Here is a 144,179-nt window from a genome sequence, read left to right on the forward strand (position 1 = left end):
ATTCACACAAAGTGCACCTAATTTTACATACGTTCATAACACAAAGAATTTCATCGATGTTATTCTTACCTAAAACAACAATAGCTACCGTTCAAGCGACTTATGTTTTGTTTTGGTTTGGGTTTTGCCAGCTGAAATTAGTTGTTAGCATTGTTACAGGTCCGGAGACACTATGGTATTCTCAAAATGTTATTGATGAGAGGTAGTTTGAAAACGAATCTTATAGCCTTCTTCTTCATATCTTTACTCCTGAACCCCGGTCCTCAACGTCCCGTATCAGGAACCACCCTAGGACGAAAATGGGGGAATAATGGGGGAATAATCCAAAAGAATACGGAGGTTGTGGCATAAAGACAGTCTCATAATTTCCCATAATTGACACTCTCCAGAAAAAGAGAAGAAAAAAAATGCGGCTCATCAACTCGGAAGACCATCTAGTCATTATTCCCCACTCCCCTATAGCCCCTTGGCTGCAAAGTAGTTTTTCCAGTCTTCTCGAATAATCCACTTAGATTTCCCTTCTTACTTAATTCGTTAAGAAATCGAACATTTAATAGATTACTTTAAATATTCCACAATTCCATTTTATATTTCAACATAATGTATATACCTCTACTCCCCCCCCCCCTCAAAAAAAGAGAGGAAGAGGGGGAAAAGAAGAGAAGAAAAAGAAAGAGAAAAGGGGGAAGAAAGAGAAAAAAATGAGGAAGAGGTGGAAAGAAAGGGAAGTAAACAAAACAGAAAGAGAGGAAGAGAGGGAAAGGCCAATGAGAGAGAAGAAAAGAGAGAGGACAGTGGAGGAAAGTATAGAAATAAGAGAGAGAGGAAGAGGGCAGAAAGAAAAGGAGGAGAAAAGAGACAGGAAGAAGTAGAAAGGAAGAGAAGAAAATAGAGGGAGGAAAAGGGGAAAGGAAAAGAAGAAGGGAAGAGGGGGAAAAATGAGAAGAAAAAAGAGAGGAAGAGGGGAAAGGTTTAGAAAAGAAAAGAGAGAGACACACACTCAATCTCCCCACCCCTCCCTCCCCTCCTTCTCCCTCCCTCTCTCTCACTTTCTCACCATCGCAAAGTACCACCTCTCTCATCCCTTCCATTCTCCTCTTCTCCCTATATATGTACCATTCCCAGTCCTAGCTCGATCATTTCCCTGTCACTTTCTTTCCCCATTTTTCACTAACTCAAAGTGCTCCCACTCTCTCCATCCCCGTCTCCCCCTATCTCTTTTCATCCTCTCTCTCACCCTCTACCACCCTAATCCTCCCACTTTCTCTCTCTACCCCCTTTCCTTTACCAAAGTTCTCCCAATATCCTAATTTGCCTTTCGTAATCCTCTCAGTTCAATACGTCCCAAAATAAATGACTCCGATAATAATTTTTTCGGTTTATCATCGATGGCTTGCTATTTTTTTTTAAACAAGTGCACATGTAGTTACCAATAATGCATCTACCATTTCCATTTATTTGAAAGCATGGTAAAAGAGCATTTTTAATAATTATTATCGATAAGTGATCTAAATGTGTGTGATATAATGATTGTCTTCCATGCATTGACCGTGGTCATTATGATTTATCTCCAATCATGCCAATGTAACTACACTTCTTTTTTAAAGTAATGATCCCATTTATAAAATATACTTCATAAGTTCATATATTTATGTTTTGGAGATTTGTACTGAAATTATCATTTCCGTTTTTATCGCACATGTCGGACGGGTATGGGAGTACTCGATTAAACGGGTACTCAAGGCTGAAAATAATTATATCTCGATGAATAAAGTTGAATTTACAGAGCAAAAATGCTGACAACAAATTAAGAAGTCATTCTTTTTTTTAAGTTAAGCAATTAAAAAAAAATAGTTGTCTTATAGTCCCTAGTTTACGCATGCCGACATGAATATTCAATAGATGGGATGTTGATGCCGTGTTCCCACTTTCCATTTCTTATGTTATTTTATGAAATCTTAAGTACTTCACGTTTTCATACAATTTTGTGTGTTTAACTTTTTTTTATTACAAAATTAGTTACAGAAATTATTATCTTACACATTATACATTAATAATAATAATGATAATAATAATAACAACAACAATAATAATAAATAACGGTATATTTACCGAGGGTAGCCACTTCAGTTCCGAAAACTGTTCTCCCAGCGGGCCCTGCTATCATTTTTTTTTCATTTTTGTTATAACAAAATCAGAACTGATTCACCGAAATAATTCCACTATTTTAAAAATGTCACAACTTCTTTGTCCGATTTCAATGAAATTTTGAGTGATTGTTTGCCTGATTTTACTTTATCTGTTCAAACAATACTATTTTCAGCCTGGTGTACCCCTTTAAGCCTAACAGTATATCGTGTCAAGAATTGGATAATGTTCTCTTAAAGGGATGGTCCGGGCTAAAAAATATTTATATCTAAATTAATAAAGTAAAATTCACAAAGCAAAATGCTGAAAATTTCATCAAAAACGGGATAACACATTAATAACCAAAATATTGAAATTTAAAATTTGCATTATTGCGGGGAAAGAGTTCTAGGCATGTCTTCAAGAATATTCTTTAGATGGGCTGATGATGTCATATCCCCACTTGTTATTTTGCATTTTATTATATGAAATTAGGTTTATTCAAAAATTTTCTACCAAGAACATAAACAATTGGATGGACAACTGATGAAGTGCATTAGTTTATTGCCACAACTTATTTCATCATAATGGAGACACATTATTTACACATGTATGAAAAATGAAAGTCATGATTTCATGTAATAATATAAGAAGAAGGAATGTGGGGATGTGACATCATCAGCCCACCTAATAAATATTCATGACAATGTGCATATGAATATTTTCACAAAATATTGATAACATTTAAAATCCAATAACTTAATTATTTATCATCTGATTTTGATGAAATTTTCAGCATTGTGCTTTGTGAATTTTACTCTATTTATTTAGAAATAAATATTTTCAGCCCAGACCATCCCTTTAAGTAAACAAGGATTCAAGTCTAGAAAAAATAGCAAATAATGCTCTGCTTCATAATTATTCTTCATCCATATTGTTGAATTCTCATTTTCCCTTAATGAAAAAGCAATTTCTTTTAAATTCTGTTTTGAAGCGCATCGAAAATTATATGCTTGATATATTCTTAAGCTAAGTTATACTGTTTTAAAGTGCTTTTCAATACTTTTAAAAACATACACATATTAAAGCTTAAGTTGGTGCAGGTTTTGTCGGGGGTGGGGTGCGTCAATCGGCACCCATGTTTTTGCGTATTGGCTGCTCCTTAAAAAAAATCATAAAACATCAAGTCTGAAAATCGGAAAGAGTGTGCACTGTGTTCAAACAATGGAATGTTATTTTTCCGGGGGTGGGCAAACTGGGCAATTCTACTAAAACCCAACAGAAAAAATAATGCGATCACTAAGCGCGCTAGTCGATAATTTTTCCTGCTGGTTATTTGCTCTGAGTCTGATTTTAAAATATTATCTGGTATCATCGAGGTCGATCTATTTGGTGGTTGAGGAATGTCTGATGCCGAATATCACAATCACCGGCAGTGGAGAAAGGATGTAAACTTAAAATTCCATCGTCACAAGGCATATTGAGATATTCTTCAGTTACATAGATTGATACTGATACAATATCTTACAACTTAAAACTCCATTTCCGAAAATGGCTTGTAAGTTTATTATTTTTCTTGGCAATACGATATTCAATATCCTTGTGAGAGGTCAATTATGCTGTATAACCGTCAAAAGTTGGTGATTTGTTCTGAAATTTACAAATAACAATATAATATTTAAGCAAAGGAAACAAATATGTAAGAAATTTATCATCAATATAACCAAACATCTTTTCAAATTTTGAAACATTCTGTAAGTCAGGCTTTATTACTTTATAAATAATAGGGGACTTTAAACGTTACATTTAACTTAGAGTAAGTTCAATTTTGCGAGCGAGCAAAGCGAGCGTGTCGAAAATCATCAGCTTTCAGCTTTGAAGAAGATGCTATATTTCCTTGAAAATATACATAAAAGCAAATTGGTTAGGATACCAACTAAAGTAAATTACGAGAGAGTGTAGCTAGCTAGCTAGCTCTTAAAGCCTTTCGCCTTTATCTACTTTTAAGGATGGCTTGTTTGCTATTTACTTGTCTTCACTATTTTGAAAATTATCGGCGCCGATAAAGTCCCAGGCTGTCAGGCAGCGCCGAATTTTCTTGATCGGTGCCGATATAGGACTGATTATTTTTGATCGGCGCCAACTTAGATTTAGGTGGCGCTAATTTTTTTGAATTAGTATTAACCAGCGAATGTTTAGTACCCGAAAAGAGAGAGAGAGAGAGAGAGAGAGTAATGAACAATCAGAATAGATAAAGAAGTTCCGATTCTCCTATTCAAATTTTGTTTTAGTGGGGCCAAGGCGGCGTGGGAAAAAAAAGTACTTGGGCGCGCTATATCCCGCCTTCCTCCCCTCTGAACCCGCCGTTGATATAATTATATAAAGGCATATTATGAATTTTTCAATTTGTCAAAATTATTGGGAGCGAATCGATATGTTTGCCTCCCTCATATTTTAGTTGGGGCGATTGCCCACCCCCCTTCGGAATCCACATATCTCTGCATAGTCATCCAATGCAAATGCCAATGCCATTACATATCAGACAAGAACGGTGAACACATAGGCCCTGAGAAAATTATGTTTCGTAAAGTTATGAAAAAAAATTCTTATGTAATATAACATAATATACATGATATAATATAATCAATAATATTATATGATATAATATAATATAACATAATATAATATGACATATTATAATATAATATAATGTAATTACATTTTTCTTCCTTTCTCCGTCTTTTTCTCCTTTTCCGCCGTTTTCTGGTAGCCAGTAGAGGGGGGGAGGGCACGTGCCCCCTGTGTCCACCCCCCTCGTTGTTACGCCACAGATTAGTGTGACATTTGGAAGTATCTGCCCTTTATCTAAGCAAATTAAGATACCGTCATGAAGCATATCATTATTCTCGTTAATTTCTTGTCGAATGCTGATATTTTGCATTACTTGTTGATCTTTAAGATTAAAACACTTTTATTTAATGCACACATTTTTACCAAAACATGAAAATTTTGGCATAAATTCTATTTAAAAAAAATTATTAATGGACTGTCCAGAAAAAGATTGCAACCGATTTCTACTTTCTAAACCAAAATTAAAAGCGTATTCATTTAAGTGCAATATGAAAATTAATGATTCCTGGACAGCCCGACCATGAAAAAAAATCCGAGATGGCCGCCAAAATTGCCAATTTTGAACCCTATGGAACACAATTTGGCAAAGGAAACATAAAAGTTCATTAACTAGACACTTCAGGCAAAACCAACTGCAGGATGGTTAGATATCATCATGGGGATGGGACCCCCTATTTCCAATTCAACTAAAGGCCCGGCAATTTGCAGCAAAGTCTATGCCACCGAATTCTATAAACTATCTCCTAGGTTCAGTCCTGTGAACAGGTGACAGTGTCACATGATCATAACTTTTCTTTCATTCATTCTTGTCATTATTTTTTAGAAGAATTTACTTGTCTCAATCATCAAATTTTTATCTAAAATAAAAAGAATTAAACTTTATTGAAACTAATATATATATATTTTCTTATAACTCGGAACAATTTTCTGTTTTGACTGTCTTATAAGTGAATAAGTTTGAGAATTAAGATTGCCAATTTCAAGATGACGATAATCATACTGATTTCTGAGCATGCGCAAACGAAAATCCCTTGACCTTAGATAGCGATCGGAGCTGTATTGTGGTCTTGAACGACGAATGAAATTGAGATGAGAATGGGATCAATTTTCTGTAGTTTTCGTCTTCTTTATTGTGCTATTACCAATTGATAAGACATGTTCAGTAAAAAATCACACGGAGACTTTAAGAAATCTGGTCAGAAGGTGCTGGATTTAAAGAAAGATGTGCTCTCTCGGCTCAGACACCTGCGAGTTGTGATTGGTAGGCGAATCGGTTCAGCTCAATTTCCTAACGTTATTCGTACCGTAGATCTAACGCAGTCATGACAGATCTCAAATCATTTTCAGCAAATAGCTAAGACAAGTTAGGCTAAGTTAGTAGTAGTAGGCGTGGCATAGCCATTTAGTAAATGGCTATGGCTACTACTACTAGCTATGTTCTGTATGTTGTTGGTGAACTTGTTTTCAGTTGTCAGTGATTTATTTTTATGTTTCTTCATCATAGATAGCCGTCCAGTTTGGACAGCTGGCAGCCGTTTGCTGTTACGAGGAGATTTTAACATTGTTAAAATAATTTCTCCTCGTACACAGACGGCTCGCTATCGTGCAGCCACCATCATGACCATTAGGGGACTTGCAATGCAAAATCCCCCCGTCGGGGCTCTTCAATTTTTGTCTTTAATGAATAAAAATTTTGAAAATAAACGCGACCAAAATGCAAATTAATATTCCCTCTTGGCATTAATTGCCAAAAACAGAGAAAAATCAAGTTAAAAGGAACAAAAACAGTGACTTACCTCGGCTGTTGCGCAAATTCACTTCCCCGTTTTATCCGATCTTAAGTATATGGCCATTGAGTCCCCTGTACAGATCGCGCTAGAACTTCGGTCTCTGTATTTGGTGAGTGAAGCCAACGGAGTTCAGCTGAACAACCAATATAACAGAGACCGAAGCTTTTGGTCTACATAGACCTCTACTTCATTAGACTGGAGTTATGCCATGGTCACATTTGTTCTACGGCGGCCGTACAAAAACATTTTTTGTGCAACTACATATATAGGTGGTTTGAATCAAAATTGATAAAACGTCTGTTTTCGACTCGCCATACAGCCCCCGTGGAACAAATGTGACCATGGTATTAGACTTCTAATTTTTTCCTAATAATAAAATGCTAACGTAGATCTAAGCCTAAGGAAGGTCCTTAACTTAAGGATCGATGATGTAGGCATGTTCCTCCAAGTCTGCGCAGTCCCCCTGACCTTGTTTGCACACACGCGTATCTGCGCGATTCTAGTATAAGAAGATACGCAACGAACACAAACTACACTGCACACGCAATACAAGAACAGATGAGATATTCATTAAAAAAATCAGACACAAAATGGTGGAAAAAACAAATAATTTTGGGCCTTCCATGTGACGGCCTCAAAATGCAGCCTTGAAATAAGTGAATAAAAATTCTTCCTAAAATATCTAAAACGATATTAGAAGTTTGCAGACGACAACGTATGCATTTGAAATAAAATAGTATGAAAGATAAGCCTGTCTCAAATCGTTTTAAAAATCAGTGTGCAATCAATGTCATTGAGCGCCGGTGCAGATTTTGCAAAATTGGTGCATCGAAAAAATAAAAATGACAGTGTGAAGTCTACTACCTTTCCATTTGGTACATACATAACTCGTATTCCACAAACTTTCCTCACAATTGCTCTATCAGCATAGAATACCAATTCAAATGACCATCCAGAGAAAGTTATGATGTTCATTCCCAGTAACTCATTTTGAATCCAACTACATCTCAAATAAAAGCTGTCGAACTCCGATTAGCAAAATAATGTGACTCGGGCTTGTATTAAGATATGAATCATACAGCGTTGATCCAAATGGTTTTTGGTCAACTCAGTCACAGACACACACACATACAGTACAGTGCCTCGTACCCTCACTCCCCTAAAGCGACTGCATGCTTTCTGGCCAACAAGTGCTATACTAGCGGAGAGCACATAACTTGCTGAAGATGTAGTTGGATCCAAAATCAGCTCCAAAGTAATGGGAATAAATATCATACGTTATTATAATATACTCTCGCGAAACAAAGTTTAAAGCCCAAAGAATCAGTGTATGGTCGGGCGGTCCGTTGCAAATATTGCGCATCGAACTACTTCCTTAGGTTTTAACGAATTCCCATGAAACTTGTCGCACATATTGTATATTTACCCAGGGAAGCCACTTCAGTTCCGAAAACTGTTCTCCCGGCGGGCCCTGCTATTATTATTACCCCGGCTTTACTGGGCTACCTAAGCGCTCAAAGCATTCAAGGAATTTCTTCCTACTGGGTACCCATTCACCTCACCTGGGTTGAGTGTAGAACAGTGTGGATAAATTTCTTGTTGAAGAAAATTACTCCATGGCTGGTATTAATCACCTTCAGTGATAGTTCTAGTTTTTTCTGGCTGGTCATTTGAATTGGTATTCTGTATTATGCTGATTATAAGGAAATTTTATGGAATATGAGTTATGACAATATACAAGAATTCTGAAATGATAATCCATTTTAGACACAAGACAGTGCAGAGCTAGAGCACTCGGTGTCTCAACTCAAGCTCTAAATTTATATGAATGATTATTGGATGTAAGTTATTATTAAATTATTATGATGTAATAAATTCCCATGGCCATACTAAAAATATTGGAAATGTTATCAGAGTTATGTTATTTTGATGGAAGTATTAATATCATTATTTCTCTTTTTATTCCATGATCTGTTTCTTACAAAGGAAGCACAATGCGCATGCGCGATCGAAGACGATGAATTTCATTCATGAATTCATCTCAGCATGAACAGATGAGAAACACTTTAACTGGGATTAAAGTAAACTTCAAATTAATGGCGAATATGCATCATAATTATACAATAAGTTTTATTTTGGGGGATATAATTTAAGTAAGTAGAATTTAATTTAGACATAACTTCATTTTGATGATTGTGTGTACCAAACAAAAAGGCCGTATTTCTTTCCTCCAACACTCATTTTTTGTTTCGATACACTGATTTTGAAAAATCTGCAACGGTGCTCTACATGTATGACATCGATCAAACTCCGATTTTAGAATTAGTTCGATTGGTTAAACATGACCCCACTTTTGACCAGTCAGACAACTGGATTATTCAATATTGAAAGGAGGTTTATATTCTAACTTTATAATTACATTTATCCTCTTTGTATTTTCCAGAAAATGCAGAGACATCAGAACTGAAGTCGTATTTTGAACAGTACTTTTCCCACATCTATCATGTTTTCTATGAAAATTTCATCCTACTTGAGGCAAGCACAAAACAGCGGGTCCATAAGGCACAACGAGAGGATTTGGATGCAATACTAGCAGTATTTGAGGTAGGTATCTTGTAGACATACATGTACAGTACAGTTTGTGCCATTTTTGTCTCGCCTGCATAGCAGAGCGAGACTATTGGCGCCGCTTTTCCAACGGCAGCGTCGTTAACATCAAATCTTAACCGAAGGTTAAGTTTTTGAAATGTCATCATAACTGTATGGGTCTAGTTCATGAAATTTGGACATAATGTTTCTCAAGTATTACTGAACATTCTGCCAGAGTTTGATGTCACATGACCAAAGTCAAAGGTCATTTACATGTAGGGCCAATGAACTTAAATTATGTTGGGGGAATCAAAACGAAATCTCAACCAAGGTTAAGTTTTTAAGATATAATTCTTGTATTAACTCTGAAAGTATATGGATATAGTTCATGAAACCTGGGCATAAGAGTAATCAAGCATCAGTGAACATCCTGCGTGAGTTTCAGGTCACATGGCCAAGGTCAATGAACTTTGGCCGTGTTGGGGGTATTTGTTAAATTTCCATCATAACTTAGAAATTGTATGGATCTAGTTAATAAAATGTGGACATAAGGGTAATCAAGCATCACAGATCGTCTTCCACAAGTCTATAGTTGTTTCAAAGTCAGCTCTGCTGCTATATTGAATTTTGTAATGCAGGCGAGACTGCCAGAGGCGCTCCACTTGTTGTATTTCTTGGTGCAATATACATGCTTCAAAATCTGTTGTAGTAGGTCCATGGTATAATGCACAGTGCATCTACATGTATTCATTTGGTTTTATTTGTTTCTTCTTTCATTCATGTAGTTATATCTTTCTTTCATTGTTTATTTTTTCATGTATTTATTTTAGTTCGTTCTTATTTTCTAATGCTCTGGATGCGCAGTATCCATTGATTGTGTCTGTTTTTATGAACTTCTTGAAGGCCTTGCAAGTTAACAAAGTTGACGTGAAATTTAGTGAATGTACTGTACAAACACTACAATATTTCAATAGTTCAGATTGTGATAAAGTAATAATTGTCTACATTTAAACATGAAATTGATGTGTATTTCATGGAATAGGAATACACATTGTAATTTCACTTAAAAGTACACTTTTACCTAACATTACTTTTAACATACAGTATGTGTACAGTAACATAATAATGATGTCTGACAAATAGTGATTTTCTTCTTCATTATTTCAGTTTGTAAATTCTTTTTTCTTTCAAATGAAAACTACATGTACATCTTATTTTAAACTAAAGTTTTCATTGTACTGTAGAATGACTACATGAACGTGTACTGTACTTGTTTACATATGTTTGTAAATTCTTTTTGAACTTCTCATACTCGAGGAATACAAAAATTAACCCTTTTTCAAATTTTGTGATGAAACCCACCCCCCCAGATTTTCATTTTTTGTATTTGTGTGAATTCAGTTTGTAGGCTCTCCTATGTTACTACAGTACATGTACATGCATTTTCAATAGGAGAGGTAGTAATTCTGAATGGTTTGACAACATACATATAAACAAGAATTGTGAATTTACGACTATAATAAAGGTTAGGGGTCGTTAGAATACTGTTGTACATGTACATGTAGATGTATGCAGGTACGTATGTATGTACTGTGTATATTATGTACTTTGATGGGAAATTCTGACTGTTGAATTGGTTAACTAAAGTAAGAGTGTCTGTTTTGGATATTAAAGATTGTTCTGTGTGATCACATGGGTTGGTTCAAGATCCACTCTTGCAAAAAGACATACAGTACATGTACATAAAAACAGAATAAAACTGATTACCGTATTGTTCTTATTTGATACCCATTGAGTGGAAGGGGTAATATTTGGAAGATTTTATGCTGAATACAGAAATTAATAATGGTGGCCTAAATGGCTGCGGGCCTTTAAACAGCTTTATATAGGTTGTTATTGTTTATCAAAGGAGGAGGGTGCTGATGCTGATAAATCGGATGAGTGCCATGTCTTTATATTGAGATTTTCCAGTTAACATTATACAAACCCACCTAGTCTTGTAGTTATAGAATCAGGGACTCACTTGTCATTAATCGCCAAAGATGGGACCTGTATTTGCAGTTTCATACATGTTTACACTAAAAAAAATTGAATTGAATACATGACTTTAGTTTTAATCGGCAGAATGGGATCTTTTTACAAATTATGAGTTTACTAACTATATGAAATGTGTTGAAATGAGATGAGGAATGTTTGCATGGTTATCTCAACTGAAGATTTCCCTGGTTGATTTTGAATCGGGATGACATGAAGTGAGGAATTTATTATATATCTCAAATGAGGACTTCCCTGGTTGGTTGGTAAAATGTAAGAAAATGTCCCCAGAACTAGGTCACAAACTCAACATGTTTAGGCTGTATTACAAGAGTATGATGTTGAAAAAGTTATCAGGGAAACTGGAATAATCTAAATTTCAAAGTAATTCTGCGCGGAGTGGTCATAGGGAAATGTGGACGTAAATAGACAGATGGATACACACACATTATTAGCCATATTACAGTGAGGATGCTGTACAGGTCTGAATGATACCTCTGTTTCAGTAGGTACATGTACTTCCAGGGAACATGTGCCGGTACCTGTCAAAGTTACTGGTAAATGAAAAGCATAGTGGCATAGACTCTGCTCATGATGGGAGGAAGACCTGTCCCCCACCTGCAGGGATCTTAGACGTATACAGTGTTTCCTTCCTTCTTGTAAAGATAAAGAACATGGCTTCCCAAGTGTAAGGTGTTCTAATTCACTTTTCTAAGCATCATACTGTAGTGGTTTTATTTAATAGAAGATGGTCATTGCAAGGGGCTCTCTTTGCCTTGCATGGTTATTCTCAAGATTATTTTAAAGAGATGTTTTTTTACTTGATTGCTAAGAAAGCTTTAATACTTATAAACAAGCAACTAGAAGACCAACTGCTTAAGGTCCTCTCCCGAGGGACCTGGTAATGAGAATAAATGCCTTTCCAAAGGGCATTGGCACACCAAGTGGGAATCGAACCGGATCAACGAGATCCGAATCCCCCGCTCTACCGAATGAGTTATCGCCCCTCCTCTTATGTCCTAGTACAGTATGTAGGATCAATGTGTGGGGTAATGACATAGAGGCCATTCTCATTACGCTTTCTAAAACTAGTTTACTTGAAGCCGATTCAGGAATCCAGTTTGGAAGGTCGCTTTGCTAGCGTTCCCACTTGATCACAGGAAAGTGGTTTTCAAAATCACTTCACGTGAAGCGGTTTTGTTGCTATGGAAATGCTCTCAGTGGGGTGACACGTTTCGCGCGAAATTCGAAACCGCAGCATGGTCATTCTACACCTGTCGTGTGGAGTAGCGCGCTCAAAATGTGCGAAGATCGCTTCCCGAAGAACGGTTGTGTCCTCACTTATGCTAAAACTACTTTGAGGAGGCAAAGCGATCTTGAAAACTACATCGCGAGGTGGTTTTCCAAACTGGTTTAGAAGATCGCTTCCAAGACTGCTTCGACCATTCTCACTACGCATTAAACTAGCTTCCAGTAAACTAGTTTTAGGAACGTAGTGAGAACTGAGAACAGCCTCATATTGGTTTGGACTCAAACCAGTTCATGTACTTTACATTGGTAAGACAAAGTAATCTTTTTATTAACTCTCTCTAAAAAAGGCCAATAACAAATTAAATGTAAATGTCCATGTAGCCTACTGTACATGGTAAATATTACGACATGGATGGGGGGGGGGGGAGATTTAGTAGTTCTTCTACATGTACATGTACTTCAATCGGGTATAAATGAGGGTTATTCAAGTTGAATATGATACAAATGTATTGTAGATGTACATGTATTGTAGGGAGAAAGAGGGAGGGAGAGAGTGTGTGGAGGGGGGGTAGATGAAAAAAGAATGAGAGAAAGGTAGACAAATATGCTAGGAGGAAGAAAGAGAGTGAGGGAGAGAGATATACATGTACATCTAGATGTTGGGATAGAATAAACTGATTTACTGTTGTGGTTTGGATCTGGATAGATTTATGCTCAATAAATTAGACCTTCACTTCATATTCTGGAACATAATGTACACAACTGTGGGCCTACAGTGTAATCCTCCAACAGACCTGGGAAAGCTTGATAACCTGATTATTCATGTTCACATGGACTGCAGTACAGAGAACTGTACGTTATGAATTTATATGCTTCTGAAATAATCTCTCTACATCATGTAGAAGCATTCAATGGAGGACACTATGATTATTCCCTGATCACTGCAGTTATTTACAACATTGTATAAATGTATATACATGTATGTACCAAATCTCAACTACCTGTATATGTACAGTATTATGGTGTTGATTGAATAAAAAATGTTTTTGTGTATTTATTTTGCGATTCTACATGAAAATAACCTCTAGAATGGTATCAGTGGGTGGGGTTGTGATTGGAGTGATAACCTTGTCACAGAATTATAGAAGAAAAGGTATTTCCCTTGTGGGTTGCCACCCTCTGTCAAAGACTTGTATCCACACATGCTGGTTTGGAGAGCATATTCCAGAGCGGACACTCATTGTTCATATTTGTATTTACATTCAAACTATTATGATTGTTCATTAAATAAATCTGGCAAGTTTTCTTTCAAGAATATTTAAGAATATTTGCAAATACATATGTACATGTATAGACATGGTTAGTATATGGATTATGGTTAATTATTAAGTCACTTTAATATTTCAAGGAAGTTTACAAAAATCTACAAATGCTTTACTTTTTAGTAAATGCAATGAAAAGCACCTCTAGTGCTATTATATTTAAAAAGGCAATGTTCTTATTAAAATGCTGCACACTTTACCCTGGATTTACATGTAGCATGGCTACACTGATCATGTGCTAGTAGAGTATTCAAGGAATTATGCCTACCTATTAAGGGGAAGTTCACCCTAAAGAAAAATGTGTTGTAAAAAATAGCAGAAAAAATAATTAAAGATATTGGTGAAGGTATTAGGAAAATTAATTAAAGATTAAAATGGTTATTATAATTTTAAGTATTGGATTTGTGATGTCATATGCAAGCAGGTGCCCCATATATTTTGTTATCTAATAAAAAATGCAAAAATTTCGAAAGTTGAGTTTTTGTTTGGCCTGAATGAAGAGACCTAGTAATCACTTTCCTGTTGGTCTGTTAGACTGTTCAAACATGGACCTACATGTTTCGAAAATTTTAAATTTTGTTCAACTTGCTCTCATTTCTTTATTTTTGCATCAATTATGTTCATACTTGGTACATACATGTAATAATATATTCCTTGGGTAATACCACACGATGTTGATGAGAAAGGTGGGGTCAACGGTCCTCTAGGGATCAAAAGGTTAAGTTTTTGTTCAATTTGGTCTCATTTCTTTATTTGTGCATCAGTTATGTTCACACTTGGTACATACACCTGTATAATCCTTGGGTAATACCACATGTGCCCATGAGGATTATGGTGTCAAAGGTCATCTAGGGGTTAAAAGGTCAAATGATATGAGGTCATATCCACCCTTTTTTCAAGTGTATGTTCACCTTGCTTTACCTTGCTCTCATTTCTTTATATCTGCATCATTTGTGTTCATACTTTGGTACCAATTATCTTTAGGTAATACTACATTGTGTTCTTGATGATGATCAGGTCAAAGGTCATCTACATGTAGGGGTCAAAAGATCATATTGCATGTTGTAATGATCATGAACTCAAGCAAGACTTGTGGTGTGTGAACCACCTTGTTTTCTTCTCTCTGTTTAGGAGTGTGTGTGAAAATGATTTGTCCATTGAAGGTGCAGTAAAACCCATTTTCAATTTTCTGAGAAAATGACATTTCATTGATTTTTGACCATACAATACATGTAGGAAATCAAATTATTATGATTCTAGTAACTTTTTTTTATTCTTTAATAGATTTTCCTGGAACCTTTAGCAATATTTTTATTATTTTTTCTGTTTGTACAATTAAACTTTTTGTCCGAGTGAACTTCCCACTAAGAAACGTTTCACTAGCTTGTTGAATTGACAGTGTTTACAGCCTCATCCTTCCAAACATCATTCCTCTATGTGAGTGCTTCAAGGAATGGACCTGTTTATCTAGCATGTTTTGACCTTTTGATTTTTTACATTGGTCTGTGAAGAACTTTGTTTTTCTTTTTGTAGATAAAGTTTTGTATTTTATCTTTCAGAAAATCTTCCTGTTTTTACCAGAGTTGATTCACTCCAGATGGCAGTTCCACAGTATTGGTGAGTGAATCAAGAAGATAATGTGCCTCTTTCCCTCTCCCACCCACCCTTTTCCCAAAAGAGAAATGAATAAAAAGGTCGAAGGAAGGGAATTGGAGAGGACTTCTAATTTAGTATGAAACAAATGAAGGACAGAGAGAGAGAGGGGGGGACATACATGTACATGTACCTGTAGACATAGAGACACAAAGATGCATTATGAAATAAAATTTCCCCCATGAATAAAGAAAATGTAAAAAAAAAAACAATTAGGAAATGCAGGTGTTCTCTATGATCATATCTGAAAGAAAGGCATACACCTAACATAAACAAAAACATGTAAATGTGGAAACTCTAGAAACTAGGTACTGTAAATGTTCATAATACATGTAAGTTTTTCTTTCATATCCTGTATGTATTTGCATTATGCACGACATGTACTGCAGTAGAAGTACATGTACATGTGTCTGTGATACACATGTATATATCAAGCCTCTTGAAAAGTCTTAGCAATGAGAGAACTTCATTTTAACCTTGCATGAAAAAGTTTATATCATGGAAGTCCTAGTTCTCTCAGAGAGTAAAATGATTTTTGCCTTCCATTCCAAATGAGATATTTTGGAAGATGGCCGAGGGGTCATACATGTACATGTAATGTATTTAATTTGATTATTACTATTTTACAAGTGTATGTTCAGAAAGAGATCTCCTTGTAAATCTGACCACAGCATATTATTTGCTGGTACATAATTACTGGTTATCACCTGTGTTGAAATGCAATGTAACAGGAATGGAAGAAAATTACATCTTGAGTGGGATTTGACTGGAAGTCAGTGATGACTTTTAGTCTGACTAATTCAAGAATGTGTCATGTTTTGGCTGCTATTTAGCAGCTCTAGGAATGTTGGCACATCTAAATATATCAAGAATGAATCAGAATTCTGTTGACACATTAACCCATGTGTAGTAGACATGAATGATGACTCCATTTATCCTACGTACATGTACATACGCTCTTTAGCTCTTCAGAATGTAAAACTTACCAGTATGAATTCATGTTTTTTTTTTTTTTTTAATCGAAAGGGCACACACCCCTCAATTTGTGAGTTTTCAAATTTGGCAAGGGGTATACTGTACATGCAGGGTACATGTACTTATTTCTGTTGTGCCAGGATTGCTGAAGCAGCTATGCAAAATGGGACCTAATTTCTAAGTCATTTTCATCTCAAGGTGTTGGCCTACTCATAGTTACTTCTCTTAATTTACACATGTGAAAAATTCCCCCATTGTGCACTTTGCTGTATGTATGTAGCAACATTTGAAGTGGATGAAAAGTTTGGTCTTTAATCCAATTGTAAAATACTAAAACCATACACACCCCCTATTGCACACCATACTCCATGTAGCTTTTTGTTTTCATGCCTTTGCCCACCATATATTTCCTACACTGCCTACAATGTACATGTATATTGTGTTTATTCTCAGAACTGATTCCTGTCCCTTCTTTACATGTTTTTTTTTTTCAATTTTTTTTTCAAGATGATTTTTGTCCAGGGGAGTGTTTTGTGAAAGGTCTTGTTGAACAAAACGTCCAACAAGTCCAGTTTTATCTGACAGTGACCATAGTAATGGTAGTTTATGGCCAATCAAAATTAAGGAAAGTTGTCAGATCTGACAACTTGTCGGACAAATATATGTACATGTATTTTGTAGACACCCACTCTCTTATCCCCACAGGTGTCTGGTTTGATCTTAAGGGTCACCAGGTCTACATTCAAAGATATGACTAGCGTTTTGGAAATCGATAAATCATGCAATACAATAAACTGTTATGGTGTTCGGGCATTGTCTGAGAGAATCTTTGCTATTTTGATAATTCAGACAATGACAGACATGATCTTGAGCTATGTAGATGTTGACAGATTTGAATGGGGGGGGGGGTGAAAATTAAAAGAATAAAGTACTTTCAATTAACTCAATCCATTTTTTTTCATTCGTTAATGGCATCCTTCACAATGAAAGGGGGGGGGATTGGTCACAAAGGGTTATGGAACTTAGAATTAAAGATTCCTTTTATTAATTTCATGATCAGTCATATCAGGGAAATGTTCCTGGATTCACAGTAAAGGGTAATCCAACCTGAATAATGAAAGGAAAGTTGAAATGAAAATTTTATGAAATTAAGATTCATTTATTTATCATCAACCTAAAGTATTTTTCTCATCTCTTTAACCTATTCATAACACTGGATATATTTTACTTATAAGCATTATTCTTCAAACCAACATATGTTTTTAAATACCAAAACTTCTGAAGAAAACATTAGACATTGATAAGGAATATTTTTTATATGCATGTACATGTAGATAATTTGACAATGCCCCTAAAGCAGCAACTTTGATTGTTCAGAGTGTCGCCATTGTAATTATTTATTTCTTTAAAGGGGAATGAAACCTTTGGAACAAATAGGCTTGTGTAGAAACAGAAAAATAAAAAAATAAGAATAAAGAAAGTTTGAGAAAAATCGGACAAATAATGAGAAAGTTATGAGCATTTGAATATTGCAATCACTAATGCTATGGAGATCCTCCCATTGGCAATGCGACAAGGATGTGTGATGTCACTGATGAACAACTTTCCCTATGGTGGACTATAAAATACCCTCAAAATGTCTCTTTTTGCTTTTTTTATGATACAAAGTCTTTATCCATGATGTATTCTTAAAAAATATGTATTACATGCCCTCATGTAGAAAGAACACATGATCTATGGATAGATGTGATAAAAGAGGCAAATCAAGTGAAATATATACTAAAGTAATGGGGAGAGTTGTTCACAAGTGACATCACACATCTTTGTCACATTGCCAATTTGTTATCTCCATAGCATTAGTGATTGCAATATTCAAATGCTCATAACTTTCTAATTATTTGTCCGATTTTTCTCAAACTTTTGTTGATCTGTTTCTTTGATTTTTCTGTTTTCACACAAGCTATCTTGTTCCAATGGTTTCATTCTCCTTTAATATTTGTTAGCATTGGAGAACAGATAATAATGCATCAAAATAAGGAAGAATATGGCCTTTTCTAAATACATGTATTGCATTATATGTTTGGTACATGTATAATAATGATAATACTAACATGCTTATATAGCACATATCACTGCCAAATTCGTCCTTATGCGCTTGATTGGATATTCTTACTCTGGCTTTAGCCCCGCAGCCTTTTACAGCGCAGTGGCATTTCAAGGAATAAATTCCTGCCAGGTTCCTTTACAAATGTACCTCACCTGGGTCGAGTGCAGCACAATGTGGATAAATTTTTTGCCAAAGAAAATTATGGCATGGCTGGGATTCGAACCCACGACCCTCTGTTTCAAAGTCCGAAGACTTATCCACTGGGCCACAGTACTCCACATGTGTATGAGTTGTACGAGTTCTTGGGTAGGCTTAATCCACGGGGTAAAGGCTACATGTACAAGGTGTACTCTACGCTTGATACATGTACAGGGTATTGGTTGCACCTGCCTGTATCCTGTATTGCTAGATCTATGTTAATGAATGATGATAACCCACTGTTTCTTGAGAATACTGGCTCTATCATAAGCTAGAAGGCATGCTGTGGAACTCGGGTCACTCACTGGTATGACCAGCTAGCCGGCTTCTATTTACACTTGATGGCACTTGAGATTAATGCTATGGCAATATTGCACTGATGTACATGTACATGAAAAATGTAGGGTTTGGTTCGTACATTGTATGATTGGTTATGAAAGATAACTACATGTAGGGCCCTGTTGTACAAAGCGTTACAATTGATCCAATCAACCTTTAGTATACCTGTATATGGGAAGCCATCAATATCATAATTTTTTTCTACAGGAAACTTTGCATAACAGAGAGAAGCACACTGAATTTTCAAGAAAAAAAGTGAATGCACATACATGTACAGATATTTTTAACAAACATGCAGTTTAGATGTTGACATTGCTGGCTTTCCATATTTTTGGTTGAATGGATCAGTCACAACTCTTTGTAAGGCAGGCTCAGGTATCCTGTCTAATTATTACAAAGAGATATTGTCAGTTTTGTTTTGCTCATTTCTAGCCAGGCATGTGTCTAATATATACATTGGTACCATGAAAGAGGAGAAAATATTGTATCAATTTCAATAAATTGTATGGCATCCATCTACATGTAATTTATAAAAAACTTTGTCTTATTGTTGAATTTCTCCTTTTCTAGCATAAGCAAGTATTACATGTAAATTTAATGGAGAATTTGGGAAGGGTTTAATCTCTTGATTACCGTTTAAAAAAACAATGCAGTATTCATAAACAATTGATATGAAAAAAAAGTATGAATATACGGTACATGTACCGTTAAAATGTTAAATTTACATACATGTATGTTTTCGGTCACACATTGACATGTACACTGTACATGTATTTGTTTATCAAAAGAAGATATAATTAGTGAAACTGATTGTTGTCATTTGTACTATTAATCAGTTTGAATTTGTTGTTTTCGTCTTTTCATTTGATAAAATAGGTTAGACAAATTTGCATCTCATAATTTCTTTAATCTTGCTTGCACAAGAATTGAAATAATTGTCTGATTATGGTACAAGAATGAAATGATGTTGAAATTGCTGGCTTTCCATAATTGTGGTTGATTGGATCAATTGTATCTCTTTGTAAGACGGGGGCCTGATTAGTTCTTTAACATGGTTTAGACTCTCGTAAAGCATTGTTTGTAACACAGTTTTCATAACTTACATGTATCTTTATTCTGTACACACCTCATGTTGGTGCTTGCAATGACAGATGTGGATTCCATTATTTTTTTTATTGAAAATTTAAACAAAATATGTATTAATTTTGTAAAGTTTTTTTTTGTTACTGTTCTACATGTTTAGTATGAGAATTGCATTACATGTGCACTGTACACAGCATACATGAGTACATGTACATAAAGGGTGTTGCGACATTCCTTTCGAGTGAACTCAGGCATTTAATGGTGTTAATGATTAATTCATTCTGAAAATGGCATTGAAAGAACAATATTTTTGTTATTTTTTTTTCTAAATTTGCAGGACGGGTTATGCAGAAACTTCTTCATGTTGGCAATGGATTGAAGGTAATTTTACTCAGCATACATAGTTCTGTGTCACCATGTAAACATCTGAGAATGGATAGAATAGAAAAAGAGGGATGGAAGAGTGGAGTATTTTATGAAGTAAATGGAAAGAGTGAGAGGAGATGGAGGGAAGGGGGGAGGTGGAAGTAGAGGGTAAAGGAAGGGGTAGGTAATGATGGAGAGAAGAATATGAGGGAGAAGAGAAGAAAGTGAACCAAGGAAATGATTGAAAAGGGTGTTAGGAGAGGGGGGGGGGGGTAAAAGATTGAGGAAGGTAAACAGATAATTGAGAGAGATTGATGGGCAGGAGGGAATAAAAAATGGATTGAAAGAAGATCAAGGGAGGTGGGATGGAAGGATGGAAGAGATAATTGACATACATACATTTACATATAGATAGACCGTAGAAGGAAGGGAGGAGGGAGTGGAGAAAAACATATGGAGGGAGAGGAGAGGATAGAAAGGGAGCTGATGAGGATCTAGGAGGAGAGAAAGGATTAATTGAGAGAAGATGGAGAGATAGTAAGAGGAAAAGGGATAGGTTGAGAGGAGTGGAAATGAGGATGAGCTAGGACAAGGATAGAGAGGGAGTGAGATTGAGGGGAAGTGAGGTGAAAATATACTGGGTAGATTGAGGGAGGCTAGAGGGGAAAGAGGGAGACAGAGGGAGGGGAGGGTAGAAAAGATGGAGAAGAGTGGAAGAGGAGAGTTTGAAAAATGGGGAAGAGGGGGGGATTGGAGATTGAAAAGAAAGATGAAAAAGCAGGAAGTTAAAAGGTTGGGTATGGGGGAAGGAGGAAGATTGAGAAAAAGGAAGCACAATTAATTTCATATTTTTCTTTCCTGCAGCATCGGATGGATGGGATGAGACTGTTCCTCCTCTGGTTCCAGATCTTGCAGGAGAATGCATCAGAGGAATGTTACCTGATGTATGCAACCTTAGTTCCGGGATTCCCGGTTCCTTCAGGGATCTATGGTAGTAGCCTGGAGCATGTCATGACACACAACTCCAAGACATCGCCTAACCTTGACAGTAAGTGTGGCCTAGTCTGGGGAAGATCTAGCTGGCTTTGAAACAATAATTTGGAAGGGCTCAGCATTCTGCACATAGTATGGCACATGGAATCGTACTGTATCTAACCTGGCTGGATCTGCCACTGGATGTAGTTGTGTATGTATCTTTTAATGGGAGAAGGCTCTTATACTACATGTACAAGACATACATGTACTGCTAGGAATTACTATAGCTGCATTGAACTGGTTTTAAACCTGGTTTGCTGAGTTACAAGACTACTTCTATACCAAATGAAAAATTGTACCTAATGTATTGCAAACATTACTGGCAGATTCTGAAATTGATATCATACTGTAGCACAGAGCCATGGAGATGATTATTGTAGAGTTATCAGAAGGGAAAGGACTGGAAAGGCTGGTTTTTTTTTGCTAACCCTGACATGATACATAACATTTAACCCTCAAAATGGAAGTATATTGGTCATGAGATAACAAGATCAGTTCTAAAATAACAGCTGTACCTGTTATAGCTTACAAATATTGGACACCCAAAAAGTTTTATGAGAATGGGGGAAGAGTGAAATGATGGCAGAAAGTTATTTTAAAAATCTTGCAATATGCCGACTAGAAAAGCGATTGATAAATGTTTTCAGGACGCGAATGCAGATGTTTTTCAGCAAAAAAAATGAAAAAAAAATTACTGATCATGAAATGGAACAACCAATTGGAATGTGGTTACAATTTCATAAATCTAATTTTGATAGTATAGGGCAGCCATTATTAAAAGCCTATGGGAATTCTTTGGTTCCAGTATTAAAGCCTGTGGGAATTGGGTAAAATTGGTTAGTCTACATTCTACATTGTATGGATTAAAGAAATAGAACATCCTAATCCTATATCCTAAACCTACTGAATTATGCCAGACCATAATCCAGTATACAGACAGTGAGGATTGGAACAGTTGTTGCTCTTATGGATTTTGCATTACTAATGATTTACTAGTGTGAACATATCTGATTAACCATGTTACCATACCTGTATGTAGGCCTATGTGTATATTATATCTTTTGGAATTTTATAAGCATACATCAGTATTGCTATTCCAGTCAAAATATCAAGCAAACAAATAATCCAACAAAATTGGAAAGCTTTGTTTAAAGGTCAAGCTCCTGTCAATTCACATAACTTGATGTAAGTAGTTCTACATATATGTTTCTCTCTTTAGGGAATGAATTATTCAATGAAGATACCGGTACATGTATAAACATATTCAGATATTCAAAGTTTATTGTCATGCTCAAATAAAATAAAATTACATTGTCATAAAAATCATATTCTGGCTGTTGGTATACAAAGAACAATATGTATGAAATATAATAATTACGATGATTATAATAATTCATTATGATATATAAGTATTCATATTGTATAGTATTCATAATATTGAGTGAATGAATAAAAAGCGAATGTGATCAATATAATTTATGAATAATTGATTATAGTAAATAGTGGTAGTAAAATACGAGCTGTGATTGGCTGGATTTGTACCACGTGACCTCCCTTCAAAAAGTTATATTGTACATATGTACAATATAACTTTCGATTTTTGGATGGCAAAATCCATGATGGGGGGCTTAGATTGAGGGATCTATTTACTATAATAAATAGTGAACGTTCTATCATACAATATTACTGGACTATATGAACTCCAAATATAAAATTATCCCTCGTGCAAGCCTATTTCACCTCGGCTTTCGGCCTCGGTGAAATAAACCTGCACTCGGGATAATTTTATATTTGTCGTACATATAATCCAGTATATTGTACAATAGATTGTACACTATTTATATAATATAGGTGAATATATGGACAAATTACCAAATTAAGAAATATTTGATAGGTAAAATGACAAAATGATTAAAAAAATAAATGAAAGAATTATGTGCCTTTTTCTTAGGAGGAAGAAAAAATGCATTTCAAGAACAAGTATCTGATTATGGTTTGACATATCTGCCCTTGAAATGCATATTTAGACAATCCATGTTTATATCCATCTCTGTTCGCAAGGTCCTGTACTAGAGGTAGAGATTAACCCTATTGTCCCTGCTCAGCCTGGAGAGAAACCAACAGAAAACCTCACCAAACTACTCCTAGAAAGCTTACTCAAATACACAGTTACACAGGTATGTAAAGAAGACACATTGTGGCCCATCAACTACCTTCATACATACCCTAGGGAATAATTATGCTTTACAAATTTGAATAGCATTTTTGTCATTAGAGAAAAGCTCTCAACTAAGTAATGTACAGTCCTATGTATAAATATGCTATACAAAAGACTTTATGTGTAGCAGTCTTTCAAAAATGTACCCCACCTCACACTAATTAGATACACCAAGTTGGTTCCCTTCCATGACATAAGATGGTTGGAAGAACCAGTAATATCAAGGTTTCAAAATAAATGATATGACATCCCATATTTTTACTACATGCTGCATGCATCTGCTTGATATCTTTCAATCTAGCAGCATGTCTGAGAAGTGAGACTCGCAATGGATGCAGGTGTTATGGTATTATTGGAGAGTTTTACTAGTTGAAACATTTTTGTTTGGTCGGTTATATGAGCAGTTTCAAAATAGTCCTTGCTTTCATTGCTCAAATAAAGGTACATGTTTATTGCTCAAGAAGGATGCATATATACCATTCAAAATGGGACAAAACTGTAATGTGTTTTTCTCTGAATTGCATTTTTGTGGCAGCAAGGGTTATTCAATGGGAAGTGATTTATGATGTATGTTTTTATCTTGTAGGTTCCTCGAGTGGAATGGTCCGATGCAAGCACAAAGGATGAAGCATTTATCTTCCTATTGGAAAACTTCAAGAGATTCTACTTGCCACATATATTCCCTGAATTTCTTCATAGCACCAGTCTCTATAGTCCAATACTAGGTACTTCATTATTCTATTTCTTTTGAAATGAGAGGATTACTTGACATGGTGGGGATACATTTTCATCAGAGATGATTTTATCAATCTCAGGATTACTAGGGTTGTGGGTACATTTGAATAAGATAGTTACTTTTTTTAGGCTAACACAATTACTTGGGATGGTGGAGGTGGAAGATTTTTATCAGGGATTGTCATTTTACTTCAGGATGATATGATCAATTGGGTTGTGGGTATATTTGAGTCAGATATTATTTTAGAATAATCAGGGACATGTAAATATATGTTTTATTTATGTGTATCAATCTGATATGATTGTTTATGTCTGTGTCTGACCTTTAACATCCAACCCTAAAGAAGTGACCAAAGCTTGAAGCACTAACCTCTTAGTTAATTCATAACCCTTCACCTCTGTGTAACTTGGATTAAAGGTGCATATCACAATGCCCAGTTGGAGAAGGGGAGATATACATGTATTTGAATCACAAATTGCTAATTTGTCTGATTTTAGTCATTAGGGAATTCTATTATGCTCAAAGGCACATTCCAGTATTTTTTTATCATCCATTATCAGTTAAAAACCTATATTTACATGCCCCTGTGTTTCCATCTTTCCATCTTCATGACTAAATTGGTTTCTGTATGATAAATTATAAAAGTCTGGTCAAAATTTTTTACACCAAAGAACTTGGAAATGCTTATTAATCACAGCGAGTGGGGCATATGTGTCCTATAGACAAACCATATGTTTAGCTTGTTTCTTCATAATTGTTCCAAAATTTACTAGACGTTGTTCGGGTTTGTTTTAATAAGATAAGAGAGGGCATTGTTTTATAATATTCAAAATGTACTTGTATTTAGGATTTTAGGATTTGCAAATTCTGTTGCATATCTGCCAGGAACATTCTGATAGAATGCTGTGAAAAAGAACATTATTTGGTATTTTTCTACTCTTTCTATCGGATTGCTTTTCAGAAATTCCCCAGGCCCGAAGTACCATGAATAGTGTAGGGTCTAGTTACACTAACAACCTAGCTGCCTGTCGGGTCAGTGTGGTCAACTGGGTGGTCAGTTTCATCACCACGCACAAGGCAAGCAAGTCGAGGTATGTTTGAAAAAGAGATAGTTTGCAATTCAGTTCATGGTTTTTTATTGTCTCACCTGCGTAGCAGAAGTGTGACATAGGCCCTGCTTTCAGCGACTGCTTTTCAAGCACTGCTTTTCTCACTTGTTCATTTCTTTTGTTTAAATGAGTGATGTGTGCCACACCTTTTGACTATATTCTGGGTTGGCAAGCCAAGGAACTATCTCGGTTTGATTTTTTTTCTTTCTGTATTTGAGTTCCATTATGTAATGAGATATGATAGGTGGCTTGTTATTTTCAATTCGGTTTGGATCTGTCTTTTGAAACTGATCGCCTTGTCATTAGTGGAGCATTAGTATGTTCAGTGATGTTCACCGACTAATTTTCTCTTAGACACTCAGATGCAAGGACTTGCACTAGCTTACATACTGTTCAGCTTTCATGAAATTCTTCCCTGCTCATTTTCATCTCTCTTCTCAGTAGCTTATTAGCCGACAAGCCGGAGCTCAACACCAAGGACTCCCTAGAGCGCAAACTTGACACCATCCTGAAAGAGGGCGGTGACTCGTCCAACTCGTCGTCGACGACCATTAGTCCCAACTCCACCCTGTCTATGAGCACAAGTACCATCTCTCTGGCCCTGCCCATGCAAGATGACCTGGAGACCTCTGGGCGTGAGCTGGTCCAAAGGGTTCTCTACTCCACTCGGGACAATATCAACTTTGTTCAAGAAGTCCTCAGACAGGTATTTTTCTTCATTACATCACTCTTATACATTGCCCCACTTTGTTCAGTGTGAAAATCGTGTATTTGATATTATTGAGATTAAAAGAGATATTGATAAAGCTAATTAGAATTTTCACTTGTGTTAGTATGTTGTTCGGAGAGGCATAATTTTGACCATGCATATCTTATTTTGTTACTTTTGTTTGAATTTGTTTTTATTCCAAGGGTTTTCTTCTTCCTATGAGTGAATCTAAAGCTGTAAAGCTATCCCTGAAGGTATACAACGAATGGATTCAGGTAAGAATGGAAATTTAGTCGGATCCTAAAGTGCTTTTGAACAGAATTCATGAGACCTTTTTTTAATTGTTGGATTACTATGTTCTTTTAAAAGACCACAAATTCATCCACTTCCATCTCTCATAAATTCACAGACATAATAAGCTCATGCATTAAAACTTGCTCATGGGACTGAACAGGATGTGTTTAATTAGTATGCCAACTTTGGGGGTAAATTGATGACTTCCATGAAAAGGCTATTTAGTAGATCATCCTCTTTATGTTATCCTTTTCATAATAGTTGGAAAGTCAGATCACTAAAGCTTCAACTTAACAATGTCAATGTGAATTCAACTATGAGATCCATTGTGATTTATTGATTTTTGTGTGTGGAGGATCAGTCCATATACATGTATGTAAAGAGCTTTACTACACATGTGATACATGATATACAAGTGAACCTCTCCAGAAAATTAACATATTTAAAGTGTTCAGCTTCTGCTATGTTGTAAGTGTGAAGTGAGATGATATCATTCAATAAAGTTTGTTTCTCTGGGCTCACCGAACATTGTAGTGTTGTTGTTCTACATTAAACACTCAAGTATGAAGGAGTGCATTTTGTGGTGGGGCTCACTAACTGTTGAGTACAACTGTATATAATATATTAATGAATCCTAACAAAAGATATAGTAGCCTGCTATTTAAAAAAAATGTCCCGTTGAGTGATTTCACAAACCACCTAGGATATAGATCATCCTGATTATACATGAATAGTCAGAAACTCTGTAAAGTATGTACTAACATGTTATACAAGGAACCTGTTGAATTAAATTGTGTTTTATTTAGCACTGTGGGCATACGAAGTTGAATTGAATTGTACCTTACCATGAGAAGTCAAAATTTGTTTTCAATTTAAAACCACTTTCTAAGTTAAGCCCAAGATGAAGCAAAAATATTGGAGAAAACTTTAATCATTTTGGTAAAATTGATTAAGTGTGACATAAAATATATTGCCGTAATTGGTATTTCATGTCACAGATGATAATTGAAAATATGCTTCATTTGTAAAAACAACTATTTTTGATTGAAGAGAATTATATAACTATAGCATTTACATCATGCAAATTAACATGTCTTGGGTATAAAAAAAAGATAGGAATAGTTTTTACTGAAAAACAATTGGATTTTAAGGTGAGATGATACTTTTTTAAAGTAACTGAAATAATGAACATTAATTTCAACTCAGAAACATCAATTATAACTGATCTGGGCATTAACACACATATGGAGTAAAGACCAAATTATACAAAGTACAGTATGTTGGTTTATCCTGCCTGATATCATTATTGAGATTTGATAAATGACCTTGACATTCATTAATAGAACTCAATGGTCAAGCCAGTTTTCATGGAGGAACCAGAGGAGGAAGAGGAGGCGAGCCGGGAGAACGATGTCAAGAGGTTGGAACATCCACCCTCTCTGACCAATCAAATTAGTTCTATCCTTGAAGGTTCTCAGGAAGGTGGGATGTCGCAAGAGGGTGGGGTCTGTGAGATTGACAGCCCATCCTCAGAGTCAGCTGATAAGACATTTGCAGGGTGCTTACCAGTTGTTGAGGTGAGTTCTGGGGCACGTTTTACAAAGAGTTGTGATTGATTCGATCAATCACAACTATGGAAAGCCAGCACAGTCAACATATAAAATGCATGTTTTTTTTCAAATTTTTCTCTAGATATGAATGTATATCCATAAATTAATTGATTTCTTGACAATTTCGTGTGTTCTCCTTTGTTTACAAAGAACCTTTTGCAAAATTCCTGTAGAAGAAATTGACACTGATGGATTTCCATAGAGTTACGATTGATTGAATTAATTTTAACTCTTTGTAAGACAGGGCTCATGTGTCTGTTTCATAAAGGACTGGAAGTTGTTGTAACTTTGTCATTATGGCAACTACCATGGTAACAGGGCTCAACAGCCAGCCAAAATCAAGGTTACCATGGTAGTTGCCATATTGGCAATGTTACAACAGTTGTAACTTTATGAAATGGGCCCCTAGTGCCTGTTTCATAAAAGACTAGAAGTTGTTTTAACTTTGCCATTATGGCAACTACAATAGTAACAAGGCTCAGAAGGCAGTCACAGTCAAGGATTCCATGGTAGGTACATTAATGGCAAAGTTACCCTATGTGATTGGATATTTTTATGAACAGGCACCCAGAATTATGAACATCTCCTGTTCACCCTGATTTGTGCCATGTGTTTGGGCTCATATTCAGTGGTGCATGAACTTTCTGCCTAGACAAAGCTTAGCAGTGGAGCTATTGTGTGTTAACAATGGTTCAGCCTTTCTACAGTAGCTTTGTCTTATGAGAACTTGCCTGCAACACTGATTGTATTATGTTTTCAGACTGTATCCCATGCATTGTATATAAAGTAAGATGTAAAGTGTCAACTGCAGTACAAATATATGGTTTCTACTTCAATTGATACGATTTATTGTTTACTGCTGCATTTATATAGGTTACAATCATTTTTCATTACACTAAAAATGTACAGTTATAGAATTTGTGCCATTGAATCTTAGGTGTAATATTTACTATTCTGAGCAAGATTTTTCAAGTGATATATCAAAGAACAATCACACTATAAAGATACATGTATGTAGAAGGAGGGTTCCCATTATGAGCAGAATGTTTGAAAACATGATAGCCCTAAATGTGCTCATAACAAGTCAACAAGATAGAGAAACAATGAATAATAGAAACCCCAGAGATAAGTAACGACTACATGCTCTCTGTTTCAGAATGAGACCAGGGGTCCACCCTTGGTTAAGAGCCCATCAGTGTCCTCCGATGGAACCAAGGCTAAACGTAGTAATTCTTATATCGGTGCAATCAATCAGGCCATCAGAGATGACATGAACAAGTGCAATGTAGGTGCAGGACTTCAGAGAGTAGTCCAGGTACGTACTACAGTAATGTCACGTCAGTGCAGAAACTTTCCTTGCACCACATTTTGATTCTATGTTGAATAAGGGTTAAGTCTTGTGTAACTCTGTATGAAACCAGACAGGACGTGAAGACTAGAATCAAGGGGTGAGGCTTCAAGTCTTCACAATTTATCTACTTTACATTCATACAAATTGTAAATTAATGAAAAGGCGAACACCCAATAGTGTGCAATCAATTGACAATTTGAAAGAACAGTTCCGACTTATTACTTTTCGGATTTACAACTCCTATTCCATTGAACACTTGTTTTTATTTTTTCCAGGTATTCATCACCAATTCCTCCAATGTGTTCCTACTGGAGCCAGGGGGAGGGTCATCGGGTGCCCCAGACCCCACCCGGCCCATCAGAGATCAAGTGGACATCTGTAGGAGGGTTCTTGGCAGTTACAGGCATATTGTCATGAATGTCAAGTTGGAGAAAACTACCTGGTAAGTAAACTTAATTATATATATATATATTTTTTTTTCTACACATCATTCAGTGCAGGGTTTTATTTATGAAAATAGGTCATTTTCGTCATGTTTGTTTGTTTTGTGTGATATTAAATCTTTTGTTGTTGAGGGAAGAGAGTAAATTGCTGTGTGCAGTCATATGCTACGAGAGCTTTGGAAGACCTTGATGCATACTACTTGTCAATTATGATCCTTAAAATATTATCTGTCATGTGTAAATCATCTCAGAACAATATCATTAAAGTTAGTGTTTAGGAATCTAACCAAATGAAATCATTTGAATACACAATTCAGTGATGCTGGTCAATACTGTTTCATGAAGTTTGTTGTGTTAACTGATGATTTCCATAGCAGCAATCACCAGTGCATCAAGATCTTTGCTGAAGTTCCCAGTAAATGGCAGCTTTTTGTTGCTGACATTTTCCATGAAATGGTGCTCTTATGCAAAATGGTATTGGTTTCCCCCTCCCCCAGTAAATCTGATGATTATTTGACATGTTCTTTATTACTAATATTGTTTTTTTAGGGAGCAGCTTCTGATGGTTTTACTCCGAGTAACAGAGGGTATCTTGGGAGGTACCCCCAGTAAACCCCGTCTTGCCTTAGGCCAACAGTTGGCACATATACTCTTTCAAGTAAGTGCCTTAATATATAACCAGAAGCCTTGTAATACCATTAGCCTCTCAGCCAGTCAAATATCATCTACCAAATTTAACAATTCTACTTGTGTGCTCTGCTATTAGTTTCTTGATAGATTGTTGCATGTGACTAACATTTGCAAATGTCATTTTTATCTATGACATCTCAAAATGATTTATTTTGAATAGGTGTATGTTCTTGTTTGTTTTATTTTGAATTTTAAATTTCTTTTTGCTTTTGCTTGTTGAAAATATTTATTTACTTCAGTAGTTCCTTTGTTTACTGTTATAAAATGCTAATTTTTGTTCTCATCTTGTGAACAACAGAACTACATCACTCTTCTTGCAAGCAATATGGTTTAACATGATAATGCAATTATAGTGTATTACATATGCTCAGAATTAGGTTATTATAGACAATTTTATTTATAAAGTCAATTATGTACTTAGATCTAGATGGGGACATTATGAGAGTGCTATCAATTATACATCATAATGTTTTCCATAAATTGATCATATGTCTTTGCAAATTTGCAATTTATTGCAGATCTGCTTCTCTCAACAAAGAGTAAACTTTTCCTGTAGCTAAAACTGATCTATCAATTTTTCATTGCCACAGAAATTTGCAATCGATTACAAGTATTTTCTTGCAATACCCCTAACTATGAGTTTGTTATTCCTCCTTTGTAAAGACCTTGATAGTAACCTGGATCAAAGCCAACCTTGAAATCCAGGTGTCCACTAGCCTTTGGGAAGACTTCCTCAGAGTCCTATCATCACTCACTCACTGGGAAGAACTCATCAAGGAGTGGTCTGTAAGTACCTCCTTGTCTCTTTATTCTTCATCACATTTTCTTTGCTCCCATCTAAGAAGGATGGTATCAACGTTATCAGGGTTAATTGTATAGTGAATTTCAACTTAGTTGCCAATATATTTTTTCTGAAATTTGTTAAAACCAATAAGTATAGAGAATTGCCAAGGGTTGATTTTCTTAATTTTGCTTATTTAAAACAAGTTTTGAATGAAAAGTTACTACTGGTTTCTGATTGAATTTAATGGCTGATAATGCACAAGATGAGAATATGTGACTTTATAGGATCAATTTTGAAATTGAAAATCTATTTCTGAAGCTTTGGGTATTATATAATTTACCTAAGCATATTGTTTGAGTACCAGGAGCTTGAATTTAAAGTTAATGTGCATCATTCAAGAACTGGTTATTACATGCATTTATTATTAAGTACAGTCTAGTAATGCATTACCTTTTACCATGTTACTGAAAGTATAAAACTGAGGGCAAACATGTCACTGATTGTTAAAAACTTCTTTTGAATAATCCTTTTGGGCATCAATTCTGTTATCAATTCATTCTTCCTCGATCTTTATGTTTCAGAGAACCATGGAGACCCTGACCAGAGTACTTGCCAGACGGGTCTATCACCTGGACTTGAGCAATCTACCCCTGGACAAGCTCTCGGAGCAGAAGCAGAAACGGTTACTAGGCAAAGGGCGCCAACCGCCCCTCCAGGCCGTGGACCTCATGAAAAAGGGGATGCACGAGCGATCCTTCTCCAGGGGGTGGAGCCGGTGTGACTCCACCTCGCCTAACAGCATGGAGGAGCTGGAGCGGAAGCGGAACAAGATGAACACCATCGGAAGCCAGGGTGATCTCTCTAGGATCAGAGAGATGAGGCAGACTGAGAAAGATGGTAAGTGATAGGACACATTGTGATTATTAAATTTTGTGTCAAAATATGCAGGTCTTAAATTTTGTTTTGAAATCTAGTTTAAATCATGGTTTAAATTACAGCTTCAAAATAATGTCCTTCAGAGAGACCATTTAAGAATAAACTCTTTGGCATATTTCCTGCTTTTTCAGGCGGGGCAATTGCGCATCTCATTTTGCAAAGCTTGTCCTTTGAGGAAGATGGTAAGAGATGGTAAAAGGTTTTTTTTTTCAGGGATGAATTTACTGTATTATTATGAGAACTAAGGAACATGGTATTGTAACAAGAATGTGGTTTTGAAACAAGATTAGATATGTTTTCTGAGTGTGCATCTGTTTCTTTTTTTACTTTAAAAGCCTTTGGTGATCTCATTCTGTAGAGCTTGTCACTTGGTAAAAGGTCAAACTTAGCACTGACTCTGACATCAATTAAATGTCTTGTGGATATATATGTTCATAATGTGTTCAAAATCATATTTTAAAAAAAATGTGTTTGGAGTTGCTTTGCAATATTTGCATGTAAAATCTTGTTTCAAAATCATGCTTTTATTTTAAGTGACACTCTAAAGTAAACTAACATTTGGATATACAGAAATAATTTCATAATGGGTTTTATAGTATCTTTGCTTTCTTCCTGAACCATTTTATAAAGAAATAACTTTATCATGGTATATGGTTTTCAATCATCTCTTTTTGTAATAAAGCTCAAATTTCAGTCTTTATTCCTGCCCAACCTCCCTTTTGTAAATCTGTCTTCTTTTTATTTCCTTTGAAAAACTCAATGTCATTATAAAAATCAACCTTTTGCTCTTGAAACTTTGTTGCATTTTTGACAATACAAACTTTAAAAAGTGAAATCAGCAAATAAGTTTTTACTTGAGCACATTGTGCAAAGTCAGGGTTAGGACTAGTGTCCAAATTGGTGAATGGGTTAGTTTGTGAGGAAACAAATTAATTTTTCTTACATTGCCACCCAACCACCTATATCAACTGAGAGCATGGTTTTTTTCAACCCCTGACTCACATAGTTTTGTGTTCAGGTGCAATAGGCCATGTACAAATATACAAATAATGGTAATAATGATAATGATATCAATAATAATAGAATTAATGATACATAAAATCTTAAGCACACGATCCATCTTAATAAACTGACCAAACCTAAAATTGCAGTTTGTGATCGTATGATTGTAAACAATATTCAAGAAAAAAATTGTGATTTGTCATTTAGCTGGGAATCTGTTTTCTGTAAGCCATTAAATAATGGCAGTGTGATGCGTGCTTCAGTCAAAGGCCAAGAATATCAAGTAATTCAAATGAATAAGGAATAATCAACATACATAACAAGGAAAATCTCATCACTATCAAATTTGATATCACTATATCATGCTGAGTACTATGGTGCAGTGATATTATTAACTTGAGTTATATGCTAAAGAGTGAGGATGATATCACACATTCATTCCATTCCTTGTGTGTATGTTTTTATATGAAATGTTGATATTTCCAATGATGGAATTAAGGTTTGACTCCTCATGGATCCTGTAAAATTGTTGTCTTTGTATTTCCTTTTTGAAACAGTGGAGATTTCTTCTTTATTATATCTGTAAAAAATAAAATAGTTTAAAATTCATATTGGAATTATTTAGGGAAAGTGAATATACAACATACTGACTAACCCATTTTCATACTGACCATGCTATGCATATCACTGTTTACAGATTTATGCAGAACTTGGGACTGCTGTGACTTTCCTTTCCATGTTACATCAATATTTTTCATGAATTTTTTCTCTAACCGGGGCACCTTAACACAAAGGTTAGCGATTAATTGCTAATTTGAAAGAACAATTTTCATTGGTTCCTTGTTTGTCTACTAAGCAAAGTATGCATGCAACGATGATTTTGATAGGCCATTTCATTTAGTGAATAATCGCTCACCTTGGAGATCAATATTATCTATTAGTTCAAATCCACTTGCTGTAAAAGTTGACTAAGCAATCATTTCTTATTCTGTATATCTCCTGAGCAACCATATCCCCCAATCTTATCCCTTCTAACAGGTGATGTAATCTCATTACACTCCTCACACCCTAACCTAACAAGACAACGTTCCTTGACCGTGGATCCATCATTAGCCACAAGAGAGGAACAAACATTAGTAACCTCCGTCCAGATACCCAGGAGTAGTAGTGAGGGAGAGTTATTTGATGGATTCAACTTCCAGAGAAATAAAGGTCAGTCAGCAATACCTGGAAACATTCATATTGTTTGTTTGTCTGACAGTCTGTCCGTCTTTAAGAGTTGTGAATACGATCTCGAAAGAATTGAAGGATGGCTTCTCTTGATATGGGACTAGTGGTGCGATTCAATTTGGTGTTCATATCATTTGAAGGTCACATGTTGATGTACATGGTTTGGATATCTTTCTGCAATCTTTAAATTGTTTGTTTAGTGGGAAGAATAAATCAGTTAGAAATGGAATACTAGAGATGGAGAATTAAATTTTCCCCAAAGACAGGGCCCCTGTAGTATGTAGAAATGGTCATAAGTTACAAGCAACCACTTAACAAATTGTAATACACGTATGCCATTTGTGTTCCTTTAATCAAGGTATTAAAAAAGCTAAATTATGCTAAAATATATGTAATGGTTACAGTGTATATATAAACAAATCTTTTTGAGATTGGTTTAAAACAAACATCTTTGTGAAAAGTAGCCAAAAGGTATAGTGCTGCCTTGTGTGGCATTTTTTGTTTTGAAAAAATTCTGTATTTATAATTGAAGGAAAGTTTCCATTCTATTTGAATTAAAGCTTCATTTTAAATGTATTTGATATGTTTAACTCGTATACTTTCTTTTTCGCCACAAGCTGTTGGTATCTTTAAGGGAAACTGTCATTTGATCTTTGCAATATTCCCCCAATCTAACCACCACGATCACATTCATGTTTTGGGCACGGTTTCAAAAAGGGTTGTTATATCTGACAGTTACCATAGTAATAAGAGGCCAGTTCTTGACAACTAATACAAACAAAGTGTATCACTGTAATCGTCAGGGTTAGCAATGAGGATATTTTGTTTTGCAGCATGGACCTAAATGCACAAATCCTTTATGTGTTTAATCAATACACAATATGTATGTTCACCAAAGGTTGATGTAGATTTACACAAAATATGCATGAGATCTATGAGGTCAATGATGAAATCCTTCAGTGTAAATGTAAGTTGTAGAGGGGAATTATTATTAGTTATGTTTGCATCTGGTATATTGTAGATAGAGAGAGTTTGAATGGAAAAGAAAAAAGGGTGAATAATCACAACTCTTGTGAAACAGTGTCCTGTGTATAGTCATTGCATAGCATTCATTTGTACCCACGGATGAATTGTCATGTTCACGCAATCATTACATGGGCCATATCATGGGTATGCGTGTACCATTTCATTCTGTTTATTCACATCATACATCATCCTGCACAGAAGATGGCGAGAGGGGAGAAGGCATGGTCAAATCAACCACGTTTCCTCTGGTAAACAGACAACAATATCAAGCAGAAAATGGTATGCATCGTCTTTAACCACATTACATTGTGTTTCTTTGGGTTCACATATTCTTCTCAAAACCATTATAAATTCATCTCCTTTGAATTTGCTTATTTCTGTTGTATCTGCACCACTGTTTTTTTTTTCATTTCTTAACACAAGCCACACAATATTTCCTTTAAACTTTTAACATTGCAATTAGTCGGCATTCATTTATCTATGAAGGTCAACTAATATAATGTATGACAGTATGAACTCTTCAATTCTATCCTGTTCATTTTTATTTCAATCATTGACACTTCTCTAATTCAAAGGAATAAAGGAATTGAGTGGTTTTTATTATTATACTTATAAACACTTATTTGTACATTGTTCCTTTTTCTATTGTTGCCATTGCTTCATATTTAACCTTGTGCACCGTTGGATTTCATCTCATGAACCATTGGCATAACACATATTTCAATTACATGCCTTTTGATGAAGTCATGACCTCAAAAACCATTATTACCCATGACTTTCTCCAAGTAGAAAATCATTGGTATTGGGCTTTAGGTGAGCCAGATAAAATAATTGTAGGATATGCTGTTTGAATATTTGAAGTGCTTAAATCCTTCTTACACTGAGATATTTAGCTCATGTAAGAAATCGTTATATATTCCTGTTTATGATTTGATTCTTATAGGTGAGAATGAAAATTTGCTGGATGGCTTGAGCCTGAGTCAAAGCAGCATACCCCTCATCAACCACCCAGATAACCTGAGCATTGATGAAACCTCCCTAGATGTGCCTCTACCAGACTCCAATCATACCACCCCTACAGACGTCAACCGTGTCACACCTACTAGCAGTCTCATTGAAGAGATAGACCAAGAGGTCATTGCCCTGTCTCCTGGGATCCACTATCAATCGGACGGTAGTGGCTCAGGGACGCCCTTGATTGGAGTACACTCGTATCACTCAGGTGGGAGCGGTAGTGTAACGCCGGTATCTACCACACCTCATTTTGGTTACGAAGGGACGTCACCGGGTGGTCTCAGGTTCTGTAACTCGGATGATACGTCGCCTGGAGGTATCAATCATTATAACTCTGATGGGAGTTCTAGGGACACGCCACTCATTGGAGTGTTGAACGATAATGGTGACATTACTGACCTTGCCAAAGAATCACCTTTGATGGAGGAAGAGGAGCAGAACATTAATATTGAGGATAGATTGGATCTAGCAGCAGAGAGAGTTGATGCTGATTCAATAGGTATTGTAGTTTGATTTTGCTATTCATGGTTTGCATCCGATCGTACAGCCCATTACAAGTAGGTCAACCTTGAGATCTCTGTAGGAATCTAAGAGAGGGCAGCCAAGAATAATTCCTGTCATACTATTGTTGAGCTCCCATGTGAATTCCTTTTATTGTGCTCTACTGCAGTCAAAGTTGATATTCACAATGTTGCATAATCATTGTGATGTTGCAAAAGAAACTAAAAAAGTATTTGAAATTCTTTTGTGACATTGCTCAGTTTGGTGCCTTCTATTCAACAGCTTTACTTAGGTAGTCTTGGGGGCTCCAGGATTTCCCCACAGATGACTTGAGAGTAAAAGTTTACTAGTTTTTTGTCTCACCTGCATAGCAGAGTGAGACTATAGGCGCCGCTTTTCCGGCGGCGGCGTCAACATCAAATCTTAACCTAAGGTTAAGTTTTTGAAATGACATCATAACTTAGAAAGTATATGGACCTAGTTCATGAAACTTGGCCATGAGGTTAATCAAGTATTACTAAACATCCTATCAGAGTTTCATGTCACATGACAAAGGTCAAAAGTCATTTAGGGTCAATGAACTTAGACCATGTTGGAGGAATCAACATCCAAATCTTAACCTGAGGTTAAGTTTTTGAAATGTCATCATAACTTAGAAAATATATGGACCTAGTTCATGAAACATAAGCTTAATCAAGTATCACTGAACATCCTGCATGAGTTTTATGTCACATGACCAAGGTCAAAGGTCATTTAGGGTCAATGAATTGGGGTATCTGTTGAATTCCCATCATAACTTTGAAAGTTAATGGATCTGATTCATGAAACTTGGACATAAGAGTAATCAAGTATCACTGAACATCCTATGCAAGTTTTAGGTCACATGATCAAGGTCAAAGGTCATGAAATGTCAATGAACTTTGGCTATGTTGGGGTTTTTTGTTGAATAACCACCATATCTCTGTAAGTTTATTGGTCTAGTTCATAAAAAGTGGACATAAGAGTAACCATGTATCACTGAACATCTTGTGCGTGTTAGAGTAGTTTTCAAAGTCAGCACTGCTGCTATATTGAGCCGTGTGATGCAGGTGAGACGGCCAGAGACATTCCACTTGTTACATTAGAGATCTATTATGCTGCAAGAGTTCTTGTTGCATTTGAAAGCGATCAGGTATTAAGAGTTGTCCTGTATAAATAGATCATACAGATTACATTTCCAATTCAATTTGAAAGAGATATCGTGCGATCTATTTGGTTTAAGGCGGGCCCTTAAAAAATGTAGTGCCCTGTTTCATACAAGCATTTGATCAGCAACAAATGCTATAAATCTATGACAAATTGGCTCTTAGCCAATCAACTGCAAGATTCCAATTTCTTACTACTGTAGCTTTTGACTTGACATTGATAACATGCTTTGTGAAACGTGGCCTTATTTTAAGATTTTGGCATCTCATGTAGTATGTGTGTGTCAAAAAAATGTCTTGTACTGAACAATTCATAAATATTTCTCTTGGCTCACTACCTTCAATATCCTATGATATTCAGGGAAAAATGGTTCTGTTCAAAGCCCCGATGCCAGTGTGATGTCAGGTGGTACCCGTATAGGATGGCATCCGGATGTTGCGGTTGTAGTTTGGAGGAGATTACTATGTATTCTTGGTGACATCAATCAGATCAGTGATCCTAGACTTCATTGGGTAGTTCTAGAATGTCTCTGGGCAATCTGGCAGATGCTAGCTAAGGTAAGATGACAGGTTCCATCTACTCTCTAAAACCTCATACATATTCATGATCAAATTACTTTGATGGCAAATATCATACCATTTGCATGCTTATCCTTCTAGGGTGGACGGATATTTATGACAAAGAAATTTAATGTATCTAATATTTTTCACCTTCCTCAAATGTGGTTGAACTGAAGAAACATTTCATGAGACAGCTGAGTTTGCTGACAATTTATTTCAGTTTGCTTTTGGGTACCAGTGCCTGGACTTGTTATAGGGGAACTTTTGCAAAACAATGATTCACTGAGCTGTGTGGCAAAGGTTGATCAAATTTACATGTATTAGAATTAACCATCATATATTAGTGTGTGCATGTGCTGGATGGTAATTTATCAAATGTTTTGCTTGACCAAGAAAATATTCAATAGAGTGATGGAATTTCCTCAATCTCCCTTCTGTCCCTTTAGATTCGTGACAACCAAGGTATCAGTACAGACAACCAGACAACACCTCCTCCTCCAGAGAACATTCCACCCCTCCTCCTCTTCTCCCCGTGGCTCTTCCGGGCAACCTATCTACCTGTAGGCTACCAGCATGGCAGGCTGTCAGCGTACAAGCAGCTGTGTGCCATGACGGTGCGGCGACAGGACCATCCGCTCCCCAGGGAACATCTGGTCCACTTTTACAGGGTCCTTCACTTTGGACTTGTTGGAACTGATCAGGTGAGAACTGGAAAACAATATTTTAAACAGATTTTAATACTAATAGTGATAAAATATATGAATTAAATGATTAAGACTTCTGTATCTCTTTGATGTACTTTTAAACCTAGGTTCAGACTTGTTGGAGCTGATCAGTTGACACCAGGAGGGTGTTTCATAAAGCTGTTCGTAAGTTAAGAGCGACTTTAAGAACGACTGGTGAACCTTTCTTACGCGCTAAGCTATCACCAATGAACATTGAATGGTGCATATTTACCACAGGAAAGGATCACCAGTTGTTCTTAAAGTCACTCTTAACTTACGAACAACTTTATGAAACACCCACCTGGAAAGATAGTCAAGGATTGGGATAATGATAATGATTCTTCAACTATGCATGGCATGATAAATATAATTATCGATTTCAAGGATATTAATACTTTTCTTGGAAAATCTGGGAAAGTTAAGGAATTTTGTTTATATATGAGAGTATGAACGCTGTGCTACTGAATGTCTTTAGAATCCCGTAAAAGGATGTATGGTGTATAAAAATAAATTTCTCTGTTCTTATATTTTGCATAGGATGTGATCAATACTATTGTGCAATACAGTGCTCCTGACTTCTTCCATTGCGACTTGCCAGGAGCTACTCTCCTCATACTGGACTTCATCCAAGCAGCTAACATGATAACAGCCAACATTGATCTAGATGTGAGTACTTTAACCTTAAAGTGAAGGAGAAGGGAGACGAAGGGGAAGAGGGGGGGGGGGGAGAAAGCAATTGGTTGAAGGGTAGTATTGAAAATTATCTATTCTGATTTATCAGATACTGAATTGCAACGGTTACTATATACAAGTACATGGAAGATAAAGTATAATAATAGAGTGGTTGCACGATTCCTCATTCAAAAGAGTGTAGGAGAGAGAAAGTGATAGAGTATTATTTAGCTGTAATGTTTTGCATTAATGTTGACTGGATTACTCTTCGTTTTACTTGGTTTTCAAGATCATTTGAATTTCACCATGCTGGGTTGGATACGTTGTGACTATCAACTGGAAATCAAGAACATTCATACAATTGAGCAATTAGGATGATTGATGTTGACTTTTGTTTGATATGATATCATATGACATTGTACGATTGAAAACTTCCTGTGGCACCATGTTTTTGATGGCTGTTCTTGATAATCTTGGCTCACAAATCTTATTTTGACTCAAGAAATATAAACAAACTGTTGAAATAAAAAGGGTATTGAAACTTATAAATATGTAATTTAATTACAAATGTTTATTTATTAAAATGGGATTTTTTTTTCCTGCAGAGGGGGCTTATTGTATAACTTAAACTGTTACTTCCTTAAAGATACAAGTATTGTTTCTCAGGTTTGAATGGTAAAGATAGCTATATGTGCATCAAAATCAATTTAGATGAGGAGATTGTTTGAGCATCACCAGAAGTATCATTTAAAGAAAATGATGATGATCTTAATGTTGATGGTGATTACGATGATGATAACAATAACAAGAATAATGCTGATTGAAAAATAATGAAACTAATGATGATGATGATTGTGATGATAATCAGAATGAGAATGACAATTATGATTATATTGATAATGACAGTAATTGTACTGATAATGATACAGATAATTAGACTGATAACAAGGATAATGATAACCAAACTTTTAAAAAGTGATCACATGCATTGGTCTATAAACAAGGTTGTTTCCCAATGAGTTGGCATTCCATAAGCCCTTTTTATGTTTGATGTTTAAGAAATATGCCAATTTCCTGTTTCAAGCATGTTAGACAATATTTTCTCCCCATTGATTGTGCGAAATTATTGCTACCGGTACTATATCTCATTTGATAAAAGACAAGATTTCCTGTATCCTTGTATGAGAATAATAAGAACATTTTAGATTGTATATTAACATCTATTACTGATACAGAAAGAAAAATTGGTAATGGCATTATCAACACTTACTTACATCACAGTTCCACTATATAAAGAAAATATTTGATTGTTTAGTTTACTCTTCATGCAAATCAATTTGATCTCATGATGAATTATCCCAATATTTTCACAATTTAGGCACAAATATTTCACTAAAAAAAATAAATGGTATTAAAATGTTTTCTCCATTTTGCATTGACTTGTACTGCAAGTCAGAAAAGACTGACGTCTGAACAATAAGTCATTGTCTATCAAAAAGCACTCTTAAACAGGTATGTTTTCAGGTTGCCCTTGGAGGTGGTCACTGAAGTCTGGGTCAAATATATTTTGAGAGAGATATATATATTTTGAGTTATTTGTGTGCTTTTAATTTTACCCTTTGTTGACTTTGTAATAAGACAATTACATTCTCCTAATGATGAAAACAATAAGAGTTAGATTTAAATTTCTATTTCTGTTAGTCAGGACGAATATTATTAGGTAATAGATTCAATGCAACTGATTTTTTTTTCCATTTGCCTTTATATTTAACCTATGACCCAATCCAGATGTCTAGGCTGGACATTTATGTGTTGTCCCATTCATACATTTCTGTGTGCAGTGCATGATTTTTTCAGCAGAGGTTAAATATCTTCATTTCCAACTTTTCATGACATATTTTGATTGTCTTATAATCAACATTTTTCAATTACTTTGAGAGAGTATCTTTAATGAGTTATAAGACCTGAAACTCCCACAGGATGTTCAGAGATACTTGCGTACTCTTATGTCCAAGTTTCATAAACTTTCCAAGTTATGATGGCAATTCAATAAATTCCCCCAACATGGCCAAAGTTAATTAACCCTAAATGACCTTGGTCATGTGACCTGAAACTTAGGCAGGATGTTTAGTAATAAATTGCCAACTCGTCCAATCACCACATGGTCTAACTTCATTTATTGTAATGCCATTCCATCCCTCAATATTTCGTCCAATCATCACTTTGTCTAATCACTGGTTCATCTATGACCATTTCGTCTCATAACCAGTTGGTCTAATCTCCAATTTATTTTCTTTCATTTTGCCCAATCAACATAATTAGGCCAAATGGTAAGACTAAATTACTATTTGACCAACCAGTTATTAGAAGAAATGGTGAGTGGACGAAATGGCAATTGTGGATATTGGACGAACTGATGGTAGACCAAATGATAATAGAAGAGGTGGCAATTAGATGAAATGGCATTAGACCAAATGAAAATAAACCATACTTAATTACCCTTCTGTCCAAGTTTCATGAACTAAGTCCATATACTTTCTAAGTTACGATAATTCTTCAAAAACTTACCCTTAGGTTAAGATTTCAATGTTGCCGCTGTCGCCATCCAAAAATCTGTGCCTGTAGTATCGCTCTGCTATTCAGGCGGGACAAAACAATATTTTTTTTCTTCAAATAATGGTAATTTCATTTTGTTTAATTTAGGGCAGTGATCATTATATAGTAAATTTGTTATTGTTAAGCAGCATTAATCACATGAGATCCATTGGTTTGTATTCACAGCTTCTCCTTGTCAGTATGTTTCTCACTTTTATGTACATGAAAGATGTCAGAAATTAACACACTTTGCAAATCAAGGTGTAAATGTAGTTTTCAAAATATAAAGAACTTTGTAATTTGTATATTTCAGATATCAACATACTGAAAAAAATCCCAAGAATTTCAAATCATACAACAAAATAAACCTCGACGAAACAGACATTAAAAAATTAATAGCCAGTGTTTTATGCATGTTTTATATTGTACATGTACCTTTAGCAGAAAAAATGTGATCTTTTTAGTTTCATTTAAAGCCAGCTCAATTTGAAACATGATTCAACATGTCAACCCCTTTTATGATATTGTTTATTGACAGTATATTATTATTACATTTTTATTGATAATTATGTATAAAGTATGTAGCATGTACATGCACATATTCAATCTTGAGTCACACAATACAAATGCTAGGATTTACCACTATGCAGCTTACATGATGTGTGATATATCTGTAGTATAAAGTGTACATGTACAGTATCTGATGCCTTTTTCAACAAGTTGACACAAATATTGAATGTGAAATCCATGTAGTTTGTTTATGAGATGATTTTGAACTGCTTCAGAGGAATTAAAGGATCCAAGTTGATCCTTGGTCTCTGGTGAAAAGCTTATGTGGGCAAGGCTATTTAAATGCATCGATGACAGTTGTGTGTGAGCTACAGTTATCCATTAGATTAAAGTGCAAGCTGGTTTAATAGGGCCTTGCCTGTCAGCCCAGCTTGATCTTGCAAAAACAGCATTGATTTTGTAATCATAAGTGCCCCCATGGCTGCATTGGAATTTTGTATTTGTAATGTAACACTTCTACAATTAACACATACATGTAGGACTTGATTAATTGTATACTGGAGAATTGTTAGTAGCAGTGCCATCTGTTTAGCTGAAGTGCCTTTATGTCTGTTTGCGTGACAGACTCATCCTTTGTTTCTCACTTCAAAATGCTGCTCGTTGCACCATTTGGTGGCAGGCATATTTTGCACATTTACTGTTTTATTTTATTAACTGATTCTTTCTAGGTGTATTCCACACTGTGTATTGTTCTATTCACTAATCGTCTGCTGTAGCTATTAGTCATTGTTTCATTTGTGGATTTCCCATTGTTATGGTATGAAGGTGCCTCGTTATTTTTGGATAATACATGGAGATCTGTCTTTATATGGAATTTTAAATTGTAGACAGAAGGCATAGATATTGGACTGGATTCAAGGAAGTGAGGGATAGAGGTGTGTTTCTGAACACAGATTAGCTTACATGTACTTGTTTCTTTATGTCACATTACTTCTTAATACTAGTCGTAGAAAACTTTATTGGATAACTTGGGCTATTGTGCATGGGTCCTAGTGATTTCATGTTGATCATTGTGTGAACATTTTTTTTAATTGATTTGATCTGAATAGGAAGTGCTTCTTGAAATGCAAAGTGCTATTAATGGTCTAAACTCCAATTGTTATTTTTTTAACTTCCTCTTAATATTTTGGTTGATGCATCACAAAAAGGAAATATCCATACTTAGAGTCATGGATATGTGATCCCATGTTGTATCTAATACTTCCTGTTTATAACTGTTCAGTTGTGCACTTGCCTTTTTCTTTCTTGTAATGATCTTTCTATCAGCTTAATATCTTTCTTGTATTTTTGTTTTTTGTTGTACATTGATATTCCTACATTATCAAATTTTACTTTCAATATAACCTAGGTAAATCTATAGTTTGGTGTATTTTCTTTGTATGTTTAAACAACTATTACTTTATGTGTTACTTAAAAATTAATTTGATCCAATTCGTTGAACACTTTTCATCAACACATTTCTTTTATTACTATAGTTGTGTGCACTTTGTTCTTTATTTACCTTTATTGCTTATCATTAACATGGGTGTTATCACTTTGTGATTGTTTACTAAAGGTTGAAACATGTACTTCTTTTTTTTTCAGCTACTTTCCCGACCCTAGATTAGAAACTGAGAGGGAGTATTTCATAGAAGGACTTCCTCTCCAGTCAAGAGCATGCAGTGTGCATCCTCATTCTTCTATTGTATTTAATCTCTTGTGGAGATGATTTGTAATTAATTTTTGTATTGTTATACTTGCTATATGCTGTGCAGGCTCCAAGGATAGAAGCTCTGTCTCTCCTGGGTTCTCTGGTGTGTTTTCCCAACATGTTCTGTAACCTGACCGTGTTTCAGCCGGCTCCTAAGGATATCAGCACCATGGTGTGTAAGGATATCAAACCAGTGAAGGTGAGTCTGATGGAGGGTAGTAAGAAAGGTTACTGTGTGGTATCATTGTTTGACCGATGAGTCTGATGGGGGGGGGGGGGAGTAGGAAGGGATACTAGGTGATAATTGTTTGACCATGTTTCATAATCAGACAGTGTTTCAGCCTGCTCCTTAAAGGGGAATGAAACCTTTGGAACAAATAGGCTTGTGGAGAAACAGAAAAATCAAAGAATAAGAATAAAGAAAGTTTGAGAAAAATGAGACAAATAATGAGAAAGTTATGAGCATTTGAATATTGCAATCACTAATGCTATGGAGATCCTCCAATTGGCAATGCGACAAGGATGTGTGATGTCACTGATGAACAACTTTTCCTTTGGTGGACTATGAAATACCCTAAAAATGTCTCTTTGCTTTTTCTTATGATGATACAAACTCTCTATCCATGATGTATTCTAAAGGAAATATGTATTACATGCCCTCATGTAGAAAGAACACATGATCTATGGATAGATGTGATAAAAGAGGCAATTCAAGTGAAATATATACTAAGGTTAATGGGGAGAGTTGTTCACAAGTGACATCCCACATCTTTGTCGCATTGCCAATTTGCTATCTCCATAGCATTAGTGATCGCAATATTCAAATGCTCATAACTTTCTCATTATTTGTCTGATTTTTCTCAAACTTTTGTTGATCTGTTTCTTTGATTTTTCTGTTTTCACACAAGCTATCTTGTTCCAATGGTTTCATTCTCCTTTAATGTATCAGCACCCTGCTGTGTAAGGATATCAAATTGGTCACAGAGGTAATATTTTGAAAAATTTAGGACTTAGGTGTGTAATACATTATTGTTTTGGCAAAGGCAGAGGCATACATTTTGATTGTGCGATTGAGAATCCATCTAGTTTCTTTATCACTTAAAAGAATTCCTCTAGAAGGGAGTGGGATGACTTCGATTTATCACTTTTATGCTTGTTTTTTTTTCTCCAACTGTTTAATTTCATATTCGCCTTATAGCCAATACAAAACTGAAATCAACTGCACTCTCGAGAAGGAATATAATAGTCTAGTCAGATACCCAATGTTATCTCAATGTCATTCACATTATTAATGCCTCTGTACTGTGTGATAAATGTTGTTGTCAATGGCAGGTTGCAAGCTACTGCATTATGCTACTGAAGTCCTGTGTTTTGATTGGCCAAGAGGAAGTATGCTTTTGATCTATAAGAGGTTTTAAAAAACATGGCAGTGATTTTGATAATTTTTCCATTTTTTTCTCAGGATCACCTGATCAGTATTTTACTAAAATGTGGAAAGAAGGAGCCAAACTGCGAAGCTCGTTGTATCGCACTCTGTGGTTTGGGTATCTTTGTCTATGAAGAGCTCGCTCACACGACCTTTCACCCTCGCATCAAGGAAGCAATCAATGTACTCCTTGCTAGTCTGAAAGTGAGTACAAACATATCGACCCCAAATCACTCGAGGGTTACCTGGGAGGTGTTTCACAAGGTATCTTGGGAGTATTTCTTGAAATATACTTTGTATCTTACAAAAAAACATAACTGAGAATTAAGAGTAATTTATCATAACTTAAAGGGGAAGTTCACCCTGACAAAAAGTTTATTGTAAAAATAGCAGAAAAAATAATAAAAGATATTGCCGAAGGTTTGAGAAAAAATCATCAAATAATTAAAAAGTTATTAGAATTTCAATTATTTGATTTGTGACGTCATATGCGAGCAGCATTCCTACATAGCGAATGGTAAAAAATCAACGAAATGTCATTTTCTCAGAAAACTGAAAATGGTTTTCACTGTACCTTGTGTATATCAATACACAAATCATTTTCCACCCGATCATGAATAGAAAACAAAATTAAGTCATCGGGAACCATACAAAATTTAAAATTCATGCATTTTATATTACATAACACTTGGGGCAGCTGCTCGTTTATGACGTCACAAATCCAAAACTTTGAACTCTAATAACTTTCTTACTCTTTAACGGATTTTCCTCAAACCTTCACCAGTATTTTTTACTATTTTTTCTGCTATTTTTACAACAAAGTTTTCTTCAGGGTGAGCTTCCCCTTTAATCACAAAAAAGAAGGCAGATGATCTATCGGTGTAAAGCTTACACTCTCCTCATTCATCTATAACTTAAATGATTCCTCATTTACGCATGAGTGAGTTGTGAAACACTACTATCTTTAAAGGAATGTAAAATGACACAAGTCCATTTCTCTGTCTCTTGAATATACATTGATATATAATGGGGATTTGGGAGGGACAAAGGGAGAAAGATGGGAGAGATGTGTGTAGATGACCATGAATTTATTTTATTTACTTCAATAACTCCATACATCTACTTGATTTGCTAGTTCAGCCCTCTGGACTGCCATACCCGAATAGAACTCCCAAGGATTTAAAAAGCGCGAGCGCGCCCTCTCCCGTTCAGGCTTACTACCCATGATCACCGCGCAACTAGCGTCCATCTTCCTCTTTTGCTTTCGGCAAGCCACCTGTCAAGACGTGCTCAGATAAGTCTCCTAAGAGCTCAAATCTTTTTGAGCTTTGGTATATTATTTTCGCTTATCTGTGGTGCATTCTCCCTTTTAATTTCAATCTTTCCATTTGTGTGTAAGATTGTGTTCAGAATTTACACTTGGCGTGACTTTTTAGACGTGTTTTTGGTGACACTTAAATTGTTTTTCTAACGTTTGAGTTCTCGTCGCGCCGCATCGCTAGCGCGTTCGCGAGGCACCGGGCTTGGCCTGCCTACGTGGCAGCAAGCCTTCACCACCTCTCATGGTTATTGTTCTTCACGTTCAAAGCGTGGTGGCTTTTGGTGCCGTTTTTGAATTAATTTCTAGACAGCCTCTACACTTTGTTGTCGAGGGTGTTATTGTTGGGATCTTCAACTCTGTTCCTTCCTTGCTTTCTGGAATTGATTTATTAAGATTTTCGATTGATTATTGATTGATTAATTCTTCAATTCTCTTCCCTTTCTGTTCTGAATAAATTTCTTAATTGATATTTTATTCACAGGCGGATCTTAAAGCTCAATTCCTTTTTCCTTCTGTTCTGAATAAATTTCTTGATTGATATTTTATTCACAGGCGGATCTTAAAGCTCAATTCCTTTTCCTTCTGTTCTGAATAAATTTCTTGATTGATATTTTATTCACAGGCGGATCCTAAAGCTCAATTCCTTTTCCTTTCTGTTCTGAATAAAATTCTTGATTAATATTTTATTCACAGACGCTTCGGGGATTGTTTAATTCGGCTTACGCAATTATACCTGATGATTGTTTGGTTATTCAATCCCCCCTAAAAAAAAAAAAAAAAAAAAATTTTTTGTTCTTTACAGGTGGGGTCTCCTTCCTGTTAGAAATTTTTTTTGACCTGTCCCGGAATTGTTTCCTTCGTTCAATTCCCTCTTCCCTCCTAGTCTTATATATTTTTTTATTTCGACAGGCGGGCTCTACGATTCCCTTTGAGGATTTACTGTGTCGTTCTTCCTCTTGGAATCGTTACTAGAGACGTTCCTCCTTCCTCCTGTTCTGAATTTCTTTACCTTTCCACAGGAGGTTACTTTTTTTTTTCTTGGTAATTATCGTAAAATTTCTCTTATCTGGAATTATTTGTCTCTCAATCCCTTTTCTTCCTGCTCTGAAATGCTTGTTTTTGTGTTTCTTCGCAGGTGGAAACTTCGTTCTCTTCTGAACTTGCATTCATTTTTGAATTTTTGTTTCGAATTTTTCCTTCGGGCACAAAAAAGAAAATATAGTAGGGGAACCTTGTAGGAGTTTCTTTTTTCAAAGTCTCCGATCTCCTTTTTATTTTCTTACAGGCAGATACCTAAACTATTCTTAGGTTCTTCTTCCTCCCTACCCCTCCCCTCTTGTTTTGTTCTGTTTGCTCAAACAAACCCCTTTTAGGAGGAGGGAAAGACCACTCCGGTCTCCACTTTTAATCTAAGCGAGATCTTTGTAAAAAAGAAAAAGAAAAATTCTTGTTTTTCCTTTTTCAGGGTAGAGAAAGGTATCTTTGAATGGGACTAACACAGCCCCAGAGGACCTGGTGCCCTCCACGGGGACCGTCCCGATTGCAAGTTACAGAAGTCGGCCGCCTCCAGGCGAGCAGGAGGGACGCCGCGGTGAGCGCCCAGCGGCGGTGAGTATGAGGGTGCGTCGATCAGCATTCCGAATTTGCGGTCGGATGCTAAGAGAAGGAAGGCCGAGACTGTGGTGCCACGGTCTCGGACAAAGGAAAAAGTGGTAGCCAAGGCTTCCAAGCCTAAACTAGGTCCTGCCGCCGCAGCACCCATAGGGCTATGCGACCCACCGGCTACCGGGTCACCAGAAGTCCGGAGGGAGAGTGCGGTTCTCTCCCCCCGGCACAGGTCAGGATCTCTGCCGTATAAGTCGTCCTCCGTTGACAGCATCGGGAGAGATCGCCCAGCCCCTGACCGCGAGAGGCATCACACAGACTGTAACCACAATCTGATCGTGACCACAATCTGACCCCGTCAGATTCGGGTGAAGTTTCGTTGTTGGCGGCCGCCCTGCCAGGGGCGGCAAATCGTAAGAGATCACCCGTGCCTCTTGTGCCTTCTTCTGCTCCGGCCACGCCGGCGGAGCCCGCAAAATAAGAAGAAGAAGAAGAGGTCGAAGGAGAGGTCGGCCAGCCCTGTTGCCATGGGCATTCCTCCTTCAGACCCTCTTATCGGTGGCCAGATGTTACAGTCATACATGTTATGCTGCTATATTCTGCTACCGCGAGAGGCGTCACACATCGGGCTGTGACCACAATCTGACCCCGTCAGATTCGGGTGAAGTTTCATTGTCGGCGGCCGCCCTGCCAGGGGCGGCAAATCGTAAGAAATCACCCGTGCCTCTCATGCCTTCTTCTGCCCCGGCCACGCCGGCGGAGCCCGCAGAAAGAGAAGAAGAAGAAGAGGTCGAAGGAGAGGTTGGCCAGCCCTGCTGCCATGGGCGTTCCTCCTTCAGACCCTTGTGTCGGTGGTCAGATGTTACAGCTATTCATGCTGCTACATTCTGCTACCGCGAGAGGCGTCACACATCAGACTGTGACCACAATCTGACCCCGTCAGATTCGGGTGAAGTTTCGTTGTTGACGGCCGCCCTGCCAGGGGCGGCAAATCGTAAGAAATCACCCGTGCCTCTTGTGCCTTCTTCTGCCCCGGCCACACCGGCGGAGGCCGCGAAGAAGAAGAGGTCGAAGGTGAGGTCGGCCAGCCCTGTTGCCATGGGCGTCCCTCCTTCAGACCCTTGTGTCGGTGGTCAGATGTCACAGCTATTCATGCTGCTACATTCTGCTTTCGAGTAGTGCGGGTTCACCCCACCCTCGACGTCTACTCACCCCGCTGATGCCCCTGAGCATCAAGCGAGACAAGTGGGCAATAACCACCAGACACCCGGGAAATCCTCGAGCGATTCTGTTAAATCGCCAGCCAGTGCACCGACTAACCGGGTGCCCCAAGATCGCGTGTGCTTTCCAGCATTTTCGTCGATCTCAGAGCACGTGTCCCAGCCGACACGCGGGGCCACCCCGGCGCTTACTGGACAACCTCCCGGTTCAGTCCATAGAGCGAGACTCCCTTTACGAGGACAACCCCTATCCCGCGGGCGACTTTTCAGTAAGCGCTCAGGCGCTGCTTGACAAGTATCTACCTCACATCTACCCTCCGAGCGGGGGTATTGATGAAGCAAGGGAGTCCATATTTTCTCGCCCCGCCTCTTCAGGCGCTCCGAGCTCAATCGGCCGAATTGGGGGTCTCGGAGAGTGACGGGGTCGCTCTAGACGAGGCGGCTCCTACGACGAGGAAGCCGCCAGCTCCGTGGGTGTAAACCCACCCCCGCTCTGCTGCTGCCCGGAAGCGCCAGGCTCCGGCGCCGCCGTCTCGAAATTTTCAAGCCTCTCGAGGCTAGCGAGAAGGCAGAGGCAGGGGGGGGGGGCGATTATTATGCAGGTACTCCCGAATTCGCCCTCTACGTCAAGCTCACATACGGCGACGACTCCTTCAGCGGTAACTCTCTCCATTCTTCCCCCTAAGCGGGCCCGTAGATTGGAGGTATGAATCTCTTACATACCGCATGCCGCACTTCTCTCGTGAGAATGTTTGGCTGCTTTGAGAGGACAACCTATCACGTCCGCGGACCGTCCGCCCAGGCGACGGGACCGTCGCTTTTCTGGCCTGAACCTCACTTTCTATTCGAAAGTAAGGGTGCCCTGTCTTACTTAGCTCCTACCCTTGCAACGCCAGAGTCAGGGCTATAGTACAGACACCCGTTCTCCAGCGATCGCCGCTGAAGAGAGGGCGACTCTGATATGAGCACCATCACCGCTCAGCGGTATGTCTCACTATCTCATAGCTCTCCGAGCTTATGAGTATGTATATCGGATCTGAATGTCACGGCGATTAAAAGTTCTCCTGTGCTTAATAATCGCTATGCCTTCACCACCCGGTGCATTATGGTTATGTTAACCTATTTGTCTCGTATTCGGGCGGCTCGTACGAACCCTGCCCGAGCTGCCATCACCGGTCGTCCCCCCGGACACCGCCGGCAGCACCCGCACCGAATACGTGGAAGGAATCAGCTTTTCATATGCTAGATATCCCTCCTGTTGACATTCACAGCTGTTCCCCGAGTCTTTCCCGGTTGGGTAAACATTATCTCGGAGGAAAGTAACCGCCGTACATCTCATGAGATTGTTGGCTATGTACGTGCGTTCAAACTTGTTTAAAGCCCCAGGATTCTCTGTCGGCATTCTATGCCTACTTTCTGGGCACACCCACCGTACCGGGTCGGCGAGTTCACACCAAACTGTACACCGCCAGACCATCGGTCGAGCTCTAACTGTCTATCTTATAGACTGCCCTCTATGTGGGTCAATCTTGCGGGCGTCTCCGCCGCTCCCTCCTTGTGCGGAGTGGTCTACGGTGGATGTCTTTACCGTGCCCGTTAGTCGAATCGGCTTCTTTCTTAGAAATTTTTTCACGGCACACTCGAGTCGCCCCGCATGCTGCTTTCATCCTCCTTCCATGCAAGGCATGTGGCCAGGGTCACCGCACGACCGAGGATGATGTAACAGTGGATGGATGTATGCTTATGCCTTCCTAACCACGATCACTACGACCCGCCTTCTCTCGGGCCGACTGTGGATGAGCCTCTCCATGTAAGTGATTTACTTCACTGGAGTTCTTCTTTTAGAAATTTAGATTCTCATCCCCCGCTGCTTAGGGCTTCATTTTTGCCGCCCCCCGCAGCTTTTTGGAGCTCCTTATCTTACCGATATCGGACTGTTCCACGCTGCCGCAACCGGCGCCGGCGGTGCTCGCTCTTACGATCACCTGAGGAACAGGCCTTGTGACTGTTTTCATAAACAACTGGTTCTCACCGCAGACTGATGGAAATTTTGTGATTACTTCCTCAAGTCTCCTTCGCTTGTTTCTTCAAGCGAGGACTTCGACACTCTTAGCCAGTTTCCGTCCCTAACTTGATAGGACAGGGCCGTTGCTACCTCATTCGATTCCGTTGGGAATGTAACGGTTGAGGTATCATATCTGGCGATGTCTGTTCGTTTAGAGCATCTCTTGATGGTCGTTTACACGTAATATCGTGACAGATTTTTTTTCGCCAGCTCCCTCTGGCGTACACTTGCTGCTGCTAGGGATTCCCCCGCCCAGCGGACAGCCATCGCAGCCTAGCCTCACGGGCTCTCTCGGCGATGGTGGCTTGAGCCAAGCCACCTCTTCCACCGCGGGCACTGCACCCTCAGATGGGTGCTTCAATCAGTATGGGAGAAAGGGGATCCTGAGTTCTCTCTCGATCACTCGGTCTAACACACTTTTGTCGTGATGTGTACCGCGCTGTATCCCTGACACGCCCGGTTGAGCTGTTTTGACCAGACTGCTCTATTCTACATAGGCAACATGTCCGCGGCATTCCTTATTAACAGGATGGCACTCAGTCGCTTTCTCGACCCTTGTCTGCCTTACGAGTGGTTTTCTTCCTTAATCCCTACTCTCCGTCGTTCCTGGTCCCCTTCGGACCGCTAGTAACTTTTTACCACAGCTCTCTATCAGAATTCTGCAGATTTCTGCCCTCACGCATTTGAGACAGATATCGAATTCTGGGCGCTTTCTCCCACGCGGAGGCTTCCCCTACAGAAATTTCCAAGCTTGCGGGAAGCGTGCGACTAGCTTGCGCAAGCTTGCGGCATGCTAGTAACTAGCATGCGGTTAGCTTAATAAGCGTGTGATATGCGTGCAGAGTAATAGTTAAGCGATCTTTTAGCGAGCAGGGACTGTTCGCTAGCATGCACTCGCTTATTAAGCGAGTGCCCTGCTAGTCGCATGCTAGTTACTAGCAAGCGGCACGCTTAAATTTCGGTAGGGGTTCTGAGATATCTCGCCTTCTCAGATTGGTCGATTGATCACTTACTGAGCCTTAAAAAGCTTCAGTTTTCCGATCACGATTCTTGTTGAAATTTTCAACAAATTTCGATTCTTACGCTCTAGTCAACAGGTGATGTTGTTCTCCTGACACTAGGCCGAGGGCCCATGATACTTAGTATTCCTGAGTATACAGGGCATTCCTCTCGAGGACATTTTTGAGGGCCGCCTTTTGGCGCTCAACTAACTCCTTCACTTCTTTCTACTTGAAGGACATTCCGTCCAGCGAGGCGAGATTTGCTGCTTCGGCGCTTAAAGCAGCTGCGGCTTTTTCCCCCTCTCCCTAAATTTCGTTGTTTTTGTTTTTTCTTTTAAAATTTTCTTAGGCTTACAATTGAAAACATGCCTCCCTACGGTTTGAGTCCGTGCTGGTCTAGCAAATCAAGTAGATGTATGGAGTTATTGAAGTAAATTATGAAAATACCTGATTTTCTTATTTACGAGATAACTCATACATCTACTTGATACCCTCCCACCGACCCTCCGCCTTGCGTAGCAACATGTTTCAACGTATGGGCTTGCGAAAGGTGAGGAAGATGGACGCTAGTTGCGCGGTGATCATGGGTAGTAAGCCTGAACGGGAGAGGGCGCGCTCGCGCTTTTTAAATCCTTGGGAGTTCTATTCGGGTATGGCAGTCCAGAGGGCTGAACTAGCAAATCAAGTAGATGTATGAGTTATCTCGTAAATAAGAAAATCAGGTAAGTATTTTCATAATTAAATTTATTTGTGATAATTTTTTAAAAATAATTTCAAATAGATAACTTTTTGTTAAACAAGTACAGAGACATGAAGAAGATGCAATGTGAGATTATTGGAATTACATTAATACATGATTTGTTTTCAACTCTTTATTTTAAGATGTGTAGTGGCAAAATATATTATTATAAAGCAAATGACCTGTCTAATGCCAAATGTTTTCAGTGCCCTAAGTCCTTAGGATTCAATCACAACTCGGAACGGCGACCGACCGATTAGTAGCCTGGTCGACGCCACTCGGTGCCGGGCGAAAGTGGCTAAAAACTCGCCACTCGGTTGTCGAGCAGACTAATTTTGAAGGTTGTGACAGTAGCCTTATTTGAAAACTGATTTGATTCTTTTGTCTGCTTCTGTAGTTTCAGAATAAGTTGGTTGGACAGGTTGCCTGTGATATGCTCTTGGTTATATGTGATCATGCGGAATGGTTGAAGATGCATCTACCAGAAGCTCCAAAGAAGATCATTGAGGTTAGTATCTTCATCAGTATTTTGCATGGAATTCTCTCAAAGAAAAATGACCTTAAACAATAATAAAGTAATTATTTTATATGATTCTACCGTAGAAGGTAGATTTCTACATGCGACAATCGTTTGAATTTAAATGTTAGATATTTCTTTTCACAAATGTGATTGCTAAAGGCTCCTAACAATAACTGCTGTGTCACAACGTGATGAGGTTTGGCACAAGGAATTTTCATAAAGAGTGCAAAAAGTAAAGTCCCATGTTGTGCCTCATGACCCATTCAGGGCCCTGTTGCATAAAATTATCCAATGGTAACTTGCGTGGAATCCTTGATTCTGATTGGCTGTTGATCATCGTTACCATAGTAGTTACCATTGGATGGCAAAGTTACCATAACAGTAACTTTTATGCAACGGGGCCCTGAATTTACATTAAAATATTTCAATAATCCAATTCAAAGTTTGTTTTTAAAGAGAATGGGAAAAATATTAAGTTCTATATTTTAACTTTTATGTATTAAAACCCTTATTTTGTGTTCTTTTCATTTGAAACAGGTTATAGCAATGACAATAGCCAGCTTACTATCTAGTACGGAGATGACTGAACAAGAAGAGGATAAGAAGGTGAATTGTGAATTAGATTTGAAGAAGAAATTTATCTCTATCTGATATTATTAGTTAGATTTTGTATATACATTCATCAATTCATTCATTGATTTATTTAAACCGTGAACAGAACAAGGAATGCAAATACAGTGGTCATTTAAAGGAAAGAGGGCTTTATGGACAGTTTGTGATGAATATGTGTGAAGAACCATTTTGATGTGTTACAGTGTTTATGAAAATAAAATGATCTACTGGTCATGCATGATTTTAAGAGGAGGATATGAAAACACAACTTGAGTTTTATTCTTGATATGTTTGTTTTTTTCCAGTTGATTGTGTCACTGATGTTCTGCCTATCTGAGTGGTGTATATCTATCCCGCTCTCATCTCTTCTTGAAGGAACAGAGAGCAAGTCAAAGAGAGAGGCTAAACCACTCTTACACACAGTATTCAAGGTAAGATTAAGTGTCATACACAATTTTTCCATTCTCTGATCTTGGACCCAGCCTTATTGTGTATGCCATTACTGTAATGTGCATTGTGAATAAAAAGTTTCCCAGTTGCCTTCTCCATAGATGCCACCGGTTCCTCTTTTGCAGCATTTTATCCTGATTTTAAAAATTTAGAAAATATGGCAGGTTTCATGAAAAATACCCTTTTCTCCAAAATCATATTATACACCATTATGCACATGTAGATAGCTAAAAAGTTGAAAATACTTACACCACCCAAAATACTTCTTTTTTATTCTTGATTCTTTTTTTCACTAAGATTAGCATATCTAGTATTTTTTTGTTCATATGAGCACAAAGCCAACATAAAACTTCATTGATTTTCAAGACCAGATTCAGATACCATACAGTTTGTAATTATCCTTGATGTCTCTTCTAATGGCAGGTGTTGCAGATGGCTGTTGACGGTGTACCTACAGAAGGGCCATACTCTATCAACTTCTCTGAGCTAGCATCACCGGACTATGATCCTCATATCAACCTAGACTCTCTCAAGGATGGTAATATCCTACACCATACGCTCAAAAATGCCCCCATGGAATTCTCAGATTATATCTTTGATGAGGGTAAGGACTTTTATGTTTAACAATGAATGTATAGAAGTACAATTGTTAGATGAATGAAAGGGTGGTAGTTTCATTTAGATAAAAGTTGATTGTTTATACACAATCAATTTCTCTATGCTAGTAATGCCAGACTGCAATCCTCAAGTAAACTTGGAATCCCTAAAAATGGTGATATTCTGCACCGTGCCTCAAACTTTCCGTAAGAATTTTCAGATTATATCTTTGATGAAGGTAAATACCTAGAAAAAAAAACACCTTTGAATTTTTTATATTCTTTTTTTTACAAATTTCTGTCCGTTGACGTACAATCACCAGCATCTGGTTGTCGCGTACATGTACGTTTGGGTTTAGGGGGTCAAGCGCTAAACACAGTTAATTTTGGTAGTGTGCTTTGGAGACAAGGGTGTTGATGTCCAAACTTTCAAGTTTGAGTTTGAATACTCCTACGTCTTTAGAATTTCTGACATCCTCAGAGAGAAGGTTCCATTCTGGGATGGTCTTGGGATACAGGGAGTGTCGGTAGCAGTCTTTATTTGTTCTTATAACATTGTATTTGAGAGTTCCCTTTTGTCTTGTTCGATATCTACAACTGGTTGGGTTTTGAGATTGAAGGTGGGCTGATATGTTGGAGGGTACAAATCCATGTGTCTCTTTGTACAAGTTTGTCAGTCTAGCCTTACTTCTGCGGACTTTCAATGTGTCCCACTTTAGTTTTTGTAGCATCTTGGTGACACTAGATTCCCTACTGTAATCCTTCAAAGTGAATCTAGCCGCTCTATGTTGAACCCTTTCTAATTTGTCCTGGTCTGATTTATGTTGTGGATCCCAAACTGCTGCGCAGTATTCCAACCTTGGTCGTATTAGAGATTTGTATGCAATGTCCTTTGTACCAGTACTGCAAGAGTGCAGATTTCTCTTTAAGAGTCCCAACATCCTATTGGCTTTTGATGAGATTTGGTCAATATGACTTGACCAACATAGGTCCCTTGATAACTCCACACCGAGATAGAGATGATGTTGCACTTCTTCTAATGTGACATTACCGAGCCTGTAGCTGATTTGGATTGGTTTTCTCTTATGTGTGATTCTCATTTGAAAACATTAGAGGCATTAAATGACATCTGCCAATCCTTTTCCCATGTAGTTAGTTTATTTAGGTCCCCTTGCAAGATTTCTGTGTCCCTAGTATCATGTATATCTCAGTATACAATACAGTCATCTGCAAAAAGCCGAACATTGGAGTGCATCCCAGAAGGAAGATCGTTGATATATGCGAGGAACAGGAGGGGTCCGAGGACCGTCCCTTGTGGGATGTTACCTCACACTTTTCTGAGGTTTCACCCTGAACGACTACTTGCTGGTGACGATTTGTTAAGAACGAATCAATCCACTGGTGGGTGTTATTGCGAGCCCCTGTGCTATGAAGTTTTCTGAGCAGGCGTTTGTGTGGCACGGAATCGAAGGCCTTACTAAAGTCCATGATGATTAAATCTACCTGACCTCTATTATCCAGAGCCTTGGCTAGGTCATCTGCAAGAGCTGCTAACTGTGTCTCACATGATCGACCCTTGCGGAATCCATGTTGTACATCCGCAAGTACACCATGCTTGTCGTAGTGAGCCATGATGTGATGATGAATAATATGCTCCAGGATCTTACAAGGTATGGAAGTCAGGGATACTGGTCGATAGTTACTGGCCTCACTCCTGTCACCTTTCTTGTAGAGTGGGGTTACATTCGCTTCTCTCCAGACCGAAGGTACGCGTCTAGAGTCCAGGGATTTTTGATAGATCTTCGTTAATACTGGAGCCAATGACGTTGCACACTCCTTTAATATCTTTGCTGGAATGGCATCAGCTCCAGAAGCTTTGTTGGGTTAGATTTTTTTAAAGAGTTTTTCGACCCCCGTCTGTGTAACTATGATGTCAGGCAGATCCGGAACATCAGAATCCTGAATATCTGGAAGATTTGTCAGGTTTTCTTGTGTGAATACTGAACTAAATTGCTTATTCAAAGCATTTGCTTTATCCTTAGGTAATGTGACCTTGACATTATCTACAGACAATGTAGGAACCCCAAGTATTTCCCTCTTGATTGACTTTATGTAGTTCCAGAAGGGCTTTGTGTTATTGGTTTGAAGTGAGCCACCAATAATGTCCTCCATATAATTGTTTCTAGCTCTTCTTATCTCTCTGTGCTCCTCCGTAGGAGTGTAAACTCTTTCCAATCCACTGCGAAACCGCTCTTCTTAGCTTTCTTGTAAAGCCTCTTTTTTTGTGGAGGTTTGCTTAATGGTATGACTGATCCACGGCAACTTCCATCTTGAAGAAGTCATTTTAGAAGGAATGCAACTTGTCATCGCCTCTCCGATCACTTGGTTGAACTCCCGAACCAGCTCATCGATGTCTTTGTCCCGGACGTACTCCGGAGATAACTTAGTGTTGAAAGCAGCAAGACGATCGTCTATGCCTGGAAAATTAGCTCTCTTATATAAGTAGATTTTACGTTTAATTGGTCTGCTTAACTTAGGCTTCGCCATGATGTTAACAACAACTTCATCGTGATCACTTATTCCTGGAATAATTTCTATGTTTGATACAAAAGATGGTGAGTTTGTAAAACATAGGTCAAGAACATTATTGAGCCTAGTTGGTTTGTTGATCATTTGAAAGAGATTATAGTCCAAAGCCATGTCAACCATCGCCTTGCTTGGACCAGGGTAAGAACCTCCTGGGACAAATCTAAAGTTCTCCCAATCCACATCAGGAAGATTGAAATCACCCAACAGCCAAATTGAAGCTTGCTGCGGAATTTTACTCAGTGGAAGGTCCAAAAGTTTGATGTAATCAGCATTTGTAGTCTGCGATCTATAAAAAGCCCCTATATAAAGTGGAGTGGTTGACTTGATATGAATGCTAATCCAAATACTCTCGCTGTCAGTTGCTAAGCTTCGTTCCTCTTGTAATACTTGTAATAGAGAGGATGGAGTTGGTGGATGAATTTAAAATCAACACCAGCATTATCACTTTTGGTTAAAACTCATAATTTTTCATAAAATTTAGGTATCCTAGTAAAATATTACACTACTTATGACTTATTGAAAGCATGTTGAAATTTATGATATTTTTGAAGTAATAGCAAATTTACAATTACTTGCACGGCATATGCTTGATTTCGGGAACGAAAATAGACTTGCAATTGATCACAATTTTCTGCAATGCCCCTTTAGTAATTCATCCCGCACTCAAATGCTTGTTTAGCTCACCTAACCAGCTCTACTTTCCCCTATGACAATTACAAAAAATTGCTGGGATTGCTTTGTGAACCTGTTTTCATTGCCAGGAGATGCTGTGAGAAAATGTTTGCATGACTTGTGTATCATGCCCCTAAATTTCTACCAGTAGATAATGAGTGATGACAACACTGCTCCATATACCAATCCAACAACCCTTGCCCTCATAACAATAGGATACTTTTGTAAGCATAATTTTAAAGTGGAATGAAAAGTTTGTGGATTGGTATACAAAAACAAGTGAGCCCTATGTTTGTATCCTATACATTGCCCTGAAAATACAGATGGGTCTAGTTCATTTAATTTCATCATAGTTCATTTAATTTCATCATAGTTCATTCAAATTCATCATAGTTCATTCAAATTCATCACAGTTCATTCAATTTCAAGGCAAATAGAAGAGAAGAGTGGGAGTTTGAGTAAATTAGCTTAGAGTTCATGAGTGGTATGATGTGTTGTATTGTTTTATTCCAGGTGAATCTCAATCCCAATCTACATATCAAGTGCAATCTTCATTTTCATCAGAACTCACAAGACTAACAGCCAGAACGGTGAGTCAACCCTTTACACATTCATTATGTGTGATGTGTTACTGTCACCCTTGAACAATAAGTTGATCGTCTTGACCACTCTAATTCATAGTTTTAAGAACAACTTATTGAAAATGATGATGATGGTGATGATGATGATGATGGTGATGATGACGATGCTGATGGTGGTGGTGGTGGTGGTGGTGATAATGATGATGATGGTGATGATGATGGTGGTGGTGGTGGTGATGATGATGATGATGGTGGTGATGATGATGATGATGGTGGTGATGATGATGATTATGATGATAATGCAACTGCTATCATACTCATATCCACTCTGAAGAGTGCTCAAGTTGCTTATTGTTATTACCCTGGTTGTAGTCAGCCACCTTCCAGGCACAACAATAGCTGTATCATAGTTAGGGTTTTGAACGGCCAAATCAGTCACATAACCATTACTGATTAATATAACATGACTCTAACAGTTTTTCTACATGTAGTTTTTTAGCACCTTTGGCTTTAATTCAGTGCAAAAGTTATTGGCTTTATTCAAACCATTAGATAGCCCAAGCTATAATATCACTGTACGACAGAATTGACTCCAAATGCAAATTTTCCCTTATTTAGTTGTATTCCTAACAAATGTACACTCAAGATTTGTGCTAATAATGTATGTGCTAAATCTGTGCTTTACTTTATGTGGTATCTGCTTTATTGCAGATACCACTTTACACCACAATTTGTCATTGACATTCACTGACAATGTTACAAGCTACTGAAATCTTTGCATCTGATTGGCTGATTGCAAGTTTGTCAGTGAAATTGATAACAAGTTACTTCATGAAACCTTCCCCTGTTTATATCTTAGGTCCTTACACAGTTGATTGACAAGCTGAACCACTTTCCTCTTGGTGGGGGACCAGCTTGTGTTACGTCACTCGTGAATGAGGTTGATGACCTCCCAAACTTTGACACAGATGACATCACGCCACGTCTCTTTGAGGCAGAAAATGTGCAATTCTTCATATACAATGATGCTGCCTTGATCACCCTGATACAGATTCCACCATTGGTGAGTTTGGTCTGCAGACGCCTATTCTATGCAATGTTGATTTGAGGAAACAAGCCTTCAAAACATGCAGAAAGAGGAATTAAAAAAAAGCTTCTGAACATCACTTGACAAAAAGATAGATTGCATGTGACTTTGTTTGCTATTTGAATTAGGCATTTCCTTGAAGGAAACCAATTTGCATTTTTTAAGTAGGAAATATGATATGAGGGTCGGTTTTAAAAGGAGATGTAAGTGTTCACCTGGGAAAAAATATTTGGGGGCAACTGGTATATTCCCATTCTGTCACAGCAAAGTGAAAATGTATATAGAAGTTTAAAGCTCTTGCTTATTACAAGGGCTCTTTTATCTTTTATTGGGGGGGGGGGTTAGGGTCGCCCTTTGCCCGCTTTTTTTTGCCTTGTTTTGGCTTGTGTTTGAATGGAATTGAACCAAATTTGAATTTAGAAATATAGATCGGGAAATGTAAAGAATACATTCATTCTCCACTAATTTAAAAAAAAAATCTTTAATTCTGTAGGATGACGGATCTGAGTCGCAACTTTCCCTAGCCACATCAGACTTGAGAGCTATCATAAGGAATGTATCAGGGAAGTTTGCATGGGATGGGAGGATCATCTATGGGCCGGCTGACTGCAAGGCTAAACCAACAAGACTAGGTAAGAGTCTTATTTGATCCAAGAAACGCAGTTACCATTTGGGTTCACTGTCTGTCAGTTTGTTGGAATTGCCATTCGGTCTAATCAAAACTTTCTCATTTCCACTTTGGCTGATTGTCATTTAGTCTCATTAGGTGCCATTCTACTATAGGCTGGGTTATTCTGTTGTTGTAATGTATATTTTTAACAGTTGTCATGTTGGTGTATGAAAGCAGTAATGAGCAAAAGCCCACTAATTGGGAATCTCATTCCTAATATATAATATTTTGTTTGTCTGAAAACAGAATTTTATTTCTTTCCATTTCATTGCTGTAATATTAAATCTTCTATTCTATAAATTCACAGAATTGGATATGAGAACTTGGGGCATTCTGGTCTCCTGGGTTATTTTTAAATAATATTTTGTGTCATAAAACTGAATTTGGAAGATGGAAAAAAAAATGAAGCAAAAAATAATGTGTCAACTGTTCAGAAAGTCACCTTCTGGAAATGTACCATCAAGCAATGCAGAAATTAACTATCAATTAAAAAGCTCTGATTGTAGAATGTAATGTACAAGCAAATAATCAATTAATAATGAAATCAACAAGAAATCTACCACAATAGCGTCTTCCCACATTCCACCTGTCAATCAAACTGAAATTTACCCTCAGACATGAAGTAATTTACATCCATAATCCTCTCCACATCCTGTGTAATGTACACTGAATCTGTAAACAAGGAGGAATCCAGGTCACAGTTTGCCTTGTGAAAATCAGTTGTGTAGTGGTAATCAATTTGGCAAAGGCTTCTACAGTGTGATTTCACCTGATTTAAAAGGGTGCTGTCTATTGTAGGCACTGCATGAACATGTGTATTTGTTGTAAGAAATTTATGAAATCACTGTATCCCTATGTTATTATTCAGATTTTTATCAATATTTGTTCACACTTTCAGCATGATTAACACAAAGCAATGATATGATATGACAATGGCATGACTCAGTCAATATTTTATTTCATATACTGTAAAAGTGGAAAGATTCGCGGTGTGGAAATTTTCGCGCATTTCGCGGCAAGATCGGCGAGTGCGAATTTAAAAACACGCGAATTAATGAGCGTCTATTTTAATCCAAGTTTTGAAACACGGTTCAATTGCGTGTATCGTTATGGTAAAGAGATTGCATAATTTGATCTAAAGATGGCGGCATTTACGCAAGCAAGCTTGAGCTCCATTGCTCCAATATCATGTGCATCGCAAGAATTTCTAAAAAGCAATGCCATCATTTTTTTAACAGTCGCAGATCGGTATTTAAATTATGATTTTGGTTGAAATATAAATTGCTTTTGCTGTTTAATTGGTGAGTGTTTAGATCTGTTTAGTTTTTGAGAAGACGTTGGGTTGATCGCCCGTGTTTGTTGATTGATCCCATGCACTTTTAATAGCCGTAATCCCCCCGGTCCTTCCCGGTGCTCGGCCGTCCGTACCACTACCAGGCCAGCAGCTAGCAGCGCCTCCGTTTTGCCTTTCCCAATGTCCGCACCGCAAAGAAAAGTTGCGCTAAATGTCACAAAAGCTCATAATTAGATCAAAACAATGCTGAATTATGCCGCCCTAGAGCTAAAATTATGATTAGAAAATACAATTTCGTTGCTAAAATTTTAATTAAAACCATTCAAAGATGGCAAGGAAGTGACTTTGTGACTATGGAGTGTGCAGCGCGAATTTAAAAACCCGCGAATATGTTTTGAAGCCGCCAAGCGCGAAAAATTAATCCTGCGAATATAACAGCGTTTACAGTAGATTAAGTGCGTAGTTGCATATTTAGTGAGTGAACGTTTGGAATTACATAATAACTTATAATAGTTGTAAATAACAGACCAAAATATGAAAGAGTAGTGGCATATTGAATAATTTATCGATGATAAAGTGTTTTGTGCATATCTCAATGATACAACGTGATGATTTGTTATCACACTCCATAGATATGTGCTTCTCTCCAGTGTGCCTCACAACTTTCTCAGTTTTGCTGCGTAGTCAACCAAGAATAAAAAAAAACAAGAACAAAAACTATCTGGTGTTATGGGACACATCTTAGATTAACATTTATGTCATATCAAAATTAATTTGATTTTATCTGCAAATGAGAAACAAATTTGAATTATCATATGGTTATGAACAACACCATGAGTTTCATTATGAAATGTGGAGATAAATGAAAGCATTGTTATGGATCAGATGATTACAAAAAACTTTGTTCTAAGTTTTCATTTGTCATGTAGTTTTATTTCAATTTTTCACAATAAAAAAATAGGGAAATGGGTCTCTAAGGTTAGAATAAAGGTTGGCCTTAATGTTTTTTTTTCTTCAAAATGTCCAAGTGGGGCCTCAAAAAATAGTTAAGAAGCACTGCCTCATATATTTCCATTATACCCTTAAGAAATTCAGCACAATTCTTTCAAAAGTTTGATGCAACAGACCCCAGATGGACTGTTTTAATTTAGATGGCACCCGAGTCTCAAAAGCTTTCTGCTGATCAAATAAGAATCATCATTATTTACATATCTCCTCCTGTGAAGCACTAACTGTAATTCTAATGATATTATTCTTGAACAATCCCAGTAACAAGAGAGAAGCCACCTGTTGCCCCTCCTCCTGATGATCAGGTAGACTCTGTATTCTGGATGGCACCCAAATCTCGGAAGCTCTCTGTTGATATCATCACCAACAACAAGAAATCCAGGAGTACTGTACCATCATGGCAAGAAGAAGGAGACTCTTTAGATGTACTCAATGAGGTGGGTGTCTTTTTTTTTTTACTTGTATCTACCAGAATATAGTTGTTGCATAGTTTATTTTTTGTAGTATTTATTACATGTAATTATTTATTCAGTACTTTAAAGTTTATGAAGACAAATGGATAAAGTTGTTTTGATAGAAGATTAGCTGTTTAAGAATTCTCAATATTTTGGTATTTTTGTTTCAGCTGGAGCAATACATTGGCTTCACCAGCCCTGAGTGTTTGCTTCGACCGGGGATTCCCCTCAACTTTCCCTTCCCAGCACCAATAGACATGTGTAGTGATATGGAGACCTATGCCAGGGGTGCCTTGCTCAAACAGTGCGACAAGGAGGCTGAATATGTGGAGCGATATGGGGAGGTAGAAAGGTATGAATAAAGCTATGGATCCCTTGATTCTACATCGGGAACAATGTTGTATGAAAATATCTAGAATGTTTTTGGTTTGGTTGGTTAGTTTATTGGTTTGTTGGCAGATAAGTTTGTTTGGTTGGTTAATTGATGGCTAGTAAGTTTGTGTTTGTGCAGGTGGTGAGGTATGCAGTTGGTTATTTTATTACATTTCTGTCTATGTTGTTGGTAAGTAAATAGATTGGTTGATTTTATGTTTGGTTTGATACATGTACATGAGAATTGTTAACCATGATTGCTTTGTTTTACTTTTTGCAGCATGGTTGCTGAAGAATGCTGGCAAACTGCTCACAAAGATCCAGAGTCTCAGTTCTACCTATGTCGGCAGCTGGTTAGCCAACTAGGACTAATGAACTGGGATAAGAGGTACATATATCTTGTTTGTTTCTAATATGTATGATTTATGATACAAGTAAATGATTTATGATCAAAACATTGTGTCATTAAGAAGTATTTTCAAATGATAAATCAAATAGAAAGAATGATACTAATTCCATTTTTGTGTTATGTATACCATTTAGAAAATAACCATTCTTTATCTTCTTGAAATTTCTGTGAGAACAAAGATAAATCCTGGTTCATATTTAACCAATGGTGTGATGGATGTTTATAGTATATGATTTTATCTTTAAGATGTATGTTTTTACTGAGAAATATACATATTAGCATAACATTCTCTTTGAAATTATTTTTATTAAATTAATGTAGTGTAATCTATCTATGAAAGGGGTGTCATGTTATGTAAACACTTGAAAATAAGTGAACATGAATTTCATGTGGTCCATGTCAATGTTGTATACCTTATTTCCATTTATCACTAGGATTGTATAGGATTATTGTATATGCATGTTTTTTTTCACTACATATTTTTTGGCTGGCCTACTGAGGCAAATGAGCTTTTGCGTTGTGTCAGCATGAATTTGCTTGCATAAATTTACCATTCCAGAATAATTGCAATTGTTTATCTTTTTTGTTTATTTGTCCTTTCTCAAATTCTCTATTTAAGGGATGAAGTTGACATTGTGAAGAAGAATGAACAGTTTGCTAGAGAACTCAAGAACCTTGACTCCAGGCAATGGTATGCATACAATACTGCTTCTTTTGTATCTGTCACTATTGAACAATCTAAGGATACCTCTGTATTATAATTTAAACATTAATCATAATGGAAGAAGGTTTTATTATTACAACTTTAAAATTCACTTTTTTATCTTGAATTCATCATCAACATAATAAAACTTGTCATTATTTTAGCATCCTTTGTGGAGTGGGTGAAACGTATAACTTAAGCGAAGTGAAAATTTCAAAAGATAATTTATTGTTATTGATATTTGGTTTCATACCAGTTGGTTAATAAACAAACCATTCAAATCATGCCTTAATTAAATAAGTCCCAAGAAATATACTGTTACTTCACACAGACCCTGAAAATATGTTCCTTTATGTTCTGAGTAATCAACAGAGATAGTGAAATAGAAATTATAGCATTATAAACTCTCTTGTTTGAGAAAAACTTGTCAAAGGAAAAGGATAAAATTTCAAAGACTGTGATATCTGGGTTGCTTCAGAGGAGTTTAGCATAAAGAGATATATTGAATATTTATCATCGATTATAACTTTTTGTACATGGTTTGCCATCGAATCCCAATCGTGTTTAATTGTATTATTGCTTGTAACTTTTATGTAACAAGGTTTACAAATAGTAATTATTCACTTGATACTTTTTTTTAGCCGGGAGACTCACAAGATAGCAGTGCTGTACGTGGCAGAGGGCCAGGAGGATAAACAATCCGTTCTGTCTAACAGTGGAGGAAGCAATGCCTATGAGAACTTCATCTCTGGATTGGGATGGGAGGTAAAAAATCTTGAATTCAAAAGAAAAATGATGGTTGCTTGTACAGCGCTATTCGTTGCCTTTGCTTGGTTTTTATAAACTTTCTTTGTAAACATCCCTACCTTCAACATTTCAGACAGCCCAGACAATTACCATGATAATTTGCCATTGAAGGTTCTCTTTAACGAGTCAAAATAGACAATTCAGGGTTCAGAATTTACAGAATGATTTTTTAAAGGTTTCTCTGATAATTTATTAAATGAAATCATACAATTCAATCAAATCAAAGATGCACATATTTTGTAAGATCATTTTTTTCTGACTGCTGAAAGAATCAATAGGTCTTGGACAGTAATCAAGCTTTATGCTTAATGTAATATCACACTCCAAACCCTTTATTCTCTGAAATTCTTCACTGGACCAAGAAGTTACAAGGGTTGTTATTCACAATTGCACCAAGCTTTATGTAAATTTCAAAGTTTTAGGATATAGGTATTGCTTTTTCCTAGTGTTTAGAAAACTCAAATTCCTTAGCCATCCTATTGTGGGTTTTGAGTATTTTTGCTTCCTTTCCATTAAGTTGTTCAAAAAAAAATTTTGGAATGCAAAATATGCACAATCTGTTATGCATGCGATCAGTAGCTCAGAATGATGGATGCCTTTCCCATCAGCTATCATGGAAGTGCTTGTGAATGCTCAATATCCTGTCCTTACTACTTAAATGCGATTACAAGACTTTACGACTATGCAGTGCCTATTAACATACAATACTCTGCTCTTACTGCCTGTGCAGTTACAGGACATTATGATCTTTACATGTCGGGGAAACTGAATTAGTAATAATTTCTAAGTGCATAACATAAAATAAGCTATCATTAAAGTTTGTATAAAATAGGAAAATCCTTGCCATTGCTATTTGTATTGAGAAACTGATATAACCATGGCATACTATTAGATAGGTGTATTTCGAAAGTGCCTAGATATAGACAAGTCCAGCCCTTTCTTTCTGTGTATATTTTAATGGCTAGTAGACTTGTAATATCTGTAGTTTTTGTGCTGCCAATCAAATATTTATTAATTAGATTTTCCTTTGCCCTTCTGTGGTACAAATAACTCCTGATTGTTTTCCTGTGTCATGTTCGACTAAAAACCTTTTGGCTGTCTTTGGAGGCATATCAAGGTAACATCTTGTTGTTGACCTTCACCCACATGTATACTATTATCCAATCATGTTCTAGGATTTCATTAGTTTATGAACAAATGTCTGAAAACCAAGACTGTGTGCGTCATGATACACCCCTTGATTATTATTTTTTTTTACGAAGGTTGACTTGAGCACCCACCCAGGTTTCATGGGAGGCCTGCAGAAGAATGGGAGCACAGGTGAGACTGCACCTTACTATGCTACCTCTACAACCGAGGTCATCTTTCATGTCTCTACAAGGATGCCATCAGGAACAGACCTCAACAAGAAGGTGGGTGTACTTGGTCTACTGGGGCTGTTTCACAAAGAATTACATGTGATGTAGAGTCATGCTTACTGGCCAACGGGTTCATGTAAATCTTTACACATTGGTGATTATGCAGTCTATGTTGACTTGAGCATTATTCTGTAGTGTCAACATGAAATTACAAAAAAAAAAGGTTATATACTAGTAACTTTATCAGGAAATGGTAACTTTCTTGGCTGTTAAGTCATGAAAATAATGCCACCACAAAATGTGTAATATAGTATATTGTTTTCCCTGTACTTTTATTGTATAGATGCGTCACCTTGGTAATGATGAAGTCCACATTGTATGGTCGGAGCATTCCAGGGATTATAGAAGAGGTATCATAGCAACAGAGTTTGGAGATGTGATCATTGTGATCTACCCTCTGAAGAACCAGCTATTCAGGATACAAATCCAGCGGAAAGGAGATGTGAGTATCTAGATTCATGTTTTCTAATCTTGACTGTACTTATACAGAGGACAACTTTGTTTATCTAAAGGTGGAAGACTTTTGACTCAGCGATTTGATTATTATGATGCGGATGATGTTGGTGGAGGTGATGGTGGTGGTGGTGATGCTGCTGCTGCTGATGATGAAAATGGCGATGAAGATGGATGATGATTGGGAATGGTAGTAAGATGATATTGATGATGACATGACACTGATGATGATCAGGATGATGATGATCATGATTACAACAATGATGATGGATTTGGTGGATGTGGTGGGGAGGTGTTGGCAATGATGAGGATGTTGGCAGTGGAATAATGATGATGTTGATGATGTTGATGTTAATGGTGATTATGGGATTGTAATATTGATTGTTATTATTATGATAACAGTGATGTGTATGATTAAAAATAATGTAATAATTTAATGGAGGAAGATGTTGAGTATAAGTGAATTCATTTATATAATTGACTTAATTTATGTTAATCATTATGCACACATGCTAAATTATTTTATTGCACAGCGCCCTCTTCATTCACACTGTGTCAATCTGGGCACGTGCTCAAATTCAAGTATTATTTTTTTTTTATTGTTATGAGCTTTACTTCTACCTGACACTTTTCCTTGATTTTTTTATTTGATTTTAATTTAATTTTTTGTTATCTTCAACAACTGTGGGGGGACCGGGGTTGGTTGGGGCTTGGGGTGGGTTGGAGCATTGTAGTTTTCTTTGGCGCCTTTGAAATAGATTTGTGCGGTGCTGCCCTCAATTTGTTTTTGTTGCAATGATAATTCAACACTTGTATTGTTAATAGGGATAGATTGAGGGCGGTGTTGCATGAATTAGTTTTGGAAGGGGTTGCAGTGTTTCGGCTTGCCCTGTGTTCCGGCTGGCCCCGGTCTCCCCTACAGTTGTATTTTACAATTTTTGTGTTACATGCATGTTTATCTTTGTAAAGTCACATGGATTGGAAAGGAAGACCTTCGGGTTATAGTTATTTAGTTAATCTTTTTCCTTTCCCGGCATCCATGTGACTCTCCTTATCCTATTGTTTGTATATGTTGTATTATGTTTCATTATGCCGAATAAATAATAATAATAATAATAATAATTATTGTTCAGAATGTTATGGCATTGGCTGTTATGATTTTATAGTTCTTCAGTGACTTTCGTTGCAACATTCTATTAAAATTGAGCACTCTGTTGAAAATTGATAAAGCTTGTCCAAATAGTGTAATACCTAAATAGAAAAACAGCAGAATTAATGTGCTACCTCTTTTTAATGATTACTATTGGAGTAGGCAATAATAAATTCATTTGATAAAGTGAAGAAAATGGAGTTTGTCAAAAATGACTTTTTAATGAAACTATAAGGAAAAAGATTATTAAAGCCTATGGGTTTATTATGATTTTTCAGGTCAAGTGTTGCCAGCCAAAATACTATTCATGGGACATTGCATAAAGCTTGAGTCTGCTCAATCAAGGATTTAACTTGCAGGAATACAGAAGAATTCAAACAAGCATATCACTGATATTTTCATTAAGACTGGATGTTAAATAAGAAAATTATATCAATTGAAATTTCACATATTTGCCATAAACAATTATTGCATTTTTATTGGTATATCACCTTTATTCAAATAGAATATAAAAGAAAGAACAATGAAAGTTAGTCCAGGTTACTTGTTTCTTTAGGAAATGGGTCATAATACAAAATGAGAGTCACTGATTTCGCACACTCATACATGGAATTTATGATGAGTTTTATCATATGAAATAGTATGTTTTTCATTTTCTGTAGAATTCTTAATGAAGAAGCTCTTTATTAAATCGTAATAAGTTACAATGATGCTGAATGCACATATTCAAGGTGGAATCAAACTGCGTTGTCAATATAGGAAAAATAAACACTGAATTATTTCAGATTTAATATATATATAAAGAAATGGTTGGTGTGTGATGTCACCGGTTCCTCTTTTATGTTCATACAAATGAATGTTGCGTGAAATTGAGTGGAACTTCACAATACAATAACAAAATTCATGCAACATCAGATATTGATTAATTAAAAAGAAAATCTATTTGTTTAAATAAACTTATGATGTTGACTGTCTGAACTACAATAAACTTTAACCATCACATTTGACATCTGCTTAGCGAGTTGACCCCTGGCCAAAGATGTGCAAAATTAAACTGAGCAATATGTAATATAGAATGAAAATGTCTTTGTAATTTGCTTATTTAATACATTGCAAAACTGGGATTTATGACTTTTCATGTCATGTTCATATTAATCAACAGAAAATCATGCCGATTTGACTGCATCATATTAAACAGTTTTCTTAAATTTGACACTTGTATTTTGGAAACTGCTGTTTTAGTTGTAGCCCATTATTTTCTTTTACAATAAATGATCTTCAAGTATTGCAAGGCAATCCTCTTTATTTTTCAATCACTGCTCATGAAATGTGGCACGCCCACACTTCATTTGGGATGGTGGTATTAATCTACAGTGATATTCTTTTTTTCAATTCAAATTTGCTCTGTGTTATGCAAGAAATAATCTTACATGTAGTTTAATTTGTTTATTTATTTTAGTAATTTGTTTATTCATTTTTTATTCATTGCTATAGTCATCATTCATTTGTTAATTAATTAATTCATTAATTCATTCATACATATTTTTTTTTCATTAATTCACCAGTCATATTTTATTGATTCATTATGTTTTTCTCTCAGTTTCATTTGAATTTATCCATTTGTATTTTGTTTATTTTTTAAAATTCATTATTCATTTGTTCTTTCATTATTTCATTGATTTATTCACATGAACAAAAGGAAAAAAGAAGTATGGAACATGAAATTTAGGATTTATCATCAGTGAGTTGATAAAACCTCTCAAAATTTAAAAGAAACACTCTTTGTTTTGAAATGATTACATTGGTGAAAACCTGATATTTTGTAAGCAGTCTTCTATTTTCTGTATCTAGAGAACTTTTAGGCAAAAGAAGGTTGCCACCAATGTTATATCTCTAATATGGAGCTTTTTCGACGCTTTGCTAATATTTCTAATATTGATAAAGGTTTTAATGGCCCAGGCCACCGATGCTGATGTATAGTAAATGAGACTATATGATTTTCAGCATACGTATCATCGGTCATTGACTCTTGGGAAGTTCTTACTGTATGTTCAACACTACTTATAGGAACCTATTAAAGCTTGAAAACACGCAACACAATGACACAACTTATACTGTGAGAATATGTCTTCAAACGTGCACCAGAGTTCCTTTGCTCGGGAAAATCCTTGGTAAATTATTCATTTGTTGCAGGAACGGCAGGGAAAAGCGGCAATTAAGAGATTTCAAGTCATCCATCTAAAGGGTTATTCACCCTTTGCAGGAATAGAATACATGTAGGCAAAAATTGCTCATAAAAACGGATGCACATCCATCATCTTGCCTTGTCTGAATTGCAAGAGAATTCTCTTGCTTCCCTTGTTTACCGAGATTTGGGCAAACAAAAGAAATATTTTGGCATCAACTGAATTCTTGGTTCCAAAGTGATTATTTTTCCCACGCAAGAAAGCCATTTCTACCACTTTATTAGTGATATATCATCATTAAGATATATCATAATGTTTATGATTGTCAAAGTCTTCCATGCTTAGCAGCATTTGCATCTCGTACTTGTCATGTTGAAAATGAAGTATGGTCTTATGCTTTTATTGTACTGTTTACATGTAACAGACTCATATACAATAGCAGTGTAGTTATTTAGATACTCTTGGCCCTGCAACACATAGAATTATCATTTGCAAAAAAAAATATTTAAAAATATTTCTGATTTGTAACAGCCACTATGTTTTTGAATGATTAAACAATGATCTTGATTACAGACATTTTGTAATGCATTTCAAGCCTTCGGGGCCATTTTGCACATCAATGCATATTTATGAAAATGGAATCGATCATCCATTACAATATGATCGTGAAAGTACATAAATGTATCTATTTAATCATAATCAAGTTTACTATCATACTATAAATGAAATCCAATGGCCCTAAGTTTAATACAAGTCATGGTCTAGTATGCACTAAATGTGTGGAAAGTCAAAATTAGAAAAAACTGTGCTTACACTTTCTGTTTCTTCTACCCTTAGTGAAACACCAACTTTAGACCATAGTTTATTCAGAATAAGAGCAAATGTGTTTGGAGTGATTTTTTTTTTTTTTTTGGGGGGGGGGGTTAATTTATGATTTAAGCAAGGAGAGCAGAAATGTATTAAAAGAATTGATGATCATTTTCTGTAAAATAAAATATAGCACAAGCAGATATTCGTAATGAAATGAATTTTGGGCATTTTGAATTTGATAGACATTAATTCAGGAAGATCATGTGATGCTTTTCATGTTACAATTGAATTGATATGGTGACAAAATTGTTAATGTGTTAATTTTTTTAATTGAAATAACAACTCATGTGCATACTGATATTGGTTTCATCTCTGAACAAATATTACAATACTCTTGCATGTTTAACCTTGTTTATCCTTGTTTATTTCAAAGTATTCTTGACCCTTGTATAATTTTTTTATGTCCTTGTCATCAGGTGCCATTCTTTGGTCCTCTGTTTGATGGGGCAGTGGTGGACTATCGTGTTTTACCTGGCCTTGTGAGGGCGACAGCCATCAATGCAAACCGCATTAAGAGGTCTCAGCTGGAGTTCTACCAACAGTTGTATCCTTTTGTCTTATCAGTATTAATCTGAAGTGAATGAGTGGCCCATTTTCAGACATTGAGGGAATCTTGTCGATCCCTTTTCAGATATGAAGAATAAGGAAGAGCTATGAAGTCCATTAATGTAGGGCCTTTTCACACATGAATCTTGAATCGTCATTGTAATGATGATTGCTATTCTAATCGTGACTATGGTTAGCATTCGTTATTCTAATCATGTTTTATTTTAGTTTCACACATGCTAAATATTCGTCATTAGCCTTATTTGTCACCGGAATCATCATTCAAATTACAGGGCCGTCACCAGCTTTTTTCTAGGGGGGGTGCTTTTTATGAAAAAAAAACACAAAAACACAAAAAACAACGTATTAACTCAATTTCATGCAGTTATATAGCCCGCCAGCCAGATCTTTTTCAAAAGAGCCCTCAAGTATCCCTACCCCCCCCTCCGGTTTTTTTTTTTTTTTTTTTTTTTTTAATTTTTTAATTTTTTTTTTTTTTTTTTTGGTTCTGAAGGGGGGTGCGTTCGCACCCTCCGCACCCCCCCTGGCGACGGCCCTGAATTATGATTTTTTTTTTACCATGTGAAAGAGTAGTAAACATAGTAAATTGGGGAATGTAAAGGGTCTACATAATTGAAGCCTCTTTTAGGTATGAACAATTGATGGCCATCTTGATATTTTGTTTTAGCAACATGCATGAAGAATGAGAGAAAGTTTTGTGTTCATTTCAGATATGGAGAAAGAGGGAACATTATTAAATCTCTTTCACAATCATATGAAAAATGAGGGGAAAGTTGTTGTGTCTGAGATAATGTATTTTGAAGTGCATTAAACCGTACTTGATTTTTGTCTCACCTGCATAGCAGAGTGAGACTATAGGCGCCGCTTTCCGACGGCGGCGGCGTCAACATCAAATCTTAACCTGAGGTTAAGTTTTTTAAATTACATCATAACTGAGAAAGTTTATGGACCTAGTTCATGAAACTTGGACATAAGGTTAATCAAGTATCACCAAACATCCTGCATGAGTTTCATGTCACATGACCAAGGTCAAAGGTCATTTAGGGTCATTGAACTTTGGCCGAATTGGGGGTATCTGTTGAATTCCCATCATAACTTTGAAAGTTTATGGATCTGATTCATGAAACTTGGACATAATAGTAATCAAGCATCACTGAACATTTTGTGCAAGTTTCAGGTCTCATGATTAAGGTCAAAGGTCCTCTAGGGTCAATGAACTTTGGCCGAATCGGGGGTATCTGTTGAATTACCATCATAACTTTGAAAATTTATTGGTCTAGTTCGTTAAACTTGGACATTAGAGTAATCAAGTATCACTGAACATCCTGTGCGCATTTCAGGTCACATGACCAAGGTCAAAGGTCAATGAACTTTGGCCGAATTGGGTGTATCTCTTGAATTACCATCATAACTTTGCAAGTTTATAGATCTGATTCATGAATCTTTGACATAAGAGTAATCAAGTATCACTGAACATCCTGTGCGAGTTTCAAGTCACATGATCAAGGTCAAAGGTCATGTAAGGTCAATGAACTTTGGCCATGTTGGGCTTTTTTGTTGAATAACCATCATATCTCTGTAAGTTTATTGGTCTAGTTCATAAAAAGTGGACATAAGAGTAACCATGTATCACTGAACATCTTGTGCGAGTTAGAGTAGTTTTTAAAGTCAGCACTGCTGCTATATTGAACCGCGTGATGCAGGTGAGACGGCCAGAGGCATTCCACTTGTTAATGTTTCCTCTTTATTACAGAAAGGGTTTGAAGCATGTTAAACATTCATTTGAAAAATGACTAATTCTATGCTTGCAATAGTTTACACAAGTTTCTTGTCTTAAACCTTGATATTGCATGTCAGGTTCAGATTAGTGTGTTAGAGCACCTCAGATAATACTAACGCCTATAAGTTATTGGCATTTCAGAGCATTTATCTACCATTGTAGACCCTAGAGGGGAAAGTATGGAGAATTGTCATCTCCTAAATGAACTTGGAGATTAATTTTGTATTAAAGCACTGTTAAACAATATTTACATCATGATTTCACACAAGGCCTTCAAATGCATTATGATTTTTAAGTACTGTATACTTCTGGTTGTATAATTTCATAATTGATTTTCAAGTTACAACATGAACCTGAATTGGATCTCTGTGTCATCTGTTTACTTTTAAGGTATTTGGGTACTCAGCACTAGTATAAATAATGTAACATCAATATCCACCCCTATAAGTCAATGAAGGAGATAGATGTTTTGTAAGAATATCTGTTTCACTCAAAAGTACTGTAGAAAGGTCAGACGAGACTGCCAGCAAGGTATGACATCTAATGGTGATGACCTCTAAAACACATTTGATAATTTTGCCAATAAATTGTTACATAAAAATGCACATTTTCCACATCGTATTTACCATCTTTGAAAACATTACAGAATCAATTACACTCTAAATGAATAAAAGTCAGTTATACAACTCGATCCACTTGTGCACATGCCTAGGGTTAGGTTTCTTGTTAGCTTTTACAATATCTTTTATTTCCTTTTTACTCCTTAATGGCATAATACAAATACATATTTTAAAGATATTGTATAATTTCTTGTGGGTATGTTATTTATTGAAAGTAAAAGGTACAACAACCCTTCCTCAATGATTAATCATGGTGGAAGGGAAGGAGAAAGGAAGGAAGGTGGGACGAGTAGATGGTATGGAAGGAATTCTTTATTAAGTTCATCTATCTTGATATTAACAAATATATCTTCAGCATGACTTGTTTGAATTATTTTTTTAACCTCATATTGACTTGAATTTACTTGAATGTGACTGGTTTTGTGCTTTCTTGCTCTAATCATGTCAATGAGAGAACCTGCCTGTTTGTCATCTTTAAAAAAAAAATTATAGAGCACATGAACAAATCTAAACGTGTTAAGAATTCACAATTTAAGATAAGAACAAGAACTATAATAATACATTGAAGAGGCACCATTTGTCCTGTTCATGTTGAGTATTGACTCTGGTCAACAGAAACTAGCTATTGCCGTCGAAAATGGGTTAAATGATGCAGGAAAAAGTTAACTTCTTCCATATGTGTTATTTGCAAATAGCTGTAGCTACATGTTTAAGTTACTTAGCATAAAATTGTTCATATTGCCTCAAATTACCTGAAAACACCCATGTAAGACATCTTTTACAGTCTATTAATATAATCTGGTATTTAGTAAAGTAATTCATAGTTCATGGTCTCAGTGTGTACATGTACAGTGTTCCAATGATGTATCCTTGGGAGCCTTCTGCAGTGCAAGCAAGTGGATGACCTGCATTGCAGAAATTTTATCGGTTGTTCAACTGAGTTGTGAGAGACCCACATTAAAGACACCATTTTATTCTCCATATTTTTGCCATTTTTGAAACTTTTTTACTCAAATGTCTGTAATTTATGAATTAACATCGATATGTAGGCCTATATTTATTTTCATTCTATCTGACAAAATGTAGTTAAATCATCACCTCACCTCACCTCCTCCTCCTCTTCCTTGTCCTCATCCTACTCCTACTACTATTACTACCAGTTCAAATACACAATACATTTTTTGTATAGAAAGAGAATGTTTGTTGAATTATATAAAATGCCAGTCTCCATTTAGCACAATGTAATCCCTATTTGTCTCAAAGCCCTGCAATTTCTGTGACATGTTAAGAGTTAAAATCCCTTTCACATTAAATCTCTTGTCATGTAAACATGTGGGTATGGGTAAAATGAGACCTGAATGAATTAGGTTATAAACGGATGACTATGTCCTATTACTTGAGGGGACATATGGTCCATTAAGACATAGCTTTGACACTTTAAAAAACTAACACACATTTATCATTTGCACAAGGTCCTTTAAAAGTCATTGAAATTATGTGGCTATTATGACATTTTGAGGGCAGTCAACATATTTTGATGTTACTCACTATATGTCATGTCTTCACATACATTTCAGTTTAAATTATGTTAAAATGGGGTGTCTGCTTTTCACAAATTGCTGTAAAAGTGAAAAAAATACTTTTGATTCTAATCCACAAAGTGGCTGACATTGTTAGCTTGATTTACATTTTACACTGTAGAAGGTTAATATTACAATTCTAGTTTATGACATTAGCTCAATTCAATAAAAAGTTTGCATTGTTTAAATCTAGATATTTTTCATTATTGATGACTACATGTATAATGTTCTGATTTGTATTCTTTCTTAATGATGATGATGGTGATGAAAATTACTGCACTCCCCCCCATCAGTTATATCGGGAGGAGAGACCTGCAGGTCATAGTGATTCAGTTCATTTTTCGCCTCCCAGTCACAGGTGACGCCAAACAAATGATAATAATAATAATAATAAATAATAACGATAGTAATAATGATAATGATAATAAAATGGTAATGATGATAATACAACAACAACAATAATAATATTGATATGCGTTAATATATATATATAGCAGTTTTATTTAGAAGTTTTCTATTCCAAGGCACACACAATAATAGAAGGAATAAGAGTTTTTAATTACCTTCAGTGATTTTCTAGTTCATTGATAGATTGATTGATCAATTGATTACCAAAGCTGATTACTCGAAAGTAGATGAAGTGGTTTAGGGCTAAGTGGCAATATTTAAATCAATAATTGTACATTCTGATATTTTAAATAAATAAAAGAAACTATTGTTTCCATTTTCCAGTAACTATTTTTTCATGATATTTGTGTTAATAGTAATAATATAATATTCTGCATTTATATAGCACTTAATACATCGGAATAAGCGCTTTACAGACATATTATTACCCCGGTCATCGGATCCTTGCATGCCCGCATACAATGTATGCACCTTCTCCACTCCCTGGGGAGCATTCCAACAAGAATTCCAAGACTCGATTGCTAGGCATACTACATGTAGGCTTTCACATCCTACCAGGTACCCATTTAACACCTGGGTGGAGAGTGGCAAAGTGTGGATTGACGCCTTGCCAAAGGATGCTAGGCCATGGTGGGATTCGAACACACGACCCTCTGATTACAAGGCGAGAGTCAGAACCGCTAAACCACAACGCTTTGTTGATTTCATCTGCCACATGAAGTTTGGCTATGTTGGATTAACTGTGAAGTATATAGCAAAAATGAAAGTACCACAAAAAATAAGTTTATACAATATACCAAATGATTATTAGATGTAATGAGACTTACCTCAAGTGAAATGAGACTAAGTATGGGTTTTTTAGGGCAAATGGTATTGGAGTGATCAAATTACTTCAGTATTTACCCCATATTCCTACATGCTCCATTTGCATTTGTACTCATGTGTCCTTTTGCCTCCAACACACTTCAAATTCTGACACTAAAAGCCTCCCAAATCATGTGTAATTAAATGGGATCAAGCCCGTTATTAAGGCTGACATACCCCGAATGTAGGGCTAGTGCTGGTATGAGGTTAATGGGTTAATGGAACACAATTTAACACATACTGACAAAAATTTCCTCTCCTCTCTACCAAAACTGTATCAGAAAGAAGTGACATTTTTGTCTTCCAGAGAGTCCATTTTGGGTGTTTCAATTGGAGTGATGGATGAACTAGTTTCCGGTTTAGTCCCTTAGATTCTATTGAACGGTCCAGTTAATGACACTAAACGGAGGATATTTAGTCAGGAAATGGGTCAAGAAATTGTCAAAATGGTGTTCATTGCAAATAACGTGGTCCAGGTATCAGATGCAGAATATGGAAAGATCATTTATTTTTATATCTAGTTTGGAGTATTTTGATGCATTTTAGTGTGTATCGTTGTGAAATTTTATTCTTTTCTATGCTCTGTGCAATGGTATTTTGGATCTACTTGCATAAGATTTCATTTGTGTTATTTCTTCTTTACCATAATGGATCATGAACTGAAAGTTTTGGTTTTGGTACTTTGTGTTAAGTTCTGTTGTACAGTGCAATTTTCTATTCTTTCTGATGCTTTTTTTTCTCTCCATCTTCTCCTTTTAAATAATCTGCCTTTCAAATCCTGATTCTTTCAGATGAAAATGGTGTAGGTGATTGCAAAGTGACATCTATTTGTCCAAACATTATAAGGACATATTTCCTCAAATGCCTCAACAGTCAAATATTTATAAAGTGGCAAATTGCTTTAATTGATAAAACTATCATGTGATAATGGCACCAAGTATCCATTGCAGTTAAAAAGGTAGTGAAAGTATGCATAGTTTTGCTGAAGGCTTTGTAATGGAGTGTGAATGATAAAAGCAATCAGGCAGTGGGACTATTCATATCAATCAGAGGAGATCGAGTTGCATGCCAGTATCTTTCTATGGGTGTGTTCCCATTGACAGAATGGGTAGTATCTAGGCAGCTCATGCACAAGAATGCAAGTCTAAAAGTTGCTTTACATTTATCTGCACTTTGTGTTTTGACTAGGGAGGGGCACACTGGCAAAAAAGTGTTATTACTGTAAGATATTTGGTGGAAGTGGTCACATTTTGGTCTGTGGTTTCAATTTCTATTTATTTTTTTTGTGTATTTATTAAATTATTCATTATTTATATATTTATATATATAATCATTCATTCTTTCATTTATTCATTCATTCACTCTTTCTTTCTTTCATTCACTCATTCATTCGTTGGTTCATTCATTCATTTGTCCGTTCGTTCATTCATTCATTCATTTCATTCATCTATTCATTCATTCATTCATCTAATTCATTCATTCATTCATTCATTTGTATATTTATTTTGTATTCATTATTTATTTATTTATCTGTTGATTTTTTTATCTGTTCATGAATTAAATAATTCATTTACTATTCATTGATCGATTTATTCTTTCATTAATTGTTTATATATTTTTCAATGTTTATTTGAGAATTCTTCAAAGTATGAATTCATATGCCCATCTCTTATTATGAAGTTCATTTTGGTTATATTTAGGGTGACAATATGTTTAACAATCTTTGACCCAGAATTCACTAATGAGAAGCAGTGTAAAATGGCCTCTATGGTGACTGGGCTCTAAGAGCAATCCAATATTTGAGTAACCAGCAGAATTGAAAATATGGAACAATCAGGGCAGATTCGATATCTGGGCATGAGGTAACTTGAGACTCTGTTTAAACAATAATTGTGATGCATTTCAAAGGGTATTTTTAACCCGGCGTGCCATCTGGTATATCATGCATACCATCATATGAATTGTTGCTCGTAAAAATTGCAGAAATCTGAACTGATTTTCAATTACTCCCATAAAAAAAGAACTCTCTATTGTAGTTCTGGGTTCAGCTTTCAGTCATGAAATCATAATTTAATGATGTGCTACATGCATGTTTGAAAATGGATATCATATAACATTCCCTTTTCACTATTCACAGTCCAATGTAGGGAATGGGTTGCAATTTCTTTTTTTCCCTTTTCATCTTGATTTGATTGTGCTATAATTATGGCCTTTTACTTTCTCTATACCAGTTGCTTTCCATGAATATCAAGCTTGGTTCAGATATGGCAAATTCAGCAACATTTTTTAATGTGTAAATAATTGATTTGATTTTTTAAAGAATTCATTTATTTCCACATTCCAATAACAAAATAATATACAAGTGTAGTCATCTTTTCTCAGCATAAAATAAGCAAATGACATAATGAATAACATATGCATGCATACATTTTAACAATCTACTTGAAATGTATTCATACCTGATAAATTGATGATGATGATAATGATGTGAGTTTAATCACCCAATTTGATTTCCATAAATGTGCTTTGATAAATACACACATCAACTGTCAAAAAGATGTCCAAATGAAAGCAGAAAAAATATGGCATTTATGATGTCATTAGTTCATTTTTGTTTGGGACAAAAAAATTTTGGCATCAATATTTTAGAATATGATAGGTCCAGAGCTTTTTGTTGGCAGGTAACAAAATAATGTATGTTATCATCATCATTCTCATTTATTTTTACATTCATATAAAATAAATTCATTACAAAATAAATAAGATACATGCAATTTTTATACATCCATGCAAGTAAAATGCATTTGAAATAGGTTACATAATAAAGATGCTTTAAATAATAAAAAAAAGAGAACAGTTAATGCATACCAAAGTATGGAGTTCAAAATAACGGCAAACTAAAATACGGCCTTATGGCCCTGTAAAATAAGTTCCCTGATTTATGGTTTACCTGTAAGTAATTATAAACAATAAATATCTTGCTGAAAGTAATTTTTACATAGAAAGATTTAACAAAAAAAGCAAAAACAATGCATGCAGCCAAACAATTTTCACAGTATTTTGTTGTGTCATAGCCATATTAAAACCTTGATAACTTGGCTTGAAAGCGAGGTAGCCCCACAAGAATTTAGGACATGCTGGCATGTGAGCGATGTCCGACAGGTGGTTCTTATTGACCGCAGGGATAATTATTCCACATTGAAAATTGATCATGTTCTCATGATAACAATATATCTTGGCTTCTACTTTCCCCTGTAGGGACTAATGGAATATTTTCGGAGACCTAATAGTTATCGTGTTTCAGTTTGTGGAGAGTCTTGTTTTGTACAGGTGTTTTTGGAGAGATTAGTTGATGTGTTGGTTGGAACAAGAAAGCTGTTAGTTTATCATCTCACATTAATATTATGCCTCTCTGCCTCCAATAAGTGCACCCATTTTACTGTTTGCTTCATATTTGTTCAGAGGCATAATTTGAAAATGACAGATTATACAATTTTGCATTCAGGCAAATGCCCATACTTCACTAGAAATAAAAAGCCTTTAAATTATTCAATAAAATCTCGAAGTCTAAATACTATGATGATTTGTTGAAAAAAAAAACCCTAACCATTTGCGATAGGTTTGTATATTTTGAATAGGATTCCTTTTAATAGTTTAGGAAATAAATGCATTAACTGATGGTGAAAGCTAACAAATTACAAATTTTATATTGATTGAATAAAAATACATGTAAATCATTGTTATGTATGTTTTCATTTCAGTTGATAATAATTGTGATGAACTCGGCAATCTAATTATCATATACTCAGACTTCTTGCATTAACTCTTTCCACAGTCTTTACTTGAATACACTGTATGTTGAAAAAAAGCAATATGTTCTGCAGTCAATTCAAAATTATTGCTCATTTCAGAATATGGACTATTATTGAAAGTTGATTTTCTTCATACATTCTTCTGTATGTTCCTGTCAATGTTTCTTTGTAGCAAGTGTAGGTCTATTATTCATGGAACACTTGATAGTTTGTTTTGCAAAACGCGGCGTCTTGGGATCACGTGTCATGACAAAATAAATTGTACCTGTTTGGTAATTGTTCATTTATCTCTTTCTCTTCACAATTTATCCAAACTGTTTTATAAATGACTGCCTGAAAAGTGTGGGTGAAAACATTCCAGCAGTCCTTTATTTCTTTGTTTAAGAGGTGTTTGAATAAAAATCAAGATGGCCAAGTCTTTATCTTATAAGATGGTGCTTCTGTGGATGATATTAGTAGCTTCCAGCCAAACTCTTCATTTGAGTGCCTCAAAATGCTATAAGGTGCTTTCACACTTCCCGGGAGAATAAAATATATTTCCAAGAATTTACTTTAAAAATACTGGATATATTATTCTGCCTGAGACCTGGGTATCATTGCATAAAAGTAACTGTTATGGTAACTTTGCCTCCCAATGGTAACTACCATGGCAACTGAACTCATTAGCCAATCAAAATCAAGGATTCCTTGGAATTGGATGACAAAGTTACCACTGTAGTAACTTTTATGCAACAGGGCCCAATAGGACATTATTTTGTGGAGTGTAGTGCAATGAGGCTTTCACAATTTATATAGAAATATTATGTACACATGATTATATATGTTCTTCATGTCCCATTGTTTGGTTGGAGAGAAGTTAATATAACTGACTTTTGATCACACTGCAACTGTCCCTGTGAATATCTCTCACTTTAAGAGCCACCTTGTAATTAAATGGTATTTTTCACAGAGATTTTACAAGTGTGATGATATCATGTTTGCAAATACATTGCAATGTTCTAAATTAAGATTACAATAGCCGATATGACCAGATTTTTATTCCTGATTTGGGAGATATGAATGTATGTATCAGGCAAGAGTTATATATTTCTTCAAGGACTATCCATGCAAATACTAGCCTCTGGCTGGGTCACTTTTGCAGAACTCAAGGATATGTTGGAAGAAAAGCAAGCATGGAATTAAGAGGACTTCTTGTAGATGATTATTTGTCCACTTACAAAGGTAGATTATGTTGAAAGTACTAAATCTTTTATTAGGATCATATTATTTTCTGGTTGAAAGTAAGTACTTTCAAAAATCAAATTTTTGAATTAATGAGCTTGACCACTTGGGGTTGTATTACATATTTTTGAAAAAAAATTATAGGCCTGCATTTGCCAATATTTGCAACTAGGAGTTTTATAGTATTTGATACCAAATGCTGGCTATATTTAGCATGTTACATGTACATGTTTTTATTGAATAATGAGCTTGACCACTTATGAATAAAGACATGTTAAATATGTATTTCTTATTTTTTTATCACCGCCGCATTCTGGACAGTAGATATTTGCATTGCATTGTGAATATGTACCTGTAACCCCCCCCCCCCTTAAAAAAATCAACCTTAGTTGACTTGTATCTAAATGCAAAATGTAACTTGGAGGGGGCCATCAAATCTTTAATTTCTAAAAAATATTAGCATTCCTTAACATGTTGCGTATTAGCTACGAGGAGAGAGCTAAGTACTTGGATACCATCGTTAAGAACCACAAAGACTGTTCAACTTTTGAGGACTACTCTGCCCATGTCTTTGAGCCCGCCCTCGCTAGACAGAAAATACAGAGTAAGTAGTCTTATCTTGTCATTAGGCAATTTTTGATAAATCTAGTAATCAACTTCTATCTTTCTTAACAGATTTAAAATTTAAGTATTTTGAAGTTTTATCTTATTGATGATTAAATTTTTTTTTTCTAATTAATCTGTTGAAGGACTCTGTTTCTACAATATCTTCAAAGCAGTTACTCACAGTATGACAATCTCATATTTATTGTGTATACAAATTTTGTAAACACATGTGAATGTAATGACACCACATCTTCTGGAAGTATTTCTTATCACAATTATTCTGTCAGATTAGTGATTGCAGGTATTGTCCTGATAATTTGTGAAATATGATGCTAGAAATCAACAGTTCAACAAATTTAGTAGAGTTGAAATGGGTTATTAAGCATAAAAGGTAAGTTTCATCACACTCGTACAAAATATGCTAAAATTGAGCTCAAGTGATTACAAAATATGTTATCTGTAATGAGTTTTCTGAATGGAGTAATGATAAAACATACATACTGAATATCAATAATGATTTAGCACTTGAGCTCTTGTTAGATTAATATAATTTGCTCGCTTTTATCTTTCTTCTCATCTCCAAATGAAAAAAAACACACTCTACTTTGTCAATCTAAGGGCATGTGGCCCCCAAAACAATTTTCAACCAATTGCGAATAAATAATAATTGCCAAATTTGAAAGATGCAGATCAAATTCAAGTCCCATTAAAATCAAGTTATACTCCATATTTGCAAGTAAAAGACAAGAAATCATTTGGAAATTTGTAGTTTATTGCAACACGAATCATTGATTTTGGATCCATTTATTACTTTGATTGAAAACATTTTTGGCAATTGGCAATTTGGGTTTGGTTTTAGAGATTTTCAATAAATGCCCACTTTGCCAATTTTTTTTTTAAATTGCACAATCAGGCCCATGGTTTTCCTGTGTGAAGTCACTGGCTATTCACTCCCAAATTATCCATCATTGCATAGAACTGTATTTCAAAGTAAATGTATAGATGCTATATTATTCAAGAATAGTATTTGGTTGCATTTCAATATAAATTATTTTTTAACAGTGGTCATGCTAACAATTCATGATAAGGTTCTCCTTGAAACATTGGACATTGTTCTTTTTCTTCAGTTTTGTATTATGTATTTTGAGGTACATGTATTACATGCAACGAAAAAAAAGGAATGATCATTTGAATGCTAATAATTATTGAAAAACTCAAGCTGTTTATTTGGGGGTGTTTTTATTCTTTGTTTTACTCCTTCAATCCAAACCAGAATTTCCACATTGGCCTGTTGTGTATTATCATATAAATTGAAATACAGTGCAGACCAGCTTAGCATATTATAACTAGACTATACTACGTAAGAACAAGGCATGTTTGGCAATGCACTGAATTGTAATATTCCTTTTCATTTGAGAGGATTTTTTAAAATACTGTTTTTGATTAGTTTATATGTAATGTCCATTTTGTTCATGTACTTTTTAAATTAGCTTTGTGTCGTGTTGAAGATAGTACCTCAAACTTGATATGAAATTCAGCCTGATGTGATGTTGACCGTTTCTGTTTGCAAAATTCATATGTCATTATTGAAAACAGAAAGAGTTTGTGGAAAAAGTGTGAAGGGGGTGTTTCATTGAAATAGATAATAAAATGAATGTTCCTGATTTGATTGAATGATGAACAGACAGATGCAAGTATAATCGCTGATGTGGTTTACGGTACCCATTGTGGAGTGTTATAGAAACAGTGGAAAGAAGAAGAGAAGAAATGAATAGGCGAGAAAGTGGAGATTTGAGAGTAGAGTATTCTTTCTTGAAAGTAGGAGTGAAGACGGACAGTCAACCTGTCCGAAATGTCGAGGCTCTCTACTCCTCATCATCTCTACTCGCGCCGACTCAAGCCAGCATCTCATCAGCTCTACTACTCAAGCTGTTCTCAACTCATCAATTCCTTCTGATTTACAGTCCGTCTTCACTCCTACTTTCAAGAAAGAATACTCTACTCTCAAATCTCCACTTTCTCGCCTATCCATTTCTTTTCTTCTATCCACTGTTTCTATAACACTCCACATGGTGTACCATAAACCACATCAGCGATTGTACATGCCACCATGCAAACCTTCAAACAACATCAGATGCAAGTATGTATGCATACATATAGGTAATGTATACTTGGTTATGTCAGATATAACATTACCCTGTTTAATTAAGATTTGTGTAGTTTTTAAAAAACTTACCTATATGAATAACTTGCCCTTCCTTGCACGCATCAATCAGACACCAGGTATTTCACTAGCCCTGAGGCATCCGGCAGCGGCCCAGCCAACAGCCTGACCAATGTGGATTCGAAGGGCTCCCTCTTGCCATCAAAGCTACAATTTACGTCAAAGTCCACGGGTAACAAACTTACCATGGCACTCTCTTCTTGGTTTGATGTTCACTGTATTGGTTCTATGTTGACGATTGCTAATATTTCACCTGTTCTTACTCTAATCGTATCTATTTGGTCTTATGGGTCTCCTGGAGTACACTTTAATACAATCACTGTGTGTGTCTTTAAATTTATCTTATACTTTGGGAAAACTGTGCACAAATTATAATATATAAAATGATAGGTAGTGAAATGAACTCACCGGTATTCATATCTTCTGCTATATTATGTAGTCTAAGCAATATATCTATACAAATTAATCATTTAAGAAAATTAATGAATTATCAAACTTTGGAAGAAGTAAGGAGAGAGCAAGCTTAGTATAAGCTGGGAATTTTCAGAATAATATTATCGGAAAGAATATTTTCTCCTAAACTTTGGCTCTATTGTGTAAAGATATTTAGGTCAAAGTAAACTTTGTGGGACCAAAAGGGTTAATGAACATGATAGGTTGAAGTCAAGGGAAATAGTTTCTTAAATTTACATTTGATAAATCATATTTTATACTGGAAGGTCTTAATATGATTAAAAGAAGGACTCAGATGGTCTTTTGCATTCTATACGGAGTGCGGTCTGGTGGTTTGAATGTTTACTTTTGACTCAATAATTTTTGTTCATTGCATGCTCTTTTCCAAAACCAGCTATTCATTCTTTGGTATATCCAGTTTTGTTTGGTTTGATATGATTTTATGCTTTTGGCTATTACTTTCTTGCATTAGACATAATTTAGATTCTTATAACATTGTTGTTTCTCCTGTTATTTGCTTCTTGTCTGTGATGTATAAACAGTTCATACATTTTTTTTTTATTTGATGTTGCTTAAGGCTTATCATATTTGTGTATATTGTGTACACATTTGACTCATTGTTGTAATGCCCCGTGTCTCCTTCCCCTCCCTAAAAAAAGTGACTTTGTGAATTTAGCCAGCAGGGGCAAGGGGTAGATGTTTGACCCCATCGGGGGGGGGGGGGGGGTTGCGTTAATATAAGCTAAATACCCTACTAGGGATTTTAACCTCGCTTATGATTAAATCTCTTTTAAATTCAGTCCTTCAAGTTTTCTTGTCAATGTTTTAAAGGAGTTGTCATTTTCATTTTTCTTTTATTCTTTTGAAAAGCCTCTTATAAATGACATACTCCAATATGTCTTTACATTTATGGTACTTACCAGTATCAAAACAAACTAATCATGATTATGATAATATCTAAAATCTCAGTATTTAGTTATTTAATCAATTGAAATGTGGAATATATTTCACTTTATGGTATTGTAGTGATTGAGAATCATCTTAAACAAAATACTTGTCCATAAAAATGAGCAAGAGATAAATATACGTACTCGATTGAGCTAATTTCTTTAAACATTTTTTTCCATCCTAAAAAGAATGTGTGTATTACTCTCCTTCAAGACACAAATCAGTGGTAACATTCCTCATGTATGGTATGTTTAAAAATCTTTTTTTTTAGTTGTCAGCCATTCTAAGATGCATGAAAATTCCATCCAACCAATTGCGGAGAAGATAATTCCAACCAATCCAAACCCATTTCCATATATTTCTTCACCCATTCTTCCTCCTTCGTAATCACCTTTATCTTCATTGCATGATTTTTTTTCTTCAGACATTGATTGACTTTTTACTTCTTGTTAACGGTATTCCAAATCGTAAAGGCCCAAATTCTCAAAAGAAGTTTGAACCCCTTCTAAGTTTTAAATTTAGACCAGGGCATTAAACTTCTTTTTTAAATTCTGGCAAAGAGTTTTATATTATGCATTTCTTGTCTATGGGAGCTTTAAAGTTGACAGTGGTAACAGGATGCATGTTGTCAATAATTTCATGAAGTGTCCCAAGAGATAAAAAATGACTCATTGTATTCAAATATAGATGAAACAAATATGCAATCAATTGCAAGAAATATTGATTTTGGATCGTGAAATTGACTTGCAATTATAAGACTTGTAATCAGTCACAGTTTTCTTGCTTTCTTTCCTGGTCTTTAATATTCATTTTCTTGTTTCTCTCATTCTTAATCACCTTGGTGTACTTTAAGGCTTCCATACTTCCAACATTCCCCTGGTTTCGATGCAAACCATGATTTTGCTTAATTAACATTAAAATATCTATCAATTTTAATATGATGATATGAAATGAATGGATAATGATATGAATGGATATGATATGATGGATATATGATATGATATGAATATTATGCTATGAATATCATACAGTTATGAATATCTATAAATTTTTATGATTTTCATAAATTATTGAATGTATGATAACAGTCCATTTTGAATTTTTTCTCTTCTTTTTTCATGTGGATTTATAATATCACCAAAAAGTTCTCTCATCGTGATCAGGACAACTTATCTGTGTAGAACAGGCACCTATGAGAAGGCAAAGGGTCACTCGTTAAAATATAAAACGGTCCTCAGGTGTAAGGGGCACAGAACATGTTTATGAGGGGCACTTTTCTTGAGTAAAAGGGGGCACTGTTACAAGAAAAGGCACCTCTATAAGAATTAAAAATAAAGGGGCCCTTGCATGTCTCTTAGGTATGAAAGGGGTAAAAAACATGTTCGTGAGGGGCACTTTTCTAGGATAAAAGGGGGCACTAATTCTAGAAAGGGCACTTACAAGCAGGTCCTCACATTAAAGGGGTACAGAACATGTTTCATTAGGGCACTTTTCTTGGGTAAAAAGGGGCACTGGTACAAGAAATGGCACTTGTTAACACATACAACGGGTCTTCCTCAGGTAAAGGGGCACAGTACACGTTCATGAGGGGGCATTTTTCTTGCGTAAAAAGGGCACTTTTTCAGGATTGCAGCCCCGACATCGGTCATAAGAATGGCTTATTCCAAAACCTGATAATTTGAAACCCATTTCCCTCTAAAATTGAAGACTGACATGCGATGAGCGAGACTGCCAAGATTTTCCCTTCATTAATTATAATACTTATCTCCCATTTTGATGACATTCAAGAAACTAACAATATGATCTTGCCAGAGAGCACTTATTCTTGTAATTGATGTATCCCTTTTATCTTTTAATGATCTAGGGTTTATTCTGCTCTTGGTTATTGGCGACGCATTGGCGAAGTTTATTTGTCTAGTACTACAAGTGGAATATGAACATATTCAGGTTCATTTTTAGCGCAGTCATACCAGTAGCTTCCACTAACTTGTGCAAATTAGGAAAATAATGTTGATTAAACATATTTGTGAGTGTTTAATATCTGTATGATGGTCTGTCTAGATATTGTGATATTGGGTTCAATAGAATTTGATGTCGTAATGAGATATATTATTAAAGTTCTTGAAAAAAAATAACATCCCCCTCGTTTTTTTCTTATATTTTCATTAGACATTACTGAATATAAACCATCTAGGTACTACATGTATATCGATATTGGTAGAGTGGCAACCAGTATATGATTTTTTCAAGTATAAGTGTGACCTTTGTAGACCCTAACATTCATTTTGGTGCTGTATTTTGAACATCTCACTTTAATGCACATCTAGATATAACTATGGATTTTTCTTTGGCACAATTCCATAATCTTGCTCGATTAAGGAGATGAGCATGTTTTTAAGGAATATTTGAAGTCTTCAGACATGAAGACCTAGTTTCGGAGAGAATCTAGAATTCTAAATCTGTTCAGTTTACTAGTAGATGGTGTAATGCAATGCAAATTAGATCAATGTATTCTACTAAAAAGGGAGTATTAAGAGTTGGGAAGCATTGTGGAAAAAAAATGATAATAGGAAAGCAACTGAGGGCTGGTCATACACATGGACTTTTAAGTAAAAGCCTTTAGATCATGTAGGCAATTTCCTTTTTTTACCCATCCAATCTTCATGACTCCATAAAAAATGATTAATTGTAGATCTATAGGCCTATCTATTATACATATATCAAATCAGCCACTATAATAGATTAAGGCTTGTTCTTCATAAATGATGAGAAATTAATGCTTCAATACATTTTCCCAATTCCAACTTCCCATCTCTCACTATTTTCCATTTGATGATAGGACAATTTGATGAATGAATCATAACTGTTCAATAATTTCAGTATAGAAATCCACAGGAGCTGAGTGGGAAATGTGAAATATTTTTTCTCTTCTATATCTCATGTTGTTTCTGTCTCTATGTCTCTTTTGCATGCTCTTGATCTTTCTCTGACTTTCTTCTCTTCCTCTTTCTTTCTCTATCCCTCTCTCTCTCTCTTTCTCTTTGCCCCTCTCTTTACCCCCTTTACTCCCTGTCCCCACTTCTCTCACATTTCTTCCGTGGCTTTTACCTATCTTTAAATCTATATCCCATTTCTCACCCTTTCTCTCCTACCTTAATTCTTCCATCTTTCTTCGTGAATCATAAACTTGTATCTATAAGATGTGAGGATAGGCACTAATTAAGATCAGTCAGGATGTTTGTAATGCCCTCATCATCACCAAGATAATATCAGTGCCCGTCTCCAATGATCAAACAAGCCATAGTGATAACTCCACTCCAGTGGAAATATTTTTCATAGCGAAATTAAGACGAGATAATGGCAGCGTATTGATTTGTTTGGCTGCGTTGTGGGGCCATTACTGAACATAACAGCTTTGAGGAGATTAATTGCCTCATTTTGGTGAAAAATTGTTGGCAGGTAAATGGGTAATTTACTAACGTATACCTGAATGATTTATTCTATTTTTTGTCAAAAGCAAATATTAGGTGATTGCTTTATAGGGATTTGATGTGTTTTTTTAAAAGAAAGTTTGCACTGTCAATTTGTGATTATGCATATGTCGAAAGTAAAGTGAAGAACCTCCCTCTGTGTTTTTCAAAGTTTCTCTCAATCGATATGTAAAATGCAATGGCTCTTTTTCATATACCGGTATAAATTTTTTTTTGGGGGGGATGGAGGGTTGATGATTTGGTAATTTGCATGATTGTGATAAAAGGTCTGTTTAGAACAAAAAGGACTAATAAACATTAAACTCACCATTAGTTCATGTATTATTGCAAGAAGTAATTACGTGTAGTCATTCCATTGCAGGTTGTCAGTAGTCTTATTAAGAATTTATGTTGATGAATGTTTATAGGAATATTGCATGATCAATATTTAATACACATACATGTAAGTCTAGGCACCCAGTGAATAGTGATCCTATATTCTGAACGCTTTGTTTAAAGCCTTGATAATATATACATACGTACATGTTTGGTGCGACAAATCATCGCTCAGTAATATTTTCAATGTGTTCAGTCTTTCTGGGAGAATTATTCCCACTTACGCTGAAATTCAGGCATCATAAACAAATATCAAATTTTAATAGGAGACCAACCCATTACATCATCGTGATTTCATAGTGACATCATAATTATGCATCTGTAAAATTCAAGAAAGATAGGGCTAATTTTTAAAAATAGATTTGATAGTCCAACATTTTCTTCACTTGATGACAAAAGAAAAAAATATTATGCATCTCCAATATTTTGAATGGGCCTCATATCCTGTGCAAAAAAAGAAGAAATGTTACTGAGCTAGCTTTGTGGCACATTTAAGAATAAAATGATAGTTGCATAGTTGTATTTTTATGTATAGATTATGTAAAGTACCTAACATTGTATGGTTGAATAAGAAAATTGATTTCTTGTTCAGAGGCTGAATATGTTTTTAATCAATTAAACAGACCCCAATTTGATAATTTAACACCCTTAATTGCAATAAAGGTTTTAACTCATACCTTATCTTGAGCAAGAAATGCCTGATTTCATCACATTAATGAATAAACCATTAACTCCTGTTACACATTTGACAAATGGTGATAATTTCATAATGTCGTTAATTATCTAATTAACCATATTCATTTCTATCATATTACTAAACTGATTACCTCTCATTTGTTTAACAGGACTTTGAATAGATCTTTTTACCAATTTAATTATTCATGTGGACAGGTTTTCTTCCATTTTCTTTTATTTAACAGTTAAATGAATATCAGTATTCATGATTATAATGTATTTTTTTGATGTATGTACATAGACAATTGTGTTAATTATGCATGTCTATATGGTAAATTTTGAGAAATGTACTATCATTTTTCATAAAAATGATAAATAAAAAAGGATGAATAATGAAATATATATCCCCCAAATGTTTCCCTTGATGCTAAATTATTTTCACCCAAAAATTATTCCCTCACCTCAGATAATTATCACTAACTCTAAGACAGAAACTTGTCAGAAAATTTGAAGGGATATTCATTTAAAGTTACAAAAGATGTTTGTGGTCTCTGAATGTGGTCTCTGAATGTGGTCTCTAATTTTTTTCTTTGCTTTTTTTTTCTTTCACCTTATCTTTCCTCCTTGTCACTTCTATTTTATTCTTACCAACCATTCATCTGTCACTACCCACTTTCCACCACCCAACTACCACTGATAATTCTCTTCTCTTCCTCTTCTTCCCATCCACAATTTCCCAATATCTAATCTCTACATTTCCTCCACTCCTCCTTCCACCCATCCCCCAAAACCTATCTGTTGTCACCTTCCCTCTATCCTCCATTTTCCTTTCTACACAACTCATCTTTCCACCATCCATTCACCACCCATCCTCCGACCTTCTTACATCACTTGTCCTCCACCTGTCATGTCCTCCACCAATCATCATCCAACCTTCCCACTCCACCCATCTTCCACCACTCATCTACCATTTATCCTCAAAACCCTTTTTTACACCACCTATGACCACCATTAATCCTCTACCACCATTCCTGCATCACCCATTCTGCATCACCCATTCTGCAACACCCATTCTGCATCACTCATTCTGCACCACCCATTCTGCATCACCCATTCTTCACTACCTTTCCTTACACCAACCATTCTCTGAACCCACAATGCTCCATCTGCAGAGAAGCCCCAGGTATCCCCCTCCAGCAGCGTGACTCGCCCTAATCGCTTCTCCCAGCCCGAGAGACTCCTTGCCAGCATGATCCAGCCAGGTCAGCCTCCCTTGTCTCTCTCCTCCTCTCTCTCCTCTTCAGTCAAGCTAACGGGTAGCCAAGGGAGCGGTGAGAAGCACTCACCAAGACTTGGTGGACGTAAGGAACCCAGAGGTAAGCTGTGCTGCGCTTGTTACACAATTTCCAAGGCCTTCCTGTTTAGGATTAGCCCATTCCAAGGCCCCAATTTTTGTCATTTTGTCCTCTATCCATACCTACATACCACTATTTTAGTCATCATATCTTTGTATTTAACATGGAAAACCTAACATCTACTTTGGAGCCATATTAATTTTGCTAAAAATATATGACATACCTTTAATTTTTTTTTATCTATGGTTTTATTTTATGTAATTGTTATGCAATATGGAAATATGTGTGAAGTGGGATGGAATCCTGATAATATGATTCAAAGAGAATTAGGCACATAGAGAGGTTTTTACTGGCATCATGTATAATCAATTTGATAGGCCTCGGATGAAGAATTTCTTGTGTCATAATAGAAAATAGGAATAGAATTGATCTGATTGTCAGCTCAAACAATGTAATGGAATATGGACAGGAGCCCAATTCATTATAATGCTAATATACATTCGAAAATACCAGCACATTTTCAGGCATTGGTAGCTTGTATCATCATATCCTTGTATTTCCTAAAAATGATTTTGATCAAGTAGTTCTTAAATTCATTTATCCTAGCTACAAAATACAAGGACACAATGCCAGCTTCTGTTACCAGGAAATGTGCTGGTATGAACTCTTCTTTCAGAATAAAATTTGTGTAGTATCAACAGTAAAGATATTTTTAATCTCCTGTTTTGCTTTGAAAAGTTTTCACTCAGTCTACCCTTCACTTTCCTAAAATCAAACACTCATTGGGAATAGTTATACATGTACTCTTTTTTTTTTGAGAAACTTGTGTCTTCTTGACTATTTGTAGCACAGATATGTATGTTACCAGGAAATGTGCTGGTATGAACTCTTCTTTCAGAATAAAATTTGTGTAGTATCAACAGTAAAGATATTTTTAATCTCCTGTTTTGCTTTGAAAAGTTTTCACTCAGTCTACCCTTCACTTTCCTAAAATCAAACACTCATTGGGAATAGTTATACATGTACTCTTTTTTTGAGAAACTTGTGTCTTCTTGACTATTTGTAGCACAGATATGTAGGGTAAGGTGGGGTAAGTTGAGTATAGGGGCAAGTTGAGCCACCACCCCCAATCTAATAATGAATGAGTCAGACATCGTGGTGGTGCCATATATTGATGACCCATTAAATAACCTTTAACCCACCACTTTGTTTTCAATTTTGAAACAAAAAGTAATTTTTTAGAGGGAAAAATACAAATTTCAGCCTAAAAAGTAAAAAAGTGTGTAAAATAGATAAGTGTTTTTTTTACCCACACATGTCTAGAAATAAGAACAATATTGTTAGTCCAGGTATGGATTCTCATTCTTGTCATAGTCTTTTACATGATGAATGCATAAGAAATTTGTGGATGTGAAAATATTGCAATAAGTTTGGACTGGGGTAATTTAAAGAGAAATGCCAGTAGTTGCAGTAGACACTGATTTCATGAGAAAGTCTGTAAAACCAGGCTTAATTGTCAGTATATCATCGAGGATCTAGATCTGGTAAAGTTACATAAACTGAACTTTGTGAAATCTTGAAATCTACGCTGAAAAATGTTCACGCTGAAGATCACCAACACAGATAGGCACACGTGGGACAGTGTATTATTATTGCTGGAATAAAGACCCGACGGAAGTGACCAAATCCGCGCCTATTTTGCTTATTTCTCAGCAATTACACAATTTCTTCCAGAATCCTTTGGCACATATTTTTTATTCATACAAACAGACACTTGGGTGGTCATTACATTAGATTCTGTAAAAAGTCATTTTGAGATCGTTACCAATACTGGAATTTATCTTTAAGCCAAATCAACATGGGGCAAGTTGAGCCATGGTAATTCTAATGTTGATGTATAATAAGAAAAAAAAAAATGTAAAAAGCCATTGATATGCAGGCAGAAAGGAGCTAATTCACATGACAGTTCTTTTACTTTTAGAAGACGTTAGTATTTAGAGAATTAGAGATCTAGAGAAAATACTTTAAATGAAAAATTGACATCCTGGTTCTTCCCGCATACGTTTTGTACATAGTTTTTGTGGCTCAACTTACCCCAGACAGTGGCACAACTTACCCCACAGATGGGGCAAGTTGAGCCATTTGACATAGTTTTTTTCAAAGGTCACGATGACTTTCAGTGTGGGGGTAGAAAGTTATATATAGGTGAAAAAGATTTCCCAAGAATCAAATTTAAAGGCAAGTTACTTTCTACAATATTACTAGTCATATCAATTCTAACATACAAAATGCAAAAAGTGTCACAACTTACCCCGCCTTCCCCTATTCCTTATTTATTGTGAGAGTTTCCTTGAATTAAATTGTGTCCTCATATTTCTTGAATAACAGGTGATGAGAAGACACCTTCCAGCGAGGTCCCAGGGATCAGTACTCAGACGGATCTTACAGCATCCACCAGCACCGCTTCCACCTCTTCCAACTCTAGCAGCATTAATCCTAGCAGACCTCGCAGTCGCACCAAGAGACAGTCATCATCAGGGTCGGCTACGTCAGAGAACACTCCTCCAGAGAGTCCTGTGAATAACAAGAAATGAGGAACTGCAGCATCCACTGGCACCATGTCCACTGCTTCAAACTCGGGCAGCATCAATCCTAGTAGACATTGCATTCGTACCAAGAGACAGTGCTCATCCTCACCATGGTCGACTACTTCAGAGAACACGTCACCAGAGACTCCTGTGAACGACTATAAATAAGGATCTTGAGCATCCACCAGCACTACGGTAGCTGCTTTAAACTCCCACAGCATCAGTCCTAGCTGACATTGGAGTAGTAGCAAGAGATGATCATCACCAGGGATGGCTTCCAGAGAGAATGTTAAGAGAGTCCTGTGAACAACAAGAAATGAGAATCTTACAGCATCCTCATCGCTATGTCCACTGCTTCCATTTCTGGCAGCATCAATCCTAGCTGACTTTGTAGTCACACCAAGAGACAATTCTCATCAGGTTAGGCAAAATCAGAGAACATAATCTCAGAGAATTGTCAAGAGAGTCCTGTGAACAACTAGAAATTAGGATCTTACAGCATCCACCATTATCATGTCCACTGCTTCCACGTCTGGCAGCATCATTCCTTGCTGACTTTGCAGTCATTCCAAGTGACTATCATCCACAGTGTCAGCACCTCAGTTCACATAAATTCATAGAGTCAATTAAAAGTTTAAAAATGAACCCAGAGAAACAAGGTAGCATTGTCTATCCTTGTCTTCTTCCAACACTTGCACCAATCTCTTAGCATGGTATATAGCAATATGAAGAGGTTATCTTCACCTAGATTAACCAACTCGAGAAACTACCCTGACAAAACGAATAGTCAGAAACACAGAGATGGCTCTGATGGGATCATACACCGCTTTCCACCATCTGCCTTCACAGTTATCAGGAATAATCTTCTTCAAGACGAGCCACCCGAAAGACCACTTCAATTTAGAATTCAAGAGAACAAAAAATGGGACACCAAGACAGACTCAACAGCATCAATCACCCATCACCCACCCACTTCCTTTACTGCCATTAGTTTCAGAGAAAATATTTTTTTGCTCAATGAAGAACACAGAAAGACTGACAATCCTCTGTAAGTGATTATGAACTATTTCTTGAATGATGGAAATACCAACTACAGCTTCTCTTCCAGACTGTCATGAGGAAATATGAAAAGAGGGGCTAGCTTTAAAGTGACTTTCTAGGCTATATTTCGAGCTTTATTTCAGGGGGCCGTTTCATAAAGCTGTTCGCAAGTTTAAGAGCGACTTTAGAAATGACTGGTGATCCTTTCACCATTATACATTCATTGGTGATTATTTAGCACGTAAGAAAGGTTCACCAGTTGTTCTTAAAGTCACTCTGAACTTACAAACAGCCTTATGTAACACCCACCTGGGCTATGTATGCAAAGAGCCCTGGAAAGCTGAAAGCCATTGCTTTGACTTTTTAAAGAGGTACAATTGCTTTAGATCAGTCTCAACTCTGAAAATCCTCCAGAGCCACAATTCAGCATCTAGAGTATGTTTGTTATTTATTATGAAAGTACATTGTATACTTTTTCATTGTGTTGCTGGCTATCAGTAGTTGAAATTGATTGAAATCAATTGTAGCTCTTTATAAGATCGGTCCCTGAAGAACCCTCATTGTATTGCCTTCCAAGATATGATTGTTCACCTGGTCAGTTTTGTAGGAAGATTTGTAACAAATAGCAAAGTGTCAGTGACCAATTAACAGAGATGCCAAGTTCAAAAAAATGTTATGCGTGAGATTTTCATGACTCGACGTCTTTGTACGTTGCGAAAAGGCGCGCATGACAAATGGGATTCAAAACCATGCGATGCACACACGCGATTCATCGTATCACGTACTATACTAGCTGTGCGCTAACTGCACTCTCGATTCGTCTCACGTGCCGGGCTAGACGCGAAGGCGGTCGGCCAGTCGTATAATCTGGCGAATAATGCTACTTTTTCTCTTTTTTTTCTGTCGGGTCCCAATGCGTGAGAAAAATAGGTGCCATGCGTGAGATTGTGAGACGGACCCTGAATGCGTGAGTCTCACGCACAATGCGTGAGACTTGGTAGCTCTGAATTAAGAACATTTCATTCACCATACCCACTTTCAACAAATCAAAATCATTAATTGACATTTGCAATTGATCTCAAGTCCTTGTATTAAAGGGACCCTGATCTCTCGTGTCAAAAGTTTTGTAGGCAATTTTAGGATCAATCGTCACTGCTGCACGTTTACCTCACATACCATCTTGAAAATCTCTTGAAGGGACTTCACTGCCAAACAAATAACTTAAGATTTAATATAATATTCAAGCTTGTGTTGAGCTATGATTTTGAGGGCAAGTTATATTATCACTGATAGTTTCTGTATCATTCACTGAGATGTACATTGCATTCCCCTCCTTCCATGTTCCAAATATCTTGCTTTAGATTTCATATGAAGTGATGCAACGCTACCCTTACAAAACACTCAAAGTAAAATAGTGCCATAATTTGTCGCTACTGGGTATAATGCAATCATATTTTGACCGCATGGGAAAATTTGTCAAAATAGCTGATCCATGAAGACAACACACAGAAGTTTACATCCGTGTCTTTACAAATCATATGTGATATTTGAATTTTGCACAGTCAAGCTTGCTAAGCCGCAAATTCAGCGAACACGTATAATTGCCAGAGAACAGTCGTGAAATGATCGGCTACTTGGGATGCACTCCCTCTCACATGCGTAGAATAGCTGATTCCCCCATAGCAGATGATTCCATATTATGGATGAGAAATCTAAAACTCTTTAGTTATTGTGTAAGTACATTTGAATTTAATAATTCAAAATAAATACATTAATTATTGATTAGAAATAACATTTGTATTTTAAGTGTTCTAATGAAAAGAAGATTGTCTATTGCTCTGTGTCAGAACAGGTGTTTGTACACTAAGACAAAAATGGATCATAGGATTCAGACCAAGTTGTTAGTGTGCCCGTGAAGACAGTTAATGCTACATTGCACCTTAATGTGTCATGTGATAAATATATACAGTTTAGAACAAACCAAGGCCTAAATATTCCATTTTATTTGCTTCTACTCTTGTTCTGTATATCTTCTAATCTTGCCTTCACTTAGTATTTTCATCATAAAAAACATGAAAAATACACTCTCTTTCAAACCATATGAGGAAAAAGTTTTGTTAACCTGATCTGGTTCATTTGGGGATTAATAAAAGGGAGAAGTAGCTTAATGAAAATGATGATATTGTCTATTTTATATTGGAAACAATTATTGTGTAATTGAAATGTAAATGGTAAATATTAGAGCTGGCTCAGTCATGCAAGAATACTAATGAATGAATAGTAAATATATTGTACATATAATTATCTATCCTACATGTACCCGAATGGGAATACATGTATTCATTATGCATTTGTAATATACATATTTACACTGTGGACTTGTTATTTATTCCTACGTGCCTATAATGCATGTGCAAGTCCGTGTTGAAAAGTGCAATATTATGAGTTCAGATTGGTTGTTTTGGACACTGTTTGTTTTCTCTGATGTATTATGTGTGCTAACTTATTTTTGATATTTGTAATGAATAGTACATGTAACTTGTCGCCCCTTATCATAGTATCAGAATATCCTTTAATACTGAAAAAAATTGTTGTGCCATTGGGCTTTTTGCTCTTACTAAAACAGGCATTTTGACACTTATTTTTTTTTACTAACAGCCATTTTGGTTTTGTACACATCATGCCTCATTTTAAAATATGGTTAAGAATCATAAACTTACCATTCCCACGCAAGACATGAAACAAACATTGCATTCCCCAAAGCCCAACCCTTTTTATGGAAAATGTGAGAAAATGTATTGGCCCTATTGGCCAATAAAATTATGCAATTTTTGTAGCCAACAGGTTAAAAGTAGTTGCTTTAAAAATAAGCTTTAGTTGAATAGAGTAAAATCTGTAAAGGGGATTAGAGGGCAATTAACTATGAAAAATCATTTTGAATGTATTAAAATCATCTTTATATGTTAGTTTTAATTAAATCAAGAGTTGCCATGGACCAGGAAGGTCATGAACTTTGGATGTATGTTCATGACTCATTCATATCTTGTGTTAGTTCATTTTGCAAAGAAGAGAAAGTACCCTGCCAGAAAGTAATTTTTAAAATCCTATATAATCTAAGTAGTTTAATTGGAAATAAAATCTAAGAAATATTTTGTAATTACAAAAACTATGTCATAGATGAAGCAGTTGACTTTTGTTCATTAACGGTTATTGTGTTGATAATGATATTGTGACAGTGAATACAGAAACCTCTGTAAATTCATTGTCCCTTTTCTTTTTCGTTTTTTGTCTGATTACATCAAAACCTTTTAAATAGCTATGTTCCAGTAAATTTTCTCTCCTGAGACCAATAGATGAAATGAGATGATAGTATTGATTATGTGTTACTAAGTTTCAACCGTCATTTATTTTACATTTTGCAGAATTTGATAGATTCTGTGGTTTTTAATATATGTCCTTGCAATCATTAATCATCTGTTGTAGCCTGCTGTATTCATCTTGGTGTCATTTATATGACCTTTTTTTGTGGAATCTGATAGAATTACTAATAGCAGTGGTGATTGAATTTTCTAATGTCATTTAATACATGACTGAAGTCGAACCTTTCTACAAATCACCTCAGGCTTCAATTATATATAAACAATTATGGCAAATGGCAATGATTCCATTATCATCTGTCATTATCCCTAACCTATAAGACCAAAGATAGCCATTTTCTTCCTCCCTCTTTTTTCCTGTATAGAATTTATTTATATACATCACCTTAACTTTGATGGACCAAGCCTTCAAATTGATTTTGTAATACAAGTAGATGGTTCTAACACAGAAATATCAATTCCAGGATATAACGTTTCATTTACCAATGTCTGTATCATCCTTTATGACACAACTGTATCCGATTTAGGCCCTCCCCTTTATTTTTATTTTCTTTTGTTCTTCCCGAAAGTGGTATGTGGGCCATGTACCCCCTTGCATCCCTCCCCCTCCTAATATGTAACCCTTGCACCCTCCCTTCCTAATATGTACCCCACCCCACATCCTAATATGCCACTGGTGAAGAAGCACTTTAAAACTTGTTGGAAACCCTATAAATAAATTTTAATTGATCAATACAAATGAGCTTTAAAGTTGTCTAACTTCTTTCATTATTTTGGATCATTATTAGTGCTATTTATTTTTGTTTCATTTATCAAACCACAAAATAATGTTATAAAATTTCAGATGAAATGTAACAGGAGACCCAATATAAGGTTAAATTTAGGTGAAAGCGTAATTCTGTATACATGTCATCTTGAATATGCAATTCATGAGCTGGTGATTGTGCTGCCATGCCCCTTAATATGTTCTTTTCTAAAATCTCAATTACCTATGTATTTTTTTTAATAAATTGTATGAAATATCTCCTTTAACAAAAGTTCCAGCAATAATGATTGTATACATTAAATTGGAGTCAACAATGTTTTTTTTCTTGCAGCGCAAAAGTAAGGTAATTATAAAGTCATATAATGAGATAGTTTTTAAAAAGTGGGGAGATGGTAACATCAGCCAAACTGGTTGCATATTCAATTATTATATTGAAACAATTGTTTCACCACAAAGCGAATCTCAAAGATGCCATAATTTCATTATTTTATATATAATTTGGTTTAAACTTTGTGTGTACGTGAGCTACTCTATCCTATTGTTATCACTTTGATGATGAAGTACCTTCTTTAAATCATTTTTCTTTTTGATCTCGTTAAAATATTATTTACCTGGTCACTTCGTACAAACTTTTTTATTTGAGAAGTAAGAGAAAACAAACTGAGCAGCATCCTGACAATATGAAATTGAAATTACTGCCGAGTATACTGTGATTATATTCTCATCAAACTTACGATTGTATATGATTCTTTCTATCATTGATCTGTTCTCGTCTCCTAAAAAATACTAGACTTGAGAATTCAGCATGCCCCCATAGAAATAGAACGAATAAAAACAAATCTTGAATAAAGGTTATTCTGATTTGAGAACGTGGTTGTCGCCAAACCTTAGACTAGGTTTAAATGGCACTTGCTGTGAACACCAATTAATTTCAAGAGGCATTATTAGTACGATAGAGCGTTTAAGTCTTTTTCTTTTGTCAATACATTTCTTAAATACAATTTAAAAAAAACTTTGCGTGAGGGACCACTTCTTGTCTCCTTATATCTCTAGTTGTCGTTTTATTTGGTATGGTCAATGATAACGGAAATAACCCTACATGGGAAATGGGGACTCACATAATGGAGAGAGAATTACCCATTTTAAGGTTTTTTTTGCTTGTAGTGTATTATTGCAGTTTTCGCCGATTTTAAGACGTTTACTGTTCCAGTCTTCAACCGAGAAAATGTATTTAATGTTTTCTCCCCATCTATGCCATCTATGTTTTAATCATTTTCTTAAAGATGACAAAGAAAAAGTGTAAAAGAAACCAAGTATAAACTCAAAGCGAACATTGACATTGTTCATAAAGCGTTTTCTTGAAAACATTTCTTCAAATAAAGATGGTTATGAACTGTACCTCATTTGGTAGCACTCTGCCAATTTACGGAGAAAAAATTCTGCTGAGTAGCAGAATCTTTCACTGCATTTCCCCAGAGGATGAAAAATGCCCCTAAAGTGCGTCAGAATTGACTGATGATCTTCCCGCTCTCTTAGTGGATTTTCTCATAAATATATGAGGCAGAAAGTAAAGGATTGTTGCTAAAGTGGTGCAGAGAGGGGAGAGAGAGAAAAAAGGTTTAAGCGGACAGAATTAGGAATCGGCACCTCTGTCGGGCAAGCAGATGTTAATCTTTCCATTCCACCGGAAACTCTTTCTTTGCCATTCCTTACAAATTGACCCCTTTCTCTCCTCCGTCGTTTCCTCTCGACCACGTCCATTTTTGTCAACTTTAGGTAGGTCTGTCCACTTTCCTTCCATTTTCTTCAGAATAGTGGTGTGCAACCTCGGCTGTGATTGGAAGGTCTTCTTGCTTGCAGCCATCCACACTCTCGACCCTAGTAAAGGGCGCTTTTAGTTTGCTTCACGAATATCCGGCAATTAATACACGATTCTAAAATTAATTACAGACACTTGGGCCCGAATTCACAAAGGTGGTTTCTGCAGAAACCATGGTTTCAACTGTGGGTTTTACTGATTTTGCGATTCACAAAGGTGGTTTCAAATGAAACCATGGTTTTGCCGGAGGTTTTTTGGCATGATTTTCAGTCAAATGTTTCAGGTGGTTTCAAACCGTGCATGGGTTTTAGAAAAACCATGATTTCAAAATCCCACGGTTTCTAAAAACCATGGTTTCAAACGAAACCACCTTTGTGAAATCGGGCCTAAGATTCCCGCCGCATGTTATCATACACTGGAAACATTATTTTCATATCTACTCATTAGATTATCTCTTCTCATCTCTCGTAAAACCCAACCCGATGTTAATTCATAATCATTTAACAGCCTTTACAGATCTATATTGATACCCTTTATTTTACTCTAAATGTTCATAATGTACTGTAAAAACGCAGTTTTTATCGGCAATGTTGATTAAGATTTTAAGGGAAAGAAATAAAGCTATATCCTGGTTTTCAAACAAACGTTGTTAACGTCACCGATGACTATTTTGAAGTAATTTTATAAGCGATAGAAATTCCACTAGAGTGATCCCCCACACCATAATTATGGCCGACTTCATTAAACTACTAGTATTCAAAAGTTTTGAAAACATTCGTTGTTTAACTATGAAACAATAGCTGTTAAAATTACGGGCTTAAACAGCTTTGCTTAACATTTTAAACAGTTGTTTAAGAGACCAAATTCTCATCAACAAGCTGCAAGATTCCAACCATTTATTCCACTCTATGTGAACAGCCCGCGCGTTTGTGCTTCAAATGGAGGAATTTATGAGACATAGGTAATAATTAATTTGTGAAATTATTGGCGGAATGGTGTCAAGCTGTATAGAAGTTGTGCAGGAAAGGGGAAAGGGCAGGTGGGTGTTATGGGATGCAGAAAGTAGTTTTTGTTGGTGTGAGTTTTACCAACCTCTAATAGATATCCCAGGCACTTGGGTTATATGAATGAAATCGGCATCTATTATTCAATGATGAGTTCATGAAAGAGACCAAAATGAAAAGGGCGTTTCTTCAATGTTTAGTGGGGGAAAAACCTTGCAGTTTTGAAAGTGCATTCCCCCTATGCAGTGGTCAATATAGAAAATCTTTAATACGGTAAAACGTGAATTGAATTATATCATAAAACTCAGAATTAACCAAAATGAGTGCAGTTAAATAACATTCCTATACAAGAGTTGCGATATATTTTTTTTGTTTGAATTGATTTGTATAAACCTATGTGATGAGAAACACAATTGTACTTTCTAATATTTTGGGTTTGCCACCTGTTCTGTACATACTGTCCACACAACACTTTGTTTAAAAAAAAATTATCCAACTCTTTGAGTAGTTTTCAACCAATACTGTGTAGTTTTCACCCAAAGCATACATTATTGGGTTAAAACTACCCAGAATTTGATCAGTTTTAACCAATTGTTGTGTAGACAGTATGTTGCCCAACATTTTTAAAAGTGTGTAGAGTTGTACACCGCTACATTGAACATTTTAAACAGAGACTTCGTACCAGTATATAATTAGTTAAGTGTATATGGTCATTTTGCTAAACAGTATGTGTTTCAATAGCAAAATTGCATTCTCTATATTCCTGTACGCGTTCTTTCGCTGATCGAGAATTCGAATTTGTACAGAAATCAAAACAACGAAAAAAAAATCATAATTTTTAGATTATGACGCAAGTAGGTTACTTGGAACGGACATCTACAAATACGTATTTTGAACAGTGGTTTCTTATTAAAGACAAGATTATTTTTATATAGGGATTTTTTCCAAAAAAATCCCGGTGTCGGAGAATACTTATATAATTATGTACAATGTGGACAACTTAAGAAATATTCCTAATTGTTATCAATAACTATAATGGCATCCCTGCTTTGATATTTTACTTTGATTCTGATTGGACTTGTTGTCGTGGAACGAATTTATTAACAAGAATGTTTGAGTGTTACACAGTAAAAACTGAGGTGTTGAATGGACAGTGTTAGTTAAGCACCTATAGGTGTTATTACAACACAGTTGGTTGTTACTTTTTCACTCTTTGGTGTTATGTTTAATCTCTAGTGTGTAATTTTAACACCTCAGGGTGTGGTCCTTTATATAGACACCAGCTGGTGTCAGCTTTATCACCACAGTTGTAACAGTGTACATACATGGTATAAAATGAAATATACCTATAAACGGGTACATAATTTTACAGGCCTATATTGCCTATTTTTGTGTATCATTACATATAAAAAAATATCCTAGACTTACGATATTTCAAATATTTCATATAGATTGTGATATTTTCACTATCCACCTTAAAATTGATATGACTATAGTACATTATTTACGTAAAATACATCATGGTTCGATATTCTTATTGTACAGTATATGGATTTTTTTATCTTGCTCACACTTTGTCATTTCGTTTTGAACATTATAAAACATGTATGTAGGGAATGTTGGTTAAAGGGTAAATTTCAAGTTATGATGTGTACGTGGGCTCATGTTAACACGCCACCCCGTGACGCCACCACATGAATTGATCTTTGTATTTATTTATTGCAAACTTGACGTAACGAGTAAAGCGTTTGGTGTTTCTTCGAGAAAGCAATTTGGTTGCAGCCATCAAATCGATAATGTTAATGACATATTGGTATTCATGCTGTAAAAATGAGCCAACGTGTCATATCGTGGCTAATCATGTCACCACTTTTGGTAGTGATTTCCATGATTATATACTGTAAAACGACTACATAGTCTTTCACTCATTCACCCATCTTGTAGCATACATGTACAACTTTGATGGCCAGAAAGACTCAACATTGATATTCAGTGTCACGTATTAAAGCTACATAGCTTGTTAATTTCGGTATTAAGCTTAGTTCAGGTTAATGTTAATGTTTTCATGTTTGATGTTTGCAAGTTTTAGCTAGAAAAGAAACTACATCACCATGTGAAAATACTGAGTACCGTATACCATGACAATAAAACAGAATAAACAATTTTGAATTTCCGTTCTTTGGTGATTGATATTGATGCCTGTATATAGCTGAAATTAAATCTGACTGTACTGAACTGTAATGATCGAAGTGCAGTTGTGAAAAGGGTGTAAAAAACTTGCTAACGATTATGGTAACTTTTCCAGTTAACTTCCATGATTATGATTGTCTGCTGAGCCCTGTTACCACGGCAGTAACCATGACATAATGGCAAAGTTACCGTAATCGTGATTTAGTGGAACGGTCCCTTATTTAATTGGAACCGTATCCACTTCCTTCTTGGTGTGAATCCATCTTGACACGATAACATGGAATATATATATATATATATATATATATATATATATATATATATATATATATATATATATATATATATATATATGGTGAAAGAAAATTAACGTGGTAAAAAGACTGTTGGTTTGAAACGAGAAAGTCGTTAAGTGTTGAAATGCATGAAATCGACGGGCGAACATTAAACCGGTCAGGAATATTGGCTACTTTCCTATTGTGTTTTCATAAAATGTTATTGCTCATATTAATATTATTATTAGTTTTATTTTTCTGTCAAGATATGTGTTTGTGCCTATGTGTGTTTATTTTTTTTTCACAATACTTTGGACTGGCGACCGGCGACCGACCTTTAACGTCACCATCTGAAAGGCTCATCACATGACGCGGAACCTCGTTCTCATCGTCCTGCAAGGTTACAGTTACGCCACGATTTGCCCCTCGTAACTGATCTCGAAATTTTTTGAACCGTTCATGCTTTTTCTACGACCTGGGTCCCATAATTCAAAGGTTCACGATGAATTGTACATCGTAGTAAATGCAATCAATCGTAGAAAATTGTTCTACGATCATGTCTAAGCTTTGTGTTACGGGGCCCTGATCGATTGACACGACTGATCTGATGATCTCATAAGATCTGATACGATCTGATATGATCGCTACGATTACTCCAGGATTAAGACCACCATTTTGATCGTCGCGCGAATCGTGACATGGAAACCAAGTATTACATCAATTATGTAAAGCATTCTTTTATTTGAAAATGTGTGAAGAAGATGATTGTTATGTATCTCCAGGTCAACATGAAAATCTTAAAACACACACTGTTTGCTGATCGTGTAATCTGAGTTTTATGGGTTACACTTCGTAATTCCGAAGCTTCGTAATTCCGAAGGTTCTTTATTCCGAAGGTTCGTAATTCCGAAACACGTAAATTGCCTATACCTCGATGTTCGTTAATCCGAAAACGAAAAAGGGTTCGTTAATCCGAACATTTGTGGCGTAATTCCGACGATTCGTTATTCCGAAGGTTCGATAATCCGAAAACGAAATAAGGTTCGTTGTTCCGAAGGTTCGTTAATCCGAAAACGAAATAAGGTTCGTTGTTCCGAAGGTTCGTTAATCCGAAAACGAAAAAAGGTTCGTTATTCCGAAGGTTCGTTGATCCGAAAACGAAATAAGGTTCGTTTTTCCGAAGGTTCGTTAATCCGAAAACGAAATAAGGTTCGTTAATCCGAAAACAAAATAAGGTTCGTTTTTAAGAAGGTTCGTTAATCCGAAAACGAAATAAGGTTCGTTAATCCGAAAACAAAATAAGGTTCGTTAATCCGAAAACAAAATAAGGTTCGTTAATCCGAAAAATGAAAACCGGGAAAGCAAAGGCAGAGGCAAGGGGAGGGGGCGGGGGACACTGTTGCCGTTCAGTTATCATATGAGGATGGGAAGGCAAGGGCGGCCGAACGAATTTTCGTTGGGGGTAAAGCCAAAAAATGAAACTCATACGTCAAAATTGGGACTGTGGTGATATTTTCACCTGAAGATTATCATCTGCTTGAAGTCATTGTGTGTTTGATAGTGATTAAGTAGAGAATAACTTTTTTGAAGTGACTTCTTATTATGGCAAAATGTATATTTAGGCTTTATTTTTCGGGAGAGAGTATAATGAGCGAGCGGCTTGGTAAAACAAATTCAAAGGTGAAGTTGTATAACGTTTTTTGTGGTCAGTTATTCTTAAAATGGCATTATTGCGAGGTGTTGCGAGCGTGAATCACAAGCTAAACTTAAATTAGTTTTTAAAAATCCGAGCAGATTTCTGCTGTCATTAAAAAGATGTGCATCTAAATAAATAATTAACACGAGCGCAAAACGCGAGCTTGAACATACTGACCAGAAAAGGAACCTGTTAAAGAAAGCATTTAGTGACCTCTTTATAGGATGCATATTTCACCAATCGAATGAGAGTGCGAAGCGCAAAATGACATTTTTCAATATTCCAGCCTGAAAACTTAACTTAACTTGTATACTTTAAAAAGAGTATTTTATTTCGAAAAAACATGAAAAACGGCATATTTATTTTTGAAAAAGGAACTTTCCCAGTTTGGAAAATATTAATTCCCTGTTTTTTATTCCATTATTTACTTCAATAACTCCATACATCTACTTGATTTGCTAGTTCAGCCCTCTGGACTGCCATACCCGAATAGAACTCCCAAGGATTTAAAAAGCGCGAGCGCGCCCTCTCCCGTTCAGGCTTACTACCCATGATCACCGCGCAATTAGCGTCCATCTTCCTCTTTTGCTTTCGGCAAGCCACCTGTCAAGACGTGCTCAGATAAGTCTCCTAAGAGCTCAAATCTTTTTGAGCTTTGGTATATTATTTTCGCTTATCTGTGGTGCATTCTCCCTTTTAATTTCAATCTTTCCATTTGTGTGTAAGATTGTGTTCAGAATTTACACTTGGCGTGACTTTTTAGACGTGTTTTTGGTGACACTTAAATTGTTTTTCTAACGTTTGAGTTCTCGTCGCGCCGCATCGCTAGCGCGTTCGCGAGGCACCGGGCTTGGCCTGCCTACGTGGCAGCAAGCCTTCACCACCTGTCATGGTTATTGTTCTTCACGTTCAAAGCGTGGTGGCTTTTGGTGCCGTTTTTGAATTAAATTCTAGACAGCCTCTATACTTTGTTGTCGAGGGTGTTATTGTTATTTCTTTTTGCAGGTTGGGATCTTCAACTCTGTTCCTTCCTTGCTTTCTGGAATTGATTTATTAAGATTTTCGATTGATTATTGATTGATTAATTCTTCAATTCTCTTTCCTTTCTGTTCTGAATAAATTTCTTAATTGATATTTTATTCACAGGCGGATCTTAAAGCTCAATTCCTTTTTCCTTTTGTTCTGAATAAATTTCTTGATTGATATTTTATTCACAGGCGGATCTTAAAGCTCAATTCCTTTTCCTTCTGTTCTGAATAAATTTCTTGATTGATATTTTATTCACAGGCGCATCCTAAAGCTCAATTCCTTTTCCTTTCTGTTCTGAATAAAATTCTTGATTAATATTTTATTCACAGACGCTTCGGGGATTGTTTAATTCGGCTTACGCAATTATACCTGATGATTGTTTGGTTATTCAATCCCCCCTAAAAAAAAAAAAAAAAAAATTTTGTTCTTTACAGGTGGGGTCTCCTTCCTGTTAGAAATTTTTTTGACCTGTCCCGGAATTGTTTTCTTCGTTCAATTCCCTCTTCCCTCCTAGTCTTATATATTTTTTTATTTCGACAGGCGGGCTCTACGATTCCCTTTGAGGATTTACTGTGTCGTTCTTCCTCTTGGAATCGTTACTAGAGACGTTCCTCCTTCCTCCTGTTCTGAATTTCTTTACCTTTCCACAGGAGGTTACTTTTTTTTTTCCTCTTGGAAATTATCGTAAAATTTCTCTTATCTGGAATTATTTGTCTCTCAATCCCTTTTCTTCCTGCTCTGAAATGCTTGTTTTTGTGTTTCTTCGCAGGTGGAAACTTCGTTCTCTTCTGAACTTGCATTCATTTTTGAATTTTTGTTTCGAATTTTTCCTTCGGGCACAAAAAAAGAGAATATAGTAGGGGAACCTTGTAGGAGTTTCTTTTTTCAAAGTCTCCGACCTCCTTTTTATTTTCTTACAGGCAGATACCTAAACTATTCTTAGGTTCTTCTTCCTCCCTACCCCTCCCCTCTTGTTTTGTTCTGTTTGCTCAAACAAACTCCTTTTAGGAGGAGGGAAAGACCACTCCGGTCTCCACTTTTAATCTAAGCGAGATCTTTGTAAAAAAAGAAAAAGAAAAATTCTTGTTTTTCCTTTTTCAGGGTAGAGAGAGGTATCTTTGAATGGGACTAACACAGCCCCAGAGGACCTGGTGCCCTCCACGGGGACCGTCCCGATTGCAAGTTACAGAAGTCGGCCGCCTCCAGGCGAGCAGGAGGGACGCCGCGGTGAGCGCCCAGCGGCGGTGAGTATGAGGGTGCGTCGATCAGCATTCCGAATTTGCGGTCGGATGCTAAGAGAAGGAAGGCCGAGACTGTGGTGCCACGGTCTCGGACAAAGGAAAAAGTGGTAGCCAAGGCTTCCAAGCCTAAACTAGGTCCTGCCGCCGCAGCACCCATAGGGCTATGCGACCCACCGGCTACCGGGTCACCAGAAGTCCGGAGGGAGAGTGCGGTTCTCTCCCCCCGGCACAGGTCAGGATCTCTGCCGTATAAGTCGTCCTCCGTTGACAGCATCGGGAGAGATCGCCCAGCCCCTGACCGCGAGAGGCGTCACACAGACTGTAACCACAATCTGATCGTGACCACAATCTGACCCCGTCAGATTCGGGTGAAGCTTCGTTGTTGGCGGCCGCCCTGCCAGGGGCGGCAAATCGTAAGAGATCACCCGTGCCTCTTGTGCCTTCTTCTGCTCCGGCCACGCCGGCGGAGCCCGCAAAATAAGAAGAAGAAGAAGAGGTCGAAGGAGAGGTCGGCCAGCCCTGTTGCCATGGGCATTCCTCCTTCAGACCCTCTTATCGGTGGCCAGATGTTACAGTCATACATGTTATGCTGCTATATTCTGCTACCACGAGAGGCGTCACACATCGGGCTGTGACCACAATCTGACCCCGTCAGATTCGGGTGAAGTTTCATTGTCGGCGGCCGCCCTGCCAGGGGCGGCAAATCGTAAGAAATCACCCGTGCCTCTCATGCCTTCTTCTGCCCCGGCCACGCCGGCGGAGCCCGCAGAAAGAGAAGAAGAAGAAGAGGTCGAAGGAGAGGTTGGCCAGCCCTGCTGCCATGGGCGTTCCTCCTTCAGACCCTTGTGTCGGTGGTCAGATGTTACAGCTATTCATGCTGCTACATTCTGCTACCGCGAGAGGCGTCACACATCAGACTGTGACCACAATCTGACCCCGTCAGATTCGGGTGAAGTTTCGTTGTTGACGGCCGCCCTGCCAGGGGCGGCAAATCGTAAGAAATCACCCGTGCCTCTTGTGCCTTCTTCTGCCCCGGCCACACCGGCGGAGGCCGCGAAGAAGAAGAGGTCGAAGGTGAGGTCGGCCAGCCCTGTTGCCATGGGCGTCCCTCCTTCAGACCCTTGTGTCGGTGGTCAGATGTTACAGCTATTCATGCTGCTACATTCTGCTTTCGAGTAGTGCGGGTTCACCCCACCCTCGACGTCTACTCACCCCGCTGATGCCCCTGAGCATCAAGCGAGACAAGTGGGCAATAACCACCAGACACCCGGGAAATCCTCGAGCGATTCTGTTAAATCGCCAGCCAGTGCATCGACTAACCGGGTGCCCCAAGATCGCGTGTGCTTTCCAGCATTTTCGTCGATCTCAGAGCACGTGTCCCAGCCGACACGCGGGGCCACCCCGGCGCTTACTGGACAACCCCCCGGTTCAGTCCATAGAGCGAGACTCCCTTTACGAGGACAACCCCTATCCCGCGGTCGACTTTTCAGTAAGCGCTCAGGCGCTGCTTGACAAGTATCTACCTCACATCTACCCTCCGAGCGGGGGTATTGATGAAGCAAGGGAGTCCATATTTTCTCGCCCCGCCTCTTCAGGCGCTCCGAGCTCAATCGGCCGAATTGGGGGTCTCGGAGAGTGACGGGGTCGCTCTAGACGAGGCGGCTCCTACGACGAGGAAGCCGCCAGCTCCGTGGGTGTAAACCCACCCCCGCTCTGCTGCTGCCCGGAAGCGCCAGGCTCCGGCGCCGCCGTCTCGAAATTTTCAAGCCTCTCGAGGCTAGCGAGAAGGCAGAGGCAGGGGGGGGGGCGATTATTATGCAGGTGCTCCCGAATTCGCCCTCTACGTCAAGCTCACATACGGCGACGACTCCTTCAGCGGTAACTCTCTCCATTCTTCCCCCTAAGCGGGCCCGTAGATTGGAGGTATGAATCTCTTACATACCGCATGCCGCACTTCTCTCGTGAGAATGTTTGGCTGCTTTGAGAGGACAACCTATCACGTCCGCGGACCGTCCGCCCAGGCGACGGGACCGTCGCTTTTCTGGCCTGAACCTCACTTTCTATTCGAAAGTAAGGGTGCCCTGTCTTACTTAGCTCCTACCCTTGCAACGCCAGAGTCAGGGCTAGTACAGACACCCGTTCTCCAGCGATCGCCGCTGAAGAGAGGGCGACTCTGATATGAGCACCGCTCAGCGGTATGTCTCACTATCTCATAGCTCTCCGAGCTTATGAGTATGTATATCGGATCTGAATGTCACGGCGATTAAAAGTTCTCCTGTGCTTAATAATCGCTATGCCTTCACCACCCGGTGCATTATGGTTATGTTAACCTATTTGTCTCGTATTCGGGCGGCTCGTACGAACCCTGCCCGAGCTGCCATCACCGGTCGTCCCCCCGGACACCGCCGGCAGCACCCGCACCGAATACGTGGAAGGAATCAGCTTTTCATATGCTAGATATCCCTCCTGTTGACATTCACAGCTGTTCCCCGAGTCTTTCCCGGTTGGGTAAACATCATCTCGGAGGAAAGTAACCGCCGTACATCTCATGAGATTGTTGGCTATGTACGCGCGTTCAAACTTGTTTAAAGCCCCAGGATTCTCTGTCGGCATTCTATGCCTACTTTCTGGGCACACCCACCGTACCGGGTCGGCGAGTTCACACCAAACTGTACACCGCCAGACCATCGGTCGAGCTCTAACTGTCTATCTTATAGACTGCCCTCTATGTGGGTCAATCTTGCGGGCGTCTCCGCCGCTCCCTCCTTGTGCGGAGTGGTCTACGGCGGATGTCTACCGTGCCCGTTAGTCGAATCGGCTTCTTTCTTAGAAATTTTTTCACGGCACACTCGAGTCGCCCCGCATGCTGCTTTCATCCTCCTTCCATGCAAGGCATGTGGCCAGGGTCACCGCACGACCGAGGATGATGTAACAGTGGATGGATGTACGCTCATGCCTTCCTAACCACGATCACTACGACCCGCCTTCTCTCGGGCCGACTGTGGATGAGCCTCTCCATGTAAGTGATTTACTTCACTGGAGTTCTTCTTTTAGAAATTTAGATTCTCATCCCCCGCTGCTTAGGGCGTCATTTTTGCCGCCCCCCCGCAGCTTTTTGGAGCTCCTTATCTTACCGATATCGGACTGTTCCACGCTGCCGCAACCGGCGCCGGCGGTGCTCGCTCTTACGATCACCTGAGAAACAGGCCTTGTGACTGTTTTCATAAACAACTGGTTCTCACCGCAGACTGATGGAAATTTTGTGATTACTTCCTCAAGTCTCCTTCGCTTGTTTCTTCAAGCAAGGACTTCGACACTCTTAGCCAGTTTCCGTCCCTAACTTGATAGGACAGGGCCGTTGCTACCTCATTCGATTCCGTTGGGAATGTAACGGTTGAGGTATCATATCTGGCGATGTCTGTTCGTTTAGAGCATCTCTTGATGGTCGTTTACACGTAATATCGTGACAGATTTTTTTTCGCCAGCTCCCTCTGGCGTACACTTGCTGCTGCTAGGGATTCCCCCGCCCAGCGGACAGCCATCGCAGCCTAGCCTCACGGGCTCTCTCGGCGATGGTGGCTTGAGCCAAGCCACCTCTTCCACCGCGGGCACTGCACCCTCAGATGGGTGCTTCAATCAGTATGGGAGAAAGGGGATCCTGAGTTCTCTCTCGATCACTCGGTCTAACACACTTTTGTCGTGATGTGTACCGCGCTGTATCCCTGACACGCCCGGTTGAGCTGTTTTGACCAGACTGCTCTTTTCTACATAGGCAACATGCCCGCGGCATTCCTTATTAACAGGATGGCACTCAGTCGCTTTCTCGACCCTTGTCTGCCTTACGAGTGGTTTTCTTCCTAAATCCCTACTCTCCGTCGTTCCTGGTCCCCTTCGGACCGCTAGTAACTTTTTACCACAGCTCTCTATCAGAATTCTGCAGATTTCTGCCCTCACGCATTTGAGACAGATATCGAATTCTGGGCGCTTTCTCCCACGCGGAGGCTTCCCCTACAGAAATTTCCAAGCTTGCGGGAAGCGTGCGACTAGCTTGCGCAAGCTTGCGGCATGCTAGTAACTAGCATGCGGTTAGCTTAATAAGCGTGTGATATGCGTGCAGAGTAATAGTTAAGCGATCTTTTAGCGAGCAGGGACTGTTCGCTAGCATGCACTCGCTTATTAAGCGAGTGCCCTGCTAGTCGCATGCTAGTTACTAGCAAGCGGCACGCTTAAATTTCGGTAGGGGTTCTGAGATATCTCGCCTTCTCAGATTGGTCGATTGATCACTTACTGAGCCTTAAAAGCTTCAGTTTTCCGATCACGATTCTTGTTGAAATTTTCAACAAATTTCAATTCTTACGCTCTAGTCAGCAGGTGATGTTGTTCTCCTGACACTAGGCCGAGGGCCCATGATACTTAGTATTCCTGAGTATACAGGGCATTCCTCTCGAGGACATTTTTGAGGGCCGCCTTTTGGCGCTCAACTAACTCCTTCACTTCTTTCTACTTGAAGGACATTCCGTCCAGCGAGGCGAGATTTGCTGCTTCGGCGCTTAAAGCAGCTGCGGCTTTTTCCCCCTCTCCCTAAATTTCGTTGTTTTTGTTTTTTCTTTTAAATTTTCTTAGGCTTACAATTGAAAACATGCCTCCCTACGGTTTGAGTCCGTGCTGGTCTAGCAAATCAAGTAGATGTATGGAGTTATTGAAGTAAATTATGAAAATACTTACCTGATTTTCTTATTTACGAGATAACTCATACATCTACTTGATACCCTCCCACCGACCCTCCGCCTTGCGTAGCAACATGTTTCAACGTATGGGCTTGCGAAAGGTGAGGAAGATGGACGCTAATTGCGCGGTGATCATGGGTAGTAAGCCTGAACGGGAGAGGGCGCGCTCGCGCTTTTTAAATCCTTGGGAGTTCTATTCGGGTATGGCAGTCCAGAGGGCTGAACTAGCAAATCAAGTAGATGTATGAGTTATCTCGTAAATAAGAAAATCAGGTAAGTATTTTCATATTTGATGCCCCCTGCCTCCATCCAACTTTCGTCAAATAGAGGGGGGGGGGGGGGGATTTTTTTAGCCATATTTTCCTTGATCGGCAGTTTAAAGTTAATTTTTTTTTGTTTCTTTGAAAGGGTAGTCCTAACAGTCAATAATTAGCTTTATCCTTATAAAATAAAGTAAATATGTAATAACATGATAAACCCTTTTTAAATAATGCGAGCGCGAGCTATATATTTTTGTTAATATGATGGGCAATATGTTTGCGATCTTCAAAGCGAGATGCCTATGTAACTAAATTTAGATAATAACTGCTAGCAAGAAGCGCGAACAGAATTTTTAAATATATATGCTCTGACCTGATCTAAAGGGGACATTTTAAGAACTTTTTGCAGTTAGCCATGAAGATGATGCGTGTTTTAGCCAATGGCGGCGGAACGTATTTTTTCACGATTTACGATTTCTCACGATTACAAAAAATGCTCCGAATGCTCACTTCACGTTTTGTTACATGAAATGTCTACTAGTTTCAGCTTGCGATTCGCGCTTTCAACATCTCACAAGGATCATTATTAGTATTATTTTTATTTTTATTACCAGTAGAAGCCGTTATTAAAAATGACATCCCCTCCAATACAAATCCTATTATCTAGAGGTTGCTCGCACGCTTCCAACACGCTTGATCCCCTGCATCTTTAATTAAACCATTTGCTTATAGGCAGCAATTGCTCAGATAAAATCGAAATTGGCCTATGCTTGATCAGGGCGCCATTCTTAATGAAATACATGCTTTGCCCCCAACACACATCATCGATCGTTATTACTATATCATTGCATAATATCGTGTAATCTTGTAATGACAACATCGTTTTTGTTACCAAAATGAATTATTTTCATTTTCGGAAATACGAACCTTATTTAATTTTCGGATTAACGAACCTTATTTCGTTTTCGGATTAACGAACCTTATTTCGTTTTCGGATTAACGAACCTTCGGAATTACGAACCTTATTTCGTTTTCGGATTAACGAACCTTCGGAATTACGAACCTTATTTTGTTTTCGGATTAACGAACCTTCGGAATTACGAACCTTATTTCGTTTTCGGATTAACGAACCTTCGGAATTACGAACCTTATTTCGTTTTCGGATTAACGAACCTTCGGAATTACGAACCTTCGGAAATACGAACCTTCGGAATAACCGAACCTTCGGAATTACGAAGCTTCGGAATTACGAATGTATGCAGTTTTATGTGCTTTGCGTTTTATAGAGCCCCCTCGCTTAATTCAGTCCTTGCATGTGACGTTTTATTTTCAAAGGAATCACTTTCACACTTTCAATTTTCTTATAAATGTAAAGCAGAACTCTGGAAATAATAGGTTCCCGTGCCTTCTCCTCGCATCCTTTCTTCTTATCTTATTTTCCGTTAGGCTATATAGCTGTCAAACTAAAACCGATTAGATGTCATGAAGGATTATCCCAAGGTATCCATGTGCACTTACCTGGACTAGAGGATAAACTTTATTAAGAAAGAGATGTCACGTTGTATACACTGGATAATGGAATTTGTGATCATGTACAAATACCCTATGCTTTGTTTAAAGATGGAAAGGATACGAGGAGGAAGACATCATTGGCGCAGCTAAATCAATACTAAATGTTGCATTCAATTCCAGCTTGAACTGGATAAAAGTCACAAAGGAAATCGTGTTGTCTCCCGAGTCGCTGGAAGAATGTAAAGCTAGGCCGAGAACACTAATGAAATACGGGACAAAAAATGACTTTACTTCATGGACGGAAGTATCTTTACCTTCTAATCATCCTTGCCTATGTCATTAAAACTTCGATCAAAATTGCTTCGATTTGCTGCTACGTGACAAATGGGTCGTAGTGCCAATTTTGGGCAATCGAGCTTGTGTGTATTCCCTCAGTTGAGGGGAAGGGGGAAAGGTGGCTCGACAGGCTCAATATGTAAACACAATCATCCATCACAAGGATGTTACCCGCTAAACATTTTACATTGAAACATCCCCAGTAATGGCCGTAACACGACAAGTTCTTATCAATTGAACAAACCTAACAAACCCAGAAAGTGACGTCGCTAATTCGGGAGTTGTCTCAACGGGCACGAGCCGAGCGCCAGCCCGATGGACGCCCGACGCTGTATATTAATTGAGTACCCGCTTTCGCGCCGGTTTTTCTCCTTTTAAAATTCTCCTCTTCCACTGTCTTGCCTATCCATCGCCAGTCACACAGGAAGAGAGAAAAGACTACATTTTGAGCGACTAAATAAAATAAAACGGACATCCCATCACGCTTGGAGAGTGTGTTGCTTGATAGCATCGCGATGACGAGACCTGAACTAATATTTTCATCATCTGATGTCGGGACGGAAGTTTGGAAATATTAAGCTGTCAAGCGATGCACCCACGCGCGCGATTCATTTTGGTGGGAAACCGATACGGCAAGCATTGCTCTTTGCAAGGTATACAACCATGCCCGGGGACAGGAGACATGGGGATGGAAAAATCGACATTTCACTGCTGAAATATGATCTGAATAATTTCGCAGTGACTGAAAAAATGGATGAAAATATGTCTAATGTCACGGTATGATATTGTTCCTATTGCCCACGGCTGCTTCCACAAATGGAGTCTCTCTTTAAGATGGATTCTTCGGTATTGTCCAACTTCTGTCATTTCCATAAACTGCATGTAAGAGTATCTCACCTGTGCTATATGATACGGGAAATGTATATCAATTGATAGTTTTTCTAACCTCTGTGTCAGACAGAAGAAATATTCATATCTGAGAAGAATACAATATAATTCCAACGAGTCACTCTTTTCTCTTTCTGTGAAACACTTCTCTGATAATAGACGCTTTATACGTTATAATTAATTTTGAAATTAGACATCGGTTCAATACGTTACGATTTCTTTTACGTGTGCTCAATGCAATTATGGAGTGAATTTTTTTCTCAAGCAGAAAAAAATGTCATTGCCATTTTATGACCAAAATAAAGTTTAAGACAATTTTGATACTTATCGTTACTATTAGAATAACACTGCTAGCAAAGTAGTTCTGCATGATTTGTATCGGAGTCTTTATAGACTACTTTTAACTAGGCCTATTTGTTTATTGTTTTTGTTTGTTTCTGTTAAGTCTATGCCATTCTGCAAACCTTAAAACAACTTAAAAAACGCATTTCTGTTTCTGTTTATGGTTACTACCGTAAGAACTCGGCAGGACAACATTTTGCTGGTAAACGCCAAGCTACCGAAACATTTTACGTCTATAGGTTTAATGGCTGACCTTATATACGACAGATATTACTCTTGGGCCTTTGTATCAAAGCGGAGACAATGACAGAGTGGGGATTCGAACTCACAACCTTGCGATTTTGAGTCAAATGCTCTAACCACTGGACCACACGACCCGATATCGTGCCCATCACCAATAATGTTTCACGGGGTATGGGATTGATCAATATTCTTCACCCATCTTCAAATTAATAGGCAAGTTCTGTGCCTAAAGCCAGCCTGACACTTGCACGATTTTGTGTCACGCATTGGCACGACTCAAGTCGTGCCAGTGCGCAAACTAATCGTGAACTGGCGTGAAGTGTGCGTAAACACGTCGTGACATGTCGTGACTGCGTGCCATGTCGGGACGAGAATTTTGAAATGTTCAAAATTTTGGTCACGACAGAATTTAGCGACCGGGTCGTGAACTATGCGCAAACTGTTCGTGAATTCGTCGTGAACTCGTTGGGAGGATGCGGGAGGATGTGTGCCAGTGCGTGGCAGTGCGCGCCATGCCACGACTGTCACGAATGGTTCACGAAAAGCTCACGTCGTGTTCACGAATAGTTCAGCACGACACCGTCCGAATAGCGCAAACTCGTCGTGCCAATGCGGAAAGTGCGTAGACTATGCGCAAACTATGCGTGAACTCGTCGTGTCAGTTCATATCAATGTGGACACTGACGGGCACGCCTTCGTGAACTATTCGTGAACTCGTCGTGAACTTGTCGCGAACTATGCGTGAACAAGTCGTAAAACAGTGCGGGAGCCTACCAGTTCGTGCCCCAAAATGGCACGACTTGCCACGACAAAAACGTGACGAAAAGTCGTGCTAGTGTCAGCCTGGCATGACACTTGCACGATTTTGTGTCACGCATTGGCACGACTCAAGTCGTGCCAGTGCGCAAACTAGTCGTGAATTGGCGTGAAGTGTGCGTAAATACGTCGTGACATGTCGTGACTGCGTGCCATGTCGGGACGAGAATTTTGAAATGTTTAAAATTTTGGTCACGACAAAATTTAGCGACCGGGTCGTGAACTATGCGCAAACTGTTCGTGAACTCGTCGGGACGATGCGGGAGGATGCGTGCCAGTGCGTGGCAGTGCGCGCCATGCCACGACTGTCACGAATGGTTCACGAACAGCTCACGTCGTGTTCACGAATAGCTCAGCACGACACCGTCCGAATTGCGCAAACTCGTCGTGCCAATGCGGGAAGTGCGTAAACTATGCGTGAACTCGTCGTGCCAGTTCGTGTCAATGTGGACACTGACGGGCACGCATTCATGAACTCGTCGTGACTTGTCGTGAACTATGCGTGAACAAGTCGTAAAGAGTGCGGGAGCCTCCCAGTTCGTGCCCAAAAATGGCACGACTTGCCACGACAAAATCGTGGCCAAAAGTCGTGCAAGTGTCAGAGCTGTCCTACCTACTATAGCCCAGGGGCGGATTTAGCTTTTTTTTCAGGGGGGGGGGGTAAGGGCCCTTGGAACGACGTTTTTTTTTTAACAGAGTGTGCTGATGTTAATTTGACAAGCCAAAAAAGGGGGTTTCACTCCAAATTAAAGGTCATTTTCGTCGCCAGAATTTTTACAAGCATAAAAAGGGGTTTCACTACTTAATACCATAAAAAAGCTGTTCATGCTAAAGGAATAATTTCTGCGGGTCTGGAAAAAATGATGGCAATTTTTAATGCACATTATAATTTTTTAATTGGCAGCCCAAGGGGGCGGGGTAGGGGGTGTTAAATCCCCCGTAGATCCACCACTGATAGTTCTTTCAAATTGAAGGGTTTTTTGTCTCACCTGCATAGCAGAGTGAGACTATATATAGGCGCCGCTTTTCCGACGGCGGCGGCGGCGTCAGCACCAAATCTTAACCGAAGGTTAAGTTTTTGAAATGACAGCATAACTTACAAAGAAAGTATGTGGACCCATTTCATGAAACTTGGCCATAAGATAAATCAAGTATTACTTAAAATCTTGCCTGGGTTTCAAGTCACATGACCAAGGTCAAAGGTCATTTAGGGTCAATGAACTTAGACCATGTTGTGGGAATAATCAAAATCTTAACCTAAGGTTAAGTTTTTGAAATGTCATCATAATTTAGAAAAGATACGGACTTAGTTCATGAAATTTGGACATAAGATTAATCAAGTATTACTAAACATCCTACCTGAGTTTCAAGTCACATGATCAAGGTAAAATGTCATATATTGTCAATGAACGTAATATTGTATCATTATATGAATGGTGTTTTTTGTGAATAAATATTTTATAGTAGTTTTCAAAGTCAGCAGTGCTACTATATTGAATCACGTGATGCAGGTGAGACTACCAGAGGCGCTCCACTTGTTATACTTTAGGAGCATCATCACCCACATCCACCCACACTCCTCTCTAAACCTATTTCATGAGAGATTTTATTTAATTACACACTCTCACCCGCGCACACGTATTCATCACGTCTCTATACATCTCGATACCACGTGCATTGAACTTCACAATCACATGTGTTCTTATCGCTGATAAAATTATTTTTCTGCCAAGTGGTTTGTATGTGGGATTTGAAATGTTTAAATGTGGTTTTATTTTCTTTGATGAACGTGGCGTTATTGCTTAAGAGAGATTGTCTTTACTTTTCATTTTTCCTGTTTAAGGAAATATATTTGAATCTTACTTATCAAATATGATACACTCCTACACTAACTAGATGATATTGGATGGTACTATTTCGTATCTTCATGAAGAACATTGATTCTCATATTTAATTTCTCACAATTACGTTAGTCATCTCAAATGTGTTTCAATCCCTTATTAAAAAGATAACAGGACTAAGGGCGAGGTTGTCAACTTATAGGCATGTGGTGGAAAATGTGGTTTTTCCTGAATTAAAAAACTTGATAATTTTGCTGACTTGCTAACACCCCCTCAAAAAAAAGATACGACAGAAAAATTTGCGTGATAAAAGCAGTAGACTAATGCTAACAAAATATAGTCCTTATTTTGACTGTTATCATCGTCATCGCATTCCACCTCCTTACTATGATTTACAAGAATTGTCCTCAGTTATTAAGCGGCTATTTTTCCTGCTATCTTGTTTTGTTAAATCATTGCTCCACTGATGTGATTGTCCCAAGGTACAGTGTATGTGCCGCCAGCAGACCATTGTACCGAATGGTTAAGAAAGTTGGTCTAATTAATATCCAGGGACTACAATCATAAAATCGTTAAATCTTACTTCCTGGAATAATGCGAATCGAAAGTTCTATGAAAGCAGTATTCCTTTATCCTAATGCTCATATATTATTTAGGAGATTTATCCTAATTTATTCCCTCCAGAAAAGTAGTAATCACGCCGTATCTTTGTTATTCCGTGTGGACACGCGAAGATTCATCATGACATCGGAATTACACGGTAACAATTTCTAAGCCCATTATATTGTTGTTTTATTCTTTTTCTTTACTTGGCAACTAGGCCCTTTCTCTGATGTTAGAGTCGTATAGCTTCAATGGTTGGTTCGTTTCACCGTGAGTGTCTTTGAATGAGCACTTGAGAAGGCAAATTATGAAGAGGCTGTAATGATATATTTTTTCTCCGATCACTTTTCTTTTCTTCCTATTCTCCGTTTTCCCCTTCTTTTTATATTCTCAATTTTTTTAAATCATTCTTTACTTCTTTTTACCATTAATTTGGTCGTTGTTACTTCCATTCCCGTGCTCTTATACCTCCCACACTCTTACTTTGATTCAACAATCTTCTTTTTTGTACGTACCCCCCCCCCCCCCCAAAAAAAATGTGCCCCACAGTTTATTTCACCGATATTGATATAAGCTAGCCCGAGAAATATGTCGATTTCAAAATCAGGAAGGAAGTCATCGAGTCACAAGAAATCGAATGATTAATTCACTCCTCGGAATAAGAAAAATCAACTGATATTTAGATTAGGTGTGATTTTCACTTATTCTTTTAGTGAATTTCACCCTTTTTAAAGTGAAATTTGTGTGAAACATTTATAAGTTCACTCTAGATTAACTCCAAAGTGAGTGATCCTTGACGTCACTACCGAGGGGAATGAAATACGGGTGAACTCTAGTTTTTCGTTTTCGGAGAGTCCAGGATGGGGGGGGGGGCAGTTTCGTATTAAGCTTTAAGATTGTGACAACTTTGCCTATAAATTCGTTAGATTGAAAATCAATCTACAGGATTGCGGTCGTGGACCAATTCAAAATCAAATTGAGAAAAATAGTAAGTGCTATATATATATTGATATATATATTGAAGAATGAGATTTGTTTGAATTGGTCCCTCATCGCCATAGGCGGGGGGACAGGTCTCCCCTGAATATAAGGTGGTGGGACGGTCCCCTCCCCCTAAAATTTAGGTTGATGCCTTTTTTTTTGCTTGTCAATTTTTTTAATTGTGTCCATCACAAAATTTCAGGTGGACCCCTGTTACACCCACAAATGTAATAATCGCCCACAAATGTAATAACGCCCACAAATGTAATAACACTTTACCCACAAATGTAATAACGCCCACAAATGTAATAACACTTTACCCACAAATGTAATAATTTTTGATCGCCCACAAATGTAATAACACTTTACCCACAAATGTAATAACGCCCACAAATGTAATAACACTTTACCCACAAATGTAATAATGCACTTTACCCACAAATGTAATAATGACTTTACCCACAAATGTAATAAATTTGAAGTGATTTTTGGCGAATTCGTTCTAAACTAATATCCTATAGTAATGCGTTCATATAGCACAAAAGTTCAAAGTCTTTTTCCAGACCCGGTTAATGAAATATTACAGTACAAGTCCAAGTCTTTTTCCAGACCCGGTTTTTCAAAATTATAATATACGTCCAAAGTCTTTTACCAGACCCGGTTGTTTCAAAATTATAATATACGTCCAAAGTCTTTTTTCCAGACCCGGTTAATTCAAAAATTATAATGCAAGTCCAAAGTCTTTTTTTCAGACCCGGTCGTTTCAAAAGTTATAATATACGTCGGTGAGGGGTAAAGACAACACTCTAAGCCCAAGCATTTTAAGTGGGTTTAATTTTGAAGATTGGTCTCAGCTGTCATTTTTTTCAATATTTCTTTATCTTTTAAATAACCGGGTCCAGACGAAAGACTAAGCATAATACTCGTGTTATTCCACAAGAATAAGAATACGAGTCTTTTGTTTTAAGGATTGTTTAAATCATTTTTAAATCACCGGGTCTGGAATAAAGACTCTAAACATGTGCTTTTCTACATGCATGGTCTTAATTTGGAGGATTGTTGGTTCTTAGATTCGTTGTTGGGGGTTGAGTTTTATTGATTTTTTATTCCTGAAATAATTGTGTCTGGAGGAAAGTCGATCTTCGACAATCGGTCTTCATGTTGTTCCACAGTAATTAGATTATTGGGTATTCGTTTTAGAATATTTGTAAAAACTATTTTATTTTTCAAATAGTAACCAAGTCTGGAGAAAGGATGTCTGCTTTACCCACGCGTTATTACAATGTTTTGTAGGGGTAGTAGTATTATTTTTAAAAAGACATATTTTTACTGGGTGAAACTTTGGAAATTTGGTCTTAGATTTGAAGTTTTTCAGTTACTTTTTTTTAATAGCCGGGTCTGGAGGAAAGAGTACGTTTTAAAACTCGTGTTATTCCACGAGAATAAGAATATGAGGTCTTATGTTAGAAGATTTTTTTTCGTAACTGTTTTAGGTCTGGAATAAAGACAACACTCTAAACCTCTTTTAAAACAGGTTCTTAGGTTGAAGGTTTGTTTGGTCTTAGACTTTGATTTTTTTTAAAATTCTTACTATTAGCTTTTTTTTTAAAGAAAAAAATGGTCGGGCTGAAAGACTACGCTATATCCAGCATTAATAAGATTATGGGGTCTTTACACTGTTTTTAAACTGTTATTCATAATGTTTAAATAACAGGTAACTGGGTCTGGAGAAAAGACTACGCTTGATTCTCAATTTACTCTTAGTGCATATATTCACAATATACACCGTATAAGTTGAAACAACAGCAAAGACATTAATTCCACCAGTTTTAATTAACTGGGTCTGGAGAAAAGACTAAGCTCGATTCCCATTTTTTCCACAGGAATATCATTATCGTATCTTAGTTTGGACTTAAATTTTAAATTTTGAAATAACTGGGTCTGGAAAAAGACTTTGGACTTATTAAAATTCTTGCTGTGATTTTCCTAATTTCTTTTTCTGTCATCTCCATCCTGCTTGCATACTAGTAGGCCTATTTAGCAAATTGTTAGCAATAGCCCTGGTTTTAATTTGTGAGACACACCTACTCGACTTTAAATCCTAGTATCCTATAAAAAAAAAAGCATAGAAAAGAAAAAGAAAAAAGAAAGGAAAAAGAAATATTTGAATTTTACTTTTTTCCATTTTAAGAAAACAAACGTTATATATGATATATACTATGGCGAAAATAGTCAAATTGACTGGTTGCCAAATAAAAATAAGAACCCCCCCCCTCTTAAAACAACCGGGTCTGGAAAAAAGACTTTGGATTTATATTATAATTTTTGAAACAACCGGGTCTGGAAAAAAGACTTTGGACTTATATTACAATTTTTTAAACAACCGGGTCTGGAAAAAAAGACTGGACTTTTATTACATTTTTTTAAACAACCGGGTCTGGAAAAAAGACTTTGGATTTATATTATAATTTTTGAAACAACCGGGTCTGGAAAAAAGACTTTGGACTTTTATTATATTTTTTTAAACAACCGGGTCTGGAAAAAAGACTTTGGATTTATATTATAATTTTTGAAACAACCGGGTCTGGAAAAAAGACTTTGGACTTGTACTTTGATGTTTTATTAATCCGGTCTGAAAAAAAGACTGCACTTTTGTGCTATATGAACGCATTACTATAGGATTTTAGTTTAGAACGGATTTGCCAAAAATCCCTTCAAATTTATTACATTTGTGGGTAAAGTCATTATTACATTTGTGGGCGATCAAAATTATTACATTTGTGGGTAAAGTGTTATTACATTTGTGGGCGTTATTACATTTGTGGGTAAAGTGTTATTACATTTGTGGGCGTTATTACATTTGTGGGCGTTATTACATTTGTGGGTGCAACAACCCCCCAAATTTTTTGGGCTTCCGCCGCCAATGCTCATCACCATAGAATTAAGATAGTAACATGGTTGAGTAACCATTGAGATCAATGTTTCTTCTGTCGTTGCCATATTTGCGAATCTTCATCAAACGAACCCATATTCTGTATGAATAGTGAACGATGCAACGATGCAAAAAAAAAAGAGAATTAGGAAAGCGCTAAATGGTATTTACCATTTGAAAGAAATTCAAACGTTAACATTTTGAAAATATTACCTCTTTTAGAAAAGTAATTCCAGAGTAAAAGAGAGAGGAGGGAAAGGAGACGGGAGCGAGGGAGAGAGAGAGGGGGGGGGGGGGGTGGAGAGAGAGGGGGAGTAGGGCTTGCCTTCTCCACGTTTATTTATTCAAAATAAAAAAAAACTTCTTAACTTCAGTGTCTGTTTTCAGTTTTCTGTCATTTCAGTGTTTTCTTTCTTTTTTGTGGCTGGGGTGGGGATGGATAATTATCCGTCTTTTACAGAAATCGAGCATTCGTACCACTTGAATTTGAAATAACATTGCTACACGCGCTGCATGCTTAAAAAATCTATTTTCTTATTTTCTGTCTTCTCGTACAAGTTCATTTTATATATTGTCTTCGCGTCGTCACTGGCTGGTAGAGAATTGAAATACGGACATTAAGTGTAAAAAAATCTAATGACCTTCGATGGCCTGTGGATTACCATTTACTCGAAACACGAACCTCATTATCGCTTTCAGTATTCCCACCCAATGACGCTTAGTTTGTAGCTCTCTAGTAGTAGAGATGCGGATAATTAAAGGGCATTGTTAAGGCTTTTATTTCTTTGCTTTTAATCCGAGTATCATACCACGACAGAACATATTGAAACACGAACCGGCTATACTTTTGGTGATTGAACTTTTGATATGCAAGAAAATCGGAGTAATATTCATATTCTCTTTTTTCCCTTTCGTTCTTTTTTGCAATCATTGAAACTCTGGTGATGTGATACCGTTGTAATAAGGTAGACAATTAAATTGCATTTGAATTGTCTATCATGATTTTTTTTCCATTGGGCAATTTAGGTGGAAGCATATCTTTTAATGTTTTTATTGACTGTTTTTTTTTTCGAACTATGGGGTATAAATCATATGCGAAAATAATGTTTCACCTTGTCTAAAATTAAGAAATCTGCCATTAACTATATGATAATCTCTCTCACGCTGTCTATTCCTTCTATTTCTCCCGCCCTCTCTCTCGCGCACTCTCCCTCTCTCTATAAGAAATCATTGCTCTGCAGATATTCTCTCCCTTTTTCTTATTCTGAAATCATTATAAAACAGATCTTGGGAAGAGATATTAATGGGTAAAGTGGAAACCCAAAAAAGCACTTCTTTTATTTTAATTGCCTCTGCACGATTAATCCTTCGTAGATTTTTTTTAGCACGATTTATAAGACAAGATGAATGATGATAGAATCGTTCTCACTATCCCAAACTTAGATTTGTTTTGGAAATTTATTTTGATTGTCCTTAATTGTATACACTCGGGAATCAGTTTGTATTGGCAGTACTTGAACTAATGCTGATATCGTGAAAATGAACTAACCGATTATTATACTGCATGTTGTTTTTTAAAGCTATATAGGTGATAGAGTCGAAATATGTTAAGTTGTTTTAAAAAGGGGATATTTTTAATAAGTGTACAAAGCAATAAAATTACCTTTTTAAATAATAGCAAGAAGACAGTACATGTAAATTGAACAAAATTGAACATAATGGAGCGATTTTTTCGGATTCCTGGTACATTGCTGCACATTTGAAAAGTTATAATATTGAAGATAACGGTATTTGATAATTCATTCTAATAACCTATAACCATATAATAACGGCAAAATAAATAGCTGAAGGAAAAGTTCTCCATCTATTTCCCACTGATCATACGCTCTTAGCAAGTCGAAGGCAGCTATCTTTTTATCATTTATTAATATATTTTAACCGTCTTCACTTCAAAGCACGCTCGTGTGGTTAGAGACAAATGTCAAAGCTAAAGGTTGTATCAGTACACAGGAATGGGATCATTTATATTGTAATCAAACTCAAATTAATTTGCAAGATCAATCATCAAAATGATCTCAACCGAGCGAATTTCACTTCAAACACGAATAATCTCATATCGCTCGGGGCAAAATTGTAAGATCAATAACTATCGGTTGTCTCAAAATTATAAAAGCTAGAAAAATAAAATACCGCTGACGAAAACAATTTTGCTAATTTTCCTTTTTTGGCAGCTTGTGTAACTAATAGCTAACGAAAATTCAAACCATTCCAATTAAAACCGAAGTTACTGTGAACGTTTTTTGTTTGTTTTGTTTTGTAATGCGACCCAAATCGTTTTCGACTTTGAAGCTTTTATTTGATTTTGTTTAGTCTTTATTTCTGAATTAAAGGCGCCCTTAAAGGTAAGAGATAACAAATTTGGATTTGAATCTCTTGTTTACTAGTATTTCAATTGTATCATGTTTTATCCCTATAGACGCATATTTCATTCCGTCAGTATCATGGATATAGCTATCAATCACTTTTGAGAAATATAATATATTGCATAGCAATATAAACGATTTGTTACGTCAAGTTTTGCACCAACGGGTATCTGTTGTTATTCTCTTCTGTTGTTGTTATTATTGTTTGTTTGATTTTTTTCTCATTTGCAGTCACCTGATGCATAAAAACAATTTTTTTGATGTGAACGGATTCCACTTTTTTGGTAAAATCAGGTTACCAGTTAAAATGAGAACAAAGTATAGAAATAATTGAATCTCAGATAAAAAAAATAAGAAATAAGTGCACACATACACACAGATACAAAGAATATATATAGCATCCCTATTTATATGAATATATAGTATAAGAGCGCTGTCGAAAAAAAAACACTGTTCGCGGCATAGGTGCCGGAGCTGGGATCGAACCCCGGACTTTCAGTCTAGCACCTTAGACCATTCGGCCACGGCACCTGTCCAGGTGGAACATAGGGATGAGTTGAACAGATAACATACACATTGCATATTCTCATTTTTCTTATAGATATGTTTTTCCACTCAAGGATATGATATAACCTTGTTTGCCCAATTGATCGTGGGCCCGGCAGCCGCTGTGCTCTCCTTTAACTTGTAAATCAATTTTGTGTTTTGTTTATTCTTGTCTCATTTTTTCTTCTATTCTTCTGTAAAGATCTCTGGGCTTTTTGTAAAATCTCCATAGCTAACTTATGATTATCTCCTGTTTTCGATTCTCAAAAAACAAACAAACAAACAAACAATGGAAAATAATACATAACAGCAACCAATTATTATTGAAATTCGAAAAACCGAAAAACAAATTTAAAGAATTAAAGGAAAGGGATAATTTTGAAATTATATTTTGGTACCACAAAATCGGATTTTTATTTTAAAAGGGTCATTTTCTTCAGGTTTACCTTATGTTTCTTTCATCTCTCTTTCACAATCACTCTATCCCTTGTAGCTCCTATGTCTCTCCCCCCCCCCATTCTCCCTTCACCCTCCCCCCATCAGTGATCTATAGCACGGAAGACTCGGAGGTGGATTCAACATCCGGGCTTCTCTCCGATAACGGAGGTGGTGTACTCTTTACCGCTGCTTGAACCCTCTCTACCGGAACCCTCGATCGAGATATTAGAGCAACAAGTATCAATCATGAATATCCTCCTAAATACCAGGTTATCTATATTCTTCACCACCAGGTGCTGCCTTTTATCCTTCATCTGCTCGTCTTCTTCCACTCTCTCTTTTTCTTCCTTTTCTCTCGTCCTTCGCTCTACGCTCTTACCTGCTTATAAAAAGGTGTTGGTCAAAGCATGGTCCATGGTCAAAGTAAGCAGTCTGTTGGTGAATCCGATTCTGTTCGATAAAATTGGTGAATATCAACCGAAATTCTTGTAGATTTTAATAGGTTTTGAATATTAGTTGATTTCAACCATTTTTATCGCTTGGACACATATTCACCAAGACATCGGGCTTTATGACTTATCCTTTTTAAGAGTGAATTGAATTTCAAGCTTCTTGTATCGATTCGGTTTAAGATATATTACAGTGTACATATACGATCAAATTGATTGCTATTCAAAATAACGTGTATCAAGTTCCTTATTTCATATGTGATCTTTCTCAATTATTCTATTTTTACATTCTTTGAAAACCACGGCACGTCAAGGGATGGGGGCAGGTTCATAGCACCAGCCCCCTGATTGAGTACCCTAAGAATTTCTATAATTCGTCGCTTGTTATCAGTGTTCTTGATTTTATTGTCTTATGCCACTTTGTCCGTTTTATTTATGATATGTTAATATTCCACCTATATGCGTTTAATAAAAAAAGAATAGTAAGTCTAGTCGATATGCTTACATAACATTCATTATGGACACACATTAAATGCTTTCATGGCCGTGCTTTGATAATTTATGATAAATAATGTTTATAATTCACGATAAATTTACCCTATAAGGATTTATTTGTCTGAATGGATTATTTTGATGGTCGCTTCGACTAGTATGAAGATGTTAATCATTAAATGAATATACATGGTTCTCTTTTCATAATGGATTACAAAACAATCATTTAGTAATGATGCACTCATTATTCCATCTAATGAGTGCTGAAAAAGGGTCTGTAAACACAATTGAAGAATAAAACAACCATGACCATACATTCTATACACACTAAGAAATAGGGGATCAAATTTGAACCCTCCGGGTTGGTACAATAGCTGCACCCAAAGGGGTGCTAATGAGTGTAATTATGCTCATTTGAGGGTGCAGTTAGATATGTTAAGTACCCTATAGGGTGCGAAATTGAACAAAGTGATAAAGGTTCAAATTTGAACCCTTTTTGATGTCAAGTTCATATATGCACCTATTGGGATGCAAGCGAGCCTTTCTTGGTGCATTTAATGATAAAAAGGTGCATTTTTTCACCTTTTGCCACTTAGGGTGCAAGATTACACCCCTAAAGGTTGGTACAAGTGCTTCATTAGGGTTCAAACATTTCTTAGTGTGTACAATGAATTAAAACAAAGCAGCGGAGCTTTTCCCCACGTAATTCAGTTATAGCAGCAACCAGCATAAATATTATTTATGCTTGCTTATTGATTATTCAAAGGTTACTTTTTACTTTAAATCTGGTAGCGGATAGTATATGTTTATAGTTCCTTGTCAAAGGGCCTATACACACAGATGACCCTCATTATCACGTTTAATTATTAATTCTTTCGTCAGGCTTATAGCGGTTACTTTTTTTCTCAGTTATTATTGCTGGTATACCAAACTGATACTTGACCCCGATGTGCTTTGATGATGAAACAGATGACCACAGCCTTTCTTTGTGTACATTCCCATAAACGCGGGAAAAGAACAAGATTAATCTATACCGGTAAATCTTCTTCCTCTTGATTAAGCAGCAGATTTATTTCATATGGATTACCCCTTTTGCCCGCAATTTAATTGTGTATTTACACGCATATACATTTCAATTTCATAATATTGCTATACAATAATACGTGTGTTGTTTACAGGCCGTCGTTTGATAAATTAAACAAAAAAGTTTATTAATGGTGATGTGGGGATGACAACTCATTATTGCCTTTGATCGACGTAATCATATCATCAAAAGAGGAATTTGTCTGTAGTAATATGGGATATTCTTTGATTACCTTTTCCAAGCAGTCTACATCATGCATGTCATGTATAAATTCGCTTATTGATATGGGTTTTGCCCCCCTCTCCCCTCCCCCTCTCTCTCTGTCACCACCTCTCTTCCCGTTCCTCTTATGTCTAACCACTCGCTCATTAATCTTGCCTCCTAATTAATTTCTTCTATGTAGTTTACATTCCTCAATTTTTCTTCTTTCTCCCCGGCCAAACTAGAAACCTCTCCACTTCTCCCTCTCTCTGCAATCATGGCATTAATGGTGGATTTTGGCTCCATAATGATGTCTCTCATAGCACATCGCATCACTTAGCTGAATAACAAACAAATGCGGCCTCTATACCCACTTAACCCTAATTGGTAACTGATTTGTAACACCGGTGTAAACATTTTGATTTCGTTTTAACAAGGGAATCTTTTAAATCACGGCGTCTTCAATATCAAAACTAACTGCAGACCTTCATACTTTAGTCATTCACAAATCAAATTAGATGCCTTACATTCTTACGACCGGGTCGAAGCAATTTCGCCCTTAAACCATCTATTTGGAATTCTGTTGGTGCAAATAATCATCAGATGCGACGAATAACCGTGAAAACCCCATCAACCCTAATGCCCTTCATTCAAGCGTGTGCTGTCGACGAGGAAAGACCCATGTTATAATTTTTTCGATGAATAATCTTAAGCGAACTCCATATAGTGTAACCATCCGAGTGAAATCGAATTTCTTTGTTCCAAGGAGGATGCTTTCCGATCGTATTGTTAGTAGAATGAGGCAAATTCCATTAGGGGATGTGGCGTCATAACCCTGCTTGCTTATGATGACAAACGGTCCTTGAGTTTACGATAGACATCTCACTTCGACCCCACGAAAACCGCATTGTGAATTTGAGCGACATACGCGAGATGTTATGGGAGACATATCTATAGGGAATGAAGTGGGATCGAAACCCCAAGCGCCAGATGTCAACATAAAAAATACTCAAAATTTGAAAATATCTTGTTTCTTTTCATATTTCAGATCTCTATTATGATACCATAAATGTGTGAATGTGATGTTAAATCACGGATAATTATCAGATATGTGCCTGTTTTAAATGTACATAAACAAATAAAATCAGACAAAAGTTGTTGTTATTAGCTTATACGGCGCGTGTCATTCAGTAGTGAATATTTGCGCCAAAAGTGGCGTGAACAAAGCTTAGTCTTTACTCAAGATGATATTGTGTTTTATGACGAACTGAAACCGTTTCGAAAGGGCTAACAATACCAAATGCAGTCTGATCTATATAATACATTGTAATTATACAGGTATGCAGTATAATGAGCCTTCATGTAATTATAACCCAGACTTTACCGCTCAACATTCAACACTGTGAATGATAAAATTTAGGTAATACGATCACGCACATACCCTTCCCACACAAAAAACCCACCCTAAAATACCTATATTCCCTGGTGGGTGTTTCATAAAGCTGTTCGTAAGGTGCGAATGACTTTACACACGACTGGTGATCCTTTTGTGTGCTATGTGATATCACTATGTAATTGAGTTATTACCTAAGAACATGTTCCAGTCGTTCGTAACTTTACGAACAGCTTTATAAAACACCCACCTGGAAAATAGCCGAAACAACTTAAGTATTAATATTATTTTGGCAATCCGGCCCTTCGATTAACCCTCGTAACCACTCCTACACCAAGCCTCTTTAGTTCTCTACCTCACACCGCCAAACCTAATTGGTGTGTATCACTGTAATGCGATGGCATCATTACATCTCGCTGCTTTTCGGCTATCAAAACGAATGCACCCAAACAAAGCCCTCAAGACGGCTTCGGGTTAGGTACATACGGGGGCAAACTACGGGTGCTCTCCTATTATAATCTACCCCTCCCAAAGAGTGTTCCCAGGTCGCCTTGCTCCCACCATATCAAAACACATCGATACAGTCAGTATGCATACCCACTCCTGATTATTAAATTCAACTAATTCAATAGACTTACGGTGGAATGATGAGGGGTGTTAGGAAGAGCATAGGGGTGGAGGGGGTGGGTGAAGAAAGAGACATGATATTACACCGTTTTTAGTCGACTCTGCTTCACAGTAGTGTAAATAAAACTGTGTATTTATGTCGAAGAGATTCATCCATTTATGGTTAAATCGCGTCAAATCGCAAATATTTTTAGGACTAAGTTTTCATCTACCTTAGATAACCTTCAATCACTACAAAGAACAATTCCACAACATCCTGTTCCATAATATCAATTTCCACGAAGGTTTATCGACCTGCTATTCATCGGAACGCAAATGGCAAGAGGTGTAAAGACTATAAACTCATTAAATAAAGAAATTATTGACTCTGCAGTATAGGCCTGTATGGTTGATCAATCAACTTCGCAACATGCCAATTAAAATCGCACCTTTCAAATGCATCTACTGAACCATGGGACATTTTAGAAAACTGTCTAATTAGTCTAATGGGCATTACGATATCCCACATAATGATAGATAATAGTTGAGTTAACTACACGGCAATGTCGTAGTTCAGATTAGCAATAATTCATTAAGTGCAGATGTTGATGATGTGATTAATTTCCACGAATTTTTGTTTTTTTGCGAGCAGGGATGTAAAGAACGTATCCTCGTTAGGGTTATTCTAAATAATGAATGAGCAGGTGGGGGCAAACTGCCTACTTGGACCCGCGCGCCAATACATGATCGGCCCCACTGATCGCCCCGTCGTAAAGTGGCCTCGCTCGCTATGACTCAACCGGCGAGAAAAACGAGCTCATGCCCGCGTTCATGCGAGCCGCCAACGTCGCTTAACCATCTGTCACGCTAAATCTTCATCAAATCACCAAACACCACCATATAAATTTCCCACTAAATTAGTAAATGGAACTTGGGGAATTCAACCCCGAAAGCGCGGCCTAATACGCATGTTAGCAACATTAGAAAAAGGGCTTTGGAAGAAAAATGAAGAAAAAGAGAGTAGGATGGAAAAAAAGGTAAATTGGCAAGCGGCGGAACGCTAACCCCGTCTTGGTTTTGTCGCGGCTTTTTTACACCCTTAATTGATGCATTTTCCCCTTTGTGATGTTGCGCGACGCGCTCTCGGCATCATTGTTTTGTCGAAGGATGGAGAGTCGGGGAATAAAGCAAGATTGTCTAAACACTTGACGGGGTGATACGGGGAGGGGGGACATTTGATACGAGATGGATTAAAGGCAAGAGCCTTCGGTATATAACCCAGTCAAGCAGTGCTTCGCTGTTACATTACTTGCTCGGTGTTAGGGGACAAGAAAGACCGATGACATATCTGCTAATTTTTTTTCATTCGAACATCATCCACAATGTTACCTCGCTCTTTGTTTCCATGTTGGTCTTTCAAAGTGTCATTCATACTCGACAGTAATGTTTTACCTAGAAACATATCTCACTTCCCCCTGCATTTCTTGTCGTCACTTTTCTCGCATGAATTCCCTTCCTCAACCACAGTTCACCCTCAAACCAAGGAGGATATGATACCTCCTAGCTTAAACCACAATGCTCCGAATGATCCACGTTCTCTCTCAATAGCTATGTTTTAATTTGTCCTTCCTTGCCTTACTTCCACCTCTCGTCGAACTGTCTATCCACTAATCCATCACTGTTGTAATCAATCAATCAATCAATCAATCAATCAATCAATCAAGACAAACAAGCCAGGCTAGCGATACCTACCTACATATCTTTCGGATCAATGTATCGTGAAAAAGAAAATAAATTTGTATGTTGTTTTTGTTTATACGCCCAACCAATATGCCCCTAACCACAGTTTCTTTACTCTACTTAAATTCTCTGTCATTACACAAATACCTATTTATCAATCCAACAGAATTATGTGCATCTTTTTATTTTGTCTATAAATCTGAAGGCATCTTTTGTTTATATAAATATAGTTAATGCCTATCATAATGTTATTAATACCATCAGACCTTGTCTTAAACTTTCTTCTGGATTTCCTCACTTATAATTATGTTGGCAATTATATCTCTCAATCTCCCCCTTCCCGTTCATCCTCTATCTTATCTTCCTATGTCCTTTCACTCACTCCATCATCTATCCGTTGTCCCCCTCCGACACCTGTGATTGTCATTTTAGCTAGGGGGTTACGGACGATGTAGAAAGCACCCAATCATCACCCCATATCCACTGCCGCTCGCCGCTGATTAGACGGTGTAAATTACATCATATTTTTCAACTCTTTCCCCATCAAATTGGCGCGATACCGTCTCAAGTATCTCGCTCTTCAGTCTCCCTTTTGTTATTCACTGTCGTTATGGCTGATAGTCAAATTACATCGCGGCGAGGTGAACATTATCAGAGAGACTTCAACATTACATTTGCTCCCTTTTTGCTCAAAAAAGATTTATACTTGCAATCAAGATACCTTTTAATGTGGTGCCTATTTTTTGTCTTCATCGTTACGACGGTCTCCGTAGATTTTATAGTTATCGTGGTTGGCTTCATTTACACGTGTCGTCTGCATGTAGGCATGCATCATTGAGCGCTTGTATTTTTTCTCAATCTAGTTCAGACATTAATGAAAACTAGATTGTTACAGAGATAGGAAGTAAGGGAGAGAAAATGAGAGCACTCTTGATCCCCCATTCCATCTCTTAAGAGCTATATCTTCAATCATTTGATTAATTCCGACACGAATTTTAGACATCTCACTCGCCAGACCAGCACTCAGATCCTAATACACTCATTAAAGCGGGGTTTCGATGCGCGAGAAAGCTTGATTGAGTGAACTAGCTTAGGTCAGTAAGATGTGAACAACTTGTTCTCTTCCCATCATTTCACTATTGAGTTCATCAGCATCTTAATCGCCCTAAGTAGTCGCACCACGTATCTGGCTCGTGTTTACAACCCTATTCCAAATTTCACAAATTCTCCATTTTCCAAATCTCGCCCCTGCATTGAGTGGTTTTGTAATGATCGCTAAAGGATAATACCAGTATTTTTCACAATTCTCTCACTTAAACGGGCGAATACTTTGTTACCGTCGGTTCGAATGCCTACTTTAGTAGCATAAGATACAAAGTGATACAACGGAAATAGATAAAGAGTAGGCGTATCATTAAATGTTGGGACGATTTATTAATTTGATTCTCGTTTCTATACATTACTCCCTTACCCCGTCCATCTCTATTCCTAGTTTTCCTTGTTCGTTCTGTAATTTTCTCTGAAAAGAAAATGTGTGAATTGCTCGCTGATCTGTAGAAAAGCTCTACCTCAATTATAATTTCCATTAGCTAACTGCGTCTAAATTACGATAAAAACAACCGTGACAGTGGCACTGAGCCGCAGTCTTTGACAAGAAAATGAATATTTGAAATACTTTGCGAAATATGACAAATAAAGAAGAGAGGAGAGAAAAAGACGACACAAAGATTTAACATTGTTTAATAATATGTAGATCTTGTTATGAAATATAATAATCATTCAACGTGTACAAGAGGTTAGCTCTAACCCCCCACAAATACACCAATTAATCCTATCATCGGGAATAAAGATTTTTTTAGGAGAAAAAAATATGAGAGAAAGGTGGAAGTATTATATTCTTCCAAATAAACACCCAAATTGGTATTATTGAAACTACAGAGATTGTCGGTCCTACCCTTCTGAAAAATGTGCTCGTGAAAGTTGTAATAGTTGACTTAAATGCATGATATAATCAGAGGCGGATGCAGAATTTTTCAAAAGAGAGAGGGGTAATTTTTGTACAGGTCCTCACTTTCTAATGCATAGCACACCCCCCTGTTTTTTTGTGCCTCTCAAAGGGGGAGGGGGTACAGGCCGGATGTGGCCCCTAGATCTGCCACTGCATATAACCTACGTCAAATAAAAGTTTCGTCATTCCCTCTGCTCTTATCATTATTCTATTTGAATAGGTAAAATTTTCTTAAATTTGATGTGTTAAGACATTTTCCTAAACTCTGAATAAACTCTATATTGCAAGTATGCAGAGGACAATATAGTTCAAATTAATGATGTGAGGAGGTCAATGTCGACAAAGCTCTGATGGAAAGAGCGTTAGAGATCTCCAACAGTGGCAAAAAACTATTTACCAGGGGCAGTACCAAGTATTTTGGTTAAAGAGGCGACGGGGCAAGAGGATTACTTGAACATGATTTCGATTTAAAAACTGTTTTAACCTGCATTGTAGGGGTGTAGAGCCTAATCATCACTTTGGATACAATTTTCTTTAATAAAATGTTGTTTTTTCTCTTTCATTCTCTTTCACCTTATGTGGTTAGTTTTTATTACTTTAAAAATTAAATCGAAAGGGGATCGTCGCCCCATGGCCCCTTATATAAACGATTTTAAACAGTAAAATACATCAAAATTATATAAATATCATCATTTTTGTTCTAGAAAAGATTGCATAAAACTTGTAACTCGTCGGTTATTAATATGGGCGGTGCAAATTATTTTGATGGGGAGGATCAGGATGGTCTATGTAATTTCTTTCTCAATGGAATAAACTGATAATGGGGACATTAAAGTATTGGTCAAAGTTGCTCATTTCAAGACTCTTGTTTGTCCCCCTTCTACTCTCTATTACTTGAAAAATCATTTTGGGCGGTTTCCCCTTTGCACCCCTCCCACTCATTACATAGTCAGTATAGAGGTAGTTGCATTTAATTAGAACATCTAGTTTCTAATGGCCATCTTCCGTAAAACCGCCTTCCCAAGTTTGATACATCGGAGTGGACTTGATGTTATTATGATCAATATTGATCGCTGTCTTCACGACTGTGCGAGCAGGAGTTTATCACGATGGATCGTTTCATTTTATCCAGGTGGCAGAGAATAGATGCTGTCTTATTCTTCAAATTCACCATAATTTGTCCGCATTTCCGAATATGATATAACATCAATCATTCCACCAGCGTTTCTTTAATTCCTCCCGCTGCCGTGTCAATGAAAAGTGAGCAAACATTTGCATACTTCTAGTAATTTTTCCTTAAAAATGTTCTCACTGCGCCTAGATCCAGCCGTGGGTATTCCCTCAGTATCATTTGCACGCCCACCAAGGCAAATAGACTCATCATTTTATTTACATTATATCTTAGATTTTTTCCTCTTTCTGAACCCTTGCCTCGGCATGTCACTTTCCACCGCCTCCAAATAAATCGGTTTTATTATCTTCGCATCTTTTGTTATTTGTTCCGAGTTTTGCAATATTGCCCGGACACTGATTACACACGGCGAGGCAGGCGTGGAGATTTTACAAAAGATCCCCAAATCCTCGCTAACTCGCTGTACAAATTCTGATATACGGTGTCGTCAAATAAGCAAATAGATGTCGGTATTTAATATTGCAGCCCTGTCATAGCTGTCATTCATATACAAACCAAGTACTTGATCCATCACTGATTTGCCTTCTTACTCGTTATATATTTTTCTTCATCTCTTATTAATAGAGAGAGCTATTAGGAAAGATTTTCAGCAGCGGTCTGATCTTTTTCTTTACTCATCTACTGTTTGCTGAGGTTCATTAGCGCTAAAACGTGAACTGTTAATTATTAAACACAAAGCCACCAGCAGTGAAAATCCTGTCTTCTCACTCAACAAAGATTTCGATAGACCGTGGTTTTACTTCTTCCATTGGCACAGCATTCCATTTTTGACATGAAAATTATTTTGTCAAAAAATCTCTCTCGTTCGTGCAGGGATGTTTAAAGGAACATAACATGGTAATATTAAGTGGTATAGAAATAGGTAGTTTTTAATGAAAATACTATTTGAAGCAGCATTCCCGGTGGTTCATTTCCGATACTGTTCTAATCGAAGAAACAACGACCAATCATGAGCTTATTAACTTTACACAATATTCTACAGGGGCGGATCCAGCTTTCGCCAATAGGGGGGGGGCCGAAAAATATTTTGATCAACATTTTTCTCGATTGGCCGCTACAATCTGGCTTTTTTTTTTGGTTTTTCACTAAAGACTGAAAATGTTAGTTTTTATTGCTATAAACAATATACGGTATCTCATGTGGTCTTGATATATAATGCGAGCGCGAAGCGCGAGCTAAAAATCTTTGATATTTTATGTCCTTTGAACTGAAGATTCAGAGCAGTTTTTATAATCATGAACAAAGATAAGTATCCAACTAAACAATGCGAGCGCGAAGCGCGAGCCGAAATTTTATCATATAGTAACGTGAAAAGTGACTCAATTAGGACTGTTTTTAGTGATTAATGAAGAGGATATAAGTATCACCAATTAAATAATGAGAGTGCGAAGCGCGAGTTCAAAATTTCTGATATTCCGACCTGAAAAAAAATGAACAGTCTAAGCGCGTTTTTATTTAAATAAACAAGTTGTGTGTCTCAAACAATTAAATGCGAGCGCGAAGCATGAGCTTAATTTTTTGATATACTGACATGATAAAAGAGCATTTTGACAAATTTTGGTAAGAATTTCCAAAGAGCATAGGTTTCTCACAAATCAAACGATACGAGCGCGCAGCGCGAGCTGAACATTTCCATACACATTAACAATTTGTGTAAATCAAACAAAATAATGAAAGCTTGATGTGCGAGCTAAAAAAATGTGTGCAAATTGATATCAGAACTGGATATATTGTATATATATTGGTTATATATTAGTGTCAATTAACCCTCTTGAATGGGATTCATTACACAGGCAATGCGAGCGCGAAGCGCGAGCTAAAAATTTTATAAAAAGTCTTTTTTCCAATTCTTCCCCTCACCTTTTTTTGGTTTCCTTTCGGGGTCGGGCCGGTCGTTACGAGGCTGTAAAATGCACATCATGGGTAAAATACCTCTTTCTTACTTTTCTTTCTGTTTTTCGTAGTTTCTATCAAGGTAAAGAGTACACTTTTTCTGCAGGTTGTCAAAAAATAGGGGGAGGGGGGCCGGGGCCGGCTCGGCCCCCTCCTGGATCCGCGCCTGTTCTATCAGGTGTACTTCACGAAATTGTTTGTAAGATGATATATATATATATGAATTCATCAACTATGAATGTCAAGTAACGCCAACTTTAATTTAGTGTTGAAAACCCTTTCAAACAGCACACAGCTGCATCAATATCTAAGCAGGCAATAATTTTGATCATCATCATTATGATAAAAATGATGATGATCATCATCACTATCACCATCATCATTATCATCACCACTATCACCATCATCATTATCATCATCACCATCATCATTATCATCATCACCATCATCATTATCATCACCACTATCACCATCATCATTATCATCATCACCATCATCATTATCATCACCACTATCACCATCATCATTATCATCACCACTATCACCATCATCATTATCATCATCACCATCATCATTATCATCACCACTATCACCATCATCATTATCATCACCACTATCACCATCATCATTATCATCACCACTATCACCATCATCATTATCATCACCACTATCACCATCATCATTATCATCACCACTATCACCATCATCATTATCATCACCACTATCACCATCATCATTATCATCATCACTATCACCATCATCATTATCATCATCACTATCACCATCATCATTATCATCATCACTATCACCATCATCATTATCATCATCACTATCACCATCATCATTATCATCATCACTATCACCATCATCATTATCATCATCACTATCACCATCATCATTATCATCATCACCATCATCATTATCATCACCACTATCACCATCATCATTATCATCATCACCATCATCATTATCATCACCACTATCACCATCATCATTATCATCATCACCATCATCATTATCATCACCACTATCACCATCATCATTATCATCACCACTATCACCATCATCATCAATATCATGGCCGTCTTCATATACAATGCCATGTTTCGTCATCATGATCAGTATCATCACCATTACAAAGATTGATGAAATCGCTCTTATTTCAGACATCATAATTCATAAAAATGCCACAACAGTTATCAGTAAGTTACTTCCAACAGCAGCAGCAGCAGCACCACCACCCCATCAACTTCACTATATTACCAGCAGGCTATCACTTTATCCTCCTACCCATCACCCACTCACTCTCCTCATTCTCATCACCAGTTTAAACTGTATTAACGTCGTTAGCGGCAACATCTTTGTTGTAGTCGTCGTCGTTATCGCAATTTTGCTGCCGGCAAGAAGGTCAGCATCAATAGAATAACCTCAGACATCACGTAATTATCGCTTAATAATTAATGAAATATTGTGATGATGACAGTGAAGTACGTGAAGAACGCCAAAGACGACGACGATGATGATGCATTGGCGAAGAAGGGGGACGTGTTCCTCCTTGATTTTCGAATTTTGTAAATCAGTCTGTGGGCGAGGGTCTCACCCATTTCCCCTTGAGGGAATAAAACCAGGAAATGCATGTGGTGATGATTATTATGAAAATTACGATGGTGATGATGATGTAATGGTCTTAATCTCGATCATTGCGAGTATTGCAATCAAAGTTGCTAAAACTATTCATCTTCCTATCATCATCATTATCATCGTCATTATTGTCATGAACATCATCATCATCATCATCATCACCACTACCGTCATCGTCATCACCATCACTATCATCATAATCATCATCACCATCGCCATCAATGTCACCGCCATCATCATCTCCACCATCATTATCATCATCATTATCATCATCATTATCATCATCATCATTATGACCATCTTCATCATCATCACCTACTTCATTATCATCACCATCTTCACCATCAGCACCGCCATCATTATCATCACCATCATTCTCATTATCATCATCATCATCATCACCACCATCATCATCATCATCACCATCATCATCATCATCATCACCAACACCATCATCATCACCATCACCATCATTATTACCATCATCAAGCTTATAACCGTCTTCTTCTAGTCGTTTTATTTTATCCTCTCTGTCTTCAGACGCAGTGGCGTCTCTCTTATTTTGTCTAATACTTAATCAGAGTTTACCGGATAGGCATTCATGGCGCGGATTAGTAAATTGTCATGCATTACATCGCGTTCGATGGAATCAGGAATAAAATATCTATGAATTATTAACCGATCGCAAATTTTTGTCTCTGTTGTATGCGAGTATTTTTAATGCTTTTGTTTTGCCGAGGAATTCGCCGCCGTATGGCGGTAGAAGGAGTTTATTACAGTATGGTTACTCGGCTTGTATCCAATCTTCTACAATGACGCGTGGAGCTAAAAGAAGGAGAGTGCTAACGACAACCAATTAGGCGGACCGATGCTCGCACCGCCATTATAGGTAATAAAGCTAATGGCGTGTTAAAGCCAACATTAGTACAGTCTGTTTGGTATCTTGTACATCAAGTGTTATTTGATTATCATCTATATGGAATTGTCTATCGTTATGAATGAAGATGAAGACAGTAAGGAGTCTTCTAAATGGAGGAGATCATTAGCATGAGTAATGATTGCTACAAACAATAGAATATGATAAAAAGTGTTAAATTATTGAAACATACGAGTAAAAGCGAATAGTCAGACAGACAAAGAAAAATAATAAGCCATTTT

General features: G+C 37.0%; 2 protein-coding genes and 1 long non-coding RNA gene across 8 annotated transcripts in view; 1 reads left to right on the forward strand and 2 right to left on the reverse strand.

The window, feature by feature from the left end:
• Positions 1 to 158, reverse strand: part of LOC121418836 — a 13,422-nt gene extending 13,264 nt beyond the window's left edge. The window contains exon 1 of the long non-coding RNA XR_005970520.1: positions 70 to 158. This is a non-coding gene — a long non-coding RNA (uncharacterized LOC121418836). The remainder of the gene's footprint in view (positions 1 to 69) is intronic.
• Positions 159 to 5,785: 5,627 nt separating this feature from the next.
• On the forward strand, positions 5,786 to 97,067 carry LOC121418837 (ral GTPase-activating protein subunit alpha-1-like). 6 transcript variants are annotated; one of them, XM_041613009.1, is made up of 43 exons: positions 5,786 to 6,019; positions 8,992 to 9,152; positions 15,304 to 15,361; positions 20,437 to 20,480; positions 21,330 to 21,513; positions 23,562 to 23,677; positions 24,305 to 24,443; positions 25,416 to 25,545; positions 26,005 to 26,269; positions 26,476 to 26,547; positions 27,910 to 28,143; positions 29,333 to 29,491; positions 29,803 to 29,969; positions 30,520 to 30,628; positions 31,324 to 31,446; positions 32,026 to 32,341; positions 34,421 to 34,594; positions 35,837 to 35,917; positions 36,582 to 37,151; positions 38,699 to 38,895; positions 39,345 to 39,599; positions 40,161 to 40,289; positions 45,215 to 45,349; positions 46,613 to 46,780; positions 54,925 to 55,035; positions 55,585 to 55,653; positions 55,965 to 56,090; positions 56,533 to 56,713; positions 60,480 to 60,556; positions 61,407 to 61,610; positions 62,128 to 62,266; positions 64,868 to 65,043; positions 65,232 to 65,413; positions 65,714 to 65,821; positions 66,462 to 66,533; positions 67,187 to 67,310; positions 68,615 to 68,764; positions 69,054 to 69,212; positions 73,846 to 73,973; positions 84,767 to 84,885; positions 87,164 to 87,283; positions 94,226 to 94,429; positions 96,797 to 97,067. In XM_041613009.1, exons 1-43 carry the CDS (start codon positions 5,914 to 5,916, stop codon positions 97,000 to 97,002), a joined length of 6,747 nt encoding a protein of 2,248 aa, XP_041468943.1. In that variant the 5' UTR covers positions 5,786 to 5,913; the 3' UTR covers positions 97,003 to 97,067. The 6 variants fall into 6 exon arrangements, with proteins under 6 accessions (XP_041468943.1, XP_041468945.1, XP_041468944.1 ...); XM_041613011.1 differs by having other exon boundaries at positions 35,840 to 35,917; XM_041613010.1 differs by having other exon boundaries at positions 26,008 to 26,269.
• Positions 97,068 to 141,743: 44,676 nt separating this feature from the next.
• Positions 141,744 to 142,424, reverse strand: LOC121419456 (uncharacterized protein DDB_G0290685-like; the record flags this gene model as incomplete). Its single annotated transcript, XM_041613935.1, has 1 exon — positions 141,744 to 142,424. A coding segment is annotated over one exon (681 nt), but the record flags the coding sequence as incomplete, so codon positions are not given.
• Positions 142,425 to 144,179: the final 1,755 nt, after the last annotated feature.

Source organism: Lytechinus variegatus, chromosome 7 (genome assembly GCF_018143015.1).
Source record: "Lytechinus variegatus isolate NC3 chromosome 7, Lvar_3.0, whole genome shotgun sequence".
Taxonomy (NCBI): domain Eukaryota; kingdom Metazoa; phylum Echinodermata; class Echinoidea; order Temnopleuroida; family Toxopneustidae; genus Lytechinus; species Lytechinus variegatus.

Bases quoted from the DNA above. Each gene is read 5' to 3' on its own strand.
- LOC121418837 (XM_041613009.1), top strand. From the start codon at position 5,914: ATGTTCAGTAAAAAATCACACGGAGACTTTAAGAAATCTGGTCAGAAG. The intron at 35,918-36,581 runs GTATGCATCGTC...TGATTCTTATAG, and splicing joins ACAATATCAAGCAGAAAATG to GTGAGAATGAAAATTTGCTG. The intron at 61,611-62,127 runs GTGAGTTTGGTC...TTAATTCTGTAG, and splicing joins TGATACAGATTCCACCATTG to GATGACGGATCTGAGTCGCA.